Here is a 121,896-nt window from a genome sequence, read left to right on the forward strand (position 1 = left end):
AAAATGGGAAGTTACAGTAAAAGGAACAATGAAACTATCAGATAATGTCATTAGTAGAGTTAATGAGGCATCTTTTGTTGGAATATGCATTGATAGTCATTTGACTTGGAAAAGTCACATACAAGCTGTAAATAAATGTGTAAGACGAAAGGTTGGTATTCTGTTTAAATTACGACACTGTGTCCCCCAACATACACTTATTCTACTTTACAAATCCTTTATCCAGTCCAACATAACATATGGAATTGAAGTGTGGGGGAGTACATGCAAATCTTATCTAAACTGCCTTCGTCTTAGTCAGAAAATGGCCATGCGAGCTATCACTTTCAGTCCACTCAGAACACCTTCTGATCCCCTATTTCAAAAACTGGGAGTAATGGATGTATTTGAACTGCATAAACTTTACATCTGTACATTTATATTTGATTTATCAAAGGGAAATATGCCACATGATCTAGTAGAATATTGTAAAAACATCCAACATTCTTATTCAACAAGGGGTAAAAAATAAGGCTTGCTTTATCTACCAAAATGCAAAACTATGTATGGCCAACTCTCACTTTCTTATATAGGAGTGAAATTGTGGAACGCTTTGCCAAGAAAATTAAGGAGTATTAATACCAGGAAAAATTTCCGAAGTGATTTAGCAAAACACATTAAATCTGTATAGACAATGGTACTACAAATTAATAATGTTATTATAACAGTATTTGTAAATGTATTTCAATAGTTCAATATGTAATACGTGTTTAAAAGGACCAACACCTACTAGCACCTGTGCTACCTCTTGGTTCTTTTAGCAACCTCATTGTGTACAACATTGCCATATTGTAGCTCTTTTTTAGATTAATAGTTTTAGATTACATAATCATTTATAATTTTATATTATAGATTATATTCAATATGTTTTGTTTAGATCGTTTAGACATTTACATGTAGTATGTATTAATATTGATGTATAAACATGTATTCAAACTTTCCTGTGCATATGTTGTTGTTATAAATAAACTCAAACTCAAACTCAAAACTTTTAGCAAAGTGATGTACAACATGAACATTTTGTTTTAGCGACAAGTTTTTTTTTATTTTTTTAAACTTCGTTTAGTATCAGCTTAAAACTAGCATTCATGGAAGAAGATAAGTAAATATATATATCTTATGGTGGTGCGATATATTGTGTATTCCACATCATCGCATATATTCCCATTTTGAAATGTGCAATAAAACGAAGTTGACATAATAAAGTAAAGGTTATTTTGGCCATGGATGTAGATAAGCAAAGGGGTTTGATGTAAAAGTATTGTACCCTGCATAACTTTTCGCATGTCTAGCAAAATTAAGGAACGATAACTTTCCAATCAGATTTATCTTATTCAAATCACCCATCAGCAATCCTTGCTCCTCATCTCGCTGACTATTGTTCCGTCTCTGGTGAGAAATCCAGCCACATCCTGTGAAACATAACAACGTTTAAGAATTGAAACATTATAAACAGTCTAGTGATGATTACTCAGCAGACAAGTGTCTGCCTAGTCGCAGTTTTGAGTAAAACAATATGCAAGGAGGTTTCTACACTCATTGATTAGAAGCGTATTAGTGAAAATGGCAAAGACGGAACTGTAATTCTGTTTCTGGTGCATGTTAAATTGTTGTTGTTGCCTTACAATCTATTATGCTAATTCCTTATGCCATATAAAAGTACATTTGTCATTTCCCGGACCATCATTATTGTGTTCTCCCAAGACCCAAGACCCCTTTGTATGTTTACACGTGTGCTGTTAGATGTCAGCAACAGTGTCTGATATCAGTTTTTGTTTTTCAGTCGTGGGAGATTTCATTTACATTAAGGCTAAAGAGCTTTCCATAAAATTTTGTTCAACCTTTGAAAAAAAAAAATGTCACGACAGCAGTGAGAGGCCAGACACGCACGACGAACATAATATCTCTCGCACGCATCAATAATGACTGTTACCACATTTAGCATTCTGATGACAATTTTTATCTTTTGTTGATAATGTGAAATCCCCAATGTTATGACGAAATACACTCAGCAAAAAAAAAAAAAGCGAACACTTTTTCAGGTTCATTTTTTTCTCATAGACTATTTGGCTAATAACGGCGTTTTATATACCATGTGAAAGATTTTTTAACTGGCTATTAACCTAGCAGTTCGATTAAAAGGGAAACTTAACGCATGATTGAACACATTCGCTTTTGAGGCACAAAAGTAAAAATTGCAAAAATGGGCAAGTTGTTATTCAAGCGTGTATGCTGTTCTAATAACGATGACAACAAAAGACAAATTCAATACAATCAAATTCCAAATTGATTCATAAAAATCAACCTATGATCTCTATAATGTCTCTGTAACCCTCCAAAGATGAAGAAAGGCAAGTAATGGAGGAAATTGAAGAATCTTCAGTCAAATCCATAGTCAAATGACATTACAGAAAAAGAAATGGTACCATAGAAGGTTAGATTTGAAACGTTATTCCAAATGTGACCGTGCACCTCAAAACAAACATAAAGTCGCACACATTGATTTTGCGTGAGGACTGAAAATAAGTGAAATGCGTCAACATAGCCGAACTTGACTTTTTCATATTTTCTGAAAGAACGGGTCTTCTTTTACATAATGCTAAAATTTGGTATCATGAAACCTGCAGGAAAGTGTGTTTTTTTAGCAGTTTATCTCGAACATTTTTGGTAGAATAGTGTGATTAGGTGTGTCTTTAGAATCCCTTTTTCATTTCTGAAAAACCTTGTCCACACTCTTCACTTTCAACTCTAATAACCTTTGAAAGGATAGTGCTACTGCTTTGAAAGTTGGCATTAATTATGGATAGAATGTGTTAACGAGGCATGCTTAATTTCAGTTTAATCTGACAATTTCTTCATTGTTGTTACTCTGGTGGTTTACTTCCTGTTTTTTGTCCCATTCATCGCACAGCCAGCACGGTTTGGTAAAGATTAAGCGCTTGAATAGACACTGTACTTCAGAGCCTCTTTTCTCAGTTCACACTTTTCCTCAGTTTGTGCTTTCTTTCCAATATTTAGAGAGGTTAGGAGAGTCCATTTGATTTGAGTCATACATCATTTTAAAGCTTAAAGTCTGCTCTTTCAGAATGTGGTCTTAACTAAAAATTCATGTCTGGCGACTTTTTGTTTGTTTTGAGGTGCAGGGTCACAAATTAAGAAAATTGAAATAATTTTCGTTATTGAATTTGTCTTAATCATTCTTAAATTCCTTAATTAAAATGTGAAATGAAGAAATTCTGTCGATTTTATCACCTTTGCCTTTGTTCCACCTTCAGTTTCCCGATTTTGTATTTGTTTTTTTAATATAAAGAGAAACGAAGGAACGAAAACTTATTTTCTGCAATTTCATTCATGTCTCTCATTGCGCTAAATTGGTCTTTTGTTATTATTGCCATCTTGTAGGTCATTTGCAAATGAATTTCAATATGCCATTTTTTTGCAATTTTTACTTTTCTGCCTTGGAGGACAAGACCAAATCTGTTCACTCATGCGTAAAGTTTCTTATAATCCTACTAGGTCGATAGCCAATCAAATAATCTTTAATATGGTATACGACACAATGATTTTCATCCAAATCTTCTCCGAAAGATATTAATTGGAAAAAGTGTTTACTTTCTTTCTTTCTTTGTTGCTGAGTGTAGATAACTCTTATTTTCACTCAGATTTTAGCCGGGGCTCGACATTGCCATCTAAGGAGATGACTGGATGGGTGCACGTCACGAGACCGACACCCACGAGTCATACAGCCCACAAGTCATACAGCTCACAAGTCATACAGCCCACGAGTCATACAGCTCACAAGTCATACAGCCCATGAGTTCGACACTAAAGGTGCGATCACACATTGCCGGTTGAGATGGCAATTCGCTGTGCTCCGCCAAAGACCGTGTTCACACCGTACACAAACCCTGGTCATCCGTCACTCATTCGCCATAAACCCCGAGAACCGCGGGTAACCGCCAGAAGAATTAAACATGTTTAATTTTTCGTGGCGGTCTTGGCGGTTTGAAATAGACCGTGTTCAAAACGCCGTTCACCGTGTAAAGAACGCATTCTCCGTGTCTGCACCGCAAGATCTGTGATAATACCGTGTCAACACCGCCATATCTCTTAATGCAAAAACAAATGTAGAACTTAAAAGAGAATAATGTCTCCGGCGACACTTCATGGCGGAGCAATAAAAATAATGAGAAAAAAAAGGCAAAGATGAACCCATAATGCTAGATCGGGTAAATATATTGAATGCTAAAGTTTCATTACTTTTTTTTTTATCTCAACACATAGAGTAACAAAGAAAGTTTAAGGTTCAAATAGTTGGTAGGTATGTTGAATAGTACATCAGTTACATTAAAAGGTGTGTTCACAATTTCGTTAAAAATTACCAGGTTAAAAGATTGCCAGTTACGTGAACCTGTTAGTTATACACAGAAGACTTATGTAAAAATAACGTATGTTGGGTTCTGCTTTCGTGATTATATATGCCTTTTTGTAAGACTGCATGTTGATACAGATTATGCTGAAGCTTCAGAGAGTAGAGGAAAAAACGATGTTGAAAGTTGAAAAAAGAACACCATTATACGTGAACCTGTAAATAAACAGGAAACTATGTAGATATACTGTATTCTTCTTTGATAACCCATATTCTGCTAAGCTAAGCTGGTCTTCCATGGGGTCCAGTTGGATGTAAGGTGGGACCACTTCACCGGGTTAACACACTGCTCTTTTCGATGAACGAATGAAGCGGGATCTTTAACGTGTATGAGTTGTGACTCTCTCTCTTACTAGTCAGGTCGCTTAGTGAAATTACCGTTACACGGCGGATAAAAGCACCAAATTTGGCACACGGATTCCTTTAAGACCGAGAAACAATATTAGAGTAGGAGCCCGCCGGGAATTTTTAAGAAAAACATTAAAAAGATCAAATTTCAAAATGGCCGACACTTAAAGGACAAACCCCTCATTTTTCATATCACACGGGTGATACGACGACAATATTTTGTATATTTCTGTCTTCGGTTTGGCTTACAATCTTAATTAGGACATTGGAGTAGGAGCATTGTTTGTATTCTTGCTTAATGTAAAGTCTCTGAACTGCTGGGGGGTATAGGGCAAAAAGAGTGGGACCCCCCCCCCCCCCCCCTAAAAATGGTTGTTTGCTTGTTCTTTTTTGTCTTTCGTGGATTTTTTGGTTTTGATTTGCCCTTGCACGACGGATAAAAGCATCAATTATTAAACTATTAAATTACTATTAAACAATATCAGAGTAGGAGCCTTCTCGGAATTCTTAAGGAAAACACAAGAAAAAAATCAAATTTCAAAATGGCCGACGCTTATGGAAAATCCCCACTTTTCTTGCGATATGGGTGACAATATTTATGCATTCTTTTTGTATTTTTGTTTACTTAGAACCTTTATTTGGACATAAATTGTGGAAGGAGCATTGTTTACATTTTTCGCGTAATAAAGTGTCTGAATTGCTGGATGGGGGGGGGGGGGGTAAAAGGGGCGGAACCCCCTTAGAAATGGTTGTATGCTTGAACTTTTGCGGTTCTTTTTGTTTTCGTTTTGAACTTACACGGCGGATAAAAGCATCAAATCTGGCACACGGATTCCTTGAAGTCCATGAAACAATATTAGAAAAACAATATAAGAAAAACACAAAAGCGGTCAAATTTCAAATTGGCTCGATCACACCTATGGCAACCCTCCCCCCCCCCCCCAACACACACACACACACACACTTACATGTCATGTGGGTGATACGACGGCATTTTTTTTTAATTCTAGGTTTGGCTTTCTAGGACCTTAATTTGTACACTATGATAGGAACTTTGTTTAATATTTTGCGTAATATAAAGTGTCTGAACTGCGGGGGGGGGGGGGGGGAGGGGGGTTGGGCAGATGGGGTTAACCCCTCCTCCCAAACAAAGGTTATTTGCTTGTTTTTGCGTGTGTTTTTTTCTCTCTGTTAACATAAAGATCCTATAACCCTCCAAATCAAACCGTTAGCTTGAATACAAATATACATTCAAGCCCAAGTTGCGCAAGAGTTTGGTTGCTTGAGCATTAGTAGTTTGTGTCGAATGCATCATTCATTGTGATTCAAATTGAAGGAAAGAAAAGTACCTTATCATGCAGAACATTTGCACTTGCAGAGAGGGGAGCAAACCAGGTTCGCCTTGCTGCACTTGCAGGTGGAGCAGTCTCCTTTGCAAGAGCACTTGATTAGCTCCGTACACGCCTTGGAAATCTCTGGAATTATCATCCAGACAGGTACTCAAGACCCAGATATCTTTGTCCAAGCAAAGTCCTTCGGCGAAGGAATCGCCAGCTGATCCTGAGTGCTGTTTGTCCAGATTCCTGCCTGGTGAACTGCTCGTCGGACATGGTGCATAAGTGCATCTCTGGTCGGTGGCAATTTTTCCATAGTCCGATTCTTGTGGCAGAAGAGTTCCCTTCTTACCTCATTTACTGAGGTCAGAGGACTAGTTTTGTCATAGGGGACAACAACCAGTCTCTCCAGCTTTGAGAAGTGGTCATCATGAAGACTCAGGATATGAAAGGGATTACAGGCAAGATACACAAATGTGTCCGTGACTTCTTCGTAAGCCTTCCAAGCTTGCCAAACAGACTTCTTGCCCTTCCCACTGAAGGCAGATGTTGTGTCACAACCAGAAAATGCGTGGAAAATAGGTAATGCTCTTGACTGTGGTTCTCCAAGGCTTGGCAGATGGCGTTGATGTGGTAAAATCTGTAAGGCTTGCCCGTTCCGAAAGCAACCCAGATGTCAGCCAAAGGCTAAATAGTAATTAGATCGTGAAATTTGCCGACAAGGATGACTACTACATCTGTGTCAACAGTGCGCACATGAATTGTCTTTCCTCCATGTTGAAGAGCATGAAGCACATGGACCATAACTCTAGTATCTGCTTCTTCATGATTGCAGTTTTGCATGGAGATGCTGGCGCCAACATTCACCACAGTTTCCCCTGAAGTGATATAAACAGCCTTAGTTGGTTGGTGAAATCGTCGATCCTGGACGTCAAGAAGGCAAACAGCTCCTTCTTGTTATTAAGATCACGTAGGAAGTCCATCCACATCTCTGGCAACTTGGTCTCACCCGACACCTTTCTGCGCCTCTTTTTTCCCGGGTTGACTCTTTCAAGCTGTCTGAGATGTATGTGTCCCAAACAACATCCACCCTCATTGCGTCTTGGAGCTGTTTTTTAATGTAAGGGATGAATACCCTGTCTGCATACTCATGGAAGGTACTCATGCCAGAAACGGGAAGGCAGTGTACAATGACGGCACCATCGAGAACTTTGCAGTCACAGGCTGAGGGTGGCTCTGATTGGCCAGGATGCTCAAGACATTTTAGCAGGTCAGACTTTTCAATTTCAATTTTTCAATTTCAATTTATTTTCGTATTTCTCGATGGAAAATACATGGTATATAACAAAATATAATACAGAATGTCCAGCTTGGATATATACATGAAGAAATAGGAATACAAAAGTAATACATAACGGTCGATGTGTCATTTTCAATCAAAGTAAAAGATGCGAAGAGAAATACGATGGAACCTACTAAAAAGCAAAGCTTGTTGAGTGTAGGTCCCAACAAAAGCCTAGTAAGGGGAACAGGATGAGGAGCACGGGTACAATTAAGACCAAAAGTAATGATAAACAAAAGAGAATGACTATTACTCGGGGCTCAGAAGATTCTTCTCACATGCATTTATGTGTGTGATAAAATGAGAACAAGTAACCACATGCTGCACACTATAGCAGTTGCTCTCATAGCAATTTAGACATGGGAGTGATAATGACGTGAATACTTAAGTACTATTAGGGTTTAAACATTCCGGCTTCCATAGACACGGGGAAAGATTTAAAAAATGGAGAACATGAATCAATTGCAATTCCTATATGTGATATACCAGCCAGCTGCAATGATGCATAAAAGAAAGGAAAGAAAGAAAGGAGGGGAAACTATGCGACACGACCATGGTCTTACTAGAAGTGGAAGGAAAAACACCGATGGGAAGGAATTTGAGAGAGCATGCAACTAAAATGTATATGCATGAGTCTGTTCACATGGCAACAACCGAGTAGTATAACAGAGCAGCCATCAGCATAATAAAAAGGAATTTTAGTGCACTTGTGTGTTGTAGCTATTCAATACATGCTGTCTGAGTTTACGCTTAAAGGATGATAATGACAAGCAGCTTTTAACCTCTGTTGGGAGATCATTCCAATATTTAGGACCTGTATACATAATTGTGTTTTTAGCGAAAACTGTTCGAGTTCGTGGAAGGTGATAAGCGTCACTCTGGCGAGTTGGATAGTGGTGGACAGAATTGTTTCTTATGAACATCTGTAAAAAGACACCAGGAAGATCTTTTGAGGAAAGTTTATACATAAAAATACCTAAATTATAACCAAACAAATCTATCAGTATTAACATCTTATTTTTCTGAAATAAGGCGTTAGTGTGAGATGAATACCCAGCATGGTTAATAATTCTGATCGCTCGCTTTTGAAGAAGAAAAAGTGAATCCAGTAAGTATTTAGATGCGTTACCCCACGCAAGAATTCCATAATTAAGATATGGGGAAATCATGGTTGAATATACAATCTGCAAGATATGGTTGGGCAAAAAATGTTTCAGTTTGTTTAGGATTCCTGTATTTCGTGACAAAATTTTGCTTAAAAAATTAAAGTGAGTTTTCCAGGAAAGGTCACTATCGATGTAAAGTCCTAAAAACTTTGTACTATCTACTCGGGTTAGGTTAATATCATTAATCTTAACATCATCAGGAATAACTTGCAAAGAATTGCTAAATAACATATAATGTGTTTTATCAACATTTAATGATAACTTGTTAGCGTAAATCCAGGACTGAACAGATTTCAATTCATTATTCATTATACTTACGAGGGTATTGGGATTGCGGTGAGATAGAAATAAATTTGTATCATCAGCGAAACAAATAAAAGAAAGAATCTGTGACGAATTTTGGAGATCGTTGATGTACAGGATGAATAAAAGTGGGCCAAGAAGAGAACCCTGGGGGACACCGCAAGAAGTTGACGTCATACCTGACTCATAGCCATTTATGTAAACAAATTGTTTTCTGTTTGTGAGATAGTCTTTAAACCACTCTAAAGCCCTCCCACGGATACCGTAATGGCTTAACTTATAATGCAAAATTTGATGGTCAATGGTATCAAAAGCCTTCGAAAAATCGAGAAAAACACCGATGGTGTGGGAAGCATCATCTAAAGCATGAGCTACTTTATCAATGAAGGCTAATAATGCGTGAGTTGTGCTATGCTGTTTTCTGAATCCAAATTGGAAATTAGAAAGAATATTGCAATTAACAAGAAATCTAAGAGTTCGTTTATAAACAAGCCTTTCAAGAATTTTTGAGACTGAGGTTAAGAGAGATATCGGGCGATAATTGCTCACAAATTCTTTTGGACCCTTTTTGTATATGGGAACAACTCGAGCGATTTTCATATTATCTGGGACTTTGCCACTAGATAAAGATTGATTGAAAATATAAGTGAGTGGAGAAATTATTTCATTTATTATATTCTTCAGAAGAAAAGCCGAAATACCATCATTACCTATACTTTTCTTAATATTTAGGTTATCAACAATTTCTTTGATTTCTTCTTCAACAATAGGAATGAAAAACATGGTTTGTACATTCCTGTCTTTTAAAAAAGAATGAAAAGTTGTCTGGGTATTTGGTATTTTGCTAGCAAGATCAGGTCCTAAGTTAACAAAGTAATCATTAAATACATCGGCCATTTCCTGTGGATCATCAACTTGATGACCGTCATTCAAAATATGAGTAGGGGAATTTGTAACAGTGCTAGATTTCAAAGCTGTGTTTATCACCCTCCACGTACTCTTAATGTCGAACTTGCATTTTTCAAACTGATTTGCAAAATACAGTTGCTTGGCTAAACGCAACGAAGAAGTAAGTACATTGCGGTAACGAATATAACGGGATTTGGTTACATCATTCGGAGATTTTCGGTATCTGTAAAACAATTTATTCTTCCTATTGATAGACCTAAGTAGGGACTTTGAAATCCATGCTTGTTTTGGTACTCTCTTATAATTTGATCTGAATCGTCTAAATAAGGGTATATAAACATTACACATATTTATAAGGATGTTCATAAAAACATCAAAGGACGAATTTACATTTCTTTGGTTATAAACAGAGGACCAATCAACTGACCTCAATCCCTCTCTAAGTCTATCAAGATTACATTCGGACATATCACGAGAACCTGACTTAAGGGTTGGCATTTTCCTAATAGAAAACTGTGGTACAAGCGCATATATCGGGAAATGATCGGTGATATCAGAAACTACAATACCAGAAGTAACATCAGTAAAAACATTATTAACGAATATATTATCAATGAGAGTAGAAGTAGCATCAGATATCCGAGTAGGTTTCCTGATAAGAGGAATGAAGGATTTTGACAACATGAAATTAAGAAAATCTTGACTGCATAAAGCGTCATTACAATTTAAAAGATTTATATTAAAATCACCCATAATGAAGCATGTCTTTGTATCAAAGACTTTGTGTTTGGCAGGCGAAGTTTTCCGAAGTCTGAAAGAGATGGAGGGAAGGACTGTACTTCATGTGCAAAGAACTCAGCCAAGTCGCTTTCTCTATTCTGCATAGATATGTACAGCTGTCTAAAGAGTGCCACATTATTCTGAAGCAATTTAACCTTTTTCCCTTGCTTTGATGTCACCCTGCGCTTAGGCTGCCTGAATAGTGCTAGGGAATTCCTCTTGACTGGGTCGTGAATAGAGTGACTATGTGCGTCAAGTACATTTTTGACAAAGTCAGTGTACTGTTTCCTTCCTGTATCCTCCAGGTAAGAAGACCTGCTACCACTGATTTATCTGCACAATTTCGACTGTCGAGCGTTACGAGATCTGAAAAGTCATCGAGGAAAGGATTGCCCATTCGCCTGATGGTATTTGAGAGGCTTGACACCTGTCCCTGGAAAGTTTTTGTCCCGAGAGACCCTGTTCATTGTGCTTGCTGTTTTTCGGGATCCCCAAGTCATCATTTTCAAGGCATCCTCCTTCAAACTGCTCAAGAAGCCGCGCCATCTCTGGCCCTGAGAGCATCCACCGTCGAAAGGCAACGGGATTCTCGGTAAGCCCTACAGCACCCCCAGAGCCCTTCACGATCTTGTTTTCCTGCTCATGAGCCTGGTCAAATGAGATCGCCGAGAACTTGCTCATTGTCTTAGAAAGCACCCAGTGAGAGCGTTTCTTGAACTCATCCTTGATAATGTTTTGTAAGGACTTCATATCCCTGATGTGGACAGGCACCCATCGTGCGTAGTTGGTATGGCCCAGTGCAAAGAACAGGGGAGTGAGTTCTTCCAATTCTTCCATATACAGAGGAAAATTCCTCTCTCTTTGAGCCTTGATGAAGATGAGAATAAGGGTTTCATATCTCATGATCAGGTCCCAGTACATGAAAATAGGGCTCTTCTTCACCATGCCATCTCTCCAACCTGTAGCATCTGTTGAGCCATCACGCAACATGAAAGCCTCCCGCTGGAGGTTGTGCAGTGTCAAGAGAGTTACTTGGTGGGCATGTCTGGTTCTAGTTAGATGAGTAGCTTTCAGGTATGAGTCTGCTGTACCAGATGATGCGACTTCTGCTTGTGTGAGGGCTGTAGTCCAACCAGAACATTCCAAGATATCCCCCAGTGTATTCCAGAGGGCCATTTCTGTGTGTAGACCACCAAGCATAACCACGTGTACTTTCTCACCGTGAGTGTCTGGCCATTTCCATTGTACAAACTTAGCTAGGGAAAACAGTGGTTGGTCAAACGTAGTGACTGGTATTTGTCCCGGATTCAGAAATTTAACGGCTTGTGTCACAACATCCATACCATGCTTGATCATTGCAGGGGTGGCCGACTTCTCATAGAACAGAGGGAGGAGTGCACATTTTGCTGGAGGCTCTTCTGATAGAGGTTGTTGAGAGGCATGATATGAAGCCCATGCAACTGCTTCGTTTGTGAGTTTTGTCTCTATTAGTGGCAGTGCATGTTCTATCCACTTCTGTTCTTCTTCTCTGGCCTTATCTATGCAACTCGTAACTGGGAATACGTCACACTGTGGCACCTCTACTGCTGTGGTCTTCAAAGCCACAGCAGGAACGTCGGTATAGAAATCAAGAAGAGTGCGCTTTTCATGGTAGCATAATCGGAGGTCTGCTCTCTCCAGGTTCGGCCAAGGTTGGTAACTGGAAAAGAGTGATTCCAGTCCCATGAAATGAGGTCTGAGAAGTTGTTGAGCTGGGGTTGTGGTCCAAGTTGTCAAGTGCGCCAACTGTGAAAATTCCTTTCTTGAGGCTAGCAGGGGCCACTACTCCATCTTTCACAAATCGGTTGCATGAAGCAGTGGCAATCCAGTCTTCAATCTCCATAATTCTATCATATGAAATACTAAAGCCCAGATGACATAACTGCTTGATGAGTTTCTTGCTCCTTGATGGTGCATGGACATTTATGCCAATGTAGATTGGAAGAGGAGGCTCACGCTCCGTGTTGTGTCTGGCATTCTGAGTGTTATGTGATGAACGTTTCTTTGAATTGAAAACGATGCTCTGGCCGATGGTAAGGCAAGCTTGTGAGTCCTGCTTGTCCTGGTCTTTCAGGTTAGGACAATTCAAAATCATGGAGACAAGAGACTTGAGGCTTGAAGGCAATGAGTTTTCTTGACAACCTTCTGGAAAGTCACCGGAAAATCTGAAGCCTTGGTGGCTAAACATGTCTTTCCTGCCTATGGTGGCACCTTGGCGAGGATAACAGCCTCTTCCGAGAAGTCACGAATCTTCAAAGCTTCCTTCAACATGTCTCTCATGCCCTCTTTGAAAACAAGGATGGTATTTCGCCCATCATACTGTTCTTGTGCCTCTGGAAAGTGTTCCAGCAAGGAACTCTTCAGTCTTGTTTTGTTGACTTTTTTTTTAGTATGCCCAGTTCCTGAAGACGATTTGTGTAGAGATCGTGAATCTCGTTTAGTCTGAAAAACATGGTTCCAGACCCTACTGAGTTTTCAATGTAAGTAGTCAGTTCAACAAACGCACGAGATTCGTTCATCCTTTCATCTGTGTTTTCTGGCGTCTGGCCTGCCTTGCGATTGTGACTGCGATAGCGATTTCTGAGCTTGACAAGACATGTCAAATGATATTTTGCTTTTATTGCAATGAGATCTCCTCCAACTATTCTGGCCATTAGTAAGGTGTCATTATGCTCTGTGATCATGTTCCGGATATTTTTGTCAGCGTCGAATGTTGACACTTCGTGGAGAACATCATCCTCTGCTCCTTTCTCACAAAAGAAAAATCTTTTAATATCTAATGCTCTGCGTTTACTGGGCCTTTTCTGCTCTTCATTTTTCTTTTCTTTGCCTTCTCCAATTTTGAGTTATTGAATTTCAAATGGCAAGATTTGCGCCATTGAGCTGAGTGTGTAACGAAGTTTTCGACAGTTTCTTCACTCCCAAAACAGAGTTCAACCGGAACTGTTCGACATTGGACAGGAATGTCTTGTAGGCATCTGTCTTGTCACCACTTGCCATTGAACGCTTCAGTGGACACTTCAAGGGTTCAGTGGTACCTTGCTGGCAAATCACACAACGATCCCACTTGAACACCATGATGGATCACATTCTGAAAATCAAAAGTATCGGTACTTAATCCAATTGTTGTATAGGCTTAAACCTTTGAATTCGATCGCGTCATTTCACTTAAGGTGTATTGGAGTAATTTGTCATCTATTTTCTGTAGAGCTTTTGGGGAATTGATGGTTGAAGTGTGGCAGCAAGGACATTAAACTGGTGAAAACTGATCTCTAATATGTACATGCGTGTTGCCTTGGGATGTTACACCAGAAAGTAGGCCTACATGTACATGATAAAGGTAATCCTCTGGGGAAGAAAGGAATTATACAGTTTCTTGTAAAGCAACCATGGTTATCAGCTAGTTCCTTTGGTCAAATGAAACAGTCTGCAACTTACAAATCTCCCTCGACCCACGAAACTTTAAACATCTTCAAACAAAAATATAGATTATGGCCAGCACAACTATATGACAAGACATCGTGTCTATCTTTCTGTCCTCATTTTGTATCAATATCAGTAAAATTCCTGGTAAATGATAAAAACTTACCCATAATCTCAGAAGAGAAATTTTCTGTTGCTCAGACACGTGTCGGTGGCACAAGAAGTAAGCAGTAGCTGAATGTAGTCTAACATCCTCATCAGTGGTTTCTAAGATGTCTGTCTTCAATGTGACTGGTCTGGATGAACAACGCTTATCTCGACATGACCTTTCACACCACAGGAAGTGGTTTGTGGTTTAAGTAATTAATTATTCATGCTCATTGATTTCATGAAATTTAGAGCATGCTAGATTTATGATGGGAGTCTAATGTTTCCAAAAGACTGATAATGAACGTCATCGGGACCGGCAGTTTGTTTGTTTGCTTGTTTTTTTCGTTATATCAAAGTTTCGTTATGGCTGAACAGTAAAGAATAGAAAAATAGATTACAGTTTTGGGACCTGATTTTTTACTTCGTTGTAACGAAAATTATAACTGCGTTCATCATAACAGGAGTGCATTGTATCCACTAATTAATTTTGCTGCACTGCAAAATAATTTCAGCGTAAAATGAGTGTCTCAGAGCATGTTATAGAGCAGGGACTGATCCAGGAATTCCATGAGGGGGGGGGGGGATGGGGCGCCTTTACAAAATTAAAGGGGGCGAACGCGCTTCCTCATTTTTTTTTCCTTTTATTTGTTTTGTTTTAACAAAGATAAAGGGATCACGCCCGCCAGGATCCGCCACTGAGTAGGAAAACTGTTCAAATCAGAAAATATTTTCTGTCTACTAGTTTCTAAACTGTTTACATTGTATTTGATCTGTATATAATATATAGGCCTACATATTCAATTAATTCCACCAACTCCATGTTTCAAATGATGTTTATGTTGATCACAGTCTCAAATTTGGATTTATGTTTTCAGTTCCATGAAAAAATAAACCAATTAACAACAGATCTGAACCTATATTGTCTAGTTACGTAAATACTAGTACTGTATATATCTAACAAAAATTTAAAGAAATATAGAAATTTTGCATTTTCACTGTAAAAATCAAAAAATTCCAGAGGTCTCCTACTGTAATATCAACGGGTAGGTCCTAAGGGATCACCTCTCCAAATTTGGTGCTTTTATCCGCCCTGTAACGGTAAGCCCAAATTTTGACATTAAGCGACCTGACTATACACGGGACCTCCATTTTATGTCCTATCCGAGGGACAGAGTGTTTTGCCTCTTGCTAGAGGGGACGGTATGATTACACACTACATCGCTCAGTCCTGACTCGGGTGCGAACCCAGGCCCTTAGGATCGTGAGGCAGACTCGCTACCGACTGAGCCAACTCACCGCCATCGGGTAGCTCGGAGTCATTAGAGATTGGTGTCGAGCAACCAAATTCTATTTTTGTGGCCTGATCTTCTATTTGAATTAAAACCAAATATTTGAATGTGAAAACAGGTTGGAATGTTTCCCTTGATTTAGCGGCTCTATACTTTCTCTTTTTACCCGATGACTGACATTTTAAGTGTAATGATTTTAGTGGCCCGAACGGATGAGCGGCGAAAACAGCCAGTCTTGAGCCCTGCCCTAGCTAATGGGTGTCAAAATACCTCTGCCAAATCATAATGGTCAAAACTTTTGATTTCGATATAATTAATATACGGGTCTAACGGTCCTGGTCTAGACCGTCCTAGATCTCGAAAAATAAGGGTTAAAAACTTTTTATTTACTATAAACAAATAGTACATGCTCTTTCATGCACTATCCCAGCCAATTTACACACCAAATGGATAATTCACCCTCGAGCAGGGTGTTCTATTTCTATAAAACTGCACTTGAGCTAATTGTGCATTTGTCGCGTATATAGTCTAATCCATGTAAAGTGCACGCAAAATCCTGCACTATTTGTGTGTGTGTGTGTGTGTGTGTATATATATATAAATTATATGATATATCATGAATATATATGTTGATAAAGATAGATAAAGGTAGGCCTATTATGTGCGTGAGTGAGCGCGCACGCGGGTGTGTGTGTGTGGGCGTGTGTGAGTTCATTTAGAAATGATGTTGTCGTCTGCTGTTGTTCGTCATCAATAAACAGGTCCATATAGGCTACCATGACTGTAGTTGTTGAGCAGCTGAGAAATCACTAATGTAATGATGTATTATTATTCATTTCAATATTCATATCTTTCATATGTTTTCTTCGTTTTGTGATGGATAAACAATTACACTATTTAGCAGAACTGGTTGATTGCCACTATCGTTATACACTATTACTTTTGGTGGACGTCGATATAATCATTCTTACATAAAGATATAGCTTACATGTTTTGAATGGTCTTCCCTTGAATAAAGATCATGTTTTATTCACTTCGATTTGGTTAGCATTATGGTTAGCGAGCATATCAAGTTTTCACACCTTTTCGTAGGTCCTCCAGATATTGGCTTGGCAGAAGTATTGCAACAAGGAGGAACATGATGACCACGGCAACAGGCAGACCAATAGCTAGTCCAATGATGAGACCCAAATTATCGCTCATTCCTGAAATTTGTGGGAGATAGAAATATATTATTTACATAACTGTTATCATAGTTTAATTCATCTAACTCGAATTACTTGACATGAATATACACACATGATAATTGGTATTTTCCTTAGCGCCAAAGATGTAGGCCCTACTAGACTACAACTATAATGAGGGCACATGCATACAACGCAATCAGTTCTTTTAGCGTATTGTTCACAGAAAATGTCTCGAAAAGTCGTGAGATATAAGAAGATATACTTTTTAACTTTGTACTAGGTAGAAAAGATACATATGCATATCGTGCTGATCGTCGTAAAACTAATAAAAGAGATAGAAATAACACTTTTGTTGGACATTAGTTGTCAATCTATTACCTAACCTCCCGTCTTTTTTTTCATGACTACTCATGAATAATAAATTCAATGTTTTTATTCTGTGGCATAAAACTGGTAAAATTTCACCAAACCTGATGTCTGTAGGACAGTGATTTGCGCAGTAGACACGCTATTCACTGAGTCACCCGTAGCAATGCACACGAAGATTTGCGATGTTCCATGTTTGGCTGAAACGGTGATTGTTTCGAGTCTCTCGTATGTGTCGTCTGGTAGTGTTATCTGTTGTGAGACCACAGAATTCAGTTTCTTTCCCGACTCTTCGGTCCATGACATCACAATGTTTGGCCTGAATCCACTAACGACACACGTTAGGTTCGTGTAAGGAGTGTTGGGATGAGTTTGGTATGAACACCGGCTTTGATCGGACAGGCTATTACCGACGCATTCCTTGATTTCATGTTTTGATGCTTTCGCTACAAAAAGAATAAATCATGTTAAAACAATGTTTATTTTGTATCTGAACTCGAATCCTTCCTACAGAAATGGGAAAAGCACCTCTTGATTTTTATGGTATGAACTTAAATTTCCGTTATCAATAAATGAGTCTACAATGTTCGAAGAAGATACAGAGCTTGATAAGAGAAGGAATATATTAGCCACATTCATGATAGACCTGGTATCCCACATTTTATTTCCCAAGTGTTATTGCTACTTATTGTGCCTTCTAAAAGCTAGTAACAATAAAATTTCTCCGCGGGTCCATAATAGCATCTTACCAGGTGCACGTGGTACAATGAACTACAGTAATTATTTCACGACGCGGATTATATAATTCCAATTCATATTTCTTTTTCTTTTATCTATTCGTAGCGTTTGAATAATTCGCTGTTTCATGTCATATTTGTGTGTAATAGTTATGACTCTCCTGAAGAATAAGCAGTTCTTATACAAGAAATAAAGGAAATTAATTAATTTTTTTATTTTGCAACACGTTTTTATTTTATATGTTGCTTTAGTTTGTTACTACATCGGAAGAATAACGTTATCAACAGCAATAACAACAGCAACAGCAACAAAGTGATCTATCTTTATCAGGGATTGACAAGCAGTCACAAACCTTTATCATCCAATTCTCAAAATTGTCTCCGTAGTTAAAAGGAAATTAATCTTAATCAATTCCTGAGAAAATAACATTTTCGGCTGCTATACGCAACGCAAGAAAATCCTCAAATATCTGATATACAATGAAACCTCCTTTGAAATAAAGAAAATGTTTCTTTGAAAGAAAGAAAAACCACTCCAAAATATTCTAAATTCCATAAGAAAGAGTCCAAATTCATGCAGAACAGTGCAAACATTATCAAAATCGGATAAAAAATAAGTAAGTAATGACATTTTGAAATTTTGAAATTTTTCAAAACACTTCTTGACCAGTCGTTATAACTATATTCAAATCAGAAAAATGATGATGTCTATAATTGTAATGAAATGAAAACAAAACTCATATTTCAGCCATGTAATCAAAAACTTGCCATAAAACCAGACAGAGTTGAAGAAAGAACAACTGTTACTCCTGATTACACTGAGAAAAAAAAAGAAAGTAAACACTTTTTCAAGTTTATATTTCTCATATTAGTTCTCATTCATGGGTAAGTTTTCTTCCATATAACAATAAGAACATAAGACAAATTTGACACAATTAGATACATGAATGAAGTTGCAAAATTAAACCTTTGAAGACTAAAATATCAATAAAGGCAAAAAATAAGAGGAAAAGGAAGAATCGTATGTCAAATTCATATTCGAATGAAATAAGAGAAGAAGCAATATTTTTTGTTAAATGGTAGAAATTTCAATTTGTTTTCAAATTAGGAAAATTGTAAATATTTGGTTCTTAAATTTATCTCATGAATCCTGAAATCACTAAATAAAAAGAGTGAAATAAAGAATTTCTGTATATCCCGTCATCTTAATGACATTACTCCCTTTGTCGCTTGAAGTTTAAAGGGATCGTGTAGTTTTGGTTGAGACCGAACTCCAGGTTTGTATTATTTTTGTTAAGATAATGACAAACCTCCCATGATATATGAAAAAGCATGTAATTCCATGAGGAATTCAACGTTTATTTGATGAAAATTGGTTTTGAAATAGCTGAAATATCCAAAACAGAGCGTCTTGATAAAATGTTGGGCCCACCTTTTATTACGATCGCTTCACTTTCCATTGTTTTTTTTTTATGTTTCAGCCATTACAGACCTAATTTTCGTCAAATAAACTTTGAATTCTTCCTAAAATGGTATGCTCTACACAATTTTATAAGTGTTTTCTTGGTATATCTCCACCAATACTCTACCATCCCTTTAAGCTGACAGAAAATTATTCTGTACCCCTTTAGTTTCCCACATTGTTTTTGTTTTAGGTTATGAAGAGATAAAGAGAACAAAAACTTGTTTTTGATATTTTTATTCATGTCTCTTATTATGTTTAACTGTTTTGTTGTTGTTGTTGTCACTGTTATCTTGGAGGGTATTGCCAAATGAAGACAACATGTCAAATTTTTCAATTCTTACTTTTGTGCGTTGGAGGGCAAAAATGAATATGTTCACTAATGCCTAAAGTTTCTCAATTTATTAACCTACTAGCTTGATAGCCAACTAAATCACCTTTTATATGGTATAGGATGGTAGAAGCAATTCCTTGTAAACAGTCTGCGATGCTCGGACAATTGTTAGATAGAATGTGCATCGAAAAACATGCTCCGAAGCTCTACTGAGCAATACTTGCAATTAGCAAACCTGTACTCTATGATAGTCAGCTAGGGAAATCGCTTCATTAACGACTTTACAGTAAATAAGTGGGTCAGGAAAGAAGATTTCTTTAAATTGCCATACGTTTAAGCATTTACGCCGTTCAAGAATACACAATCGCCCATCAGACTGCTGCATGTAGGCTTACATCAAGCTATGCTTATTAAGCTAGACCACAAGATTCTTTATAATTAGTTAAGTTTGTGCCTTGTTTGTTTCAAATTGTACATAGAACTTTTAGCAAACGTAAATTGTAGAAGGGCTCAAAAGGATCTCTGACTGATGGTATCTTACACAGGATGATATTGATAAAACATATTAAGTATGACATACTGTTCTGTGATTATTCAATCAATAAGGAGAAGAGTTCGAAAAAATTAAACAATTCTTTTGTTTTCCCTGGCCAGTACATTTAGAGGAAACTGAAAGCTTCGCTGTTGTCCTCATCATCCAACCTTGCTTGCTTTCTTTCTCTCTTTCATTCTTCCTTTCTTTTTCGTGGGAGTGTAATACAGCATATAGTCTATAGGCCTACCATTAATTGCTTTTCAGAAGATTCATAAAAATCAGTGGTATACACAACTGTTTCCCAGTTGTAGTGCCACAAACAGTGAAGTCACCCAGGAAACTACCAGATTACTCTACCTCACGGTACCGTTACTTTGTGTGCGTTTGTTGCGTGTGAGTGTACAACGTGATTGTGTGTGTGTGTGTGTGTGTGTGTGTGTGTGTGTGTGTGCTTATTACTATGTCTCGATTGATTGTTGCCGACCTCCCCTCTTCTCAGGAATTGGTCAAATTATTCATACTGACATGTTTTTGTTACTATATCAGCTGCATTCTCTAAATCGATTTACTTTGCACGTTCACAAAATTATCGTTTGGATTTCACCAACTTTATTCGCAGGTTTTTCCCTGTTCCAGAAAGAGGTTTACTCACAGTTTACTCTCATGACAGTAGAATTCTCGAAAATCTGGAAATCGCTCAGAGCTACTTGACAAAGGTAGAGACCCTCATCTGCCACCTCCAAGTCGGTGATGATGAGGTTGAAGTTCTTGTCGACATTGAAACGTTCGTCCGTGCTCTCGAAGCTCCCGTCGAAGAATCCAGCCTTGGTCTCCTTCTGGTGAGAGATGCTCTCCTTGATCCAATAAACAGCAAAAGGCTGTACCTGGAAGTCACATGGCAGTTGGATGTCTTCCCCTTTCCATCCCAGAACGTTAGGAGCTGTTCCTACCACTGAGGCTAGACGATAAAAACCCGTGAAAGGATTAATGCCATGCATACGACTTCACCCCACGAGTAGACACCCACGAGTCATGCAGTCCACGGGTTCAATATTTAAAAAGAGGTCCATGAGTCATACAGCCCATGGGTTCGACACTAGGCAAATATTAAAGGCCCATGAGATCGACAATTATAGTCTATTTAAAGTTTATAGCGTACGAGTTCACCATCACAACAAGGGGCTTAGGCCCTATATAATTTATGTATGCGTCGGTCTCTTGGCCTGGTTTGCTTAGTGTCGAACTCACGGGCTGTATGACTAGAGGATTGTATTACTAGTATTCGTGGGCTGTGTGACTCTCACGGTCTTTGACTCGTGCGCTGTGTGATTCGTGGTTATCGAATCCTTAGGGGCCTAAACCAGCCACTAGAAGAATTGCACGCATAGTGGGAAAATTCTATTTTCGCCGCTTTACAGTTATATCATAACAACTTAACATAAAGATATTTGGATTGATAATAGCATAGGCCTATTATACGTATATATCTTACCCTCATTCTAATGCAACAAAAAAGAAATCAAAGAGGGAAATATTTCAGCAGGAGCAGACATCACACAACTGCAGCGAAATTAATAGAAGCGTATTGATAACAGAATATGACATGTGTACACACAAAAAAAAAATCAATAAGCGTCTGCACGGCTCGTGATGGCAAATGATCATATAGGTGTTGATTTTGTGTGTGTGTGTGTTTGTTTGTTTTTGTGTCGTTTTTTTTTTACTCCTTTTTATTTTCTACTTTTGAAATGTCTGATAAATTTCCCCTAATTTCAGTGACTTGATGCAACTGTTCCTATGAATAGAGTTGACTGAAAGTGTTCTTCCGTTTTCCGTTGACCACATATTCTAATATGATACATGCATACCCATTTATTGCAGATATTCCATAGCACAAAACAGTTATCATTCCGCACAATACAATATCTTGTGAACAAGGATAAATGCTTTGTTCTCTCGTCCGTAATCAGATATATCTTTATGTATTTCTGCATTCATGACAATGGGTCATCAACAATTTGGCCATTTTGGTAGTTCATTCTTAACTATCTCTCTGTTTAGGGCAGTATTCAGTCTCTCACACATATTATCATGTAAAGGGAAACGCCTACTTATGACAACTGGAAATTTTTGTACTTGTATCACGAATGCACAATATACACCATTAAAATGCACTACCAAATTTTACAATGATGCGAGTGTATAGCATGTTAACAGTTGGTAATCTGTTGTGGTTGGATCGATCATCTGAGTGTTGTTTGGCATGTAGCAAGAAATAAGCGCGTTTGCAGAATGCTTGCAATGAACTTTGTATGAGTTTAAATCTCTCAATATCTTAAGAAAAAGTAATCCATAATTGAAAAATACTTCTTTCTGTCAACACTTTGCTAAACAAGTCGGTTAATTCTAGGGTTAAGCATTCTGCAACGAGATTAATATTCTAGCATATCTATTTTTGGTTCCTTCTAATCTTATAAATGTATGAAGAGTTTGTTCGCAAAAACCGATAAGTCCATATTTGCCAAATGGAGATATTTGCAATTAAAGGTCAAGAAAAATAAAGAGAATAATAACAAAATTTTTGCTTCTTTTGACCATAACTTCAAAAATGTACCTTTATAATTTGTAGTGACAAATATATCATTCAAAAGGTATTATTTTGTACTTTATGACAGAGACCGTACTTCAAAATCTTCAAAAATGGACTTATCGGTTTTCGCGAACAAACTCTTCATATGCTGTTACTCTTTCCCCATGTTACACAAAGCAAATGGCATGAATACAGAGCACAAATCTTCTGGGTTTTTTTTTTTTTTTTTTTGGGGGGGGGGGGAGAAAACTTAATCAGAGTTAATGACATAATGGAAATGCTTTTGTCTCTTAAGGTTTGGGGATGGTGGAATTGGGCATTGAAGATTAATGGTCAGGATGCGGTCATGCAATATCTTTAATGTTGGAGTATTGCTTCCTTTTTATTTTGCTAATTCATGACACTTCAACACTTTGCACCCAATACCAAACATAAAGAAATACTTGAGTGCTCCCACTCTATTCTTCTTACACTTACTCTGTCTGTCTCTCTCTCTCTCTTTCTCTCTCTCTCTCTCTGTTGTCATTTGCCACACACACGCAAAAAAAGTAAATAATAATATGTTAAAAAAAGCTTTATATCTGAAATACTTGCAAACATGTACTTGAGAGAATAAGCGATGTCAATCTTATCTGGTATCTGAGCCTCTTATAAACATAATAGAAATTACCAAGTTTCTCTTGCTTCATGTTGCTCCATTAGGTCTAGGCCTACAGGCCCGATTAAGTAATGTTACACGTAGGCCTACCTTTTGCAGTGGGGCCCCAGAAGACTAACGAAGTCAATATCAGGAGCAGAACGAGGTTGTATCTTCGATCCATCGCTGTGGGTTATGAAAATCTCAGACTGCTTAAACCATGCAAGTTAGTAGGTTATCCTACAGCACTTTAAAATCGCTACGCCCGTCAAATTCTGACATATTATATCATCATTCTCGATGTCGGAAATCGAACACCCTGCATGCACTGTAAAGCCTTGATGTGAATGGGATTCTTTTCTCTAAAAGGGTAAAGGGGAGTAAACGCGTGGTTCAAACCAGCGACGTAGCCATTTAATTTTGCTTGCTGCAAACTTATCAAATTGTCCGTGTAGAAATTTTTACGTGGCGTACAAGTATATCACACCGTTGACTTTCCGCAGGAGACATGGTTCAAGGTACAACGTTATATAAATTTGCTCGCCTACATATTGATAAATAGATAGTGCATGACAATGACTTCAAATGTTTCATAGCATGATAAATCAAGGGTTTGAACTGTTATCGACCAAAGTACCAATTTCATTCTTTGGGGCTAAAAGTCGGCTTAAAATGCAAGATGGCATAATTACTAAAGGTGAGTGTGTGTGCATGATAGATCTTCCTTTCTTCGCCAAGAAAAAAAAAATGGTGAGTTAGTTCAAGAGCTTGTGACAACAATGTCAAAATGCATTATATACTCTCGCATTATGCATTTATCAGAGCCATATATTTGCACACGTTAAAGATTAACCTGAACGATTATTATCAATCATCTTTCATTCTAAAATTGAATTACATGTATATTGTAAAAGCTGTAAGATGAATTCCACGCTGACAGCGTATGGCAATACCACAGACCCTTTTTTGTGTTGTTGTTGCTTTTGTTTTTTGTTTGTCTGTGTTTTGTTTGTTTGTTTTGGGGGGGACTTTTCCCCCAAGATACTATAGACCTATAGAATTACACTATCTATATGCTGTCACACTCTATTTTACTCTTGTGATGAAGCCGCTGTATTATGAAATATGGGTATACTTCATGTCTGTAGCCGGAAGTAGTTACCTGTATATCATGACGATCTATAAAATCACTTTTAGCAAAACCAATCCTCCAGATGTACTTTAGGATTTGTTTCTTGAATGCTTTACGTTTTAATACCCATGAACATATAGACCTATTATTCCTCACAATTTCTAAAGTTTATTTTATTCCTTGATGTTGTAACTTGATGTGTATCTCAGAACATTTTGAACTAGTGGTTGGGAACATACCTGACGTGCAATTATCATGCAAGTGACTTATTTTTCATAAGCCATATCATCATTTGAAAACTAAATTAGATATTCTGCTCGATATCATTAATTCCAGATCGTTGGCGTATCATTTAATTCCAGGTCGTTGGCGTTCAGTTTCAAAAATGCAACATCTCTCTCGTCGTTTTCATGAAAGTAGGCTTATGTAAGGATGAGTCACACAGCCCACGAAGCCCACCAAGTTATCAAGACCCACGAGCAATAAAACACAATATAACTAGCTTGTGGTGGGTTGTTAGTGACTAGTGACTTCCAACCGATTTAGTAATTCACAACGTCCCCTAATGTGTTCATTCTTATTCGTTTAATTAAAAACATCACAAATTCACCACTATTTTGTGTGTCCTAAATCGTTGCAATGTACTTAAATTCGTTTATTAATATAAAAAAAAAAATCACTAAATGGCAACGGGCAAAGTCTGCCTGATGATGATCCGAAATGATTAACAGCACGACCAGGGTCCAGTTGCATAAAAGTTACTATTATGGTACCTTTGCCATCCAATGGTAACTTCCATGGAATTCTTGATTTTGATTGGCTGTTGAGTATTGTTGCCGAAGTAGTTACCATTGAATGGCAAAGTTACTTCAATAGTAACTTTTATGCAACAGGTCCCAGTATTCTCCATGTTCTTATCTTCCATTGTGCGGGATTCATTCTTCATGTTCAAAGGCCGACCTGAAATGTAGAGGCATAAATGCTGTAGGAATACAACTGTGATTTGAGTACGTGCAACCTGGGATATCGTGTATGGCAGAACATCCAGGAGGCGGTGTGAAAGATAAAGTGGAGTCATGCAGATCGACCGCTTACAACAATAATGTCATAACTACATTGTTTACTCGTTCTGTTTGCAATATCACATTCATACTTGTACAGGTTAATGATTAACCTTAGGTTTATTTTTTGAGTCATATTGACAAAAGCGATATCCGTAAGCAAAGATTGCAGGTCTGTCAGTGGTAATTGTAGACACATTCTGATCTTTATTTTCCATGATGGTAGAGAGAGACTTTATTGTTAATAGCAGACTTTGTGTGATACCTTGCTCACGCTTTGACTCAGAAGAACAATAATGCTCTATCGATGCAACTTTATATATTCATGATAATTTTTTTAATAGCAACATTCAGTTATGCAATTGGGATCTATATTATACATCATTCATCGGAGGCTTTCAATAAACTACTACTCTAAATACTCTGTCAAAGCAGCAGTATTACGGATGAAGGGGCATGCACAATATTACGCTTAACTAGTACATCATTTGTTGGTGCCAGGTAAAAATGGCAGGGGTAAAAATGGCAGAGGTAAAAATGGCAGAGGTAAAAATGGCAGAGGTAAAAATGGCAAAGGTAAAAATGGCAGGGGTAAAAATGGCAGAGGTAAAAATGGCAGAGGTAAAATGTTAGAAGTAGTGAGAGTGATTTCGTCAGAGATAAACGTATGAAGAGGTTTTGAATTGTATTTATCAAATTATCACATCCAAACTGCAGATTTGAAGAATGTTTATTGAATTATGTTTTACTGCACTCTCATTATTCTGAGTTTGATTCAAGTGCAGTGGCGTAATCTGTCTGTTCAGAGGTATGATAAACCAGCTAAGAGCCTAGTAGGCCTATGGGAAATTATTTTTGTTATTCATTATTATTATTATTATTATTATTATTATTATTATTATTATTATTATTATTATTATTATTATTATTATCTATCATTATATGGGGGTTCCAACAATGCTGTCGCAAAGCCCTTAAACAGTATAATCCTACGTTGTTTCGCCCAATTACTCTCTAAAAAGAATCGAGTGAAAATATTCACTCTTAAATGAGTGAATACAAAAAAGAGTGAATTTAGAGTGACATTGGAGTTAATTTTGAGTGAAAATGTTCATTTTCACTCATTTTGGAGTGACCTCAGGGATCACTCGAAGATTTTGGAGTGCAAGAGGACAATCTTTATCAATGGCATTTTTATCTCTAGCATTTTGACCACTGACATTTCGACCGATGACAACTTTACCTCTGCCATTTTTACCTCTGCCATTTTTACCTCTGCCATTTTTACCCCTGCCATTTTTACCTCTGACATTTTTACCCCTGCCATTTTTACATCTGCCATTTTTACTTCTGCCATTTTTACCTCTGCCAATTTTTACCTCTGCCATTTTTACCCCTGTCATTTTTACCCCTGCCATTTTTACCTCTGCCATTTTTACCTCTGCCATTTTTACCCCTGCCATTTTTACCTCTGCCATTTTTACCTCTACCATTTTTATCCCTGCCATTTTTAGCTCTGCCATTTTTACCTCTGCCATTTTTACACCGAACCCATTTGTTTGTCTGGCCAGAAACCGTTTTCAGGGACAAAAGTGTATTCACCCGATCCAAAAACCTTAATAGCATCCCACTGGACTGAGTGTTTAATTCACGGCGTATCAGTATCTTTGACATAATTAAGAATATTATGCTGTAGTAGATCTTGGAAAACTTATTCAGTTTATTTGTTTGTGTGTTTCTTTGATTCTTGCTGACTAGATGTTTTGAATTTCCTTTCATCAAAATTTTGAGATTTTGGTTGGTAGAGTTGACACACCAGTAGTTATTTTTATGCAGATATGTTTGGCTTGTTTGCAGTATATCACAATTGCATGCTTTTTAAATCAATCTCTTGTTTGCATAAACATCCGGCAAAATAGGAGATTTAACCATTATAATATGAAATTTTATATCAATAAATCGATGGAAGTGCAGTGCCCTGTTGTCATATTTCTCATAGGGTACACCTCGGTTAATTTTGAAGGCATGGCTCGTATGCTAATTTGTTTCATATTTGTTGTCTCAGATTGTTCGACACAAGAATTAGACGGGATCATTTTAATCTGACAATGTTACATCTCTATATATCTACCTTTCCCTATATGATGTATAATTAAACTCTATTACGCTCTTTTGCGAGTTGTTCAAAGCATTGACTTGCTCTTTTCTACAGCAAAACGCTCTCTGATGATTTTTTTTTTCATTTTTCCACATCATTAGGACCTATAGGCCTCCGATGGTTCTATAGTAACAAAGCGTATGTTACCACCCTTGTTGCAATCTTGATCTTGTGATGTTCGTTCTTTCTCTTCCTAGAATTAAATAGGAAGGGTAGGGTGAAACGGACCATCTGATTTTGGCTTGTTGTTCCTCTGTATAATGATAACATTTCTTCGGTTTGGGGGGGATTTTCTCTGTTAACAAGGATAGAATTGAGCTGAAACTACAGGGACCCTCATTATTTGTTGTTCATACTACAAGTACTTCATTTCTCTTGACAATGGTAACCAATGATTTTCAAACAGAGTTCCCTTTAACCCGTATAGGTTTGGTAAAATTATATGGACATAACGTAACAACCATTGTCATCAGATTTATTTAACTGATTCTCTGAGTAAATTACCTGTCGGCAATATGCTCAATTTTCAGTGGGGTCATAATCATGTTAGGGTGAGTAAGAGAGAGCTGGACGAGTTTGGTAAATTAAAAAACAAAACAAAATGAGACTTAAGTCCCCTTTACTTACAATATGTATAAGGATTTAAGGGAACTACCGCGGGGTCATCTCACGAGTGCACGTCACGAGACCGACACCCACAAGTCATACAGCCCGTAAGTCATACGGCTCACAAGTCATACAGCCCACTACAGCCCACGAGTTCGACACTGGGTAAATAAAGCCCACGAGTTCGACATCAAGAAAAATAAGCCCACGAGTTATACAGCCCATGAGTTCGACACTACGCACAAAAGGCTCATGAGACCGACACTAAGCAAAGAAAGCCCACAAGACCGACACTACGCTTAAAAGGCTCACGAGACCGATACTAGGCAAAAGAGGCCCACGAGACCAACACTGGGCAAAAGAGGCTCACGAGACCGACACTAGGCAAAGAAGGCCCACGAGACCGACAGGATGAACAGCGCCATCTATAGACTAATTAGTTGTATAGGGTGTCCAGATAATGGCATAAAGAAGGCATAAGAGATGGAAAAGGAAAGCTGCTAGGGTATTACCTCGTCAGTTGCCCTCCCTCACCCCCTGAACGGTTCAAGATCTTTAACTGTGTTTGCGTATGTGAGTGTTTGTGAAAAAATAAACAAAATTCAGTAAAAGTGCATGACATGTTTCAACATTACTTTCGAAAATACCAAAACACCCTCGTTTCCCTATCTGAAAAGCCCATACCGGTATACACCTATTTAGAAAAAAAAAAATAAAATGATGTGGACATTCAGATCAACCAACTAGAAAAATAACCAGGTATGAAATGAAGTTCACTACAAGAAAATTACTCACAAAATGGTCAGTGTTTTAAGCGCACTCTTGCTTTACATGGTAGGGGAGGGGGGGGGGAGGTAGTCATCTGCAAAGGCGTTTAAATTCTATGAATTCACAGAAAATAATGTAATCGTCAATTAAGGCAGCGTTAAAAATTCGGAAACAGAAGATGCATCCATGAAAACAGCGTTTCTATTTCACTCAGTTATTTTCTATTTCAGTCTCGTGGGATGACCCCCATCCCACGAGACCGACACCCACGTGTCATACGGTCCACGAGACCGACATCAATAATAGGTTCATGAATCACACAGCCCACGAGTTATACGGCTTAGGAGTTATACAGCCCATGAGTTCGACACTACGCACAAAAGCCTCATGAGACCGACACTAAGCAGACACAGCCCACGAGACCGACACTGACCAATAAAGGCTCACGAGACCGACACTAAGCAATAAAGGCTCACAAGACCGACACTAGGCAAAGAAGGCCCACGAGAACGACACTAAACAAAAAAGGCTCACGAGACCGACAGGATAAGCAGCGCCATCTACATGTCAATTACCTGTACAGGATGTTCCATGAACGGAAAAATAACATACTGGCGGATGCAATTTCGTCACGCTTTCAAGTGAAAGACGGTAACCATCTACATATGAACGACATCAAATATTATGAACGACAGTCATCAAATTAGAAAAATAGCATTGTATTCCTCATGCCCCCCCCCCCAAAAAAAAAGACAAAAAAACACAAATGAATTAATAAAAGAGGACAAGAACGATGTATGGATTAATTTTAGAGCTTTGATAATGCCATCGTGCTATCTTTGATATGCTTTCCTAGTTTTTCGCTAAAAGATGGACAGGATGTAATTTTTACCTCTTCCGAGTCACTAGTTACTTAGGCTATATTAAATATTTTACCCTCCTGCTTAGACGTTTTGGAGTAAGATCTATTTGTAATTTTCTCTGTAACTATAATGCAATTCAACTGATTAAAACGGTTTATATCGCAGGGATTTACCTCGATTTGTGGCTTGTGTTATTCTCCTACAAACAGTTCATTTTTTCGTGAATCATGGATGAATTGTGGGTTTTTTTTCCGAATCCATAATGCTACCTTGATAGACGATTACGTTATTTCTTTTAATTAATACTAAATCAACACCCTCGCAGGTTTACCATGGAAAGATCTGTTGCACACTTTTACTGAATTTGTTCATTCTTTCACAAACACACACCCACGCAAACACAATTAAAGATCCTGATCATTTCAGGGGGTGGAGGCAATTGATGGGGTTACATCCTGGCAACTCTTTTTTTCCATCTCTCATAATCATCTTCTTATGCCATTATGAAGACACCCTATACAATTTATTGGTCTATAGGTGGCGCTGTTGATCTTGTCGGTCTCGTGAGCCTTGATGGTAAGTGTAGTGTCGGTCTCGTGGGCTTTGTTTGCTTAGTGTCGGTCTCATGAGCCTTATGAAATGTGCGTATTGTCGGTCTCGTGAGCCGTATAACTCCTGGGCTTATTTTACTTGATGTCGAACTCGTGGGTTTTATTTGCTCAGTGTCGAACTCGTGGTCTGTATAACTGGTGGGCTGTATGACGTGTGATATGTATAACTTGTGGGTTGTATGACTTGTGAGCTGTATAACTTGTGGGCTGTATGACTCATGGGTGTCGGTCTCGTGACGTGCACCCAACTACCGCGACCCAGTCTGTCGGGCGTGACCCTATGCCAAACAGATGCGAATTCATATATTACTTAACAAATTCTTAACTTTGTTTACACAATCACTTAATATAACTATAAAAAGAACGATTTCTCCTTCACAAAAATGAGTCTTTAGGTGTAGAGGTCATGAAATTACATCAGATACTAGAACTCTTCATTTTGTGTTTCCCACTGCAGGACCGCAATAACTTTCTCAGCAGCAAATCTAGAGATGAACATCTCTAAGACTTGCTCTCACACTTTCTTTTTATACGCAGAGACTCCAACTCTCCCGTTTTCGACGAGAGATCTCCCGCCGAAAACCCATTTTTTGCAAAATCTCTCGTTCTCCCGCTTTAGATTTAATTTCTCCCGCCCTGGCTCTTTGTCTCCCGTTGGAAAGGATTTCTTGCCTATTTCTATCGTATGTTGAAAAATAAGCCTTAGATAGCACCAGAGAGCAGCTGGAACCCTAGGAACTTCGCGCTTCGCACACATCAAGCTGGAGTCTCCCGTTTGCTAGGGGTTTCAGGCAGGAGAATCTCCAGATCAGAAGGTGCTTTGGTTCGGGGTCTCTGTATACGAATTGAGCATTTTGTGTAATTCAGGCAGAATGCAGGCGGTTCACGAACATAAACGGCCGAAATTATTTCTTTGCATGATTCTTTTTATATCATATTATATTACAATACTATGACAATAATATGGGAAAATGTATGACGATCACTACACGCTGCTGCAACACGCCAACGGGTCGGCCAGCAATAATCCCGAAGAACTACCTGCAAATAAAGTCGGATCAGCGCCACCTAGCGTTAGCCACATGCAATATGGAAGATGCAGGGTACGGATCATTGCCCCTAAAATTCTTGATAAAATTCTGGACGCTTGATAGTTATGAGATTCTTTGGAACGCGGCGGTGGCGGTAACGATGATTTTGACAACAAAGTATTGGGGGTAGAGATGTAATATCAATCATGACTTGTAATAAATGCAGAGAAAGAACAAGCAGTTGTTATTAATGAGTTTAAGGTCAGGTTAAAAAGTCATAAAGTCATCTTTTGAACAATGCATTTTGCTTGAATTATGTATGATGTGATTGTTACTTTGTTGTGCGCAGTAGAGTATCCTAATCACAGTTACCTGCTCGATATAAATGCCCACTATTATTAGTAGTATTACTACTACTATGTTGGCAGCTTATATGCATACATAGGCACCGTCCATCACTCTTTAGAAATTGAACTATAAGTTAAATGACGTGGCAAGGTCTCCGCAGGTGATGGCTCTCATGAGAACATAAACATAAAACCACGTAGGCCTACACACATATCCAACCCTCCCAAGTAAATACACAGACACATATCAATTCCTTTGGCTAAACAGTGAATATTCGTATCCTTCTGTTCACCGCATAATATGGCAAATGCTTTAAAACCTACCTGCCACAACAAAGCACTCTGCATAGCGGTTTGAGCAGACAGGCGGAAAATTATAAGCCACCGAACTTTTACGTTTAAGTTTTATAAAGATATTTCGGCTCAAAGCAATGTGAATTGGTCTTCCGTACTAATAATTTTAAAAGCAGCGTGGTTGTTTGTCTACATTTCAAAAAAGAAATATATACATATATATATATATATATATATATATATATATATATATATATGTATGTATGTATGTATATATGCACTGCAACTTCATACACCAGTAATACCTGCCTTTAAATCTTACTGACTCTCTACGTCATCATGCTAGGATAATAATATGCAGTTCTCTCTTTTTTATATATTTCTCCCTTCGGTAAAAGTATCCTCCAAATGTTTTATCATTGCAATAATTTATTGTTGTCATCATCATCATCGTCATCATCATTATTATAGGGGAGAACCCTTCACAGATGAGGGGTTTCTTCCCTCACACCTTGCATGAATGTCATGATTTCTATCTACACAACTTCATGCAATGCATAATTCTATACTCTATAAATGGGTCAGAATTTTGAACGATGTACAATTGAGCCAAAACAAGGCAAAATTTAAAAAGTAGGAAATTCTCCAAATTATTCATTTTACCTGAAAGAGTACAACTCAAGCTTTAATATGAACCCAATTATACTAGGATTTTCCCAGAGGAACAAGTTTTTATTTACCGCTGAAGTTCACCATGTCCAGAGCAGCGAACGTCCGTGAGGAATAGTACTGCACATACACTTGAATATCATTTAACATAGTTTGCAAAGATCTGATTCAGTTCAAAATCCTAACAAAATATCTTTAGGGACACGTGTACGTGCTTGCAGAATATTAAGCTTGTACTCTTAACCTGTACGTAATGGTAGACAACTGATGATTTAACTAAATTCGTCGTTTCTGTTGAAATATTGCTCTTCCGCTAAACACTTTCTCCACTTTACGCGCATTTTACAGAAACTCAATATTTTGACCTCTTATTTCGCTATCCCATACCTTAATCCTCACTCCCAAATAATAACATACCTTTTTAAGATGTATCTGATCTAGGCAGTCTCTATAACCCAACAAACATAGCATAGTTTGCGTCACGGAGGTTCGCATGTAGCTCACGGACGTTCGGAACAAACAAGATGCAGCTCTCTTGAGTTGGAAACGCATTCTACTCACAACAAACAGCAATTTCATGTCGAGAACAAACTCCTCTGCAAAATCCTGAATAGATATTTCCAATTCTCAATTATATGAGCTTGTTTATCTTCTCTTACTGAGGAATCAAAGAAAACAATTTTCCATCTCTCGTAAATGAACGTACAAACGTACGTGTAATCTCAGTGACGTAGTCCATCCTTGAGAACGAATATATTTATCAAAATTTCGTTATCATGAAGTAAAGATTCAGGTCCTAAATTTGTTATCTAAAGTCTACAATGCAAAATTTTGCTTATAACGAACATGGTCACAGCTAAAATTATGACAAAGAATTAATATAGAAAGACAACAGAAATGTGCTCCGTTATAGAAATACGAAGTTTAGCTGGGGAGGGCAAACGAACACGTTGGGAAGAAATCCCTCTATGTTTGCTCCTTGTGTTACACACTGTTACCGAGGAGAATTTATATTAGTATATTAGTCAGAAATGATAATAGGTTCGATACTGCGAAGTTTCGTCATAACAAGACACAATAAGTCCATATAACTTGGATGGATGTTTTTGACTTCGATATCATACAATATGGTTTGTTATAACAAACATTTTTGTAGCGCGTCATTTCGGAGGCTCGTTATTCATACAGTTTGTCAATACGAAAATTGATTGAGTTCGTATAATTATGAAGCTTTTTTATTCGGTAAATGATAGGAATCTCCGAAGGTTAATCGAAAGGTTTATTAATTGGAACATGAAAAATCATGTTTGCTTATCCAAATGTGGAGAAACAAGCTAACAACTAAAATCCTCCAAATTTCAAAACCTCATAATAACCGTTTTCACCTAAACGAATATCAGGTCCTTTCCACTTTTACAAGAACGGACCTAAAAATAATGATCCTTAATATTTATTTTTCGGAATAACAAACTTTCGGAATAAGAAAATATTTAATAACAAACCTCCTTAATTAACTAAAAACTTTTTTTTTCATTTTCGGAATAACAAACCTTGGGACATCGGAGGAACGAATCTTAGGAAGAGCGAACGTATCAAAGTGCAACCTTAAACCTATTCTTAATCATTACTTTGTTTAATATGTGTTTTCAAAGTAAGCACAAAAGCACAAAAAAAAATTGACGATCTCTCTGTCTCTTAAATGTAAAATGAAAAAAAAAAATCTTGGAAAGAATTACAAATTAACATTGCTTTTCATTGATGAGTATAAAACAACACCATGTGATGATAAGCGGAGGATTTGTTTGTTTTCATCAGACAATAATTGTATACTGCATTATTTTTGTTCGCTTGTGACGGCATTTCGATGAATAAAAAACATAAACGAACCAACAAAAACTTCTCCAGAGGAATTCGGTACAACGGGAGTGCACTGGCAATTCTTTTCTCTGTGTGTTGAAGCTCGATCCCTTCTCTGTTTCACAGTCATTTTCATTCAACTGCTTCCACTTCCTTTTGAAACTTTTCCATTTTTTCTTCAACACATGCCCATTACAGACTTCTTCCGTCATTATCCTGCATGTGATTACGTAACACTTTTCGGATTTGTTTCGGTTTGTTTTGTTTTGGTTCTGTTTTCTGTTTAGTCGCAGCATGTCCAGGCTATTGAGGGAATGAGAGAAAAATCGTCATGAAGAGAAAAATAAGAATGAATTAAGGCATTCAATATCATGACAATTACAGCGAACGTCCGTTATGGAGACCAAAACTGGATGTGTTCTGTTTGAGACGGCAGCTACCATTCTCAAAAGATAAACACTTAGAGCACCTGTCACTAAAAAGTAGCACTGATCCTCTTTCTTCTACTATGTAATCCATTGACTTATTCAACCAACGAACATCCGTGAAAAAAACGTTTTCCTTTTGTTATTACAAGTAAATTGAGTGCTGAACATTATTCACCTTTGGGTATGAGCGGCTCGGTGATTTGGTAATATTTTCAATTGACATTAACTTTATGTGCAGTGATATATTTTTAATTATCAGAAATTTCCTTTCTCGGACAGAACGTCCGTGAGCGAAACTTTCAGAACCTGTAACAGTACAAATTGTCTCCAGATCCTCATTAGAAAGAAATTTAAATGCACAGAAATTAAAGATTACGCAAAATTCCATTTTCCTATAACTTTGTTTTCAGTGTTTAGCTGGTTTTTTTTTTTGTATAATTAGAGGGAAAATAAGCTTAAAATTGTGAGTAAATTTTCAACTGTTTGTTCATCATGATCACATAACGCCTTAAAAATTCTGGAACTACTGCTCTAAACTCATTGTTTACTTTGTAAAACTTTATTTGTGGCTATTGGAGCTAAAAGTTTTAAAGAATACAGGACACTTTCGGGACAAGTTATCCCTATCGGAGGGATTGCATACGTCTCGGACGTTCGCTGGAATTGTCACGGACGTTCGTTCTACTGATAGGGTCATGTTCCAGGACGGATAACTAATCGGCAGAGAGTACCTAGCCTTCCTAACTCTTTCAAAAATTTGAAAAGGTATTGTCAATGCAAATTATAAGAAATTTGACATCCTTACAACATATGTATTGCTCAGAGGGGGATCAGCAGGTGAATTTTCGGAGAAAATATCGATTATTTGCTTGGTTTTCGGTGAATTGCATGGTCCAAAAACCGCGGACAAGCCTCAGTCCGCTCCAAAAATAACATGTAGCTCCTCGGCTAGAGAGCCAAAGGTAAAATGCACCTTCGTCATTAAAGCAAGATGATGTCCCACTCGAAAACGTTTTAATCATCACGGACGTTCTTTTTTTCTCGGAGGTTCGTCTAAAAATTTAATTTCGGTTCCTATTTGACAAAGGATGGACAGAAACTCAAAACAAACATATTATCGTGTGGCTAGATCTTAGTTGATTACGACTCAGAACAATATCGCCAATCACGTTTAATGGGATACGATCTTTATTAGAAAATAGCGGAAGCACGTCCGTGACGAAAACTGAGTATAATTTTGCATAAAAGAATACTACGTCCCATGTACAGCCAGCAGACGTACAATTTTTGCAGGATATGTTCATTAGGTGGAACACCAAATTTTCCTATACATTACAGTTGGGACAACAAAGTAGAATTTGCAGCAGCGATAGAAATAAACGCATCACGGACGTTCGTCTGTTTAGGACTTTGATATTTCAATTGTTCTCTGTGATTTTATACGTGCTCATAAAGTTCTTATAATTTTATGGTTCATACCCATGATATGTCAGATCCAGAACATGGTCAGATATTAGATGCCACGTACGCTTAAAAATGTACATCATTAGTTTGAAAAAACAAAAATTATTGTGAAAATAGCGTTTTTACCGTATTTTTACGCTTTAAGTCCATGTCAAATGAAAAATATCAGGCAAAAGTCAACCAAACCATATATTTCCTGAAAGGAAATTTACCGATCTTTGAGATGACATGAAAAAATCTGGTTTCTTAGATCATCCTGGCGTGTTCTAAGGGAAAGAATGTCATAAGGTGCGAAAATTGCCAATTGTACATCGTTCAAAATTCTCACCCAAATACATCTTGTGCATTCCATGGTTCTAATGCTGATTTGTTTATCCTCTTACCCAAGTTGCAGAAATCTATAACATGAAAGGAAAAGATAGAATATAGAATCTGGCCTCACAGTAACATACATAATTACTTGCTCTGCACATCAAATGTCAAGATTCACTGAAACGAACACCACAAGGCACAGACAACAGCAAATAATGTATATCGTTTTTGAATTTCAACATTTATTATCAGAATCTTCATAGAGTAGATTACACGCATCGCTCTCCCCTCAAAATATCTAGATATCTCTCTATGATATAGCAGCTTGCTGATGACATAATAGGATCAATGAAGATAATGTAAACACACAGAGGCTGCCAGTAGGTGAGAGTACTTTGTCAAGAATCTGTCAAGAATAGATTGGAAAAAGGTTTGAATATGCAGGATAACAATTAAGCCTATGAGAAATATAAACAGAAATACAGACAAAAATAAAACACTGCCCTCTAGAGTCAACGTCTTCTACAATAAGCTGTATAGTTCCAAGTGCTTAGATAGCATATTGCCTACAGGATCCACTATATCATGTATAACCTCTATAGGAAATTTAAATATTTCATATATTGTGAGCTAATCATGCTTCAACAACCCAGATAAATCTGAACTTGAATGATCAGGACAAAATCATTTCATTTTAACAGTCTCCAACTACAGATGATTTAACCCTATTCTATCTGGGGGGGGGGGGTCAAATTGACCCCCCCCCCCTCGACGTTTCGCGCCACGATTTTGCAACGCGCAAAGCTTTTGCCGCGTCGTTTCACGACTTTTTTCATTGAAGTCTCCCTCATATTTTGAGACCAAATTTGCGACGTCCGGGTACACCGTTTTGAAGTTACATAATGTTAAGCATATGCATGTCAACCAAAAAACAGCTCAAATTCATGATATCGTGTGCAAATCCAATGCAAATTGTGTTTTTTGGTTAAATTGATATAAATTAGATTATTTCAACTCTTAACCGTTGAAATTAATCAATTCTAGTGTAGATAAGCCTGAAAGAAGGCCTGCAACAAATTTTGGCAAAAACAATAGAAAACAAAAGGTTGAAAAAACAATAAAATACATAAGAAATTAACAAAACAATAAAAAAACAAAAGAAATTAATTTCAGTTGAGCTATTTTTTTACACGAAAATTGTTTGATGTGTCTTGAGAAATTCTGACACAAAAATTTAGCAATCCTCTAGTCTTTTTAATGGAGTTATAGGTGAAAATATGATTTCATGCACAAATTTGCATAATCAATTTATTAAAAATAGAAAGGCAATATTTTTCTATTGTATGACGAAGTAATCTTGTAGTTGACATCCAGCTCTATCTTCAGGCAAAATTTTGCTGTGATCGCGCGATCAGCGGCCGAGATCTGAAGGGGGGTTCAAATTGACCCCCCCTCAGTAAAAACTTGGTCTCAAATAGCCCAGTTAGAATAGGGTTAAGTGGAAGCGGGTGGAGTCAGTACAATTAAAAAACCTCACTAGAAAGCACATTCATCCCAACAAAACTGCTGATTTTATGCTTTGGTTGCACCATGACCTGATGTACCTCAGAATGTCAACATAATACTTTTTGTCCATGGGGGCATGTAACTAGATTCTCCGTATTAAGTATGCCTCTGTTCCAACTAATGGTAGGGCCTATATCACAAAATGTCACACAGTAATATCTGCACTGAATCTATGAGCCATTTTATCCAAACATATGGGTTGATATACACAGTTCTGTGATATGGAAATGGTATTTCCCTATAGACAAACCCTGTTGTAACGGAAACGAATAGGACATTTCGTTACTTTCAACAAGGTTTCATTACAACAAGTACATTCTCACAGTCCCGACTATGTTGTTATTATAATGGGGCTCGTCTGCATATACAAAATGGGTGACTTCATGATATGATAGTGAATTGCTTCTTTCCGCTTGATCTTACATACTGATAGCTTGAATATTATATGACCGGCATTGGGTACTAAGGCATTCTTCACATTTTGACAAATACATGCACCATCCAGGCATAGCTTGCCATAAAAAAACAGAATACTGTATGCCATGCGAACCTACAGCACCCATAACAGGCAATACATGTATAGTGTTGGTTAAACCTTGACATGTAGGAAGAGTAAAGACTTTTAAATGGAATCATGAGCCACATGGAGTCAAACTATATTGAGGATAACAGCAACATAAGTAAGGACAACATCATGAAAACATATCATGGAATGCTAAAATGGTCGACTAGCTTCAGGCAGCCTGTTGCGTACCAGAAAAAAAGTGTAGTACCTTAACCGAATTTTTCTCCTTTTCTGTCCAAGTAACTTTGACTACACTGCTGTCAGCTCTCTCCTATACACCTCCTTGTATACAAGATGTGTGTTTACACAGGACATAGTGTTGGTTATCAATCAATATGATGCAATGGAGAAAAAAAAGAGAAGAGTCAAAATGGAGATGAAGAGATATCAATATTGATAGTATATCTGTTAAACTGTTGAAGTATATACACCTGTGTATGTACAGCTGAAAGAAAAGCAATATAAAATGTTCTCAAGCATTATTTTGCTTTCGTAGATCATAACAGAGATATTTTGCCATGAATAATCCCATATCAAATACGAATTGCAACTTTTTCTTTGCAGTTTTCATTGCGGCCCATCAATATCCAAGCACAGTCAGATTACACACACAATCACCAGTTGTAGAAGACTTCACATAATTACCCTGTGTCATATTGTGTGTGGTGATTCTAGAAAGAATTTTGATCCAACTAAAGGACGTGTGATCAAACTAACTGACATATGGACAGATATAGGTATAAGCTTTGGTATGTACTTTTACAGCAGCATGTATCGGTTATGGATGTGTATGTGAGCATAGAGGGGGAGAGGTGGAGTGGTGGACATGTGTGTGTCTGTTTTTTGGTTTGTTTGTTTTGTGTGTGTGTGTGTTTGTGTGTGTATGTACAAAAGACAGCACTATGCAACTAGCATACTAACACTACACACTCGTATTTGTAAAAATCACCTACCTTTTTATTATGAGAGTGCAAAATGGCTTACCAACATTTCGTACTACATGCAAATTCTGTAGTGACATCCCTTCCATTCAATGGCATTGCCACATGCCTGGAGAAACATACACGTGTATTATGTTTCTGTAATGAGTGTAGTCGGTGATGGGATTTATCGCACATCATCATGCCTGAATTGTTTTGATATACATACTAGAAAATCTATTTATCTTATCACAAAACAAAATCTGCAACAGTGAAAGTTTTCAAAGAAATCTGCCTGCTAACCCAGTGGTAGATGCCTGATTGTATTGAAACAGAATTGTCATGGAGTTGACGGCTTCTGTGTATGACTGCTTTTGTGCTTGTTTCATTGATGGTGCTCGTGCTGCAGCTTCTAGGAAAGAGAATAAAAGAACCATACTGTAAACGTCAATATTTTCGTGTGACCAAGTTTTCACATAGAGCGGCTCAAAAAACATATTTGAGGTTCTTGAATTTGCGGTGCGCAATTGTCAACCCATTAAAAATGTGAAGAGAAAATTATTGAGATATTTTTCACGTCTTAGAATTCACGCTAGCAAGTAGTAGTACGAAATACAAGGAAATTAATGTACCGGCAAAATGTCTGCGTTTACAATACATAGCTTCTATCATTACCTTCACAAAGTGATGTACTATATCTCAAGTTAACACACATGAAGTATCGACATGGAGAAATATGTCAATACAGAAATTGAATAAAGACAAATATGAGAGCTCTCTAGAAGACTGATCTATGCATGTTTAGAATTTGAAATAAATACATATTGGCATCATTGGTAAAAAAAAAGGACAACAAAAGTATTTACAATTACGTCCTGACTTGACATTACTGTTACTCATATAGCGGCATTCATATAGATGCAGCTGTACACACACACAAACATACTTTGGATGACAACTAACGGTACCTAGAAACTTACAAATTTCCAGTCAAAGCCGAAAAGAACTCCAGTTTCCTTACAGTATCAATTCTCACACACAGAGAATTAACATTCCAACACTTCATCCACATGGTACAGGAGGGAGATGTGAAATGTACTGTATATGCCATATATTTCACAAGTCTACATTTTTGCGAATTTGGAATTTCCAACGATTTCGCGAGTGGATAAATTCACAATCATGCAGTCCTGTGCTGAACGGAGAAATGTACAACCGTACGTCACATTCACATCGGAATCAGAGCAATATTTTTGCGTGTCTTTAATTTCGCGAATTAACACCTGACTTGTGAAATACATGAAAATAAAACCTCACGAAATATTTGGCGTATACAGTAATCCTTTTTCAAACCTGTACGGTCAATCCATTGACAAAGAATTTGGTAGGCAATCTTAATCTGCTATGATGATGATAGATCGCATACAAGGATGTAATTACACAAAAAGTAAATGGCTTTGTGCCATCTAGAAAAGAAAAAGAATTATATAGAGATAAAAGTGATTACTACCATTTTGGCTTACACATTGCAGGCTGCTGTATTTACATAGAGCACTGGTTTATTCCTCCGACAAACACATTAAAGGCTGAATGTGTACACATTGACCCTAAAATTCACAGACATTTTTTCTGCCCTGAAATCAAAGAGATCATGTTCCTCAAGTACTGCACATTACTGAACAAAGCTTTAATATTTTCTTCTTCCTCTTTCTCTTTACTGTGATTTATATTGCACCCATGAAAGAAGCAGATTCAAAATATTTTATGGCATGTACATCTAAAAACACTCCTTAACAATATCACAACTTTCAATGACATACACTTTGTATTATCAATAATTAGTATCTTCCAAATGGTTTACAATGAAACATTCGGTGCATCTTGCGCTTCACAAAAAAGGACGGACCATTCACTCATATTAATATTTATCTCCCTCAAGCCCTACACCTACCCCCTCCCCCTATCTCATCATAACTGTAGATTCCCATAAGAAGACATACCTGCAGGGACAGATTTAAAAACACAAATCAGCAGTAGTGTAAAATGAAGCCACAAGAATAAGAATGCGAATGGATGCATACAGTGTACTGTCATTTTCTTTCTACCTGTACTTCTGTAATTTATCAGAAGACTTTCAGAAAGGACATCTGAACAACTATCATTTCTTCCTTTCACTACTGTTGATCACCAAGGTAATTTGCATTGTCTGCAACATACACTACCTTTAATTCATCCCGATACTGCATTTCGTTTGGATCAAACTGCAACATCTACCAGATACATTTTCTCTAATTCGTTAAAATAGTGTGTTCTATTTAGTTTGATGTTAAGCGATATATATATATATTTTTCTTCTTCTTCTTTTTGGACACATTCTGAGGATAATCATTAATTCATGGCAGCTGTACTACATTAAAGGCACACAAAATTATGGGAGCGTCAAATCGCTCTTCAGTTTGGCACAAAATAACAGAGAGCAAATGATGAGTGAAAGGAAACTGGGGTGCAAAGTATGTTGCAACAATCAAGGGCTTGGAAATGAGTTAAGCAGAAAGAACTAATGGACTAGCAGGCAAAGGGATTTGTAGTAATGGCACATGTACATAAAACTTTTTGAGGACTACATATACACGGTGTAACCAAAGACCATTCTTCCTCTTATACCTCACCATACAAAACTTTCAACAACGTGTAAGATGGAATTTATGCTACTGAATACATGGGGAAGTACAAAACTTGAATGGGAGCTTTGGACGAGTATAGGATTCACAGTCTAATAGAGGAATAACTACATCAAATTCTGAAGACTTTGGCAACAGGAAAAGGAGCTCATGTCAAGAGGTATGTGATGCAGGAGTGCAGATCCACTCACCTGACTTAGCAAATCTCAACAACAACACTATTGTGATTTGGTTCTGTATCTTTTATTAAACTTTAACCATTCATTGTTAGCATTTCATATTGCAAGCAACTTTTCCCTGTGGATTTGATGGGTTGGAGACATTTTCCACATCAGCAAAAAGCTTCTTACAGGGAGAGTACAGTTATGGTGGAATGTTTAAAAACCATCAACAAAATTTCACATCTCTTAGTTAAAAATTGTCTGCTAAAAACTGACACCACTGTATTTCTGTGCCTTACAACATCGTCTGACAAGTATGAAGGGGGAGTTCAACAATCCCCTGCAATTCTTGACAATCACACATACATCAAAATATATTTCTTATGGCACTCGCAATCAACAACACCTCAAGCAGAACTTTGCAGTCAGAGAAATTTTGGTAACTTTGTGCAAATGTCTGCACATCACAAAAATCTCTTGGTGGAAATTTCCCTTCATGCAATCTTTGTTTCCACCCCTGTTCATTATTTGTTTTGTCTAACCTGTTGTATGAGATTCAAATTCAATCATTTTTGGAAGAAAGTCATATTCCCTTGTCTTGAATTGGGTTATTCATGGTTAGATTTTCTACAAAATTGGCAGGTATCATTTTGTAGAAAATCTGACCTCAACCCTAAACCAGACATGATTTAACTTTAGAGTGAAAAATCTATACTCCGAGCACTAACATAGCTTGTAAAGATTCCGTAATTTGCCTCCCACCCAATCCATTTGCATGAAGGGGTATTGTGTGCCTAAAGCCTAAAGATGGGCACCCTTTGTAGGGACCGATACTGTATCATCCTGGTGACAATACCTGCTGAGTTTGGTGAACCTTTGACCATGCCTTGTTCAAGAAGAAGATGAATATGTGAAAACTGGGCTCAAAGGCCCCACATGGGGAATGATGCTATATTCTACAAACATACAATCTATTATTCTATTATAATTCTTCTATGGCTGTAACTATAACACCTGCCAAGTTTGGTATAAATGTGGCAATGGAATATTTCAAGAAGGATATGGAAATGTCAAATTTGGGTCCTACTTTGGTTGATACGTTGGACTTGGAGCATACATATGAGGAGAAATTTTTAAAAAAAGTCCTTCTACTCAATCACAGGATAACATGTGGTAAGAGGGAGGCAGCAAGGGTCAGGGGTCAAGCTGCATTCAGATCATCTTGCCATGATGAAGTTGCTGTAGAAACCACCATCACAACCAAGGTAAAGCGGTGACATGGAGACTCGGCAAACCCACTGATATCGCGATTGCAGAGCGCGGTATCCCACGGTGATGACGCAGTGCCCAACACGGCCTCTTCCACACACTTTGGTAATTCCATAAAAAGCTGGCTGTCTGCATTAAGAGCAACAGTGACTGACATCCTATCGACGTGGACTCAGAAATTAAAGTTCAGGTGCTCCCGCCACCATCATGTCACAGCAGCAAATCACTTTAGCAAAATCCATGTCGTCCTGGTGACCAATTATCTGGCAATATATCAATATTTACACAGCACATCACATTCTTCACTTGGCAATCCTTGGAGACTTCTGTCCAATCAATAATCAGTTCTCCATTAAAAGTCGTATCGGATTTCTTTTCATCTTTATCAAAACATTACACTATGTTTGCACTTTGTCCACGATCGTTTCTGCACCCCTCTCGAGAAAGAGGAGGGGGGCAGGGATTATACGATGGTGCCGGGCCATGAGACGACGGTCAGCTGGGCTCGGTCCTGAATGTTCTTTAGTAGCCCTACGGCCAGCTTGTGGGAGGAGTCCACCACGGACTGACCGTTGACTGACTCAATGATGTCTCCGCACCTGTCGAAGAGAGAAATGTGGCAGTGTGTCAGTCAGGAAATTAGTTTATTGAAATCAATCATGTGTCAAAGCGCTGGCTGTGTTAACATGCTGACAACAAGTGGGATGTTTCAGTCATATCTTTTACAGGGGTTTTAATCTGCAAAACATTGAAAGTGGTGCAGAGTTTTCCACACACCCAATTATGACAGGGAGCATCTTACAGCTGTACTTGGTTCACTTCAGCTACAGAGAGAACATGATGGACAGAAGCCAACGTATTTCTGCAAATTGTTGCTGTGAAATTTTGAACTTTCAGCTAGTATTAATTGTTTGTCGGTCACCATAACCTGCATGGATAAAAGACACAGAAATATAAATGCATTACAGCTTTGAAAAAAAATAAAAATATTGAAAGAAGCATCACAAAGAAAGAACACTCCTTGACACAGGACTTTAGTGCAAGCCCCATTTTTTTTTTTTTTTTTTTTTTGGGTTTAATACGCAGCAAACTGGTTTTACAATGCATACATTCTATTTTAACAAACACACTCTAGTCTGCAAGCAGAAACTATCCAATCTTCCTTTTATCCCATCAGTACTTACTTGAGAAGTCCACTCCTGGCAGCTATGCCACTGTTGACTATCGTCTTGACGTAGATCGGCTGTGCCCCGTGCGTGGAGTCACTCCCTCCGACGATACTGAAACCTAGGCTGGAGTTCTGCCCTTTCTCAAGATTCACCTGCTGGGGTTGCCGGCAGTAACTGGAAGAGCCAAGAGGATGACAGGTGTGAAATATTCCTATCAACACTGTCAATATTTCTGAATACAGTTGGACCTTGATTATCCAGCCATCGATAATGCAAATTCTCTGTTATAATGAACGTGAACCGGCTGATATTTTCTTTAATATCTAAATGTATTCTCAGTGTCAAATCTCACCCAAAACAAACACATGTTCATCCATTATCATGCAAATACAAGACGGGCCATAATCCAATCATCGCAGCAGACTGTACCTTTTAAGTCAGTTCATGAGACGATGTCAATGACTGGTGCCGCACTTGTCACTGGCACAAAGTGCACAGCAGTGGTTACAGTACCATGCAGCGGCAGTTTTGGATGAGTTGCAACATTTGATCTCATTGTCGCTCAATATCAATCAAACAAACAATACCTGAAGGGATATATCACTTGTATTTGTTTTATTTTTGTGTCAACTTATGAAGGATGAAACATGACGATACCATACAGATAACCATAATATCAGTGAATTGTTGATACCATGTGTAATACCCCTAGCATGAGACATCAGACACAAGAAAAAGCTGTATTTGAGCATATCTCTCATATCTGGCCAAATCGATTATCCACACCCTGCCAGTCCTGACGTGACCAAATAATCACGGTTCTACTGCACTAAATCTGCCCTAATATGTTTGAGCCTACATGTATGTCAGCCATTATCTTCAGTGTAGCTATGTTTTTGTGAGGGGTTTTTTGCCAACTTTGAAAATGGGTTTGTATGCTACAAAGTCAATTTAATTTGCTATCCTAATCAGCAAGAAGCACCTGCAAAAAAAAAAGAAAAAAAATGGGATGAATTTCAAGGTGGAGGGGAGGGTGAAAGTACTGTTGTTAAAGGGAGTCTCTCACATTCCTGAAGAAATATTCATTTTCATTTTCAAGACATGACTTTGCTGAACATCCATGTGCACTTTGTGTGTGTGTGTTTATTTTGTTTGTTTGTTTTTAGCACAGAGATATTTGAGATCATGTTTGTTATAAATCCTTGCTTTACAAAAACAAAAACAAAAACAAAACAAAACAAAACAAAACAAAACAAAACAAAACAAAACAAAACAAAACTTGCTTTAAATACAGGAAGAGGTTACAAGTGCAGGTTATAATCTCTTCATTGTTACTTTGTAGCAGACTGTTCCATTCACTCACTTGGGGAGGGACAGCCACGTGAGCCAGGAGGGAATGTAGCCGTGGGTCTCATTGTCAGGGTCCGAGTCACCCTCGATGACCCGAAGCGTTAGTGACCTGGCATTGGCTGATTCCTTCAACACCTTCACCGCCTCAGTGTGTGGTAGGTCCAGCAGGCTGGTACCATTCACACTCAGCAGAATGTCTCCTTTCTATGTACAGGAGACAGCATGGAAGAAATCAAGATTACGCTGTGGCATAGTGGATAAGACTCCCGACTCTCGACTCCCAAACGGAGGACCGTGAGTTCGAATCCCGCCCAGTGCTTACATCCTTGGACAAGATGTTTTTACCCACAATGTCCCTCTCGACCCAGGTGTATAAATGGGTACCTGGCAACGCTAGGGTAATAATAATAGCAGGGCCCTCTGGTAGAGCAGTGGCAACACTGAAGAGGCTACCCTGGGTAAATAAGACCTTATTATTATTATTATTATTAACACACCGTGTGTTATCACGCCTGAATATTTGTGCCACAACACACTCTTTTGGTGTGACCTCTACATTGATTTCGTGCTGAGGTAAGGGCCATATGCACTGTAAACACTAGTACATGACTGTATAATATATCCTAATTTACATGATATCCAATCCATGAAATTGTTCAGATGGTACATGTAGGGAATAGAAGCCATATCATCTAGTCCTGAGTGAATATTGACAATAATAACTGAAGCACTATTGTAAATCAAGAGCAGATATGAAGTTTCACACAACTAACATATTTTTGCACTGGGACACAATCAGTGGACTTTGCATGCATGTCCATAACTTTGTAGATAAAAGGTACTGGTGAATAGAATTAATATCTCTCATAAAATCCATGTGCTATTATCTTCATGATGTTTCAGCTGAGAACAAAGTTCACAAAAATTTCCACATCAACAGTATTTTCTTAACCCTGAGAACACTTTTGACATGATGTTGCTTATTTTCCTTCTTCCTTTTTCTTTTTTTTTTCTTAACCCTTGCAGGGCTGGAGGCAAAAAATGCCACTGCTATTATTTTGCCTTTTGTTTTTGATGGGGTTTAATTAACTTAAAATGTATCAACTCTGCCGGAGCCAATGTTGTGACTGTTGGACACTTGGTTCACATCGTTCCAAGCGCCAGAACAAGAGTTCTTACATGCAGGGCAACTAGGCTTTAACTTGCTAATAAAATGGAATTTCATTCACATCCAAAGTTCCATTCTTTCTTCTCTCAGCCAAAAGATTTGTCATTATGATGAAGTATACAGGGGCTACCAATATCCATGCATGAAAATCAGGGAAATTTAAAGAGTCATAGTGGACATACATGAAATTGTGTATTACATGCAAACAGTGTATAAACCACTGATGGGGCTACCCTGAGCAAAGAACACTGAAAAATATAATAATAAATAAACTAGAGAAGCACTCAGAGAGCACAGACCTCCGCCAAGCATGCAGCTCATTTCCACCACTGATCTTGTTCTTCCAGAGATATCAGTGATTTCTACCCATATGTACTTTAACAATGGTGTGCTGAAAGCAGGCTGATTTTCCAATATAGAAGCCTTTCTTACGTCATAAACCCTAGTGCGCGCATGCAAACCTCAAATTGCAGCCTGAACTCCCAAGTTCATTGACTCTACCTGCCAAAATATCAAAAATCCTTCATAAATTCCCCCAAAATTCTCGGATCACTACCAAATGTTAATCGTTTGTTACTTGTGTCATTTTCAACCTTTCCTGCAAGTTTCATCCAAATCCGTTCACCACTTTTTGAGTTATTTTGCACACGGACAAACTAACTAACTAACGAACTGACGAACAAGCCAACGTTAACGAAAACATAACCTCCCCCCTTGGCGGAGGTAATTAACTCTACTGGATACTATAAATGTGAACTCGAGGACGCTCTCACATTCCACTGTCAGGACAGGAAGAGAAATGTTTAGGATACTCCTCAGAATCAGGGACACTTGGTAGCACTGCAAAACATTATTTGCCTTGATCTATCCTTAAAAAAAAAAAAAATGATAATAAAGGCATGAAGTGTTTGTTCGCAAAAACCGATAAGTCCATATTTGCCAAATACAGATATTTGCGATTACAGGTCAAGAAAAATAAAGAGAATAATAAGAAAAATTTTGCTTCTTTTGACCATAACTTCAAGTATGTACCTTTATATGTAGTGACCAATATATCATTTAAAAGGTAGTATTTTGTACTTTATGACAGAGACTGTACTTCAAAATCTTCAAAAATGGACTTATCGTTTTTTTGCAAACAAACTCTTCATGTATTTTCGGCCATGACCATCACTGAAACCACAAGGCAAGAGCCAAGTTTCAAGATTGACAGTGAATTCAATTCAACTCATAGGGATTCGACCCAGGGTTGCTGCAACACTTTCAAAATGGGCAATGAATGCAATTGTGTGAAATTCATTGTGCTTCAACCCTGCGTTGCAGCCACAGACCCACCTTGAGTTGCCCGTGCCTCGCCACACACCCCTCAGCCTGGATACCGGTGATGAAGATGGGGACATCCCCCTTTCTCTGACCTTTGCCCCCACTGACACTGATGCCCATAGACTCCTTGTAACCCTGGATGGGGGATGGGAGTGGTGAGAGAAATCATGATGACAATGAGATCTTGGAAATTTGAGAGAATATGGATATATTAAAACTTGTACTGTTTTGATGCTGCTACACCTGTACACAACTCTCCAGATATAATCATGGTTTCTCTTTTCATGTCTTTCCACACATTTATTCCAGCTCCTTGTAACCCTAGGTGGGGTGGGGGATTATGGTGGCAAAGAGATCTTGGAAGTTGAAAGAAGTCTGATGTTTGGAAACTTGCACTCCTTTTGATGATTCAAAACTCTGCAGACTATTAGAGTCTCTCTGTTTGTGTCTTTCAAAATCCTCATTTTGACTCAGAATTTCATATACTGTTTGATCCGCACACATTCACAGTTCAAAATCAGGGACGTTCCATAGGTCATTCTGCTTCAAAAGTGCTGTATTGAATTAGTCATTTCCTACTTTTTTTTTGGGTGGGGGGGGGGGGGGGAGGGATGAGGATAGGGCTGGATCAAGAAATGGTAATTTTACGTGTTTTGTCCTTGTTTTCCTTGTATAAGAACACTTTGTATGGGTGATATTAAAAATAATATGAAGTATCATCTGGACTTGTGTGCTTGTTTTTACATGCGTAGATGGCACATTGTTTTTAAACTTAAAGGGACTGTACAGTACCGGTTGAGGTGGGATTCATGTTTTGAACATTCCTACACTGTAAGTGAGATAATAAGAATCCTCTTATGAAATATGAAAGAGCATGTAATTTTAAGAAGGATTCAATATTTATTTGATGAATATTTGTTTTCAAATGGCTGAGACATCCAAAAAAGTGATAGTAATAAAAGGCAACAGGGCACGCCTTCTATTAGGATCTCTTTGTTTCACCTTGTTTTTAAATATCTCAGCCATTTCAAAACCCATTTTTAACAAATAAACTTTTGATACCCCTTAGAATTGCACGCTCTTTGACATCTCAAAGAGTGGTTTTTTAATATCTCGCAAAACGTTAAAAGCTAAATCCTCACCTCGACCAGAAATGTAAACACCCTTTAAACGAGGGAACTATAAACATAGGCAAATTTGAATCACTGGGACAGGGTAGCTAATCTGTCCTGTGGAAGAAACGTACTGATGCTTTCGTAGAAAATATAAACTGCAAAATTGCTCATCCTATCACTGTGGATATCAAGCTTCAGGAAATGTACATACATTGTGGGTTTTGTTTATTTTTTCTATTTAAAAACATATATTTTTCCTATTTCAATGCAGACATACTAACATATCTTAAAGACACTCCATTGGGCATCTGTCCTAGGATATGTTAATATTTGTAACCATTATAAGTCATGGAGCAATTAAACAGACAAAAATAAAATAATATTCAGGGTACACCTGATATCAAATTCCTATAAATACCTTCTTGATGCTGACGGTCTTTTCTGCTCTAACTTTAGGAGCGAGGGCGTGTCTGAGGAGGGTGAAGGGTTCGGTGGGAAGCTCTGCTGGGGGTCCCTGGATGACCTCTGGCGTGGTCACTGGAACCTGTCTTGACACCGCCATGTCCACCCGGTCCCCACAATCCTGAATCAAAAGACCAGAAGACAAAACGTCATACTGTAACCCTTTTGGGCAGCAAATGCGTCACACCACTATCCAAAAATAAGCGGCCTGAACAATGCTGTTATAATGAGATAGCACACAGCAAAACCTTTTTCTAAGAAGGTCATTTTGCAGGTCCAAACTCTTTGTCTTTTGTACCCTGATATGGTAGGAAACCTGATATAACTAAACTGTAGGAAGTTGTCTTTCGACTCCATGCTGGAGACAGATTTAATTGTTTAACTTCATTTCAACAATCATCTCACAGGAAAGAGAGAAAAGAAGGTCTTTCAAGAGAAAAATAGAGTGTTCAGAATATTAGCCTTGAAGTTAGGGATGCTATTAACATAGCATGAAATAGCTTCGGTAGTTGAAAGTAAGGACCAATGCAATGCAACCATCAAAAACAGATAAATGAATTCAGACATACAATGTTGGGGGATATAAAGGCTTTTAGCAGCACCCCACAGAAAGGACGATTTCTAATTGAAGGGTCAAGGGTCATGAGTCAAGGGTCACTGCTACTGCAGGTATGCCAACCTTGTACACAGCATTGGAGCAATCTCAGTGCCAAAAAACACATAGGATATTTCAAGTGAAAAAACAGTATTTTCTCCTTTCCTGCAACATATGTGTTGTGATACTTTCTGTTATTACAAATAGTCATTTCCATGAAACCTGCAATATTTTTTTTTTCAACAAAGAGGCACAAAATGCTGGATAAACAAAAGGAACAGCTGACATCTCTGCTACCGACATACCCTGATGATTTTGGCCACTTTCTCAGGTCTCTCCTCCTCCACATTATGTCCGTTGATCTGCAGCACCCTGTCGTCTGCCTTTAGTCGGCCGTCCCGTCGGGCCAGACTACTCTCCAGCTGGGTGGGATATCAAGGCATCACATTGTCGCGTGAGACATTTGGATCATATCTTTCGTAACCCAATTCTCTCAGCATGTTTGTGTCTCTGTCTTTGAGCATGAATGTGAGCAACATGTGATCATGTGTGTTTGTGTGTCATTATCTGTATCTAAAGAGGAAGTTCAATCTTTCAATGACAAGTACAAGTCTCCTCAACCTGTCACTGAGACACAACTGCAAGAACTATTCTCCATGTCTCCTAAGAGCTCTTTCCATGCCATAGAAAATTAGATTCTCTGCATATCCTTTTATATCTTATTGATACTGTTCAACTCATGAGACATCATTAATTACTGCACATGACCTGTGTAGAGAGGGCAGCACAGGATATTACCCACAATTTAAAGAGATTCATAACTTTGGAACAAATTGTCTCAATTCCCTAAAAGCTTTCAGTTTATGATTCACTAATATTTCTTCATGCTTGGGATCATGACGTGTAATCTGGGAAGCTTCCCCCATTCAAAGCAGGTCAGGGATGAAGACATTGATATAACTTTTAAAGCTCTATTCTCTTCTCTAGAAAGTAGCCAATAGAGGCTGAAATTATCTAACATGGTTTGGTTTCAACATATTTTGGGTAGACAACATTATGATAACATGGATTGCCTATTTTCATTGCCAATCATCTTGATAAAGCATCACAAAATTCTCTCTATATACTTAGCTGCAATTAGATTTATCGTAAGGTGTAAGTGGGACAAAATAGGATGGGTTAGGGATCAAGCATAGCAGTTCCATCTAACGTTATTAAATGAGATAAAGTTTGTTGAACTCACCACTTCCATAATGTAGATGCCTTGCTCACTCCTTGGGTTGGGAAAAATGAAAATCACACACACATGATAAGTACAGAAAAGAGGAAAACAAGAAGAACAAATTTCATCTTTAACACTCTCATTACCAGTTGTAACAACACAGCATTAGATGCCACTGAGATTTTTATACAGTGGTTTTCAGAGGGTTAAAATCAATTCAAAAATGGAACATACAATTTTATGCTGTTCTGTATTATCTAACTATTTGAAATAAAAGTGAACTCAAGAGTCATCTTTATCAAACAATCTTTGTTTAACCCTATTTTAACTGGGCTATTTGAGACCAAGTTTTTACTAGGGGGGTCAATTTGACCCCCCCTTCAGATCTCGGCCACCGATCGCGCGATCGCCGCAACGTTTTGCCTGAACATTGAGCCGGATGTCAACTACTAGATTACATGGTCATACAAAAGAGAAGTTTTGATTTTCTATTTTTAGTAAATTAATTACGCAAATTTACGCATGAAATCATATTTTTACCTATAACTCCATTAAAAAGACTGAATGATTGCTAAATTTTTGTGTAAGAGTTCCTCAAGACACATTGAACAATTTTCTTGTAAAAAAATAGCACAATCAAAATCAGTTTCTTTTTTTTTATTGTTTTGTTAATTTCTTATGTATTTCATCGTTTTTTGACCTTTGGTTTTCTATTGTTTTTTTGGCCAAAATATTGTTGCAGGCACTTTTTCAAGCTTATCTACATTAAAATTGATTAATTTCAATGGTTAAAAGTTGAAATAATCTAATTTATATCAATTTAACCAAAAAACACAATATGCACTGGATTTGCACATGATATCATGAATTTGAGCTGTTTTCGGGTTGACATGCATACGCAAAACATTACCTAACTTCAGAACGGTGTACCGGACATCGCAAATCTGGTCTCAAAATATGCGGAAGACTTCAAAGAAAAAAGTCATGAAACGACGCGGCAAAATCTTTGCGTGTTGCGGAATCGCGGTGCGATATGTCGAAGGGGGGGTCAAATTGACTCCCCCAGTTAGAATAGGGTTAACAGTGTAATGACTCAGTCTAAAAGCTTGACAAACAGTGCTACAAGGACTTGAGTGTGTAATGATGCTAAAAATGGGGGAAACAAAAGTCAAGTCAAGCATACAAAATGACTGCAGGATATACCATCTCTGCAATTGCATTTAAGAAAAAAAAACATCAACATGCCAGTCAATTATACCAGGATGGTTCCTACCAACATAGTTTTCTGTGTACCATCACTACTGTCTATTCCAAGCTTAGTCCCACCCATACTGCATTACACCCAGTGGGAAAGCGCTGGACAGCATACAGATAAGAATGCCATTGTGCATCATTGTGACTAGACTCAGATCTCTCAAAGTAATGTTTACCCCATACACGAAGGTGTAAATGACTAGCAACTGTCCAGACCCAAATTTGGATTTGACATATAAACATAAAAGTAGCCATTTTCAAAGTGTTGACATTTTTGCCCATTTCACACAAAATGAAAGTAGGACAAAAAGAAATGCATGCCAATCTATTCGTTTGCTATATTACATATTATCTTACATTTTGATTCTGCAGAATTTAAAAAAAAAAAATTCATCTTAGCCAATGAGTGCAGTAATGGGAAAACTTAAGTTCTGTAGTACGAGAAATCAGGCCTTACTGTTTGGCTGCGATCTTGATGCCAAGCGGCACGCCGGCGACCTTCGTCAGCGACACCTGGATGACCTTTGTCGTGAAGGCCTTGCCCCGCCCCTCATTCTTCTCGCGATAGATGGTGAGGCAGATGGGTGTCTCTGCCGATGAGAGGGCGTCCCTCGCGATGCTGTGGGGCACGTCACGAAGGTCTCTGTTATTTACCTGTGTGATAAAAAGAAAATCAATCAATAACAAATACTGTAAAACCAGAATATAGGCAGCATGACACACATTTGCAAATTGCCACTGGCATTCAATGCCTTGCATTGTTAAACAAGGAAAAGTAGAAATTACGCGGTGCGTAATATATGTCCCCGCCGGAAGTACCATTTAGTAGCAAAATGTACAATATAGGTAAAAAATCAAGGTCAAAGGTCAAAGAAGTCAAAGGTCAAAATTCTGTGTAGAAGTTTTGAAGCCCTCACCTAGTGCCATCACATAAAGCAAACGGAAGTGAAATCGGGTTAGAAATGGCGAAGGAGTAGCATTTTGTAGCAAAATGAACAATACAGGTCAAAAATCAAGGTCAAAGGTCAAAGAAGTCAAAGGTCAAAATTCTGTGAAGTTTTGAAGCCCTCACCTAGTGCCATCACATAAAGCAAACGGAATCGAAATCGGGTTAGAAATGGCGAAGGAGTAGCATTTTGTAGCAAAATGTACAATATAGGTAAAAAAATCAAGGTCAAAGGTCAAAGAAGTCAAAGGTCAAAATTCTGTGTAGAAGTTTTGAAGCCATCACCTAGTGCCATCACATAAAGCAAACGGAATCGAAATCGGGTTAGAAATGGCGAAGGAGTAGCATTTTGTAGCAAAATGAACAATACAGGTCAAAAATCAAGGTCAAAGGTCAAAGAAGTCAAAGGTCAAAATTCTGTGTGGAAGTTTTGAAGCCCTCACCTAGTGCCATCACATAAAGCAAACGGAATCGAAATTGGGTTAGAAATGGCGAAGGAGTAGCATTTTGTAGCAAAATGTACAATATAGGTCAAAAAATAAAGGTCAAAGGTCAAAGAAGTCAAAGATCAAAATTCTGTGTAGAAGTTTTGAAGCCCTCACCTAGTGCCATCACATAAAGCAAACGGAATCGAAATTGGGTTAGAAATGGCGAAGGAGTAGCATTTTGTAGCAAAATGTACAATACAGGTCAAAAATCAAGGTCAAAGGTCAAAGAAGTCGAAGGTCAAAATTCTGTGTAGAAGTTTTGAAGCCCTCACCTAGTGCCATCACATAAAGCGAACAGAATCGAAATCGGGTTAGAAATGGCGAAGGAGTAGCATTTTGTAGCAAAATGTACAATATAGGTCAAAGGTCAAGGTCAAAGGTCACGACTGAAATTTCAAAGCTCCCATGTAGTGCTATCATATAAAGCAAACAGAATCAAAATTGGCTCATAAATGACAGAGAAGTAGCAAATTGAAGATTTTGATCACACACGGACGCACACACGGACACACGGACGGACGGACACACGGACACACACACGTACGGAGCCCGTTTCATAGTCCCCTGCTCGAACTCGTTCGGCGGGGACAAAAAACCCACACAAACAAACAAACAAACAAACAATTAATAAAACAAACTTACTTTCAAACAAACTTTAATGTACATTTTACTATTGCGAAGCTTAGCTCCTAACAAAATTCATGAAAGTTTCATGCACAGGAACATTTACCGTCTTACAGTAAACAAAGTAATTTATACTGAATAATTTACTTGGAGTTATGAAATCTTTTGTGTGATTCAAAATAAATATTACCCTTCCTAAACACCCCCCCAAAAAAAAAATAATAATAATAAATAAATAAAATAAAATAGAATAAAAGTCTACATTCATTGCCATGGCAACCATACCTGGACGATCTGGTCACCCGGTAGTATCCTCCCATCCTCTGCTATCACTTCACCAGGGATGACCTCTTGGACCACAATTCCAATCTGACAAGAGAAAAAGATGTCACAATTACAAAACGATAATCACTTTTAAATACTTATTCCAGACAATGTAGTGGCAATTCTACACAGGTATACTATTGAAGTATCATCCTCTTTTTTCATTATATCTTTAAGTATAAATGTTCTGATGTCTGTACACTATGTTCTATCAGAAAAAAAAATGGAATCAAATCACATTTATTCAATACATCTATTACATGCCAAAAATAACAACAACAACCAAACCATGGATTGAAAAAATGTTAACATTCTTCAACTAGAATTATGATAAAATGTGCCTCCAGTGCAGTTTTAATCTACGATCATGAAATCTTTTTCACGTTTCCATAGATCTGGATATTGACAGGACTTTTTTTCATAAGATACTCCTCTATCATTATCATGCCAACAAATTTCAAAAGTTTTATCTGTATTAAAGCTGCCTTGCCCCATGCTCACAGGTCACCCGAAAAAACCGGGACACACACAGGGAATTAGTGCAATGTAACCCTTTCTTGTGTCCAACTGTTTCCCCTTTGGTCCACCTCCTGAGGGGCGAAGAATTGGGATCAGGGACTCACCAGCGGGGTCTCGTTCCCTCCCACAAAGTAGATACCCAGGTCCCGCTTGTCCCGCCGGTTGATCTCGATCGACGTCAGCTGGCCGTTTCGGATCGGGGCTCCCGGACCGACTGCAGGTGGTGGAGAAGAGAGAAGAATAAAACAGAAAGAGAAAGAAAATGCTTTAGTATTACAAGGATTATCATTTTGGGGGGAATTTCGGCATCTTTGGCTTGTGATACAGTTCATTAGCTCACAACAAAAGTATGTTTTAACAGCTTGCTTCATTCTTCAGTTAGCACTTGGAATCCCTTTGTGTATCAAAATGTTTTGTTCAACCGCTGTGGAAAAGCATGATGTCTGTGTGCGCACACATGAAGGAAAAAGAGAACTGGATGCAATAGAAAATTACAGGAACAGACTCAACACAGACACAAACATACCAAAGACCAAGACAGAAAATAAAAGGGACATAAAATATGCGGAGAGAGCAAAATTACCAGTAGAAAGACAAGTAAACAGAGAGGAAAGACAGAGGGACAGAAATACAGACAGAGATAAAGAAAGGCAGATAGATGGACAAATACAGAGAAAGACGGCATGGGAGATGAAGAGTGATAGAAAACTAGGCAGCAATAACAGACAAAAAATAGAGTGAGAGAAAGAGAAATAGATGGAGAGATACAGAGAGAAAGATATGAAGACAGCTGTTTTTTTTTTTAAACAGAATGACTGTTATAAGGGATAAAGAATGACTGTTAAGGGATAAAGATGGAATTTGGAAAGACAAAAAAAGAACATGGAGGGAAGGCAGAGAGAGAGGGGGAAGGAGGGGGAGGGGAGGGGGCAGTCAGGGAATACATGATACCCCTATCAAATGTGGTAGCTGTGTACATACCAACTGGGGTGTAACAAAGCTATCATCCCTTTTTTAAGACCAGCTAGCTGCATCATCCCCCTCCCCCCCCCCCCCCCCCCCACCTCCTTGCCTTCCTCTCCTCCTTGAGGGAGGCTACGTTGGGTGCAACTTCCGAAAAAGGTTTCGGATGTTTGCTCGAAAATCATGCTCGGGCATTTTTAGTGGTGGAGGATGAAGGCATCTTGTGAATTTCTTTGCCAAGTATCTGTGAGTCAGCATCGGTATGTCAACAGCCTGGGAGGGAGAAAGTGCACGAAACCCAATGTTTGCGCATAGGATTTCCCCCTGTCCTCCAGCGAGCAGGAGTCTCGTCCCCTTCCCTCCCCCGGAGTGTGGCCACACAGTGCAATCCAATACGTACACCTGTTATCGCACGCACACCTTTAGATATTGGGATGCCACCTTGGGAGTGGCTATTAAAATGAGTGGACACGGCTGAAGGGCGCGAGGAATGATTTCGGCGGACGGGCGTCAGGGGCGATGTTGGTAGAAGTACTAGAACGTACATCAGAATACTGCATATCATGGCATCTATGTACATGTCCGACGTATTTTTGCAAATCAGAACTTGTGAGGTAATTTCACAAACGGTTAACTTGCGATTGAGACAACATGGCACCAGGCTGATAAAAACACACATCTTTTAATACAAGAAACAAAATTAGTACTTCCCCACTCTACAAACAAAATACGCTGAATGAGATTCAATATTAACGGGAAGCAATAAGTGACCCGCTACAACAAAAGGATCCGAAAGTTGGGGAAGTCAATGGTCTAACAATGGCATGAGATTATTCCCTTACTCTTCTACTTTATTTTCATATATAGCACAACTAATAAATGTACTCGGTTGCTGAGATATTGACGATTTTATTAGCGCATGTCAGGTAGTTGAGAAAAACGCCTTCAAAGTGAACCTTCCGACTTTATCATGATCAAGCGGAGGCAAGACAGTTTTCAACACTTGACAATAGAAGGCATGCTCCTAGCAACCTCCACAATGTTCATTCAAGCTTAGCGCCGGCAGTCTACGCACGACCAATCAGTAATCAGGATGCCACGCACTGACCAATATGATCACTCCCTCGTTGCTAGGGGCGGAGTCTAGCTGCGGCGCTAAATCCAAATCTTTGGACACGTTTCTGTTACGTTGAGAGTCAGAAAATCATGGCTCAGAAAAAGGCTGATATCTTGCCTTTCCTTTGATCATTTAGCTTCGAAATTTCGGCAGATGATAGACAAAACATTAGACTACAAAAAAAACAGAACTCCAATTTTTTTGACCAATTTTGATGATGTGACTTCAAACTCGATTTTCTCAGCTCAGCCGTCAGCAACTTTAGGATCCTTTTGTTGTAGTGGGTCACATATTTTGATGTGCTGTTAATTTCACAAGTATCACCAGACTCAAGAAATATGCTATCAAAATATATTAACCATGGCATATATACAGCAATCCAGTGAAGAAACAAACAGTGAATATGTGTACTGTATTCTTCTTTGCAAAATGCCACTTGAGGCAGGGATTGAAAACTGAAAACTGCCAACATTACATTTGTACATACACGTACAGGTAACACAATTTCTGTAGCGGAGCGGATCTGTGGCTCAGATATAAGATCACCATGGAAAGAAACGTAGGTGAATACTTGTAGTGTCTACACACACAAAAAAACAAAATCAAGCAGCCATCTTGTCCTTTGAGATGCACACACAAATACATGTACAATGCACAGTGTATACCAGGTGTAGAGAACACACCTGAAGTGCTCACCACAGGGTAGGCAGCACACCTTGGGAACCTGGCTGACTCATCGCCATAGCAACCCGATACCTCGCCACAGGGAAACACTAGGAGGAGATGCTCTTGACAAAGTGCAATTATCAAGGTCATTTGGTCTCCAGAAAACAAGGGAAGCATACTGTGATCTGACACTTACACAGTGTGCATGAAGACAATGAGTACCAGAAGTGCAATTCAAGGTCAATTTGATACTGTGGCAGATATTTAAAACCTGGCATGTGGCTCAGCTGGCTCAGTTGGTACAAAAGTGTATCAAAGGGATGGAATAGTTTTGGTTGAGATGGGGATTTGGCTTTCATATTTTGTGTGAGTGTATGAGATCATGAAAAATGTCATGAATTTGAAATATTATAAAGAGCAAACAATCTATAAAGACATAAATATTCAAAGTCTATTTGATAAAAATCGGTTTTGAAATGGCTGAGATATCAACAACAAAAAATTGAAACAAAGCTGTGGTCATACTATAAAGTGGGTCCCACCTTTTATTAAGATAATTTTCAATTTCTCTTCTTGTTCCAATAGATTTCTGTCAGCAGTGGTTTATAAAAGAGTCAAAAATCTTTTCTTCTCCACATACTATAGGACATGAAATTGAGGTTCTGTGTGTGTGTGTGTGTGGAAAGAGTTAGAAAGAGAGTCACGCTGAAAGTCACGAAAAAAAACTGCTTTGGTATCAAAGGCATAAGTTACCATATGCTGATGAAAACGAAACCCCAGCATTAGTGCTTCAAAATAACTAACAAATTTTTTAAGTCACTGTTCCCAAAGGTAAACAGGACCTTCAAAATCAGTGAAACAAGCTCCACAATGTTTCAAGGAATTTGGACAAAAGGGTATTGTTATACTGATACTCTAGACAGTGTTCAACTACAATGTATCTAAATTGCACATTATGCATAAATTTGCAGAGAAACACCAAAAATGACACAATAGCCATCGCAATGCAAATCCTACAGGGAACAAAGGCTAAATCATATGCTGTATTTAATGCCATTCATGATTAAACACTTGTACAGTATGTATTTCACTTTCAGGCTTCACACACACACACCCAAATATCACACAGTCTATTAATAAAGTTTGTGCAGTGCTTGTACACTGTAGTGTGCCTCTCTAGCAAGATGCCCTATGCCCTCACATTATGGATTGAAAGATGGGCACAAAGTCGATTCATCATGCACAAACATAGTGATGTGATAATGCACTCTCAAAGATAAGACCGTGGTAATACAGCAAAGGATGGCATGGACCCACTGCACACATTAATCTTTTCCAGTCAGCTACAAACCTGCAGTGCACAATCTGAATTTTATTACAATCTGAAAACATGCAGCCTATTGCTGCCTACAATATATATCATGTACAGTTTGTCTCCAGCAATGCACTATTAAAACTAGATGCATTTGTATGTTTATACAAATCATTCCACTCCCAGCCAATGTGCTGATCAGCAAACATTCCTATACAAGTACATGTAGCTCAAAATGAATGGAAGCCAGCTAAACATACATTGTACATGCACACTACCGGTATCACTATGAATATATCAGAAAGGCAATCAAAAGGTTATCAAACACAAAGAGCATTTGACTCCCATTATAATGAAGTCTTCGGGACCTGTGCAGGGTGGTTTTTTTTTTTCTTGGGGGTATCTATATAGCCAAATAGTAAAGTGTATGTGCCATAGTACAGATGATTTTTTAGTGACCTTGTTTGTTTGGTAATACGACATTTGTTCCTTCGACGATTGCTTCTTTCTTATTTTCTCCAAGGACTTTGGACAAGGGTTTGGGTTTTGATAGGATTTCAGGTATGTACACGCTTGTAGTTTGGTGTGAGGATTAGGATTAGGGTTAGGGTAAGGTTTATGTATAAAATTTATGTTTGGCTTTATAAAAGCATGCACATGTTTCATGGCAGTAATTGTTGCAGGAGCAAACGTCATGGAACCTGTTTATTTGATCGTCAGGGAAAAAAAACAGGTCCATTGGTTTGAATATTTGGATAAATTCACTTGTTTGGCTCATTCTGTTAGAATTTGACCCCCCCCCCCAAAAAAAAAAAAAAAAAAAAACTAGAAATATCACTTAAGGTGATTAATACCCCCGCCCCGTGACGACAGTCTTACCCAAGGAATGATCTTTCCTTGATCTTCTGCCATTTAAATGCCGTTACCATGGCAACGCAGCTTCCGACACGTCCGAAAAATATGTCTTGCACATCTTCCCACCAAGACTATTGTGTGTGCCACATTTCATAAGCTTTTGTCAAAAACTGAGGAAGTAGTTCAATCCACAAGATCTTTCCTTGATCTTCCGCCATTAATATGCCGTTACCATGGCAACGCAGCTTCCGACACGTCCAAAAAATATGTCTTGCACATCTTCCCACCAAGACCAATGTGTGTGCCACATTTCATGAGCTTCAGTCGAATACAGAGGAAGTAGTTCAATGCGCAAGATCTTTGCTTGATCTTCTGCCATTTATATGCCGTTATCATGGCAACGCAGCTTCCGACACGTCCAAAAAATATGTCTTCCACATCTTCCCACCAAGATCAAGGTGTGTGCCACATTTCATAAGCTTTGGTCAAAAAACTGAGGAAGTAGTTAAATCCGCAAGATCTTTCCTTGATCTTCTGCCATTAATATGCCGTTACCATGGCAACGTACTTTCGGGTACTGTCAAAAAATGCGTCTTGCACATCTACAACCAAAGGCACACATCTGTACCAAGTTTCATGGAAATTGGGCAAAAACTGAGGAAGTAGTTTGCAACACAAAATTTTCCATCATTTTGGCTCATAATATGTGAGCTGTTACCATGGCAACATACTTTTTGTCACTGTCAAGAAATGTGTCATGCTGACCTATATCCTAAGACAAACATTCAATATGAATTCCATGAGAATTGGAAGAACACTGATGAAGCAGTTTTGCCATGAAGCATTTTGCCCTATATTTTACCAATAACATGCCGTTACCATGGCAACGCACTTTTTGCCACTGCGGAAATATGTGTCTTGCACATTAACATATTCAGATGAACATCTGTACCTAATTTCATAAAAATTGATCAAAAACTGTGGGAGGAGTTCGCGACGCAAGATTTGTACCCATTTTTGCCCATAATATGCCGTTACCATGGCAACGTACTTTTGGGTACTGTCAAAAAATATGTCTTGCACATCTACAACCCAAGGCACACATCTGTGCCAAGTTTTATGGGAATCGGTTGAAAACTGAGGAAGTAGTTCGCGACGCAAGATTTGCAACGGACCGACCGCCCGACCGACCGCCCGACCGACCGCCCGACCGCCCGACCGCCCGACCGCCCGACCGCCCGACCGACCGCCCGACCGTCCGCTGATTCCTATATACCCCCTTCAAACTTCGTTTGGCGGGGGTATAAAAATGAATTCATCATCATAGGTTCTACCAAGCTGACATATAATAGGCAAACACACACATTTTAAACAAACATTGCTTTTCATCATTTTTGACAAATGCATGGCTACATACTGCACGACTTGAAATAAAAACTCAGAGAGACAACAGAATCCAACAGCCCCCAATCAGCTTGTTAGGTGATACGCTTTTAGCGTATCACCTATTGTGTTTGTCAAAATCTTCCTTTCTTTCTTTTTATTCTTCTTTCTTTCTGGCACATTTTGTGTCGTGAATATCTCAACATTGACATGACGGAATAACATGACATTTTCAGTCAACATGTCTCATGACAATATCTAGCCACAATAAGGTTTTCATGACAGTAACATATCTATGACGTCATCTAGGCGCCATTTTGTGATTTTCGGACCATGTTACATGATCGATCATAACTTCATAACTAAAGGTCATTTCTGTATCATTTTCGTTGGACGTAAAGTTCAGGTCACGCTCTATCTTACATTTTAATGCTAATTACCTAGGACATCATTACGCGCGCATTAGCGCGCGTCAAAGTTTTTAAATGCTTAAAACGACTTCCCAATGGGAAATCTCGAAGTTTCAGACAATTTTAAGCGTTCCGCGCGTTCGCGTCCGTCCGCGCATTTCCGCGCGCAGTGCGCGTAAGCAACATGAAAATGCACATTTTTTGACAGATTTGGATTCCTGATACATTAAGTATTAATATCCATTGATTTCCGATCAATTTCGACCTATAACAAAGGAATGCGCTGGCGTCAAAGTTGAAATTTCGTGTGCGCGTCTATGTGGAAATATAGCGAAAAACATGTCTTTGTTTATTTCGCCATAGCTCTTTAAAACGTCAGGTGACCCTATGTTTTTATTGCATATTACAAGAGCATATGAATTGAAAATAACGTTTCAAGTATCAATATTTCCCTAAATACATTATGACGTCATCATATCATCATCTGAAATCAAAAAAGTGGAATTAATTTTTTGAGGTACTGTTTCTGACATTCATTTGCTCGTATCTCTGTTGTTTAAGCTCAATGTTATCCCAAATTCAGATATGTTGTACTTTGAACATTTGCCTTTTAAGTCCAAGTCATGGTTTTGAAATTTGATGACGTCATCATACCTTAAATTGTGATTAAAGGTAAAGATGCAAAATCGGACAAGTTTACGTGTTATGTCTATGGGAGGTGATTTTTTTTAAAACCATGCATTGACTTGACAACGTTTAAGCACCTTTATCTCAGCTGATTTTGCTTCATTTCCTCTGAAACTTAAGTATGTTGTAGCTGAGACAATAAGCTTCAGTAATCATGCATTTTATTTTTTGAAATCTCATCATCAGGTTGACAATTTCGCAGTTTAAAACTGAAAATGAGAATGGAATGTGGACAAAACGATTCCCGATTCATCTTTCACATACATAAGTTTACGTTCCTCATATTTTCTCGCCGAGCCGTATGGCCGAGTGGTTAAAGGCGACGTCTCAGAGACGTGAGGTTGCGGGTTCGAACCCCACAAGATCACGAAACAAAATACTTAGCTATTTTACTTTTTTTCCTTCAATTTTGTATTACATATTCGTCCATGTAGAAATCACGTTCGTATATAAACGCACCTATACACACACACAGACACACAGACACACACCATATCCCTCTTTTTTGTGTTGGAGACCACATTGCTTCGACTGCTGCAAAATTTTGCAGGCTGACTTTGTCAAACCGATCATAGTATGTAATGACGACGACGGAGGTGTTGTACTTTGAACAATTGTCTTTCAAGACCATGTCATTGTTTTGTACTTTGATGACGTCATCACACTGAAAATTGTGATTAAAGGCAAGGTATCAAAACCAGCCGATTATAGGCTTTGTGTCTACGGCGCGTATTTTTCCCAAGTTGCCAGAAATGGCATAGCGACATCAGTCGTTACAAGGCCGCATTTCCGTCTAGCAATGCAATACATGTTCACGCGGCCACGATTGTTGAGTGGGCATTGACTTTTTCCCCCTGTAATATCTATACATTTCTTTTTTGCCTTACCATTTCCGGGGATGTCCCGTGGCCGAGTGGTTAGAGAAACGGTTTTGCATGCACGCTCAATATAACTTCAAGGTGCCTATATCACATTCTTTTCTTTGTCGATCACAGATGACCGACATCTGATGACCCCAAGCGTATCACCTAACTCGTCAGCGTGACGAGTTTCATATCTCGTTCATTCTTGCCTTTTCCGTTCTACGTCTTCTCAGTTTGTTTTGGACTTTTTCCTGAAAACTCCATGATGGATTGTAACTCATACAGGCAGCATCTCTACCCCGCAAGAATCTTCTTTTTTTTTCATTTTTTATTTATTTATTTATTTATATATTATCTATTTTATTTTATATTATTAGGTGATACGCTTTTAGCGTATCACCTATTGTGTTTGTCAAAATCTTCCTTTCTTTCTTTTTATTAGGTGATACGCTTTTAGCGTATCACCTATTGTGTTTGTCAAAATCTTCCTTTCTTTCTTTTTATTCTTCTTTCTTTCTGGCACATTTTGTGTCGTGAATATCTCAACATTGACATGACGGAATAACATGACATTTTCAGTCAACATGTCTCATGACAATATCTAGCCACAATAAGGTTTTCATGACAGTAACATATCTATGACGTCATCTAGGCGCCATTTTGTGATTTTCGGACCATCTTACATGATCGATCATAACTTCACAACTAAAGGTCATTTCTGTATCATTTTCGTTGGACGTAAAGTTCAGGTCACGTTCTATCTTACATTTTAATGCTAATTACCTAGGACATCATTACGCGCGCATTAGCGCGCGTCAAAGTTTTTAAATGCTTAAAACGACTTCCCAATGGGAAATCTCGAAGTTTCAGACAATTTTAAGCGTTCCGCGCGTTCGCGTCCGTCCGCGCATTTCCGCGCGCAGTGCGCGTAAGCAACATGAAAATGCACATTTTTTGACAGATTTGGATTCCTGATACATTAAGTATTAATATCCATTGATTTCCGATCAATTTCGACCTATAACAAAGGAATACGCTGGCGTCAAAGTTGAAATTTCGTGTGCGCGTCTATGTGGAAATATAGCGAAAAACATGTCTTTGTTTATTTCGCCATAGCTCTTTAAAACGTCAGGTGACCCTATGTTTTTATTGCATATTACAAAAGCATATGAATTGAAAATAAAGTTTCAAGTATCAATATTTCCCTAAATACATTATGACATCATCATATCATCATCTGAAATCAAAAAAGTGGAATTAATTTTTTGAGGTACTGTTTCTGACATTCATTTGCTCGTATCTCTGTTGTTTAAGCTCAATATTATCCCAAATTCAGATATGTTGTACTTTGAACATTTGCCTTTTAAGTCCAAGTCATGGTTTTGAAATTTGATGACGTCATAATACCTTAAATTGTGAATAAAGGTAAAGATGCAAAATCGGACAAGTTTACGTGTTATGTCTATGGGAGGTGATTTTTTTTAAAACCATGCATTGACTTGACAACGTTTAAGCACCTTTATCTCAGCTGATTTTGCTTCATTTCCTCTGAAACTTAAGTATGTTATAGCTGAGACAATAAGCTTCAGTAATCATGCATTTTATTTTTTGAAATCTCATCATCAGGTTGACAATTTTGCAGTTTAAAACTGAAAATGAGAATGGAATGTGGACATAACGATTCCCGATTCATCTTTCACATACATAAGTTTACGTTCCTCATATTTTCTCGCCGAGACGTATGGCCGAGTGGTTAAAGGCGACGTCTCAGAGACGTGAGGTTGCGGGTTCGAACCCCACAAGATCACGAAACAAAATACTTAGCTATTTTACTTTTTTTCTTCAATTTTGTATTACATATTCGTCCATGTAGAAATCACGTTCATATATAAACGCACCTATACACACACACAGACACACAGACACACACCATATCCCTCTTTTTTGTGTTGGAGACCACATTGCTTCGACTGCTGCAAAATTTTGCAGGCTGACTTTGTCAAACCGATCATAGTATGTAATGACGACGACGGAGGTGTTGTACTTTGAACAATTGTCTTTCAAGACCATGTCATTGTTTTGTACTTTGATGACGTCATCACACTGAAAATTGTGATTAAAGGCAAGGTATCAAAACCAGCCGATTATAGGCTTTATGTCTACGGCGCGTATTTTTCCCAAGTTGCAAGAAATGGCATAGCGACATCAGTCGTTACAAGGCCGCATTTCCGTCTAGCAATGCAATACATGTTCACGCGGCCACGATTGTTGAGTGGGCATTGACTTTTTCCCCCTGTAATATCTATACATTGTTTTTTTTTTTTGTCTTACTATTTCCGTGGATGACCCGTGGCCGAGTGGTTACAGAAACGGTTTCGCATGCACGCTCAATATAACTTCAAGGTGCCTATATCACATTCTTTTTTCTGTCGATCACAGATGACTGTCATCTGATGACCACAAGCGTATCACCTAACTCGTCCTCAATGTGACGAGTTTTCATGTCTCGTTTCAAATTCCATTTACACACAGCTCTCTTTCATACAGAAAGGCAGAGCATACAGTACTGTAAAATGAGGAATTTTTGCGTGCATTTTAATTTCGCGAATTTCGCGAGCGCCAAAATTCGTGAAATTAAAATGCACACGAAAGTTTTTGTCTACACTACATGCATCGAACGCCAATGGCAATTCGCAAAAATTTCATACCGCGAATATATCATGTTTTACAGTACCTGGTATTCATGGTTAGTTGATAAATCTGTCATGTTTCACCCGATAGCTATTCAAACCCCAATGTTCTTTGTTTTTTTTATTGTTTGTTTGTTTTTTCATCAGCCTTCAGCAATAATTCTGATCTTGACTTCACTGTACTAATAGCTATAAAATGAGCCCACTCAGGCATAACAATGGCCTCAGTCCAACAGGAAGCCATGGTATTACAACAGAGATTAGGGAGATAAGGTAATCTCCATTCATTGGCAATTAGCAGAGCCTCCTGATCTGGTGGAGATTCTCCAGCCCGAAACCCCTAGCAAACGGGAGACTCCAAGCTGATTGGTGCGAAGCACGAAGTTAATAGGGTTCTAGATGTTCTCTGGCAATATCTAAGGCTTATTTTTTTCAACATACGATAGCTATAGGGTTGTAAGAAATCCTTTCCACCAGGAGACACAGAGCCAGGGCAGGAGAAATCAAATCTCAAGCGGGAGAACGGGAAATTTTGCAAAAATGGGATTTCGGCAGGAGATCTCTCATCGAAAACGGGAGAGTTGGAGTCTCTGAATTAGTTTCCAGACATGAGTGCAGATTGGGAGGAAAGCCGGACTCCAGGGGGATATGGCAATCAAGGAATAAAGCGTGGTAAAGGGTCAATTAATGTCACTGGACTTTGAAGAAGTCAGCAGGGATACAAGGAACACAAAACTGTTAAAAAGTCATGTATGTGTCACCGTGAAACTGATTACCATCTATATGTATGACACAGTTAAATTCAGTATGATTCATCAACTTTTGCATTAAATGAAAACCTTGATACACTTCACATGCAAGCATTTTCAATTCAATCATGATTTTTAAACTAAATGTGAAGTGATGATAGTCATTGTTAACCCAGCTCCGAACACTTTCCTTGAAGTTAACGCAAAGTCTGCCTTTGCCTTGTTCTGTCTCCTCGGGATAGGCAGCCTACACAGTATATCCTTTATAACAGTCCTATTGTCTTATCAAATGCTTTCAAATCCCAACTATAAACTTCTGAGGTGAGGACCTTCTGTTCAAGTTCATATAATGTTGGCAGATACAATGTAGCGATATGAAATGCATTGTATTTGAAGAAATATATGACAAAATCCATTCAATAGTAGATCGAGATGCAACATACTATTTCATCCCTGAAACTGAATATGCTTGTACTGTCACTTGTGGAGACCTTTAACCCTATGTAACTAGCTTCCAGAAATTCTAATCCACCACTCTTCATGAGAAATATCGACTGAAGAAAATATATTAAAGGGACTGTACAGTACTGGTTGAGGTAGGGATTCATGTTTTGAACATTCCTAAGTGAGATAATGAAAAGCCTCTTATGAAATATGAAAGACCATGTAATTTTAAGAAGGATTCAACATTTTTTTGATAAAAATTGTTTTTCAAATGGCTGAGATAAATTATATCCAAAAAAGTGTGAATAATAAAAGGCGACATGCCATAACTTTATTAGGATCTCTTTGTTTCACCTTGTTTTTGGATATCTCAGCCATTTCAAAACCGATTTTCATCGAATAAACTTGTGATACCCCTTAGAACTGCATGCTCTTTGACATTTCATAGAGTGGTTTCTGAATATCTCGCAAGACGTTAAAAGCTAAATCTTCACCTCGACCAGAACTGTACACACCCTTTAGAGGCTCTCAGCAGTGACTGTGACACTGAGTTTCGAAAATTGCCTCGACAGTGGCAAAAATATAAGAATCTTCAGTGATGATTGAATTAGTCATTCAGACTCCATCGCTGTGTAAGCTTCGATTCCTGGATGCTTAAACTGTGCAAGAGCTTGAACAAGTTTTTAATCAGCTTGTAAATTGGTTCATTTCTCAGAGGCAATGACAGATAGAGCCTTACCACTGTCAAAGATCATGAAGTACAGACTTGTAGTGTGGAGTCTTCTCCTCTGTGAGTGAAGGGGCACCATCAATAATGTTGACTAGGCATTGATGAAACATACTGGATGCAAGCAAGCAATGGATGGCACATCCACAATATGACACTAGATGAAATTTTATGTTCCCGTGACGAGCATGTACAATATGTGAGCTCTGCCACCGACATACACATTAAAGGGGGCAATCTACGGGGAACCACGGCTCTCATTAAATATTCAGCACATTTTCCACCGTTACCGGGGGACCCAGCCGTCTCTTGCCGTCGCCTATTCCCGTGCCAAATTATCCGATCAGTTTATCATCAGGGCCTCTTAAACACGGTCCGTGCGTCATCCAACGACCGAAAGAAACTGCCACTTAAATCCCTGTTTAAAGCCTATGCATGGTTTACAAGTCACCACTTGAAAAATGATGGCAAAATGCCACTTCATCTCACATAAACACTTTTGAACATCATGCTACGAGAATGTCAACATTCTTGACTGCAGAACTGCTTTAATTCTTTTAGTCATGATGATCTTGCTTGATCACAAGATTTCATGGGAGAAAAACAATATTTCACTTGTCCAAAACCTTAAAATCTCCTTCCTTAAAATATGTACAAGTTTAACATGAATGACACACAACAGGTGTAAAACTGCTGCTAAGTATTTCATTTTGAAGATGCTACTTCACAAGATACAGTCTGTAGATATTGTAACTAGGAACATGAGGTACCTATAGATACAACATGTATCAACTATCAACACAATTTCACTTTTTTATGGAGTGGGGTGGGGGTAATTCAAAGTTCTATTAAAATTTCTAAGTAAACTGCAGCTTCATGAGCAGAAAATAATCTGCAGTACCGGTCCTCAAAAAATAGACATGTACCATGTAGTGCTTCACCCGACCCTTGTTTTTTTCGGTTACAGCTTGTTATTCCGAAGGTTCGTTATTCCAAAGGCTCTTTTTTCCTAATATTTGTTATTCCGAAGGTTCATTGTTCCGAATTTCATTTTCGGATCAACCAATCTTCGGAATAACGAACCTTCAGAATAGCACCACAAATTTTCGGATTAACGAACCCTTTTTCATTTTCGCATTAACGAACCTGTAGGTATAGGGAATTTGCGTGTTTCGGATTAACGACCTTCGGAATAATGAACCTTCGGAATAGCGAATCTTCGGAATAACGAACAGGACCCGTTTTTTCAATGTACCCGTATATCATACAGTGCAATGCACACTATTGAATCAGGGGCATGTTTCAAGCTCATTTTAACTTCCTTTTTCTTTTTTCCTGGTTTCATAAACTCTGAAAGCAAACTTGAAGCATCTCTTTCACAAATACTTTGAAATCACAATCAGTACTGCTGGTGTACCAGACATTTTCTTCCTACATAATGTAAGTTTTGTTCCATTTCTGGGTATGAGTTGGCGTCAGTGTGAGAGGTTTTACCCAAAAGAGACTGCCAAAGTACTTTTGTAATGTACCTGTACCGGTAGTGTATCACCTGAAGTCTATCAAGAGCCACTTTGTGACATGTAGCTGTTCACTGGAATGTCGTGGGATGTAATTTGTAAAATTATCAAAAGGCAAGTAGGAGGCTCATAAAACAGTGAGAAAACACCCTACATACATGTCTGAGACTCATAAAAATCACACACATCATATCAAACTACAGAGCTACTTGACTCAACTGTTGAGAGTAGAACGGTGCAACGACTACACTGTAGATTCTCCTACAAAACAAACACCAACTGCCAAAACAAATCAAGAGTGTATGTTGTTCTGCTCGTTTAGTTTGAAGCCTAGTACCTCCTTGGTTTGAAGACTGCGCAGACACTTTGTCATTAAGATGGATATAGTTTCCCGTTAACCATCAAAGTTTCGTTCTTTATAATGGGTGTGGGGAGAATATGGAGAGTTAAATGCATAAAAGATCAAATGTCCGCAAAACGATAACGACAGCGAAATGACAGCAATAGGAACCCATTCACCCTGAGTTGCCTCACCAGTATAAGGACATCTCTTCCCACTACCGGCCCTGTTATTATCATTATCACACAACACCATGCATCAAGTAGTATCCTCAGATGGGTTTTGACGGCGATGGCAATTTGACGATGTTAGGAAAATAAAGGGAAAACATGTGACTGAATACCTGGTAAGCATTCAGCCCTACCAGCCTCCTTGGGCAAGGCGACAAGTCTCCATTAAAAAGAACATGAAAGTCTCTCCATTCTGTTCATGACAAAAGATTTATTTGCAAAATATCTCTCTCATGTGTGGATGAGTTCCGTCAGTGCTCAAATAAGTCCAAGGTTGGGAAAAGTTTAGTGTACAAATCAAACTATGGAAGCTGTGCCACACCTACTTGTACTGTGAAATACTTTCAAACATCACACAGAGTTTCCAATTTGCCTTTCTCTCTAAACTGTGACAATTTATAAGTTTTTTCAGATTGTCTATTTTTTCTTGATATATTTTTACTGATTTACATTTCTGAATTTTCTGTCGTCATAAAAAAAAAAAAAAATCAATAAATACGTTATCACAAAGGAAATTCCTTTTAATCATTACAGGCAATTCAATTTTGCTTGCCTGGCAGTTAACTTTGATAGCCCCTGGCAGGTGGATAAGTGAGAACCTATGACTCTCAGTGTACCAACAAGCATCTTTCCACAAAGTACAACATATATTTGTACACGTAGTATGGAATGTGTGTCCCCTATTCATCATTGCAAACATCTATCCTCGTGAACATTGATTACCAAACACTGTCCGAAGGTAAACAAACAGTGCGACCACCACTCAACGTTTTCCCCCTTTTTTTATATCACACATATATTGATGTCCCCCGATCAAGGCCTTCTTATATTGATTTGCTTTTTTCAAAGACTAGGCACCGCCATTTCTCGCTGGTGCGGCTATACAAATGCACAACAATGCACACGATTCACAGAATACACACACTGCACATGTTGTATGAGACCATCAAATGAATGTTCCACATGCATTTATAATGCACTCATGGTACACAGATTTTGCCCCGAGATCTGATTAATTATTAAATGCATGACTGGAATGCCATCGTTGTAATCTCTGAATAAACAACAAATTGATTACACGAGCTGCCCCGACGACACCAGAGGCTCTGAGAAAGGGTGAGGGGGTGCTTCAGTTTTGCTATCATTAAAAATACAGAAATACATAACAAAAAATAACAGCCATGAAACTACATCAACAGTCAGACTACAAATGTGTTGCACATTATGCTCAGGACTGGCAACATAATACCAGGTACATGTACCACTTCTATACCTTATGGCTATTATAAACTCGTATCAAATTCAAGGAGCCAATCCAGGAATTCTGTAGGGGGGGGGGGGGGGGTGCGCAATCAATATTTCTGGTGCCACTTCCGGGTGTCATTTCGTTATCTTTCTTTTTATTTCTTTTGTTTTTAACGAAAAAAATAATGCCACTGAATTCATCAAGTGAGATTCAAGACATTGTGAAGCTTGAATTTCTTTTACCTTTTCCTGTGAATGCAATTTATACCAGGTACATAGGAGATAAAATCAAAAGCATTAACACACTTCCTACATAGTAAATAGAGGCATGACATTCAACAAATCTTCCCAGCTGTATGATAAATCCTGTACAGGTTTTAACCTGTTGAGGATGGACTCATTTTGCTACAGCATGTATTTCTCATAGACACCTGCCCGAGTATCGGTCCTCATAGGTTAAAGGCAGACGATCGTCATCCCTAATGGTATGTAAACTCCAAACGACCGAAGTTTGTGCATGTAATTGCGCAATGCCAGACTCGGTGCTATATCCATAAACGTGTGGGACAATGCTGCCACTGAGACACGTGTGTGTATGTGCGTGTGTGTGTACGCATCATACACAAACATTGTGACCACGAGCTGCGGTGATTGGAGGAGAGAGGCCAGAAGACGCGTGGCTCTTTTGGCCTCTCTCCATGCCCATGCGCACTGAGAATGTGTGTCCATTCGGAAGCTCTTGAGGCTCACTCGGACAGCCATTTTGGGTCAGGAGCTTTGTAGCACAGAACTCTTGTAGTCTAGAGTGTTGTTCGCTGACCCATTGAGCCACCGCTATTCTCATTCGGGGTCACTACATTTGATACAGAATGGGGGAGGCAGCGTGTTGCTTTTGTCTCCGTGCCGCACAAACCACTTGCCACGATTGTATGCCTTTAACGTACAACTGTAGCTCACCATGTGACCCATCGCGCATACAATGTAGAATTTCTCTCCCTTACCTATTCGGCCTGGACACCTGTTGGCTAAGTGGGGCTCCAGCTCACTGCGTGGCACCTTGGCAGTACAGAAATCTGTGTTGGGGCACATTACAATCAGTCTGTCCAGCATCCTAGGGGTTAAATAATCATACACATGATAATGATTAGTATCACAATACACGTCTCATAAAAACACACAAACAAGTTCTGGTACTGGTACTTAAAAGCCCAGTGCCAGAGCATTTGTTTCAACACTTCACAACTACAGGTCAAAGGAGGGATCTAATGGACATAAAAAAGGAGTGTACAATGTGTGTAGGGTGTTGTGGTATCTTTACTGCATACAATACAGGGTGTACAGGTACAGGAATAATTATAATTTGTACAGATTGTACAATGTACTACACATAGACCTATTTTGTACGGACGTACAATGTACTGTACGGTAGGTACATTGTAGGTATCAGGGATACAGAACATGTACGGTACACTGTATGAACACCTCAAAATGACAACAGGTCCACAACTTGAAATTCTTACAATTTGTGCTTGGAAGAAGAAACTACAGTGTACATTCATATTGAATGCAATTATAAGCCACTATTGCCAGATGTTTAAATAAAATGACCTGTAAAACTGTAGCGCATGCAGACTTATACATGTACACATTTTACCCTGTGTACACGTACACAACACTGGGAGGCAACTTTGTTTCACACCAGAGATGAAAAGAAAAGAAAAGAAAGTGTAATCCCCAAGACACCTCATACTCATCGAATTTCACTTTTACAAATTGTACAAAAAAATAACAAGTACAGGTCTGCTTCCTGTGTAATCTGCCCAACATGACACCTTGTCTGCCCTTAGTGAGCAGGTACAGTATGTACCAGTAGTGCGTTAAAAAAAAAGCATGTCAAATCTTCTTTTATCATACATTTGTTTGAATTAATATTATTAAATGAATAATATCATACAAGACATTATGTATAAAAAAATGAACAAGGACGGTCACCACCACACCACCGTTACATTTCATAGTCAGTGCACATTATGCACTCATTTTAAAACACAACGACGCAGTTTCATCCTGCAAAAAGCGCAGTCAGCGAATCATCTCTGGCAAGATTAATTTCCACTGCACGTTCAACGCAATAACAGAAAGAAGGGAAGCTAGAGAAAGGGAGAGGGAATTGGCCTAATTGATGACCCTTCCATGTTTATCTTCCTCATAAAAACCTTGAAGTGAGGGGGAATTAAAGCTGGGGAAGATGAGATTCCGGGAAAGCAACTGGAGTCTGCGAGAAGAGGTTGCGTGAGTGGAAGGTACAATACTGTAGGCAGGTAGGATAGGGGTGGGGGAGACGCGGAGGAAGGTAAAGAATCGAGATGGAGGGAAGACAATATCATCGGCACGTCTACCGAGCGCTCTGCTCTGTCTCATGCATGATTCACGTTTAGCCTCCGGGCGTTGGAGTCGCGGGGACCAAAGGATGAGAACGCCAGACAATGGACAATACTCGGATGAGTCCATTGACATAACGATGGCGGTATCAGTTACTTGCTGGCGAGCATCTGTTAGCGCGTCTGCTACTTTAAGCTGGTTACCCCCGTTTATTAATTTGGGATGAATCATACGATACCAGGAGAAAGGCAAGGGATTCCCTACGGGAGGGCAATCCTCTAGAATGACCGTCTTACATCTGAAAACTGTGACGGGTTCAAATGAAACATTATCATAAAGGGGGTGCTGTCCTTTCATTTAAGGAGCCATATCAGAGACTTCAGAAGAATCAATCAACTTGGGGGTTAATGATAGCATGCTTAATTCCTTGAATACTAGTCTCCACTATACTCGAGCAGATGTCTATGGGGAATGCCTGTTGTAGCAGAATCAGCCTGTCATCAAAAGATTAAACCCAACATAGATTATACATGGTATCTGGGAAGTTTAAAGATTCAAAAACGTAATTAAGGGGGTTGATACTGACTATCAAAATCATTGTCTTTAAAATAGTCATTACTTGAAATCATCAACATCAAATACTAAAACCAGAAACATTCGCTTCATAACATTTTTGCAAACTGGAGTTGACGGCCTGATTTCACAGTACAAACTTGTATTTTCATTAATTGCCACTGCCATTCTCTATACACACATAGACAAGAACATTTGTGTGCATTTTGATTGAGTTGTGAATCTTTACTGTGTACATTGTAGCTCTTGCAAATTTCACAGAATTATTAAAACAAAAGTCCTAAAATTTGTGTTTTACAGTGATGGAATATTTATAAACCAGGTCAACACTTTTGAGTACGTATGCAATCGGGATGCTCTCCTCCACCCAGAAAAAAACTGTACAGTCACGTATACTGTGTGTCTACTCAGAATGATAAAATGCTTTATACATGTATCATTTGTATTTTTTTTCCCCCGGTCTAAAAATGTACATCGTACGGTACACTGTGTATTGTATGCCCAGCCAAACTTTTTTCACTTTAGCAACCATTAACACATTAAAACATTACTGTACTTTCAATCTGTACACACGGGAATAGAATGTATATAGTGCTCAGCAATAAAGGGGAAGGCCATCCATGGGGACACAATAGGGATCTGGTACTAAATGTCTATTCATTGACAAAAGGTTTCAAGACATGTGTGCTTATCAGTGAAGAAAGCAGGTCCGTCATGAGTACCAAACACTGAACAAAAGCATGGAAAGGGTTAGAGGTCCAAAAGCTATACAGTATTACAGCACAAGTATGAACACATGTGCATCAATGCATTTTTAGAGGCCAAACTGTCACAGATTTACACAAGAAATTCAATCAAATATGTACAGTTGAACAGTTTTGTGTACGCCTGTGGAAGTAGCCATTTTGTAGCTGGACTCAAATTTAGGCCTCCTAGAATAAATGATTGAAATTTGGTGCTATCGATACATACAAAACTGTACATTGATGCACCAGTGTACAACTGATATACAATGTAGTGCCACCGTCACTTACTACAGTAGCTACTGTAGTTTGTCATGGGGTAGGCCTACAATTGTGTGATGTGTACATAGCAAACAAATTCTTTCCAAATCCAACATTTGAACAGATGCCTAAAATGAAACATTGCACGAAAGATAACAAAATAATGATGTACCATGTTTAATTAGCAAGACACAATATTATTTGTTGATAATCAAACTCCATCACTGTAAGAAATTAGACTTTGTGATCAGTAAAATATATAATTTAAGCCTTTAATAACTGTGTACTTTCAACAACATGCATCTAATTTCTGAACCCCCTTTCAATGGCTAACAAGATGCATCTTTTAACTGATCAATATCAATCATGCACCCCACACAATTTCGATGCTATGACAATACAAACTCTGCATTGTATTTGTAATACAGCACGGCCTGTGTACAGACCTTGTAAGCATGCACTACAACATGTGCAGAAAGGAAATATTAGGCTATTGGATGCAAATTGCTATCTCAAACTTACAATCTGTTGGTAAATACAGTATTGCGAGTATGAGTCAGTCCAAGGTTTACAAAATCTTGGTCACACTTGGACTTTAGTTCTACTACCATGATACGATTTATCTTCTTCTTTTTCTTCTTTTTTTTCTTCTTAAACGATTCCAGCATCAACAACAGAAAAACACCAACTATAAAGTACAAAGTGCACTCAGGGTTTCAATCCAATGGAAGAGACACAGCACAGGTCATGTACACTGTACATTGTATGCACAACATGATGACTGGTGGGGGAGGGAACATACCGAATGTTCCACCCGAAGGGTTTGAAATGCTACATGTACATGTATGTATTGAGGGACTTATAGCCTCCCAAAATGACATTTCAAACCCTGAGGGTGGAACGTTTGGTACATGTTCCCGCCAATAAAAGTCACCATCTGTTATATTTTATGGGTTTTATAGTCAAATTTGCTTTCACATTGTATGGAATAGGCAAAATTATTCTACGATTGCGTTAAAATATATGACTGTTCAATCGTTTGGTATCGTTTGTCATTTGCTATAATTGTACACGAAAAATGTTTTCCCATCATGGGAGAACATTACAATAATGTTCTGCCCATGGGTGAACATATTCACCAATTTGCCTCCATCACGTGACTGTGTTTAGCCAATCACTAACCGGTATTTGACAAGCCCATTTAATATAAGTGTACAACTACAATGTACGTACATGTACACTGTAATGAACTACCTTTTTTTTCTTTTTCTTTTTTAACTCAGGTTGGAAAACAGACAAAATGTTTGAATAGTATAAATCATACCATATTTGGCCAAGAGTTCTCCTCCCTTCCCCCCCCACCCCACCTCCAGCTCCCTCTTTCTCACTCTCCAGCCAATCCAAACCGACAGTGTGTAGTGGATTCAATGAAAAACCTCTTGCAGCAGCTAATTAGCAGCCTTTAACTCGACTACCTGTACTTGTCATTAATCTCGTGAGAGACACTTAACATCAAGAGCACTTGTAGCTCGTTGCCCACTCTAGCTGAGAGTGGCAATGATAAATTCTTCACTGCATACGGTCAGTGGCGAAGTATTGGTTTGGGACCACGGAAAGGGATCACAGCACCCACTAATCACTATAAAAACGCCGGCCCAACGCCTAATTTGTAGAACGACTGACAGGTAACATACATCACTTGTATACATTGTACAGCGACATGGATACAAAAACTTGTACACGTACACTTTGTATCTATACAATGTATGCTTATGTACCGTACTTAATATCATAGAAGATGGTTCATTGCACAAGTTTGTAAATAACTCTTACATGGAACAGATGTCTTTTAAGTATAGTTGAGGGCGATTGAATGGAAGTTGAAAGAAGAGAGAATCCAGTTCACTAAGTGAAATGAACACTTTAATTGTATTAAAACTGAAGTGTTCAACAGAAAACAAAACAGTTGATAATACAGTGTATTCTTTCCTCCTTGTCAAATATTCCATTGCGTAACCTTTAACTAGCCCATTTGGAAAGACGGTGTGATCTACAAGTTTCTTACCTGCTTTATAAATCAAGATATTTTGCTAAACTCACCTCCGCACTATCAAGCTCGATGACCGGCAGTCCTGGCTGGTCAGGGGTCGACGGTCAATGGGGCAGAACTTATGCAGGTGTAGGACACTGCGCAAGCAGCGCATGCAGAACGTGTGGCCGCACATTGTGTCCATGGGATTGACCAGCGGCTGCAGGCAGACATTGCATGCCAGCTCTTCGTCCACAACGTCGCAGTACTCGTACACATGGTTGTCATGGAGATGGTGGCGCTGCCCGCACGTGCGGCACAGGATGATGGGGTTGCGCACTGCTGGCGACGGGGCCGGCTCCATCGCCATTACAACTCACACACACACACACACGAAATCTTACAAAAATATCAAACTGTCTGCAGAACATCCAAAGCCGCTGATGTTGCAGACTATGTCACATACTAACACCAGTGCCTCAACAATGGTTGGTGTTAGGCAACTCTGTCCATTATAACAATAGCTCGAAGTTCAAAATGTTAATTTCCAAACATTAAACAACGGTTATTCCTAGTAGGTCCATTTTCCAGCACATGTGTATAATCCACTGGTGTGTTCCCTTCATTCTATGCGACCATTAATTCCCAGCGTTTCACTTTGCTGAGCTATCCTTGCACAAAGCCCATATAAAAGTTAACTAACATATGTCATGGCACATATTTTCTCATGTCCTGATTTAGTTTGTTTTTTCCCTGAAAACCTCTATGCTTTTTTTTTCACAATTTCTCTTTGTAGGTACTTCAAGACAAAATAAAATGCAGTCTGACATTTAAATTTTGTGCTTGGCACGTTTTCTCTCTCCTATCCACAAGCATCCTCATTCCTCATCTGCAAGAACAAATTTCCTCTCACGGGTAGATTTCCGAGAAAGAGCCGACGTGAGGATCGGGTTCACATGGCCGAAGAGAGTGCTGCCATAACGTATGCATGGCTCAATTTTCCACGTACGTTGTCGCTCACGATCCCCCGAGACACTTTCGCCTTTCTCACACGTACGCCCCCTCAAAAGAAAAAAGAACAATGTGTTTCGCGTGCCTGGTGATCTCTTCCTCAAGCACTGCTGCCACGCTGCCCTCAAGCTGAACCAGCTGGATCCTCCCTTCGACCGACCTCACCGCGACGCCGCTCGATCATTATCACCTCCCATACCTGATCCCCCGACGAAAAGAGCGCGGCGTCGTGACGTAACGAGAGAGGGGATTTCTAACCCCAAACAATGGTCCCGGGGAAAGCGATCGCAGGCACGCCAAGTAATTATGATGATGACGAAGACAGAGCGCCGTTTAATATTTGAGGGAAAATGGAGGCCGTATTTTATAGTCTGCAGATTCTATTCTCTTAACCTCGGAATGTGGGGGGGGGGGGACTGTATCTACCCTAAGTCTGTATTAAGTCTTCTGTGGCAAGGAAATAAAAAATGTTAGCTCGCCCTCTCCCCATAATCAATTCATCTCGGACTCGGTCCCTTGACAACTTTGGTTGGTGCATTCGCCATGACAACTTCTCAGTGGGCAGCTTGTTGTGAAGTTGTTGTTGATTGAAGACAATGATACCATTCACAGACAAGTCCCATGCATGTCCAAGTCCTGCGAAAGATAAAAGAAGAAACATTCGTATAAATCTATGGGATGTTATCAGTCTTCCCTGAGTGCCCACACAAATGGACCAAATTAAAATAATCTTCAAATCTGTGCTGGAATAACATTGTTTAAAGACATGACTGCTTTCTGACATCTTTTCACTATGTACAGACAAATGCTCAGCAAAGGCTACAAGCAATAACAAAGAACAACAACAGAAAACACTATCAGGCAATTCTTTCTACAACATCAGACCATTCATTTAGATAAACGTACACTATGCAAATCAAGTACAGAATCCCATAAACTTTGACTAACCAATTTGGTTATTTCAAGTACTATTCTGTTATATCTGTTTCATCTTCTGTTTCATCCAGTCCAGTGGATGAAACAAACACCACCCCCCCCCCTTTATGTTATCCCTACCCAAAGCACTGGAACTGTTTATATTTCTGAAGCAATGTACATGTACACTTGTACACTCACTATTAACACCCATTATCCACAGGCATACAATCATGTACTATATTACGCTGTAGTGGCAGGTACTGTGTACAAATTGTACCTTTAGGTACATGATAGTACTGTAGATGGGTGATACCACTATTGAGGGTTTGTCAAAGTGGTATTGAACAAGTTGAAAATCCCCTTCACTACAAGGTGGCACTGTACGACTGTACAATGTACTGCATTGTGCATCCAGTATTTAAAGCAGTGTCCCTACACCATGTACATGTATGCCAAGCACAGTGCCACATTCTCAATTAGCAGAGAGAGAGAGTAAAGTACCCCCTGTTGCCATGCACAAAGTGTGCTGTGTGAACGACATTGGCCTACTAATACGGTACGAGGCGAACGGAAAGACTCAATGAGACATGAATAAATTAACAGTGTGGGTGGGGGCTCATCACCTGCAGTATTATCAATCATATTTTATCAGAAATGAAGGCCTCAGTATTCACAGGTCATTAGCCCACTTGAGCAATAATCTACTCTCCTCAATTGCTCTGTATATTGATATCACAATATACAGTGGTCCTGTTCGTGTTTATAGTGTTCACTGGGTAAAATCACATCCATCAAAAGTCTTGAGACCACATTAGCACGCAAGTTTGATGCCACACCTTGGTATCAGTTACAGTTCACTTGCCAACATTTTCATAAAGAGAAAGCGGTAGAATCCAGGCTGCCTATAGATGCAAGCAGGCACTACAATGTAGCTTGAATGTTTTAATGAGATCTCTCAAAAGTGATTGCCCACCAGGAAGTTTGCAGAGTTGGCAAGTACAAAATCTTGTATGCTTATTATAAATAATGGCTAGTATCTAATCACACAAGAAATATTGAACTTCTTTGGTCATACCATGATCAATTGTTAAAGTACGTAAAATCCTTAAAATTTGAAAATTTGCTTGCTAAACCGGGCAAGTACAAAACTGTAGTTTACAGAGACTCCAACCCCAAGCACCTTCTGATCTGGAGATTCTCCCACTTGAAACCCCTAGCAAACGGGAGACTCCAAACTGATGTGTGCGACGCTTGAAATTCCCAGGGTTCTAGATGCTCTCTGGTGCTACAATGTATCTAAGGCTTATTTTTTTTCAACATACGATAGAAATAGGTATGAAATCCTTTCCAACGGGAGACAAAGAGCCAGGGCAGGAGAAATTAAATCTCAAGCGGGAGAACGGGAGATTTTGCATAAATGGGTTTTCGGCGGGAGATCTCCCATCGAAAACGGGAGAGTTGGAGTCTCTGAGTTTATAACAAGAAAAAAAAATAAAAAAGTAAGTCATGTGTGTACAACACACCCTGGTTCAAAGGCCATCTCTTGTATTGAGTGTTCGTAAGTACAAATGTGCCATGCCCTAAAATGCTTGATGTACAACCTGTACATGTGCATACAACTTTGTACACATTTGAGTGGACAGTTTGATATATTTGTACAATGTAGTTTGTACACTTGCAGATTTTTGTCAAACTCTGAACACTACACACGGATGTTGGAACTGTAGAATGAGCACAGGAATGTTCACTTATTATGTACAGGTTCTGCACTGATACACCAGGGTAAATCCAGGCACTGGCACTATTGCTCAATATTTCGCATCATTCATTACTCGTCAAGTATTCACACCCTCCTCTATGAATAGGTTGGGCCTATATCCATGGAGCATAACGGGGGATTCCCCTGGACTTCTACTGTCCCCTGGCATGGATCTGTAACATAACAATGGCACAAGCATTTTTGAGGTTCACTGCCCTCACTCAAAGCTGTCAATACTCTATGGGCATTATAAACATTGAACAGAATACACACCCAACGCCCCCATTGTGTAACAAAAAACCTGTGCTGCCTACAGCAGTGGGTAGGAGAATACAAAAGAATTTACCGACACACAATGCGTGCACTCTCACACCATTTCATGCCATAGGGAACAGTCTTGAATATATGCAGTCATGACGAAGAAATCAATACTGGCCACATCTGTTCTACACACAAACCATCAAAACACTGCTCAACTACCTTATAAATACATGCAATGTCTGGTCTGTGGTCTACACTGCACATCAATATACAAATGATGCACAGGATAGAGTGCGTTAGTGAAGGCGTATAGCGCACACGAGGGTATTTACAATTGTGAAATATGCACGAGGCGAAGCCGAGTGCATGTTGCACTACATTGTAAAAACCCGAGAGTGCGCTATACGCCTCCACTAACGCCACGAAATAATCCTGTGCATCATTTGTTTTATAAAATGGGTCGAAAATTCGAAAACTAACAGCATTTTTCAGCATTTTTCACGTACCTTTGTGGGTCAAGAGGTCCGAAGATGTTCGTCCCAAACATTTACGCACGTCACACTCGGAAATCCCGCACATATGTAATTAATGATGGGGGGATGGGTTTCCGGACACTTAAGTCCCCGCATGAAAACTTACAGTGTACTTATTTTACATAGAATATGCACCCTTTACCTTAAACTAGACTTGATATAGACTCCTCATATAGGCCTACTAGACAACATACTTTGAAAACGGCGTGAGAATTAACCTGCTAAATCGTTGGATTTGCCCTTCAAAGTGACTCCATGTACGCGTCCGGTCCCACAACGCTTGGTCTACTGTACTGTACGTATAAGAGTATACGTATGCCACATTGTATGTTATGCACAAGGGAAGAAAGGCCGGCCAGCCGGCAGCCCGAACTAGAAGTTGTTTACAGGATTGACAGCGCATATGCATGCAATTCAAAGGAGCCGCCGCGCGCACAGACGATCGGCAATAGGATTTAACGCGCAGTGCAATGGGACTAGAATAACCATAGCACACGTGACTCATTTCAGCGCTTCCTATTGGCTACATTCTTGAACCCATTTTATAATGCTTTTTAATAGCACTTCCCTGAACTACATCTAGTACCTAGATATTATGTACAGATATTTTATGCATCAAATTACACTACACTTTCATTCCATTCTGTGCATCATATCATGAACATAATAAAAGAGGTATCCGTTACATAATGTTCACAATGAATGCATTTTGAAATGGTACTTATTGGATATTATCTGTTATGTTCATGACAAATGCATTTTAAAAGGAATCATGCTATTTACAGATTAGTTGGTATGAAAGTGCACAAACTCACAGGAGGGTTGTGGGATGTTATGCATGGCACTGCACTTAAAAAAACATCCTGCAAAAAGTTGTGAAGTTCACTACAGCCTCTAAAAAAAAAACATTAGGGCAATGATTCGAAACAGCACACTATCAATTGATTCAAAGTAGCATTCTAATTTTATAGTCAGATCAATAAAATTTCTCGAGTGAAACTCAAGATATTCCTCAAATCAGCGGATTAGTGAAATGGTGAATTTTCGCAGTGCTTATACAGTGTAATGATTTTCTCTTCCTAGAATTTAGCGTGAAACACTCAAGATACATTGTATGCATGCAATACCGGTACGGTAAATTTGCAACCCACCAGCTGATCAATTGTAATGATCAGATCATCTACGCACAAATATAGGGCCTACATGGCTGGTCTAGGCTGCATCATCACAATGCATTTGGCTGCAGCCTGTGATTTGCAATCATACAAGTAATATGCTAAACAATCAGAATACAGTTAAAACTGTTACGACCAAAATCACTCTGAGAATGATCGCACAAAAGAAACAATCAACTGATGTTCAGGCGGTTTATTAACAGTGATATTGTGGGTACAGACTGGTAATCGGTTTCACATCAGTACAATAATGATCAATAGAAACAAATATAGTCAGTAATGGAATCACTTACGTACGCATTACACGCAATATCCCTGGAAATGTCCAAATACGATGCTCGATACACAAACGAATGATCCGCGATGCACCGATGAATGATTCCTCTGACGTAACTCCAGAGGTACAGGTTACGATAGTCCACGGTATAGATCCGGGGTAAAATCCATGATATACGTCCACGGCGAAACGTGCAGGGTCCAAATGTTGTGACGACCACGTCCAGTTGATGCGTTGAATGATGATTCACGTAATATTGTCCAGCTAGGAATCCAGCCCGTCACAGCTTTTCCGTAGCAATGTCCATTGACACAAAAATGGTGTCTATCCCCAATGAAGACAAATTAATTATCTGCAGGCAAAATGTCTCCCAGGCCAAGTATCTCCACAAACATAACAGGTCAGCAGGTAACACAGGACTGACTATAACAAGTCGCTTCAGAGCCAGAAGTGACGTAACTCTCAGAGCAGAGGTGTTGGGTACTCTGCCTACTGCAGAATTTCTCTAGCTTATATACTATCCATTCACCCCCTTCTAGCACATTCTATAACTCTCTCCAACCTACTAGCCAGTCCAAGTTCCAGGAAACCTGGATGGCTCACTGCCTAACTATGTACAAAACATCATTACCAAGAATAACTACCAATCACATTGGGCTACAGGGACAGTGCCTCACTCAGCCAAACATGTAAGCACTTCCCAGAAAATTCTGGAAAGGGTGAAATCATTCTAGATTGAGTGAGCTATAATGTTTTTCCTATTCCATGCATGTACTGTATAGCTACATTGTATACCACCTAGAAAATTCTCCACTGATCTGGTCAGCCTGTATGTACTATATGTATACCACATAGAATGTTCTCCATTAATCTGGTCCACCTGTGTACATACACATTAAAACAACCATGCATACAGTACATCATACATGTACATAACTACTAGTGTGTACATTTGTGACAAAACAAATTCTCAGATTAAATCTCTGTGGGCTATCATGAATAGGAAAGGATTTACAAGTACTGTAGCGCGCTAATCTATCATGTCATGAAAAACAAAAGAAAACAAATTGAGCTTGAATTTTCATTGGGCTGATATACAGATTGTACAATGTAAAATTGCCTGTGTGTATAAAATTGCCAAGCTCATCAAAAAATACAGGGTCTGCAGTCTAAATGATGCCAAGACTAACTGAAGTTCACAGGCACCTTGTTTGCAGCCTTATTGTTGTGCGTGATGTTTATTGTACACATTCAGCTCCAGCGAGGGAGCTATACATGTACATCTCCTCCTGTGGCACTACTGTACACTGTACCTGTGCACCAGGTTTGGGAGTTCGCACAACATTCAGGTTGCACACCCAGCCCTGTACTCTGTGAGTCATCACTCTGTAATGTACAGGTCCATACATTGTAGCTCCACCACCAGTGTGAAACACCCAGGAGATGTACTACAATTCTATACCAGTACCACACAACACCACCTGAGTTCTGCTTTCTACCTCAACAGCAATGCACAAGATCTCTCACATGCCTTAGAACACTATCATAATGTACACTGTACTTTATACACTCAAGCCATACGATTTTACAGTGAGTCTAATTTTTCATGAATTTGGAATTCCTGACGGGATGGTTAAATTTACACTCACAGAATACAACAATGAATGCAGAAATGTGGACCTGTAAGTTGCTTTCATGTCAAGATATGAGTTACCTGGTGACAATTTTGTGTGTTGTTTGATAAATTTGTGAATAGCACCAGACTCGCGATCGAAACATACATGTACAGAACAAGGTCATACACGTACTTGTATTTAATATCTGCATATCTTTCAAAATGCCAGAAAATTGCTCACAAATCATGCACACAGTACCAGAACATACATGTATGCTCTTTGATAGATTGAAATAAAAAGAAAAAATCTTGCAGGAATTACAACACAATGAAATACATGCCATTCAGTGCATCTAATCCAAAGTCATGCATTATACACAAATACAGTCAACCATACTCAGGTCAACCTCGTACAAGTCAAATAATCACCTATTAAAGTAGAAGGCCTTTTCAAGTCCTCTTCTCTATATTCTACTGATTTTCATCTCAGTAATATACAAAGTGTATATGTCAAATTTTCTCTTAAAGTTAAAGCTATTTTTCAGTCAAATAGATTCGACTGTACCACTATGTGTATACCAAAACACAAGATTCTCTCTCTCTCCCTCCCTCCTTCTGCCCCTCTCACTTTCTCTCCCCCCCCCCCCCACCACCCAATCTCTCTAAACTAACAATTATATGAATATTATAAAAACATCATCATTAGTGGCATTAACGTGCTTTACAAGGTATTTCTTTATCAGTATCAGTACGGACTACCAATCTTTAAAATTTGAATGGGAACATTTAATTTCCTATGCATTGTATCACAGTATGATTGTTTTAGGGGGTTGGGTTGGATGAGGGTCTGGGAGAGGAGTTCTAGTGCAAAAGACAAGAAAAACATGTTAAGACTTGTCTGATACAGTCAGAGCAAATGTTTCATTCAAAAAGTTCTTGTATTGTCCAAAAAAGAAAAAGAAAAAAAAGGAATCCAAAGGGTGCTAAAGTATTCATCTATTAAATCAATCAGAGTCCAGCACAATGAACAAACTTTGTGTATGAAGTGACACTAATCTTGGAAGGAATGCCAGGTCAAGCAGGCATGAATGACCCTGTGCCGTTCGATGGATGGCAACACAATGAGAAACTTTAATTAAAATACAAACTACTAAAAGACCCCAGTAGATCTATGCACATTTTTGAAATTTTCAATTATTTCTCTTTCAAGCAAACTTGCACATTTGCAAGAGTAAAGGGGGCGATACAATTGTCAGTAACAAGTCAGTTAATTAATACAAGCAGCCTGGAATGTATCGGACTTTTTTTTTTCATGCAAATTCTATTGATACGTTGTACAACACAGACACCACATTGACTCAAAGACAAAGAAGGAATGCTGCCACAAAAACACCAACCACAACATACAACATACTCATGTATTTAATAATATGCTTAAAGAGATAGTATAGTTTTGGTTGAGACCAAACTTCAGGTTTCTAACATTTTTAATGACATAATGACAAACCTCTTATGAAATATGAAAGATCATGCCAATTGTCATTCCAAGAGGAATTCGATGTTTATTTGATAAAAATTGGTTTTGAAATGGCTGAGATATATCCAAAACAAAGCAATCCTACGAAAAGGTGGGACCCACCTTTTATTACAATCACTTTGTTTTACATTGTACTTTGTTTTTGGATGTCTCAGCCATTCCAAAACTGATTTTCATTACATAAACTTTGAATTCTTTTTGAACATCGGACAATCTGTTTACATACATTTTTTTTTTTTTTTTAATGCAATGTTTCATGCCTGAAAAGACTATTAAACAGTTTTGGACATCATTGCACAACATTGATACAATGTGTATTTTAAAAAGAAAATATTATACAGAGAGAATTCCATCACATCTTACTTTTTAATGACTAAGCATATGCCTTTTTTTATTAAAAAACAAACAAACAAACAAACAAATATTGTATTCTTTTGACTTGCTACCGACATGTACCCTGCTTTCTGAAAAGAGTATGGTACTGTAAAAGTGGATATTTTCGAGCGACTCATTTTTCGCGCTTGGCTTGGTAAGAAGAGATTCGCGTGTTTATGATTCCGCAGAATAAAGGCATCAACGTCTGGAACATATGACTGTATGGCAAGCAAAAATATTCGCGTGTTTTTATTTTCGCGCTAGTTTCTGGTTGCACGAATTGCACAAAAATTTCAACACCACAAAAATTTCCACTTTGACAGTACTTTGTATGAAAGTCAACTGCCATTTCATGATGCGAGAAAAATTTGAAATAATAAGGCTGTTCTATTATTGATGGTGATGTGTGATATAAATTGCACATTGATGCTTAATATATTCAGCCACTTTCATAGTAAGGGAAACAGTCCCAGATGCATTATAGCCACCAAGAATACTGCCACTACTACCAGGCTAGGGCATGGTTACCACCTTGCATAAAGAATAAATCAAAATCATTTTTATTGAAATCTTACAAAATCCAACCGAGTTAGTTTCCCTTTATCATCTCAGTCAAGTCATCATTCTTTTTTACATAAGTCCCCCTTATAATTATGTTCCTGTCTGTGTTTTGAATATTAACGATGTGTCTATTCTCTCTTTCTCCTGCATTCTTACCAACACAATTACGTATTAAAAAAAATGTTTTGCATTACATTCAATCCAGCTTGTATTTCATCACTTATTTTACATCATGGAATCTAGATTGCTTGCGTCCACAATGGCACGGTGATGTGCTGTAGTTTTTTCCCCCCTTTTTTCCCTCTTTTTTTTCTCTTTTTTTCTCTTTTCTTTTCCCTTCCCAATCATCTTGATGTCAGTTGACATCGGTTCGTTTATTTTTTTGTTTTATACAGCCTGTATTGCTGTCTTATGTATTTTCCAAGGGTCCCATATCGTACAAGCTCTGCTTCTTAGTGGGACCCTCCACTTCCATCCTCATCCTTACAATGTAGTTGACTTGTATTATACGCTTTATGGTATATCGACAAAGATATAATTGCATTTTTTTTCATCAACTTCTCATTTTCATAATGTACCTTGTCAAATTACATTCTGCAAGTATTACAAATATCCTGTACATATGCAATGTATATAATTTCTTTGTTTATTTGATGGAAGTGAAAATAAAGTTGAATCTTGAATCTTGAATCTTGAAGCTTGCATGAGTGGCTGGATGGTTAAGATGTGCAAATGTGGCTGTACGACACTTCCATCAAAGAAACAAATGATGCTTTTGATCTTGTCTGATTTGAAACAACAACAACAAAACAAAACAAAAAACAAAAAATTCGCAGTACATGAATTTTTCACCAATTGGCACTGGCTCTCAATGCGTTGCATTATATAAGATACAACAGCCCCAGACAAAAAAAAAAAATCTGGTTTTATACTTGTACAGTCTAGATTCTACACAATATAGTGTGATGAGTAGTATAGAAGGCAATACAACCATGAACTATTAAAAATACTCCATACAAAACCGTTGCACTGAATGCCTAGATCAGTTCCTTGTCCATTGAGGCCAGTGTTATTTGTGGTGTAGCAAACACCAGGTGTCCATGATCGGGTAAGCACTGAGATTTTAATTGTGCACTTCAGGAGGTGAACTGTATGGCTTGTAGTAATGGTAATATTTTGTACTTTCATCATTACACGACTGAAATTGTGTTTAAATCTAATACAGCATTTATTTCCTACGCATACATCATCACATACACTTTGGAGCAATCATGGAAAGTTCTGCAGGTATGAACTACACGTATGTTTTGGTTTGTACAATGTAGGCCTAATTCTCACATTGTTACAATTATACAGTCTCAAGTCTTAAATGTCCCCACAGTTTCGTTGCCTTTTGTACTGTAGATCTAGGCCTCGACAGCAGAATTCATCATTTTCACATTCAATGTCACTGCCTCATCAAACTAGAGAAGGGCACTTCCAAAGTAAAGGGGGCCATTTCAGGGATGTTGCTTTATTTTCTGTTTCCAATGTGCATTATCCCAAAATACAATACGATCTTTGAGAACACTTTAATGAGAGATAACTTTGCCCAATGCTTCAAACAAGCAATTTTCAGAATGTCAAAATGAAATTTTTTTGTGTGAACGTACGTTACGTGGACTGACAAAACTATCACATTTTTGTCAGTTCACGTAATGTACATTCACCACTAAGTCTAGAAGTGGTATAAAACACATCAAGTGTTCACTAGAATTTACATATTTAAGGGCTGTTCATATTATCTTTTCTATTCAATATAAAGCCATTCAGTTGCAAAACAACACATTTTCAATGAACATTTACTATTTAACGTTCATGTTACTACATACATGTAGATGTCAGTCCACGTAACATACGTTCACACACACACACACACACACACACACACACACACACAAATCATTTTGGCATAGGCCTAAATTCCAAAAATTGCTTGTTTGAAGCATTTTGGGGGCAAAGATATCTCTCATTAAAGTGTTCTCAAAGATCATTTTGTATTTTGGGGTAATGCACATTGATGTAAACAGAAAATAAAGCAACATCCCTGAAATGGCCCCTTTATCTTGGAAGTGCCTAGAAGCACTTTGACAGCACACACCTCCACCAAGCTGCTCATTTCCACCAGCACCACTCATTTTGTTCTTCCATAGAGATTAGTGATTTCCACTCATAATCATTGAATATGCATGCCGAAAGTCGCCCGATTTCCCAATATACAAATTGTACATAGAAGCCCTTTGTTACTTCATCAGATTCCACCTCCGCTGCGTGCCTCACCTTTATACAGCCTCGTAGCAGAAACTAGTATTAGGCACACACTTTTTAGAGCACGTATGAAATCTCAAAAATGTGCAGCTTGAATTCCCAAGTTCATTGACCCTACCCACCAAAATATAGATAAATCTTCATAAAATCTTCAAAAATTGCCGGATCACTAGCAAAACTCATCTGTTCCTCGCGTCATTCTCAACCTTTCATGTACAAACACGCCTCACCAGACACCGCGCCGTGCTTCTCCGTATGCCAATGTGTACAGCAACACTAACGTTAAAGGGCTGTGTATCAATTCACACTATCCATATATAGATTCTACTGTACATTTAGGCCCTACTACAACTTCCAAGCAAGTTTCATCCAAAGCCGTTTAACGTTAAAACTTTGAGTTATTCTCCACACGGACAAATAAACAAACGCCGAAGTACAATTTGTAAATTGTAGACCCAATTATTCAGACCTCAGCTCAGTCAATAACAACCTCGCTTAACGTACACGTTTAATACACATTTGTCAAGTTGTGTAATTTTAATATTCCATAGTCCAGTTATCGATATCATATCATGATATGTAGATCTAGTCATCATGCATTCATGCGCATGCCTGGGTGTGACATCCATATTATGACATGCACACACACACACACACACACACACACACACACACACACACACACACACACAAAAACAATCAACATTGATCAAAGAATTGAGATGTCACTCATCGACACACTACACACACGCATCGGGATTTCCATCCCGGTCCGCGCCCGGGTGTGATCAAAGCCATGCCCATGGGCCATGGTGATGATCATGATGTTTGTCCTCAGCTCAAGACCTCCGGCTCCTATTTAAAAGGTTAGAACCCGAAACTCTTGTCTTCAGCAGCTAGCAGTCAACTAGCGCGTAGCATGCAGTGCAGTGCTCGCTCGCTCGGCCTACTCCACCAAACGAACAAAACGGTCAAACGCAACGGTTGTTTGTGACAACCGGCAGATGTTACTCACCAAAGTCGGTTACGATGGGCCGTCTGACAACAGGGCTATCTCTTCAAAGACAGGACATGGGCATCACCATAAATGTATAATCTACAGGGAGCTCTTTCCCAGACTTCTGTCAGATCGAACGGACTTTTATTAACGTTGATTCTGTCTACCGGCCTTCAGTCCACCGTTACACCATGACCTGAATGGTACTGTGTACACACAGAGTGTGCAGCATGCAGTAGCAGCGACAGCAAGCACCCGAAGCGCAGGCATAGGGTTGTTTGGTGGGGCAATACCCCATTCATGTTCATGCAATACGTGATGAAAATATCGATGGGGTTGCTTTGTACACACACAGTAAACTGCACATCATCTGTTCGTTCGGACTTCGTAGCGAATGGGCTAGTATCAATCAAGCAATGATCTCGCAAGATAAATGGGGTTCCAGAGTAACATAAATATGAGATGTGATTTATTACCAGTCTTTTCCAGCTGGTCGGCAAAAGAGGGCGACAAACTGAATACATTTTATTTTCTACGTGAGATACTCGACTTGCTCGAGTTATATTACTTGTGGAAGTAATGTGCATTATACTGCTGGTATATCGTATATTATCCAGAATAGGTGACGTTCGTTTTATATCTCGAAGGTTCGTTAACCCGAAAATGAATAAAGATTTGTTATTCCGAAGGTTTGTTATTCATTCGAAAATGAAATGAGGTTTTCCTCAATTTCCTTAGACGTTCGCTTATTCGACAATGAACTAAGGCAGCCGCTAGTTAATCTAAATAATTTGTGGCATTATTCCGAAGGTTTGTTATTCAAAAGGGTACTTTATTCAAATTTCAAGTAGTCTTGTCCTTGCTTGGGGTAGTATACATACTAGACATTTGTAGAAGAAAAAAAAAACTTTTTCTCTTGAAAAAAAATGAATATCAGAATTATTTCTAACCTTCACAACCAAGCACATAGGCCTGCTAATGCTTTGTTTTCTCATCATAAAATTTTGAAAATAAAAGATTTGATTTTAACCCGGCCAGTTCATGTTTATATAACTGTAATCGTTTACCCCAAACATTTTTTTCATGATATGTCATCGAAATAGAGACGTAAACAGTTATCCCACAAGTCAATCAACTGATGAATTCTTCCCTTTATGACACGTTTGCATAATTATTCAAAATACATTATTTTGTTTATACTGGAGCCAGATTTGGGATTGTCCTTATATAGATAACAACTTTAAAGTATCCCCAAGGTTATTACATTTTTGAAGAACTAAAAACTACAATTGTTTGTTTCTACATAATATAGATAATCAAAATTATGATAAGAGTTTGCTGTCATGCCTGGCGATGGAGTGGCAGGTGCTTTCACAAGTCTATCTTCCTTTCTTCTATAAGGGCTCCTCCTCCCGGCCCCGTCTCCTCCTTTCTCCATCTATGTCGGACTGTATTGAACTTTTATTCTCCTCTTAATATTCTGGTTACAATGTTGCGTCCTTTGTTCATTAGATGTCTAAATCAAGAATTAAGGAAACAGTATGGCAATGTGCTTTGAAAATAATGATGAATACAAGTCGTTCCATGTGGATGTTCCTCTAACCTAACCATAAAAAGGTTGCGAATTGGTAAACTTTGAAATCAAACAATGAGGCAAAAAGGATTCCAAAGAAGTTTCAAAGAGTCAATAAAATGGGCTCTGCATGCTCAGACGCTATGTCATGCAATAACTTACCCATTAGTTTCCCAATCGCTGTTACCTCACTGAAACCAAACAACTAATAAGGTGAATAGAATGATTAAAAAAAAGTTTTGCGTCTTTCAAAGTTTTGTTCGTACACGATATGATTGGTTTTATGGCTCCAGCTGATTGCAGTTTGTTGAATTTATATAAAACTATTTTCTTTGATATAAATGGATTCAAATTGATAAATGAAGAGTATTACTGCAAAATGAGCTAAGCGCCATTCTTGAACATTTCAAAGTGTTAGTCCATAACTATCAGATAGAGCAAAATCAGACCTTTCCAGTAATACCTCACTTGTGACACAAGAAAGAATGATAAAATGGCACAATGTGGCACCACTGTCTTGGAATAGCAGATATCGTTCCAGATCGATATCGCTATACTAGTCAATAGCAGATATCATTCCAAAATCATTATCGATTCTGGTGGTTTGGCTTTGAGGAGCTGGTGCAGCTATATTGTTTGATGCCAAACATTAATTTTTTTTCTGATGGACTTGAATGCATGGCATTTAGTCACAGTTATAATGAACAAAATCCTTTTTGAGTTAACATAAAACAAGCCGTAATAGAATCACGAATGTTGATATTGAGTATGTTTATCCCTGTTGCTGTTATTATTTTGTCATGTAGGTCGTATTGGTTCCATGACATTCCCATCATTCCCATCAAATCTGCATGCCAGTCGCCAGACATAAATTCTACCCACAAACATAATTGACCCTAACCCTAACCCTAATCCTAACCCTAACCCTAACCCTAACCCCAACCCTAACCCTAACCCTATCCCTTTATATAAGTTCTTGGAGAAAATAATACCGGGTCAATTTTCGCAGGATAAAATGTCGTGAAACCATTATAATATTACAGTAGCGTCTTCTCTGGACTTGTATTTATAGGGTACGCAAGTACAGTGTCGACTTTGGTGGGCCAAAGCCCCGTCGGGCTCTGTCATTTCAGTTTAAATGCATTTGCCAAGTTCTGCAGAAAGCCGATCATTAATGGACAACAACCGTTATAACGGCTGCTGCTTATAAGCAGCAGCCGAGAGCAGGAGCAGGAGCAGGAGCAGCACTTACTAAACAACAACAACCAGATCGAGTTATAGTTGCTTGCCACTAAGTGGGTTTTTGCTGCTGCAGCTTGTTCCCCCCTCCCCCCCCCCCCCCCCCCCGAAAGAAAAGCACTTCGGTTCATCTTTTGATATAGAAAATTATGAGATTTGTTGATTGACGGGATGAAGATTTTGCCTTCTGGGTATCATCTAGTCCGAAATTGGATGGGGGGGGGGGGGGGGGCACACTGATTTCACCGCTCTACTTTTCATTTTGCAGTACAAGTCAGGGCCGGTGGAGAGTTTTGAAAAGTGTGGGGGCCGTGACTTCCGGGTTTCATGAGCTAACAAGCAGAAAGAAAAAAAGGTCCTCAGCTCATCTCTCCCGTTTCATTTCCGGGTTTTTTTCAGCTGACAAGCAAAAAAAAAACAAAAACAAAAACAAACACACAAATAAATAAAGATAAATAAATAAATAAAGGTCTTCGCTGGAAAAACATATATAACGTTACCGCGCTCACACTTCAAGATCTCTATCTATTTCTATTTAGTGCCACTTACGTACTTCCGGGTTAAAAAAAAAAGTGTGGGGGCCCAAAGTGATGACACCAGAATGCATTCCTTTGTATGGTGCACAAAAAGTGTGGGGGCCCGAGCCCCCACGGCCCCCACGGTTCCGCCGGCCATGCAAGTGACCACTTTGTCATTTATTGTTTCAAAGCTGCATGCACCAAACTATTGAATAATCTGTTATTCATTATGAACAATAACAATAGTCTTCACTGCTGCACGGGTTTAACGAAAGAAAAAAAAATCCCACAGCAACATTATTAATACGCAATATCACTTTTCATCGTAAGTTTTAGTCCGTTCCATTTGAAAAAGCCCATTATTTCAGGATTATAAAGAGAAACAGCAAGGAAAACAAAATGCTACCACGGTTCCTAAACCACCACCATCGCCACCAACACCAACAACCAACCCGTAACAGTATACTGACAGGACGGAAACCGGTATCACCATCATTGTCATCTATATCGTCATCATCATGAACAAGACAACATCCGATTTATTCTAATACCTCAGAGGCTGTTTAGTTGTGTTGTTGATCCGAAAAAAAAATAAAAAAAAAAAAAAATATATATATATATATATATATATATATTATAGTTCTTGGATTCCTCCTCCTCCTCCTCCTCCTCCTCACTTAAACTAAACTCCCTCTTCTACGACTTGGAAATTTTAAAGGGATGATATTGGTGGAGGACTCATTTTGGTTTTTAACTGTTTGCGAGATACCAAGAAACCACTTACTACATAGTACACAGCATGCCATTCTAAGGGGAATTTAAAGTTTTTAATGAAATATGTTTTGGAATGGCTGATACATCCAGAAACGAAGTAAAACAAAACGATCGAAAAGTGTGGGTCCCAACTTTTAGGATCGCTCTGTTTTTTATATCTCAGCCATTTCAAAACCAATTTTCGATAATAAACGTTGAATTCCTCTTGGAATGAATGAATGAATGAATGAATGAATGAATGAATGATTTATTACCAAATTTTAAGTTCAAGTTTACAATCACAGATAATTTATACAATCATTCAGGATACAATAGTAATAATACAATTAACAGGAATACAAGACATGAAAGTATAGAATCAAACTTATCAACAATATGAATATGAAAGTACAAACGTTTTTACAAATGAACATTAATTTTTGGTAAAAGGGTCCAACAAATAGCAACGCTAGTGGACGTTGGCCCTTGAATACAGAAGAAGAATATATGAATTCAACGAGAAAATTATTTACACTTAAACAAGTGTATTTGAAGAGTTTGTTTGCAAAAACCGATAAGTCCATATTTGTCAAATAGAGATATTTGCGATTAAAGGTCAAGAAAAATAAAGAGAATAATAAGAATTTTTTTGCTTCTTTTGACCATAACTTCAAAAATGAACCTTTATATTTAGTGACCAATATATCATTTGAAAGGTATTATTTTGTAGGGCCTACTTTATGACAGAGACCGTACTTCAAAATCTTCAAAAATGGACTTATCGGTTTTTGCAAACAAACTCTTCATTTACACTATGTACAAGATTAACATTTTGAAATTGATAAGTGTACTTACATTACTTATATTACTAGAATTGAAGTTTTTGCTTTGTGGATTACAAAATAAACAAGTTTATTCCAATTATGTGTATTCTTCCAATAAATTCTTTTTAAAGACTTTACAAAAATTTTTTACGAGAGGATGTATAGCGTAAATAATGTACTCTTTCACATTTCATAAGAGTTTTCTTATTATCTCACCAAAGAATGTCAGAAACCTGAAAATAGGTCTCAATTAAGCTATTCGATCCCATGTTTTTTTTTTTTTTCCATTTATTTTTCCAAACTTTGTAATCACATGATGAACATACATCGTCTTGTTTAGCGCCATCTATTGTCAAGCATTGATGTGAATACCAATGTTGATTTTTCCAAACGTTCACGATCACTGACATGTATCCGCGTTCGTAAGATGTTGAGAATGTGATTTTGAATCCTGCATTTCGGGCAAAAACATGTCCCGATCAGTATCATCCGTTGTGTTGTTCTGTACTTCGTGGTGTATGTGATTCGTTGAAGTTAACAATGGAGATCGACAATTATCAATTTTGTGAGTATGAACCTGAAGTGTCGTCGGTTAATTTTGTACGCTGTAGCCGTCATGGTGGCAAGACGTGTTGTTGCTACCGACGCTGCCCGTTCCTTCCCCATACTCATCGCGCGCTGTCGCATGCAGAAACTGTCTCCTCCCCGTCCGATTTATAAACGATCTGCGCGTAAACTGTAACGACGTTAGTTCTATGACTATGAGTATGAGCATAATGAGTTGTGTGACTAGCGTTACATCCATGTGTAGAGAGCCTACGAACCAGTCCAAGAACGTCAATTAAAATGACTTTGTCACCACTTAGAGCCGTTATTCCCATTCCTTGCCGCACACGGGCCTATACCCCATGTTCATTTTGCATTAGTCTATCCTGTGTGTGCCTGTGCCTGCTGCATGCTGTATAGTGAGGTGCCCGCACCTCGTCATCAGGGGCCCGAATACCGTCACCCCACTTTAAATTGTTTTGAGCGCACTAAACAAAAATGTATGCCCGGGACTGTGTTCAGTACGCTTGAAACTTGGCAGGGCTACCACAACCAAGCAAATTGTGGTGAAAACCGAACAGTTTTTCGCGAAAATCTGAAATTTTCATAGGGCTATAGATCTAGGAATACCATGAAGTCACCCGCACGCATCTTTTACGTGTATGCCTATGGGAACATCACTGTCACCCACACACGTCTTTTACGTGCTAAGTCTATGGGAGAGCGGGTGACGAGTTGCGGGCCCCTTCCTCAGCGCGCAACTTTTTCGCATCGTTCGTGTTCGACGACGATAGCTGCAAATTTTCAATATCGATAAGTGAACTTGTGATTCCATTGGAATTTTCAGAATTTTTCCTGTATGTGAGTTGGATTTCAAAGAATTTCAGTGGCGAAATGTGATTCAAATATGGGCAAACATTGACTATGACGAGGTGCGGGTCACCCAAGTATACTATGGGCCTGTGGCTGTGTTCGCGAGTGCAAGCCAATTATTTCTAACATTACAGACGGGTACAAAACCAAAGGCAAAATAAGGTCAAAGGACAAGGCTACCAACTTACAAGTAATCCTACTCCTCGCTAGAAATAAGTAGAATACCCTACTTTGACGAAAAGATTTCTATACGTAGATCCCATTTCCAACCCATCTCATTCTAACTGTTGACGTGTTGTCAGTGTTGGGTACGGCAGAGACTCCAACTCTCCCGTTTTCGACGGGAGATCTCCCGCCGAAAACCTATTTTTGCAAAATCTCCCGTTCTCCCGCTTGAGATTTAATTTCTCCCGCCCTGGCGCTGTGTCTCCTGTTGGAAAGGATTTCTTACTTATTGCTATTGTATGTTGAAAAAATAAGCCTCAGATAGCACCAGAGAGCATCTAGAACCCTAGGAACTTGGCGCTTCGCACACATCAACTTGGAGTCTCCCGTTTGCTAGGGGTTTCAGGCGGGAGAATCTCCAGATCAGAAGGTGCTTTGGGTTGGAGTCTCTGGTACGGTTGGGTTTCTACAGCATACAGGTAAAATTTATATCATATTATGTCACTATCCCCATATGGCACGTGAATTCTGTAGATATATGATTGCATGCAGAAAGGTTATTCTTATGCAAAGATGAGCCCAAAGAATATTTGAGCTGGTGTCTATGGGAAATGCGTGTTGTAGCAAAATCAGTCTGTCCTCAAAGGGGTTAAGCCGGTGAAAGTTGATTTAATGGGTTCTCGTCAGGCATTGTTGAGATTCTGATGAACTTGTGTGTCTGTATTCAACATAGACAACAGCTTGCTAAGTGGCATAAGACTAAGAGTAAGACCACTGCTCGCTTGCAAATATAATTGAATTTAATTGTATTGAATTGAATTAATTTGTTCAGCATAAAAAAAAATCAAAGAATGACAATGATAAACAAATGACAAGCACAGAGTAAAGATGTATCTATGGAATACGTACAAGTTTTGTATGATAAGCTGAAGGGAAGCAGCAAACGAGGAATTAAAAGTTTCCTTAAAATCTGGCCGACCCAGGTAAGCAATAGAAAATGCATTAGTGGTAATCATTTTCATATTTTTTACGCAAAGAGATGAACAAATATAACAAGATGTAAGAACAGAACAAAAAAAGTATAGCAATAATACACGAAACACTACATTTAAAGTTTACATTACAAAGACAGTACAAACACAAAGTGAGTTATAATCATCCATTAGATAAAATAATGCCAGCCAAACATGTCAAGAAGTTGGGAATGATAATTTGTATGAAGTTCTCCTTAAGTTTACTTTTGAATGTACATTAAAAGAGGTAACTTTATGAATATCGTCTGGCATTGAATTCCATATAAGCAGACCTTGATAAAACACAGATTTCTGAAATAATGATGTTCTTACTTTTGGCATGTGAAAATTCTCAGCATTTCTGGTACAGTAGGAATGAATATGGCTTTTTAAAGTGATTGAGATGAGAAAATGAGATTTTCCAGCTAGAATGCACGGAGTCTGATGGTTCTACATGTTGTTACTGACCAAAATGTGGTCTAGAATGATGAAGAAGTGAACTGCAAGACCAAGTATTGAAAAGAAAAAAAAAAAAGAGATTTCTTATCCCTACATGCCTCTTTCTTTTTCTTTTTTTTTTGGCAGCTGCATCAAAAAAGTGTTGTTTTATTTTCTTTGTTTTCTTTTATTTTGAAAAGACAAAGTTTTGATTGTTTTTTTTAATACTGTTTCCAGTCATTGAACCTTGCACATGTACATGCACAGCCTATATATCATACCATATTTACAAATGAGTGGGTTAGAGTTATTTTCTTTACGGAGAAATCTTTTTGGAAAAGGCAAAAAACAAAAACAAAAACAAGGAGTGCCATCATTCTCCTTTTTTTCTAAAACTTACAATGAGAAAGAGTAGGGCCTAAATCATGTTTTTTTTTTTTAATTATTTTTTATTTTCTTCTTCTTTTTTAAACTTGGCCTAATATGTAGCACTTTGACCTTTGAACCCTTGTCTGCTCTCTCTCTCTCTCTTTCTGGGCAGGTGACCTCCTGCGGATGGAGCCGGTACCCACAATGCCAGAGGAGGATCTGATGTACTCAGAGGTGGCCATCATGTCAGGTGGGTCAAAGGTCAACTCTCTATGCGCCATGGTGTAAACCCCCTGTGTGCCACACTATTCCGACACTGCAATGTAGCCATACTTTGAGAAACCATTCTGTTTTTCAAACCTGTGTACATGTATTAACTTTTTATTGATATTTCTTAAAGTGCTGGATATGTAATTCTGAGCAAACTGTATGAGAAAATGCCAAGCTTTGCTTCTTGATATAAATTTCATGACAAATCTATTTTTCTTTCAAATTACCAGTAGCTAAAATTGTCCAGGCATGTCTTTTGCATACAACACAGTGCCAGAAACTTAGAATTTACTCACAAATCCAAATCCAATAGGTAACACCATTTGATATTAAGTTATCACATAATGCAAGCTACATGTGACAAAAGTGGAATTGTGAATGACGCTTTTATTGCATATATGTGGCATTTGGCAATTTATCAATTGGTATGGGCTGGTTTGTGAGTTTGAACAGAATACAGTGGACTCCCATTATAGCGAACATGGTTGTAACACAATTCCGGTAACAAAGAAGTGAGAATTCAGGATGCAACGTTATCCACTCTTTGTATTTTTGTTGTTTATTTGTTCGGTGATAACAAAATTTCGATATAACGAAAGAAAACTGCTGGTCCCAAGGACTTCTTTATAACAAGAGTCCACTGTATGCAAACTTGGCAGGATTTTCCTGCCATATCAAATGGGCATCTGAATTGTAGCATGAGAAAAGCTCCAATCATACTTGTAGAGGAAACTATTGTGGTGTTTACCAAAATGAAATCAATTTGTAAAGAAACAGGAGAGAAAATTTATGAAACCCTCTGAGGGCAGATTTGTGTGGAAGATGAGGAAAGGTGTTCATTCATAGTACGAACTTGCGAACCTTATCACATTGCCATGTACAAGTAACAACCCACATGTTTTCTTTGTTAAGTTTTGTTTTATTTCCATACCCTGTACACTTTAGATCTCTCTAACTACAATTGTAGTGTGATATGTATGAAGAATCCTCCAGCACATGTGTAATAGATTGTGTTTCTGTGCAAGTAACTTGTGATATGTACAGTGTATTGTGATATGCAAGGTATCATCTGAATGTACAGGAACAAACAGCAAGCAAAAGTATTCACATGCTTTTATTTTCGTACTATTTTCTGGTTGTGTGAAATGCATGAAAATGTCAACACTGCGTAAATTTCCACTTTTACAGTAATGGACCAATGCAGGCCAACATACATGTACAAATTGTATGCATACATTTGTACGCTATGTCCGCTATTCGGGATACAGTGTATGTTTTAGTCCATGGACTAAGTACAATGTGTACCAGTACCATAGACTGGATTTAAAAATCTCTATGAATTCAGGCCTCTATGTTTTGCTAGGTACACTTGTTTCAATTTTTCTTCTTGCTTCACTCTTTCTCCCTCAAGGGGGGCGTGATCAGAGTGGCCGACCTCTGGTCACTTTTCCCGCACAGAATCATGGGATTCTGGAGTCGCGGGTCAAAGCCAGCGGCCTGGATCGGATCCTGAGATACTACATCGACGTCAGCAGGTGAAGTAACAAAATTCTAAATGATGTTGTTGTGCAAAGTTGACACTCACTGCAGTAGGTTGACCCCGAGCAAATGAAATCTGGGATTGAATATTAAAGTGCACTTGTTGGTTGCATGAAGATTAACCCGTTTAGGACAGACTGATTTTGCTTTAACATGCATTTGCCATAGAGACACCTGCCCGAGTATACTTGCGATTAGTCTTCAACGGGTGATAACAGCACTAGGTATTACCTAAAATGCAGAGCAACATATACCCTGTAGTTTCCCTGATTCTACGGGATGCTCCCTGAAAACTTGAATACAGTATTAGCAACCCTGTGCTTGTTCATGAAAAGTGGGCAGATATCTATAGTCCAAATGGAATATGGCACCAGGCCTTAGGTATTTCCTGTACTTTGTGAGAACAAACTGGGGGTAACAATGTTATTTTTGTGTGTGAAGGGAATGTACGTAGATCTAGATGAATTCTGAAGAGTGATTCCTCTCGTAAAATTTGGATGAAAATTGGATATGTTTAATAGTGTTGTAATGCTTTTAATTTAGAAATCGTTTTTTTCATGACTTCTAAAGCTTAGTGAAGAAAGATGGTAGCTGAGTAGATATTTTCCATCCAAATACTTTTCTGACATGAACACTAGTTAGTATTCGTCTTCATGCATCTCAGTACAATTTATGAAGTTGAAGCTGTGGGAATTCCTCATTCCACACTTTCACAGTTGCTTTCCATTCAAAGTCTTGCCCATGCCAATTTTTTAAATCATTACGCCAAATATATCTATCACATTACAAGTATAATGATTTAAGATTATTTTTCTTCTTCTCCCCTCCAGCCCAACTACAAAAGTCCATGGCTTTGCCTTCCTGGCCGATCTGCGTTTCTCCAACATGGATTTTATATCCCTGCTCAAGTCTTCCCTCAACAGTCTTCAGGTAATCTCCTCCAACAACACCAGCACCAACATTAACACCAACATCAACATCAATATCAATACCAACACCAACACCAACACCAACACCAACACCAACACCAACACCAACACCATCACCAACACCAACACCAACACCAACACCAACACCAACACCAACACCAACACCAACACCAACACCAACACCAACACCAACACCAACACCAACACCAACACCAACACCAACACCATCACCAACACCAACACCAACACCAACACCAACATCACTATACACTAACACTGATTCCAACACCAACACCAACACCAACCAACCAAACAATGAATCAACAAACAAACAAAGTGACAAACAAACTAACTGAAGCAACTAGCCCTCCAACAAATCAACCAACCAAATGATCAACCAGTCAACAGACAATGACTGGTAAACAAATGAATCAAACACACAATGTGTGACAGAAGAAGCAAACATGATAAACATCCAACTAGTGTATGGAAATAAACAAAAAATAATTAGACTAGGCAATTTGTTTTTTGTTTGTAATATCAAGCAGTATTGGAAATGACTTCTCAAGTATGCACTTCTGCCGAAGTACCAGTGTTTGGTCATCTGTTATAAGCCCAAACCAGGCAATGCGGGCAATTGAAATGCCTTTAATGCAAACAAGTATTTCATTGGCAAATTTTGCTCCACCATGCATTGATGAATTTTGCTTGTGTATCACAAATATCGAGGCATTTTATGAACCCACATAAATGCAAGATATGAAGTTTATGTATATTAAGCCAGTGTGTCTGCATCATGTGTCCTTAGCTTGTGTGTTCATCTTGATAACTCTCCTCTGGTCTACACTCAACCCTTTCGGTGCCAGTGACTTCAGACAGTGTGTACAATTCTATGGAGTTTTCTGTGTCAATCCATATTGAAAGCACACAAACGGTTAAATGAACAAGAGCCTCCAGGAAGGGAAGCCATATTAGTGTTTTGCTTGCAAAGAGCAAAGGATTCTCAATTTCTACTAAAGCATCCTTCATGGTTGCCAGTGGAAGTACGCAATTTGACTTCTCCATCTCGTAAACATCTTCATCGTCATGTTTGACCTTTTATGTGCTGGAAGCGTGTTTTCTTTCTCATCTGGGTGAATCTTGTAGGTCCTCATACATAGTTAAAGACAGAAAATTCAACATAGGCATTTCAACAAGCAGTGCAAGAATTTTTTCAGTTAGGGAAGCAGTGAACTCATCGTTGAACACAATTGGAAAGTCTAAATGAAGAATATTAATTTCCTTTCTCTTTTTGATATGAAAAGAAATAAAAATCAGTGTCATGTTCATAGTGTAACTCACTGTGGATAGTGATGAAGAGTGTGTATTATGACTCATGAAATGTTTAATATTTCATATTGGGAGAACCAGTTTCTTCAATTTGATCTCACTGGATATTGTTTTGTTCCATCACATTCTGTTTTATTTCATTGTGGTTTTTAAAAAGAGAAGTTATAAATCAAATATTTTACCATTCACACTGAATGCAGAAATAGATTTCAGATCAGGTAATGTATCTTGTCAGGTAGTGTATTAAAAAAGTGTGTCCTCTTAGTGTATCTTGTCAGGTAGTGTATTAAAAACAAAGAAACAAAAAAAAAAACCAGTAATGTCATTTTAAGAAGAGAACACAGAGGGGTCACGTGATCACCATCTCAGTCACATGACCAATGCAGCTCCTACCGACCTGCATGGGATATCATGGTACATGTAGATGACTGGTGATCCAACTGCCAAACCTTTTGCACTATCCGTCTGATTTCCTTCAAACATTTCTTGATCAGTCTCATGTCTTTCATTCCTTGCATCCAAAAATATGTTATTTTGGCCCAAAGTGTTCTCCCATTACCCATTGACCATCAAGAATTGAGTGGGACGTGATGCGATTTTCTTTCTTTTTTTTTCCCCCAGGCTGAAACGACAAGCGTTGTCGGTCCCTTTGTGCTCTACCTCATCCAGCCGCTGGACAAGCGAAGCCTAAAAGACACTCAGACCCTGCTGGCCCTGCGCCAGAGCAAGAAGAAGAAGAACAAGCATCTCTCTACTCCACTGTTTCAGGTAAGTATTCAAAGTTAAATGCAGAGTTGTTGTACAGGGTGCTCCCATTACAACAAACATGGATATGATTGCAAATAGTCCCCAAATTGTTACGTATTAAAGTCTTTGATGCAAAATTCCTTGATCATTTACAACAACATTTTAATATGACGAAACAAAATTGCCAGTCCTGAGGACTTTGTTATAGCTGATGAGTCGCCTGTACTAGATATACCGTAGTGTAGTAGTTTTTTAATAGTTTCCAGTTCTCTCTTGAAAATCCTGGCTTCAAGTCTCGCCCTCTGCAGACGTTCCTGGAGAAGATGGCACACCACATCTCCTTTGATCTACAGCGTATGTGCACAAATGTTCTACTAGCCAAAAACATGATGTGAGTGGTTATTAAAGTTTGCTATGAAGAACCACATTGATAGAATGAGGAAAACATAATGATCCTTTCAAGGAATAAAGTTAATGATTTGCCACCTCAGAGAAGATGTACTAAGCATATCTTTGTTGTGGGAGACATTCTTTTTGTGCAGTGTAGCTTTGGCAAATGCAGTGGACTTGCGAAATTTGTAAAAATAAAGTAAGACCATTGTTAGATACAAAATATGGTGGACAGTACTTACAGGCCAGGGAAGAGGCAAGGCAAATACTCCCATGGTTTTTGTGGATTTCAAGAAGAAAGAAAAGATTGGTGTTGACTCATGCTTCAAGAACATCAGCAGATGCACGATTGTTTATCCAGTAATTTTTACCCCTTGATATTATTTCATCATTTGATCATACCATACTGCGTTTGAATGTAACAGATGATGGTTTCCTTTTGTCTTTGTCACCTTAAGGTCACCACAGTCAAAGATGAGATGGACCTATACAACCATGTGGACAAAAGCCAGCTGACGGCGGATCTCGGCGGCTATCTTCAGTATTCTCATGCAGCTTGGATCAGGTTCAGAAAGGTATTTCCCTGTGAAATGTTAGACGGGAAATTGGAGTCAAATTTTGTCTTCTTTTACTTATTTATATTTTGTCACATACATATCAATTTATAGCTGGACGTTGAGCTAGTTGAATTGTAATTTGGCAATAAAAAGATTCCAATGAGCTTTGAACAAAACATTTTGAGCTCAATATTTCTTAAAAAAAAAAAAAAAAATGTCTAAAATGAACGCTAGCATGCAAGATTAATTGCCACTAAGTATATGAGCAGCAACAAAGTGAATCTTATAAGTTCTGTTCCTTAATTTTTCACCATCCACTGTCCTCTGAAAGATGATAATGATAACCTCACCAGTCAAGATGTCAGTGGCACGATTGATTAGTTTGATTCCCCTGTCGCCCTTTGCCTTTTGATCTGAATTAGTGCCCTACAATTCTGAGACCTTTTGCACACTCAGGTTTGCAAAGGAGCCACACCTTGTATTGGCTGGTACATCCACCACTGAGGACAATTTCTCTGACTCTTGATGTCAAGTTCTGTAGAGAGATGATCTTTAGTGCATTTTAGGAAATTGCTTGACCCTGAGATAGATGGTCATGCCCTGTAGCGTCCAACAAGAACACGCACCCTATTTCCAGACAACATATTATACCTACAGATCCTCCCTGTACTAGCACACGTCTGGATGCATTGTGACTTGGCTTTGACCACAATAGGCTACCTTTATTTCGTCTTGATAAAATACTTTTCTAATTCTATTCTATTGAGAGGGTATAACCACTAGTAATGATAATGATGATAATGATAATGAAAATGGTGATAATTGTGTTAATGATAATGATAACAAAGATGATGATAATAATAATAATAATAATAGTAATAGTAATAATAATAATAATAATAACAGTAATGATAATAATAATAGTAGTAGTAGTAGTAATAGTAATAATAATAATAATAATGATAATAATAATCTTAATAATAACAGTAATGATGATGATGATGATAATAATAATAATAATAATAATAATAATAATAATAATAATAATTTGTGAGAATGATAAGTATAATTGCAGTAAGAATAATAATAATGATAATAGAGATAATAATGATATGGTCTTCCTGTGTCCAGGGTTGCCTCTTCATTGTTGACATAGTTCTAACGGAGGGCAATACCATTATGATTACCCCAGTGTTGTCAGGCACTCATTTTCAATGTACGCATGGGTCATGAGGGACATTGCGTGTAAAACAATTTGTCCATCTTTTCCAGCTACTGGTAGTTGTCCTTCATGTTTTGAAATTGTCTAAAATGCTGCCATTGTGCAGTGTGAGGGTGCTGTCTGAACTTCATCCCTTTGTGTGGGGGTGAGAGGACTTCATGTTTGAACTCATTGACAAATAAGGTCATGAAATATATAGGCCTACAATGATTGATATTGAGAACTCTTTTAGACATTTCATCTGCCATCATTACCATTCCCATTGGTTCCACATTATTTCTTTACTGTAACTATGCAGTGCATAGTATTAAAATCATGGCATATTTCACTCATTTTCTTGCCAAGATCTCTACAAGCTGGATGTTCACTCCAAATGCAAAGGTGGCTTTTGAAAATGTTGACTTTCGGGCAAAGGCCACAAGAGCATATCAATGAGCTTGTGCTCGTCACTAATTCTGGGACTTTGGCATTTCCTTTATTAATAATCATATAAAATTATCTGTGGCTCGTACAACATGTTTACACAGTAAACACATGAAGCAGGTCTCATTGAAGTCTTTAGAGTATAGCTGCACACTTCTTAGTCTGTGCTCTGCAAGAGCAGGGAAAACTTTCAATAGTTTGCGCCTAGGAAATTCCTTTCGGGAACATCTGAAATGCCCTTCTCAAGGTCGTTGGCATGAGGGATGCTGGTCCATTTCTGTTTGTGCGTACCACTTACATACAGCAGCAGGGCTCTTGAGATGTCTCCACGTTTGTAGACTGATACTACATGGTTTACAGTATGACTTGATACATGTAGTTTCTGCCATGGCTTGGACTACAACTTATTAGTGCAATAAGTGGATATCATATGCTTGTTTTTCTCTATCTTGATCAAGTCAACAACACTGTATTCATGTTAATAGCTGTTGGCTACCAAGATGACCACTTCATGTAAGGTTAGTCAACCTATGCTCATGGTTGGGCCTACATCACTTTCGGTGTAGCCAGAATGAAAACTGATAGCTCTCCTTTACAGTAGGCCCCATAGTGCGGAGCATGGAGTGTGAGTCGGTGTGAACGCTGTGCATGCACAAGCATACCATGTGTGAACCTATGTAATATGTGGCAATACAGATGACGAGGCATCAGCGTTCAAAATCCTTGATCATCCATTCTTTCATGTTCTTTATCACTAACAGTTCTTGTTGCTGTCACAAATGTTAGGATGAACTTTATCTGACAGTTTCATGTGATTTGAAAGCCAATCATGGAAGAAAAATTGATGATTTCATCTAAAAAATATGCCAATTGTGCACAGTTTGTTTTACTCCAGCCACTGTTCATGGCCGGCTCATTGCCGTTGTCTGAACATTATGTTGCTATTACATGCAATGTCATGATGGTGAGGCTTGATGTTATGCTTCCCCCCACCACTCTGTAGACTGTGGAGCCATTCTTTGTCCGCTACGTGGAACTGATCCCAAAGCTGCCTGACGCCTTCACCCGTCTGGAGGAACTGGAGAGCTTTGATCTCCGGGAGACGAGAGAAGATCTAGAGAACCAGAGAGAGCAGATCAAACAACTCATACAGGATGTCTTCAGGTGAGTGAGTGTGAGCAATCTTGGCAATGTGTTGCTTTTAGTACCTCATAGCTGCCAAGTCTCCCTGATTTCTGCAGGAGTCTCCCTGAAAATGTTAAAATCTGTTCATGTCTGAATAAGAGAATATTAAAATCTCCCTGATTTGGGAATTATTTTTGCCCATTGAAATGCATGTACTGTAACACACAGATATCTGCCTGATTGCTGTGTGGAATCTCCCTGATTTGGATGCGGAATGTTGGCAGACCTGCTACCTACGGTTGAAGCAACATGTACAAAAATGGTACAACCCTGTCCCAAAGTCAATATATCATACTATAGAGGAAGCTAATTTTGAAAAGTGTGTATGGATGGTATGTCAATAAGAATGGAGCCAAAAGGGGCCTGAGCTTTTGTTCCCAGCAAAATCTTCTCACAATTGACAAAATGACAAACATACAGGGTGAAGTAGACATAGACTAAACACAACTTACATTCTGAGGAGGGCTAGGGACACAGGACAATGAAGACAAAAGGAGTGGGTTAGAAGTCAAAGGCAGGGAGCCAAACATGTGAGGGAGGGGGTTTAAAGCAAGGGGCGGGCAGACAAAAGGCAGAGGTACATGTAGAGAAATGATGATCCCAAGAATCATGGGGGGTAGCCTGTGAAGGATAAAGATGAATAGGGAAGCAACATCAAACAAGATCAGGAACAACACAAAGGTGAAGAATAGGATAAGAGTTAAACAGCAACAGCAAGAGTGAAAGGTGTTTGTGTGTGTGTTTGTGGGGGGGGGGGGGGGGGGAGTACTTGTACAAGCAGATGTTTGGACTACACACAACAAGCACTGGCAGAGAGGGGCTAGGGACATGGAACAAAGAAAACAAAAGGAGTATGATAGGAGTCAAAGGCAGAGAGCCAAACGGGTAATGAGGGGGGATTAATAACCCAAGGGATTGAACAGACAAAAGGTAGAGGTAGGGCCAGTGATCATCCCAAGGATCATGGGGGGGGGGGGGCAACCTGTTATGATGAAGATGAATAGGGAGGTAACATCAAACAAGATTAACTCTTTATGCACCATGATGTAAACCCCCTGTGTGCCACATTATTCTGAGCCATCAATGTTGTCATGCTTAGAGAAAACATTTCTCTTTTTCAAATCAATGTCACTTCTATATTTCTGTTAAGGTGGACATAATAGTGAGAAAAGTTGCAGAGAAAATGCCAAGCTTTGCTTTGATGAAATTGTATGACAAATCCATGATTGGTTTTCTTTCAATTGACTTGGAGCTAAACTACTATAAAGGCATGACTTTGCACGTAAAACAGTGACAGAAACTTCGAATTTACATGCAAATCCTGTAGGGAATGCCGCCTGTTAGTCAATCACAACATAAAATGCAAGTCTACTTGTATATATGAGAGGAAAGGAAGCACGAGAAACGCTTTCAGTGCGGTATTTGACGATTTATCGATCAGTTTGTGCGCGTTTGTGCGTTTGAGGAGAATATGTGAAGTTGGCACGCTGTCGACTGAGTTGGACATGCGAACATGGCACATAAAGAGTTTATAAAAAAAAACACTATGGAAGAGAATAGGAATAGAGTGAAACAACAACAGCAGGAATGGAAAGGAGGGGGTAGAAGCAGACACATATTGATGTCACACAATCAGCACTTTGGAGGGGGGGGGGTGCTAAGTTCATGGAACAAAGAAAACAAAAGGGGTAGGTTAGGAGTCAAAGGCAGGGAGCCCAGCAGGTAAGGATGGGAGATTAAGGCAGAGGGGTGAACAGACAAAAGGCAGAGGAGGGCCAGTGATCATCCCAAGAATCATGGAGGGCAACCTGTGAAGGATGAAGATGAATAGGGAGGCAACATCAAACAATATCAGGAACAGCACAAAGGTGAAGGATGAGACAAGGTGAATTATAAAAACAGCATGGATGGATTGATGGGGGGGCTCAAGCACAAAGCCTTACAAGAGTGTGACAAAAAATAAAAGCGAAAGGCAACTGACAAATGCAATGTACATAGCATGTCAATGTACATGTGCAATAAGATACACTATATACTTTGTAGGGATAGAATGAAACCTCTCCCATCTATAAAAGCGTGTATGTACTTAATAGCTTTAATGGCTTTAGAATCATCTCTGACTGAAGGTGGAAAAAGATGAAAGAAATAAGATATGTGCATTAAGTGAAATGAGCAATGTAAGGAAGGACAGTATTGGATGGTGCAAAGTTACCTCATCCAGACCTTCTCTCTGCTGATTACCTCCGCCAAGGGGGGCGGTTATGTTTTCGTTACCGTTGGTTTGTTTGTTAGTTAGTTAGTTCGTTTGTCCGTGTGCAAAATAACTCAAAAAGTAGTGAACGGATTGGGATGAAACTTGCAGGAAAGGTTTAGAATGACACAAGTAAGAAACAGTTTACTTTTGGTAGTGATCCGAGAATTTATGGGTAATTTATGAAGGATTTTGATATTTTGGCAGGTACGGTCGATGAACTTGGGAGTTCAGGCTGCGCGTACTTGAGGTTTGAATGCGCGTACTAAAGTGCGTGCTCTAGTTTCTGTTAGCCCGAGGCGCGCTGCGCAGCTGAGGGTTTATGATGTAACATAGGCTTCTATATTGGGAAATCGGGCGACTCTCAGCACACGAAGTACGTATGGGTGGAAATCACTATGTCTCTATGGAAGAACATAACAAGATCAGTGGGACGGTGGAAATGAGCTGCATACTTGGCGTAGGTCTGCGCTCTCAGAGTGCTTCTCTAGTTTGAACTGTGTCTTGACAGTTACCCAAAGAATCAGTGCCCTGTGGAATCATGTCAGTGATTAGGGAGCTTAAAATGGTGGCCAACTGGAGTATTGAGCTTGGCTGTGTTGACAGTTGATTTGTGCCCATAGAAGCATCAGATATCAAAAAGAGATTGAAATAACAGTAAGTGTATAGTAAGAGTAAGATAAGGTGAAAAGCAATGTCTGCAGCAACTCATGCAGCAACATGTAAAGCAACATTAAAAAAAAAAATTACAAAGGATGGAACATGTCAAACCAAATATGTCATCCTTGAAGCATATTGCCATTGAATGTCAAAGTATGGTATTGCTTGATTTTTTAGACCTCTCAATAAGGTAGCAAAGGCATGTCATTTTTATATTGCAATTGTGGCAATGCAGATTTGCCAGCAAAATTCATTCAGATGATATACTTCAGTCCATAGCATTATTAATCAAAATGCTATTTCCAAATTTGGAGAGGATATGTAGCATTTGCTGTGTGGTTGATTTTAGTAATTGCAGTCAATTTGTGAAACTACAACTACCACAAAATATATAGCCCATGCTGTGATTCCTTCTATAAAGTACTTCAGAAGAGTAAAAAATGTACTCTATACTAATGCCTGTGCGGTTGTGTTAATCCAACCAGGGAAATTAGCATTGACAACATTAGTCAACAGTGCGATGACCTCTTGGCCAAGATCAACCAGTCTGACGCTGACGAGACGTTCGCTGCCGTCGCCCAGAAACCGGTCTTCCGCGAGGTGCGCCTCCTGGCTGAGTACTGCCGGGAGAAGCTGACCATGGCTCAGCAGCGTCTGGACCTTGCTGTGGAGAGGGTCGAAGGTCGCTTTGCGGACAAGCTTGAGGACCTGGACTTTGTGGATATGGTGAAAGAGGTGAGTAGCAAGCCAGAGTACTTGGTAACTTTCTTCCTGCATATGACCTGCCAGCTCTATACGAAGACACCCAAGAGATTTTTCTCCTCTCCACCACTAGAGGGCGAACTATATAATGGTGTCTGAGATTTCTTAGGGGCTGCGATTACCCACTTAGTAATGGGAGACTTTTCGCGTAGTGAAGTAACATTTTTACAGCGCGTATTTGAACTTCTGAACTTTTAAGTGAGTATGCATTTCTAGATTTGGCTGCTCCTACAATGTAGGTTCCTTGTTTGCTAACGTGTTAGCACGAGGGGTGAGCCAACCGCCTCGTTGTCTTCCAGTGATCCCCGTGCGCTCACAAAACAATAGTACAGGGTGTATGCATACTCCGCCTTGTAGTACTTACTGGGGGAAAAACTCTTTGGATGTCACAGAGCTGTGAGAGCCAGGGCAGAGTTTCTAAGATAGCATCTGACAGATCCACTTCTATTTGTATGGGTGGGCCAAGGTTGGGATACTCAGATAGGACGTGATGAGCCATCTGCTCTGGGTGATTGTTTGGACAGGATGGTGAAGGGCATGATGGTGAAGGGCATGATAGACCCCAGCACTGCATATTGGCACTGAAGCGCCCAACTCCTTTACGTAGGCAGCTGAGTGTTGCCCCAATCTCCCCTGTGAAGGCGGCTCCGGGTTGGGGCTATTACTCGGTAGATAGCGTATCTTTGTCATGCTTGTGAGTGTCAGACTCACTAAGGTCCCAAGTTGGACATAGCAGAAGGAATGAGTAATGCTGAATTGAAATTTTCATCATGGTTGTTATCACTTCATAGTAATCATGAGATGGGACGACGGCAATTCATTGAAGTGGATTGGTTGTTCCAGTGAAATGAGTTAAGATATACTGAAATGAACTCTTGAGGGAGCTTACCTTTTTTGAGTTAGTACCTGTTTTATACATAAATATCATATACGCCTGACCTGTGAACTTTTTCATGACCTTTGCCCCACAGATGCGGGTGTGGCTGACCCGAGACGGACCAGCCGCTCTCAAGAAACTGGAGATAGCTGACTCCCTGGGACGGGCGGAGACACTGTGCAACCACTTTGAGACGGGCGTGGCATCTATGGCAGAGGTGTGTGGAATGTAACCTGTGAAATGATGCTTCCTCATGCAAGTGATGGTTATGCCAGAAGTATATTAGTACACAGCCACTGTAAATGTAAAACAAAACAAAACAAAACAAACCAGAACAAAACAAAACAAACAAAACAAAACAAAACAAAACAGAACAAAACAAAACAAAACAAAACAAAACAAAACAAACAAAACAACTTTATGTTGAGGTTTTCTTTGCAAATTCATGCTCTATCTTACACAAGAAGCATTGATATGCACTGAAAACTTGAACATTTGTGATGTAAAACTTTCCTTGTATTTTTATGCTCCACTGGACTTGCCTAGAAGTGCACAGTCATGAAGGTAGGACAAAAGTAAAAGAAAGTATGCAGAAGTACTGAAGTATTTTCTTCTTCCCCAAAAACAAAACAAAGCAGTTACAATTGAAGTTGGCTGATATTGGCACAATGGCACAATGTCAAAACAAGTGTGTACTTTTTGACTGTGTTTATGCCCATATGAAATATGTAAACATAGTGGATACATCATTTCTAGTTTGTTTTCTGTCTTGATTACTTTACAGGATAAGTTGTCCCAGTCCCAAAATCTCCAGGATCGCGCCAGAACCATGGCTGTCAATACCAACGGCAGCATTGCCAGTTTAAGGAGCAGCGTGAGAGATCTACAAGGTCTAATGGACGACTTCCGTGATCAGCTGGACGACAGACGCCAGCTGCTGTCTGCTGTCCGTAACTATTACAGTCTCTATGAAAAGGTGAGTGATTGTATAAATGCATTTTTTTTCACCAAACTTTTATCCCCTTTCTATCCATACAAGCACATTCACATCAATGTTAACATTGTCAAACAGAATAATGTTTACATTTAAAGTCTCTAAACTTCATTGCACCCCTGTAGATTTTAGGTAATAATAATGTGGCACCATCCAACTTGGCTATCGAGATAGAATTTCAGGTGTATTTCTTCTGTACAGTGTCAGTGAACACCATGTGCTTAGGAAGGTTTATATCCTGCATTTTTTGTGTGTGCGACATTTTGTTAGGGCTAACAAGTAGTAATTGTTTGTATACCGTCTGGAAATACACATACCGATGTGTTGGCTCAGTGAGTAGAGCGGCTGCCCTCACAATCGGGAGGTCGTGGGTTCAAACCCCGGCCGCGTCATACCAAAAGACGTTAAAAGATGGGAGTTGCTGCTACCTTGTTTGCCGTTCAACAGTTGAAAAGGTTAAAGCAACGTCGATCTGGCGCTGCTCAGTGGCTGCCGGGCCCACGATCAATTGGGCAAAATGAATTTCCATTCTTGGACAATAAAATTTGGAGTTTGGAGTTTTTATAGTTTATACCACAGCTTTCCAAAAGTGGCCTCATCTCGGAATCTCCGAATGAGTCCTGATCTCATCCTCTGTCTCTCTGTACAGATTGCCAAATGGTGCGTGAAGGCGCTGAAGTTTCTGCCCGGTGATGCCGCTGAGATGTTTGACGACTTCCGTGCTGAACGCCTTGGTCGCCATGGACGCCGAGACGCGGCAGCAGCCGATGCTGAGGAGGAGGAGCTCCAGTGGGCGGAGGAGGTTGGGGCTTTCCTCCAGAGGAACCACCCCCCTCGGGAGGAGGACTTGACTTCCCTCAGCGAGTTTGCTGAGACAATTGACGATAGGGTGAAGAAGAAGAAGGCAAAGAACTTGTGCCACAGGTAGTGTGCGGTTGCTGGCTGTTTAAGCTTTTTATTCACATGATACGAAGTGTTGCATTTCTTTGACCTTTCCTTGGAAGCAGTCTTCTGAAATCATAAAAGTTGAGTTTTAAGTCCTCAATGATAAGAGCAGTTAGGAGGATGGTAAAACTATTTACTTATTTTTTATTTCATTTTTGCAAGGAAGCCCTTTTACACAAATTTATAAACAATTGCTCAGCTGAGGGGCCCTGCATCTAAAAAGGTGATGTCACTGTTTGCTTCTCAATGAGTCCTCGTCTAAGCCATTCTAGATTTTGAATGACACTTAAACGAACTTACATCCTGCAGCATTGGAGCTTGAAGTATAATCTGTATCATCCTTCAGTGCAATGTCTAAATAATTCCATGTTCATAAATCTTAAGCCAGGAAGTTTAAGGCTAGAGATAGTTTTAACTTGATAGTTTCCATGGTTAAAAATGTGTAGTAATTATTCCCAAAATATATTCTCTTCTGCCTTGAAATCCTAGGTGTTCTGTGCTGCTAGGCATCTTAGATATGGATGAACTTCCAAGCAACAAAGAAGTCCTCCAGGCAATCAAGTGGAAGACAGCTGTGGTGGGTCGCCATAGCGATGGCAGCCAGGAGGAAGACAGGCGTGGTCGGGGTCGTCGTCACCGTGGAGATGGCTCCCAGAAGAGACGAGAGGGCGATGGTGTGGAGGAATCTGGGCCTGAGGAGCAGAGGCAAATGGAGGGTGGGTCAGACATTGATGACCCCCTCCTCAAGAGGATAGGCTGCCGCACACCAGTCACGGAAGTGGATGTCAAAGGGGACAGGTCGCATAGTCATTCCTCAAAGAATCGGTCTGCCAAAATGGAAGACAGCAATAGAGATAAGGTGGAGAGGCAGCAGGGAAGGAGTGGAGACTCTGAAAAAGCAAAAGGACAAGAAGAGGAAGGAAAGGAGGAGGAGAAGGTGGTGATGAAAGAGGAGAAGACGGAGGGAGCACGGGAGAGAAGAGGGACGGGAGACCAGTGGTTGCGTCCCAGCAGGGACTTCTGGGCTGGTAGAGTTCCGGGTGTGGTGCGCCCTACTGACGGACATCACAGCGGGGAAGACTATCGGGATGGGGTCAGTGAGGATAGAAACGAGGTGATCTTGAACATGCTGGCTCGCCCAGAAGCACCGAGGGCACCCTATCAGTATTTAAACACGAATCAGAATGCAAACTCCTCTCCTGGATTTGCGAGTCAAAGCGTGGACACTCAAATCGGACACATGCATGTGAATCCCACAGTGGGGCAGGCCTCGCTTCACACTCAGTATGCTTCTCCTAACGCCAGCCAGCCACCTGTAGGAGGTGCTCTGCATGGACAATTGCCACACGTACCACCAGGAATTCATGGAAGCCCATTCAATGTGCCATTGGGGAACCAAGCCTGGGGGCACCATACACAGGGTCTTAACCCTGTGGGAGATCCTAGGACTGCCTATCAGACATCCAGCCAGCCAGGAACGGGTGTTTCAGGCTTGCCAGGACACTCCTATACTCTCTTTGACCCCTTGACTGGCCAGCCTTACCAGGTCCATATCCAGGCTCTGCAGTCCCCTACACCAGGGGTGCCAAGGACTCATGAATACCTGCCTGATACTCCAAGGAGTAACCAGGGAAGTTACCCTCAAGGACAAACAAGGAGTGATGCTTATGGACTGCAGGCTCTGCATGCTTTAGTTGGACAATCGCATGGTGTTGCCTCAAGTCAAGAACGCATTCACGGTCTCCATATTGGGCTTGACTCACAGAGCGGAAGGAGCACTCCACAAAGCGAGCACCAGCGTGAGCTCTCCCCGTATGAGGATGTCCTGGGACGCATTGGCCAGCTGCGTGTCCACGCACGCCACGCCAACAGCGGTGGGAGGAGTCGCCAGCGGAGGCAGAAGCGCTCTGCCAACGTGCGTGCAGCAAAGTCCGTGCCGAACTTGAGCAGCCTGCTGGCAGGAGTGCGTGTCGGTTCAGTGGAAGACATAGGCGGCAGCGACAGGCAAAGCGACTACTACGCGCGGCTGTCCCACGTGGATGATCTGACGAGCTCCGAAGCTTCGCGCCATGCCACAAAGAAATGGGTGAGTCGCTTGAGGGCAGATGAACTGCATGACCCTGAGATGACCAGCATGCGCTCCGCCTCCCCATCACTGCTAGAAGCGGCTGGTGGAAGGAGACCTTCGCGGCCTCTCACGCCGTTAGAAAAATTTGAACTAGAGTCACTGACTTCCTTCCTTAATGACAGCGACGATGACAAAGATGACTCCGCCCCCTTGGGGAATCCATCTATTGGGATGGGAAACACCTCTACCGACCGATCAATGTCCCATAAGCTATCGCGTTCAGGCGGCATCGACATTACAGCGGACCAACGTGAATTAGACCGGATTCGACAAGACTTGTCCGGGTCGTTGCCCTCACAGTCGGCCGAGCTCAACTCAACACTTCTGTCGTCCCATCTTGGAGGGCAGGGTTTGTCAAATAGTAGCAATCTTCCCAACCATTCCACCAGTCTCGGCTCCCCTCCCTTCACGTCTACCAAGCACAGTTCAGCATCACACATGGCTTCCCACCCGACTGACCCTTCCCGCCTTCTGAATCACAGGGAGCGGGTTGGTCCATTCCACAGTGGGGGTGCTCCTACAAGTCTCCCTAGTGCAACAAGCTTGGAGGGATCTCATTTGGCACCGGTGACCGCCAAGATGAGGGACTATTTCGGGGATGTTGCCGAGACGGAAGATGAACTAATTCGTCATGGCTTGGAAGAAAGACTTCGAAATGTGCACATTGACATGGTAAGGCACATATTTCCTTGTCGTATTGTCTGTCTTACTCAGTGCACCTTTGTAGTGAACATATCAGATGCGAGCAATTGTACAGTTGTATACTCCTCTATGTCAAACAACCTCCCCGTATAGCAAAGAGAATCTGCATGTTCATAAACAAGCAGGAACACAGAATTCCATGAAATGAAGAGAGGATAGTGCATTTGTTGATTTTGTGACTTTTAACCTGTTGAAGACGAGAAATGCGTGTTGCAGCAAAATCAAACTGTCCTTTTAATGGGTTAATGCAGTTTGCCAAACCTACCTCAATCACTGTTGAAATGGATAGGATTGCTTGATTCAGTGTAGTACTTTTCTTGGTGATAGGATTTCTAATAATCATTAAATATCTAATTGTGGTAGTTGTCATTGATACTAACAGGTTAATGAGCACTCATCACATGACCACCTGAGCACTCCAAATTTCCTCGCTGAAGCCATGGACACACTGGTCAAGCTGGACGCAGTGGACCGTCAGAACCAGCAAGGGCTCCCTCTCGAGGCCAGACACATGCTGCAGCGTAACCCGAGCCTCCAACTGTCAGACGAGGGCGTGATCATTGACGGCGCCTCGTGGGACGACGGCCTGGAGCCTGGCAGCGTGGCCACGACGGAGCGAGAGAGCGTGGAGAGCGGCGTGGGGTCGCGGGGTCAGGGCAGCAACCTCTGAGTTGGTATGTGGGGTCAGGGGAGTAAACTTTGAATGGGGTCAGGAGGGTTTGGGTAGTAAGCTGTGAGTGGGTAAAGATGAATGCCAGTTAAGGCTGTCATTGGACGTGATATCACTAACGGATACCAAAGTCAGAAAAGCCCTAAGGATGAGATTTTGTGGCATGTTACTGCGGTCAGAGGGAGCAAAGTGACCCGAGCAAGGAGAGGCTTTGGGAGTTAGGGAGTTGAGTGTCCATCCCTCCACGGTAAAGAGCCCTGGCATTTTGACATTTTAGATTATGTCATCTAGTGTGCACGTACTTAATATGTGACCCTGCATCACAAAACCAACAAATACTTGCACATACTGATTTTGTGTCTGGACTCAAAATAGGTGAGATGGGTCAACATAGTCAATCTCGAGTTCCTCATATTTTCTGAAAGAGCAAGACTTCATTTACATTGTGGTAAAGTTTGGATCATAAAACGAATGGGAAATTGTGTTGTTAGCAGTTTCCCTAGAACACTTTTTTGTAGAATGTGATTAGGTGTGTCTAAGAGTCCCCTTTTCATTTCTGAAAGCCACTTTACACTATCTTCACTTTCAACTGTAAGAACTTGTGAAAGGATGATGCTACTGCTTTGAAAGTTGGCATGAGGGATGAATAGAATGTGCTGATAGAACGTTATCAATTTGGGCTTAATCTGATAATGCCTTCATTGTTTATGCTGCGGAGTTTTACATGCTGTTTTTTGTCCAATTGCGCTGCACAGCTAGCACAGTTCGGTAAGATTAAGCGCTTGAATAGACCCTATACTTTAGAGCCTCTTTTCACAGTAAACACTTTACAACAGTTTGTGTTTTCTTTTCAATATTTAGATAGATTAAGAGAGTCTATTTGAAGTGAATTATACAACATTTTAAAGCTTAAAGTCTGCTCTTTCAGAATCTGCCCTTAACCAAAAATCCATGTCTGGCGACTTTTTGTTGGTTTTGTGGTGCAGGGTCACATATAGAGTATCATACTACGCAACTCTCTGCGGGCGGGACACCATTAATGTGCACGTCCACACACTGCTGCAGTTGTGTAGTCTACATCGTCCGGTTGAGGAAGGTTCTTTGTCTTTGTTTTTGTTTTGAGAAAATACTTGTCAGGCATGTGAGTTTGAAAGAAGACCTCCAAGGCTGTCACGCCTAATGCATGAGGCTTAGTAGGTCTGATTATTGTCATCAAAGCAACCATGTTGTATATTTGTTGTTTGTTTTTTTCCTCGTGTGCCATATTTGGCTGGTATTTGCTATGTTTTGTTTTGTTTTGTTTTGATCTTGAGGAAGCTGTAGCATACAAGAGTTTTTGGACATTTTGCTGAGGCTGGTGGCATATAGATCTTCTGTTCCTATTACCATCCACAGAGAGCAATGAATAGAAGTATTCATGTTTTACTATTTTTGAATTGAGTGATTTCAGAATTATATTTCACTTGATAAGAAAAGAAGTATTCATATTTTACTATTTTTGAATTGAGTGATTTCAGAATTATATTTCACATGATAAGAAAAGAAGTATTCATATTTTACTATTTTTGAATTGAGTGATTTCAGAATTATATTTCACTTGATAAGAAAAGAAGTATTCATATTTTACTATTTTTGAATTGAGTGATTTCAGAATTATATTTCACTTGATAAGAAAAGAAGTATTCATATTTTACTATTTTTGAATTGAGTGATTTCAGAATTATATTTCACTTGATAAGAAATTAACAAAAAACAAGAAGAAAGGGGAAAAAGGAGCCAATCAAACATGCCAAACGTCGCTGATAAACTTCATTTATTCACACCTTTTATATTCCTATATTTGGTTTGTGTCACAGAAGACTGCAGCACAGTGACAAAATATGTACCACAGACTACATTGCAATAGTGTGCATAACAATAACTGTGACAGCAAAAGCATACACACTTAAGGCCTATAGAAACATACATTGTAATATTACTGTTGTGATGCACAGCAGAGAGATATACATGCCGAGAATGTAGAGAATGCGGTTGACATGTTGCTATAGCCCAGATTTGTAGATTACAGTTGTTGAAGGCAAACCCCTTGAGGACACATCTCAGACTTTTTTTATTGTTATTTCTGTATTTATTTTTTTGCCAGGGATGGGGGACAAGTATTTCATGTTTCTGCTGTGAGAATGTAGTGTAATATATTTTCTCTTCAGAAGCAGAAGGCTTTAACTCTACAGCCATGATACAACTAAATCCCGGCTACTAAGAAAGCTGCATTTTTTTTTTTTTTTTAACCAAAGTCATTAATCACGTTTTTGCATCAGATAACAGTGTCATTGTAAACCCTATAAAGTGTTGCTGTCAGCTGCCAGCTGCCAAAACTTTCATGCATAAAAGTTGTAGTTGGATTTATGAGATAATTATATGCCTCAGTAGCTGTATGGAAATGTTTCACATGGAAAACAGCAATCAATGTCTTTGTTTTTTGCAAGAAATCATCCATGCCTTCATTTCATTCACAGCTCTCAAAGGGAAATTTCTCTCTTGTTAGAGAAGTGGGCACGAATTTGATTTGTTTTCGTTATGATCATACTTGAATGGAAGTTGGTATGCTTAATACACGTGTTGCTGTACATTGACATATTCATTAGGAAGAAATTCAGGAATGTATTGTATATCGTCGCTGGGGCGACAAGATATATCTACAAAATGTCAAATATTCAGGAGAGCGAAAAACATATGGCAGCCACACCACTGTATCCAATGGGATAGACATTC

General features: G+C 39.1%; 2 protein-coding genes across 2 annotated transcripts; one reads left to right on the forward strand and one right to left on the reverse strand.

Annotated features, from left to right (window-relative positions):
• Positions 1 to 44,295: 44,295 nt before the first annotated feature.
• Positions 44,296 to 80,539, reverse strand: LOC139713847 (ligand of Numb protein X 2-like). Its single transcript, XM_071625555.1, has 12 exons — positions 78,979 to 80,539; positions 73,921 to 74,030; positions 56,826 to 56,935; positions 56,164 to 56,247; positions 54,278 to 54,474; positions 52,588 to 52,618; positions 51,650 to 51,766; positions 50,706 to 50,870; positions 49,185 to 49,307; positions 46,695 to 46,885; positions 45,347 to 45,505; positions 44,296 to 44,761 (listed from the first exon to the last, which is right to left on the reverse strand). Exons 1-12 carry the CDS (start codon positions 79,275 to 79,277, stop codon positions 44,626 to 44,628), a joined length of 1,722 nt encoding a protein of 573 aa, XP_071481656.1. The 5' UTR covers positions 79,278 to 80,539; the 3' UTR covers positions 44,296 to 44,625.
• A 17,141-nt stretch (positions 80,540 to 97,680) lies between these two features.
• On the forward strand, positions 97,681 to 119,124 carry LOC139713715 (uncharacterized). The gene is made up of 13 exons (XM_071625423.1): positions 97,681 to 97,705; positions 100,717 to 100,794; positions 102,226 to 102,349; positions 103,184 to 103,283; positions 105,233 to 105,379; positions 106,207 to 106,323; positions 108,954 to 109,114; positions 112,532 to 112,781; positions 113,780 to 113,902; positions 114,470 to 114,661; positions 115,329 to 115,603; positions 116,114 to 118,424; positions 118,837 to 119,124. Exons 1-13 carry the CDS (start codon positions 97,681 to 97,683, stop codon positions 119,122 to 119,124), a joined length of 4,191 nt encoding a protein of 1,396 aa, XP_071481524.1.
• Positions 119,125 to 121,896: the final 2,772 nt, after the last annotated feature.

This window comes from Diadema antillarum, unplaced genomic scaffold (genome assembly GCF_040938485.1).
Source record: "Diadema antillarum isolate AM-2024a unplaced genomic scaffold, OU_Dant_1.0 scf00000044, whole genome shotgun sequence".
NCBI lineage: Eukaryota > Metazoa > Echinodermata > Echinoidea > Diadematoida > Diadematidae > Diadema > Diadema antillarum.

What these genes read in the sequence shown, in the direction of transcription:
- LOC139713847 (XM_071625555.1), bottom strand. Translation starts at nt 79,277, where the DNA reads ATGGCGATGGAGCCGGCCCCGTCGCCAGCAGTGCGCAACCCCATCATC. An exon ending in GAGGGAACGAGACCCCGCTG is followed by an intron (nt 56,248 to 56,825) that starts GTGAGTCCCTGA and finishes TTCTCTTGTCAG; the next exon opens with ATTGGAATTGTGGTCCAAGA. An exon ending in ATCAAGATCGCAGCCAAACA is followed by an intron (nt 52,619 to 54,277) that starts GTAAGGCCTGAT and finishes TCCCAACCCAAG; the next exon opens with GAGTGAGCAAGGCATCTACA.
- LOC139713715 (XM_071625423.1), top strand. Translation starts at nt 97,681, where the DNA reads ATGGAGATCGACAATTATCAATTTT. An exon ending in GCAAAGAACTTGTGCCACAG is followed by an intron (nt 115,604 to 116,113) that starts GTAGTGTGCGGT and finishes TTGAAATCCTAG; the next exon opens with GTGTTCTGTGCTGCTAGGCA. An exon ending in GAAATGTGCACATTGACATG is followed by an intron (nt 118,425 to 118,836) that starts GTAAGGCACATA and finishes TGATACTAACAG; the next exon opens with GTTAATGAGCACTCATCACA.